At 43.3% G+C, this 128,834-nt stretch overlaps 1 protein-coding gene and 1 non-coding gene across 2 annotated transcripts; both read left to right on the top strand.

The window, feature by feature from the left end:
- The first annotated feature begins 9,805 nt into the window (after nt 1-9,805).
- On the top strand, nt 9,806-71,063 carry ETV5 (ETS variant transcription factor 5). Its single transcript, XM_025913289.2, has 13 exons — nt 9,806-9,969; nt 13,086-13,204; nt 13,342-13,429; nt 13,593-13,640; nt 13,735-13,785; nt 38,349-38,478; nt 39,395-39,682; nt 51,492-51,751; nt 53,769-53,828; nt 58,612-58,680; nt 58,844-59,013; nt 63,361-63,462; nt 68,509-71,063. Exons 2-13 carry the CDS (start codon nt 13,160-13,162, stop codon nt 68,728-68,730), a joined length of 1,533 nt encoding a protein of 510 aa, XP_025769074.2. The 5' UTR covers nt 9,806-9,969; nt 13,086-13,159; the 3' UTR covers nt 68,731-71,063.
- LOC112850524 (U6 spliceosomal RNA) lies at nt 31,885-31,990 on the top strand. The gene has a single exon (XR_003222648.2). It is a non-coding gene; the product is annotated as a U6 spliceosomal RNA (small nuclear RNA).
- Nucleotides 71,064-128,834: the final 57,771 nt, after the last annotated feature.

Here is a 128,834-nt window from a genome sequence, read left to right as displayed (position 1 = left end):
TAACCCGCTGAAGATTTTTTAACAAAGACTTTCTTGCAGACATGAGACTATAGAGCTATTGCCATATTACCATATGGATCACCTCGCTACCATTTACATTTGCAAGGTATACATGTAGTTGTAAATGAATGCTACCCTCACTCTTTCAGGAGTGTGTGGGTTGGAAAGGGTAAAATGCGGATCCCGTGATGAAAAATTACATCTCATTATTGAAGGCAGTTTAACACATAGGGAGGAAGAGGAAGACCATATTTAGCATTTATATTCTACTGTGGTTGAGACAACTCTGTCAGAACAGGCCCTGAGGTCAGTTTCCAGGTTCAAAATGAACATTCCTAAGTGGGAGGGTCCAGATGAAATCCAGATAAATATACAAAGCAATTAGGCATGCAGAAAAGAGCAACAGGAGTGAGGAAAGATTTCAAAGGCAGTTCAAGTCAAAAGGCATGTGAAATTCTCCCAACCTGGATGCTACCTGGTAAAAAAAAAAAAAAAAAGTCCTTGAAGGTCAGGCAGAAATGCAGCTCTTTCTGGGCTGCTTAAAGGGGGCCCTCCAGGTGCAGAGAGGGGCCTCGTGCAGGGAGCTGGTGCATTTAGGAAGGCCAGGCAGACTAAGGAGAAAGGGAAAGTGGTTTCTCAGACGTGTTTAATGTTGCCAGCCCAGTGGATAAGGCCCTGCCTGCAGGGGAGGATGTAGGCTGAATGAGTCAATGAGGAAGCTGATCCCTTTTTTCTGAACAAGGCCTGGATTTCCAAAATGGAAATGGAAGATGCGGACATTTTAGCGCACTATGAGTTCCCGTGGGTCCCCAAGGGCTGAGATGAGGCCGTAGGGTTTCACCAAGGTCCACGCCATCCCCGATCTGGCTGAAATGAAGCTCCATGTAGGGCACAGGTAGTGTTGCTAAGGAAATGAAGCACTTCCCTCAGCACACACCCTGAGCGAGTGCAGAAGCCAGGTTAGCGGCTCCTCATTCCTCTCCCACCACGTGGGCAAGGAGAAGCTGGGCGTGCCTAAAAACATATCCACAAAGAGAAGCTAGCCCAGCCACCCCCTTTCTCAAGCAAGAGTTTTGCCACGCAGTCGAAATCACTTGCTGCTCATTCGTTCATCCTTTGGTGACCATTTGCTGAGTGCAGGTGCTGTGTTTGGGGCTGGGTAATTCAGACAAGCATATAAGAGGGTCCCTATTAGAGGAGCTTGTCCCATGGACAATACAGACTCATGAGCAATGTGATATATACTTCAATTGAGAGCATCGCGAGGGATACGATGTTGGAGGCAATCTTTTTGTGTCTTTTGGCTGATTGTTTTTAAGCACCTAAGAGATGTATCCCATGATTCCAAAATGTGAATGATCACCCATGTAATGGTGGTGTAAGACCCGTGATGTCCTGTCCCCAAAATACCTATTTTACCTGGTCTCAGTCACATATCCTGGCCCTAACATCCTGCAGTCTAGCCACGCATGAGCAGTGGCCAGTCCCTGAACCTGCCAGTTTCTGCCCAGCCTCCCTATGTTTGGGAGAGTTGGTCCTTTTGCCTGGAAGGCCTTTCCCTCCTTGCTCTGCCCAACAAAGTTCTAGTAATTAAGCATTCCAGGGCTGGCCCAAATGTCAGCTCTCTCGGGTGCCTTCTTTGACCCTAACAGGAAGTACTCACCGCTCCTTCATTTGTACTCCCAGAACCCATTCACGGGTCTTTGTTACGACACCTGTAAACGTCATATGATAGCTATTTTTGTTGCGCCTTGCACCCACTTCCCACCAGACTGGGAGCTCTTCTCAGACAAACCTCACACTGAGGATCTCAGCCACTCAACAAATGTTTATAGAAGTAGAAATTAAAGTTACTGCTGCATAAACTCCCCTGTGTCTTACCTTAATAACAGCCCATTAAAAGTGATAGCCCAGCTTCATCCGACAGGAGGGATAGGTCATTCACCTTCCAAGGCCAGACACTCATCCACTTATTGCTGGGACACTACAGTGCTAAGGGGGGGAGGGGCAGGGGGCAGAAACGTAGTGCAGTAAAATACAATGTATGGGTTTTTTTTAAGGCTATACTGCATATACTGTACTTAGATACTATTGTCTAAGCAATAGAGCATATCTAGAATAATACACAAGAAACTGTTAACAGTACATGATTCTGCATAATGGGTACAGGCTGGGAGGTGATGTAGGGGCTTCTGTTTTCCATTCTACACCTTTCTGTGATGTTGAGATCTTTGTCATGAGTCTGTCACTCATGTGACACTAAAATAAGACACTAAACTGCATCTTATGACTACATTTTAAATGAACCAATTCAATGGTTCATTTAGGTCAATGTTACCCCAAAACACACTCTAGAGTCTTACTAGAATGTTCATAACAGTGTCATTAGTAATAGCAAAAACTAGAAATTGCCTAAAAGTCCATTAACAGTAAATTGGATGAGTCACCTTTAATATATTCATACAATGGGATACTATACAGCAGAGAATGAATGACACACAATTCCACACGACAGCACGAATGTCTCTGCCAAATACAATGTTGAAGAAAAGAAGCCAGACATGGAAGAGTATGTACTATAGGATTCTATCTATATAAAGTACAAAAACAGGCAAGATTGATCTATGATACTAGAAGCCAGAATGGTGGCTACCTTTGTGGGGAGGGGGGAGAGGGACTTAGTGAGGAGAATGGGGCATGAGGGGGTCTTTTGGGAGCAGGAAGCTGATAATGTTCTGTCTTATAATCCAGGTCTGCATGCACAGAGGCTCTTGCTTTGTAAAAATATGATTTGTGTACCTGCCTATCTAGATGTTACACTTCAGTAAAAAGTAAACAAACACACAAAATAGGTCACAATTGAGATGTCTGAGCATTCCCTTACGCCAAGCTGACAGTCTCTCTTAAGGGGCAGATGCCGACCTTCCGGCCTCCTAGATATTCAGCAACGGGACAGGGGAGACGGAGCCAAGCTGTCTTCCCTACAGCGCTTGCGTCCTGCCCCAAGTCAGAGCCCAAGGGGCAGGTGAGAGACGACTAGCAAGAATCACGGTGGAGGAGGGCCAGAAGAGGACACGGCTTGTTTTCGAACACTCTGATTGTTTGGCTTCGTGTGGCAATCAGGGGGAGGGCTGCCCCAGGGTGAAAAGGCAGGCTGATGCCCGATTGAAGCCAGGTGACCAAATCCACTGATGGGGCATCTCACCTGGGGGCTCCCTTACCAGCTGGCCATACTTGATCTTTCCTTTTGTCCAACTCAAAATAAATACAGCCCCCTCCACAGGCCTGACAGAGCTGAAGCAGAGGTGGGTGCTTAACAAACCAAGCCAAGAACTGAAAGAACCGCCCTCCTTACCACCCGCTCTCCAGCTGCCACGTTGAAGCAGGCCCATGAGAGAATCCGCATTCCAGCCCCGCCAGCCTGCTCTTCCCCTGGGGCCAACGGGCGATGCCAAAGTGAGGCCTCGCAGAGCTTGAGGCGGGCAAGTTCTGAGTTAGCCTGCTACTCACACTTGGGGGGGCTAAACTGAGAATGTCACAGTGTTAACCCCTGGCCATACACAACTCCCCACTAACGCATACAAGGAAGCAAAAAGAGGCCTCTGACTGGTCAAAATAGACTTTGCCAAGTCTACACATTCAACTTCATCCACTTCCCCATTGGAGGGGCCCTTTAGCTCTCACTCAGAACCCACGGACTCTTTCTGTACGCCCAATTCTACCTCACGTGGTTTGCTGCTTTCCGAGCCCTTGGCGAGCAGAAGCAGAAAATTACGGTAGACGTGAAGGGCTGCTGGAGAAGCATGTTCTTGACATATTGAGAAGTTCTTACTGACAACCTAACGTGGAAAAGGAGTAAGGGAACTTTAAAGATAAGACACGGGATTCCCCCCAAGCTGCAGCAGCCTGAGTCTCCTTCACGTGAGGACACGCAATCCTTCTTGGGCCTCAGAGGTAAAATTGGATGCCGTCGTGTGACTGGTTCAATGGACAGGCATCTCTGTCCTGTATGGTCACACGGAAGGGCCCAGGAGGCTCGGGAAAGACAGTGCGCTGTGCATCGTGGGGATGCCACTGCAGAGCTCGACTCCTTTCTGAAGGCTGTGGGAAACCATAGGAAGTTTCCAAAGATCTCCACCCTACTGTGTGTGTGTGTGTGTGTGTGTGTGTGTGTGTGTGTGTGTGTGTTTTAAGTTTTGGGCTTAAGGGAGAAATCCCTCAGCCATCAGGAATCTAAATATGACATATGCGGGGTACCTGGGCGGCTCAGTTGGTTAAGTGTCGGACTATTGATTTCGGCTCAGGTCATGATCTCATGGTTCGGGAGTCTGAGCCCTGCATCAGACTGTGTGCTGACAGAGCAGAGCCTGACTGGGACTCTCTCTCTCTCTCTCTCTGCCCCTCTCCTGCTCTCTCTCTCTCAAAATAAATAAATAATACTTAAAAAAAATCATTAAATATGACATGCCCCTTGAGGGTAGATGCTTTATAAAATCTAAGAATTCAAGTTAGGAGGAGGAAGCAGGAGAGAGAATGTTCTCAAGCTTAGGAAATGAGCCAGGAGAAGACTAACGTTCCAGGAGGCCAGTTGGTCAGAGGCCTGGCTTGCTCCTTCATAACTATGAAAGCTCAGATATATTTTTTAACCTCTCACTTTGACCCTCAGTTTTCACAGCTGCAAATTGGGTATTGGTACTGCCTCTGAGGAGGGTCGGGAATATTAAATAAGATGACGTCTGTGAAGCATTTAGCGTAGAGCCTGGCATACAGGGGATGCGCCATGAAGGTAACTTCCATTCTTTTTCTAAAGTGGCCTTAATGGAGACCAAGTCTTGCTGACCCAGGATAATAATTTCCAGGTCACGTGGGGGTTACTGGAACAAGTTCCCGAGGAAGCACAGGGACTTCCATGGGAGTGGCAAGGTGAAGGCAGGGTGAAGGAAATCAACAGAGGGAGATTGCAGGACCTTAGACCTCACGTTGACATGTTTTGGAGCGAGGACTCTGTGTAAGATCCTCATCAGCTCCTGATTCCAACTCCAACTCTTACATCTTAGGCAAATTACCTAACCTCTCCGTGCCTCAGCTTCCCCATCTGTAAAATAGGGATAATAATGGTGTCTCCATCACAGGTTGGTAGAAGAATCAAGTGGGTCACTATAAGCCAATCCCCTAACGGGCCCGGCACAGCGAAGTGCTCCTTCAGTGCTGGCTGTGGTCATTCCCCTTGCTTCCCCGGGGCTGAGGCAGCCCAGTGGAGTGGGTAATGGGGGGCTCCGGAGGGGCCCCCTTAGGTACCCTCTCCCTCTCGCTGTGTGCTGGCTCTGTGACCTGGACTGATTTATGTAACCTTCCTGTACCGAAAATTCCTCATCTGTGAAAAGTGGAGGTGATAATAATAGGACCTCCCTCAGAGGACTGTTGTTGGGACTAAATGTGCTAACACATGTGAAGGGTTTGGAAAAGTATCTGGCTCATATTAAGCACTCAGTAAATGTCAGCTGTTATTATTCCCTGGCTATAAGGAACCCTGTATGCAATATGGCCCCTATTTGCTTAAAGAGACATTGAATCTAAAACATTTTCTTTCCTCTCCTCTGTTTTCAGGGTATTTACTCCTGAATTTTAGAAAGGAAGATGTGCTAGCCAAAGGGAGTCCTTCGTCTCTCCCTTGAAGACGAAACAAACAAGCATTTCCTTACCTTTTTGACATTGTCCGCAAGTCCCTTCCTCCTACTAATACCACAGTGGAAAAGGGCCCCAGGGACCATGTAGCCCACAAGGAGGCCTCTTCACGTGGCTACACTCACCACAACAGTTCTAACAGAGGAAAACGAAGCAGTTTCCCAGTGTGAGGGACAAAGAGTCGGACACAGACACATTTCCCACTGCCATTTTGGCAGTCAGCTGGAGGCAGGATTGCCTGCCTTAAACTTTAACTTACTTTTGGAATTGTAGGGAAAACTTTAAAAGCTGTCCTCTAAGGGAAACAGAAATTTTCAGGCTTGGGGCAAGGGACTTCTTTTTCCATCCTTCCATGCTGTTTCCCTGAAGACAGACTGCAAATTGAAGAACGAGGCGAGAGTTGTCCTATTGTAATTAAGTGAGTTTTGCTACCACTGGAGGACAATAGCTATGTTGACACGAGATGAGCGTTCCAGAGGCTGATTGCTCTTTTCGTTATCTTTTGCAGTCCCGTTACTCTCCTGGAGCAGAAGGAATGGTACATTAGAACACATGCTGAACCAAACTTCCAATAAATAATGTTTTGAGGAGGGAAGACTCAATGTACTAGACAAAGAACTTCTAAATACTGACCCTTAATTCTTATAAAGCAAAGATAACCAGAGAAAATGGAGAGTGGGATGGGGATGGGAGCAGAGGACATAAATCATCAAGAAGGAGAAGCAGAAGAAAAGAAGGAAGAGACATGAAGGAAAAACATCAGAAACACTAAACAAAAAGGAACCAACTCTGAGCCCAGGACTCAGCCTGATGAGATGGGTCATCATGAGTTATACCACGGCTCACATGAGAGCCACGGTGCCTGGGCCCAGGGACCTCCCTGTCCAACACAAGCTCCAAATTCCAGAATCATAGACTCTTAGAGCTAGAACACTCCTCTGAGTTCATCTCTCACCCCCAGGGCAGTGGTTCCTCTGCACTACCCCTAAATCTTTCCATGTAACTTTGTCCTGTGGCAGGACACTCATTACCAGTGGGAGTGTTCCTTCATTGGGCCACTCTAAAATGATCTAGCTTTATCATGTAGAAGACTAAAATCTGCTTCCCTGTGATATCAACCAGTTCCGTCCTCCACCATTTGGAGTTCAAATGATATTTCCTGGTGGTTTGCCGAGGTACAGGCTATTTCTCCCACATACAGACTCTGGGGCCTGCCTGCCTTAGTTCTCACCCAGGTTCAGCATCCTACAAGCTCTGTGGCCATTGGCAAGTGACTTAATCTCTCTGTGCCTCAGTTTCTCATCACAAGATGCAGATAGTAGTTGTAGCGACCACTCCAGCACTACTATTGTGAGCATTAAGGGAGATAATCCGTGGAGAATTGTATGTGGCATGAACAAGTGATATATTAAGCGCTCAGTAAATTCCAGCTGCTGAACTGTGCAATAGATTGGAGGATCTTCTAAGACAAAGACTAGATTTTATTCATCTCCTTAACGTTTTTGCCTAGCGCGGGGTCTGGCTGAGTATTTGGTACAAAATCAATGTTTACCAGTTGAATAACCAAATGTTTAATTGGCAGTAACTCTATTCTGGTGTAAATCCCTATACGTGATCTCGGGTCTGTGACAACCTTCTTATAAAAACACATCCCCCAACTTTTCCGCTGTCCCTAATTTAGCCACTCTTTATTACTACTTAATCCTGAAATATCAACTTCTCTTCCCAAGGTGGGCTGGAGGGCTTTGCCTTGAGGCAAAGGTCACGAGTCACATTCCAGGTACCCAGACCAAGACCGACCCTGTGGAGGAAGTTGCTGGGAAATGTCCTTCACTGTTTCCCCGTAACCAGAGTCACACTGTGATTGAGGTACTAAGGCTAATATAGTAAGGATTTGTGGAGAGGGCTGCAGGCCTTCGGGAGGGCTGGGGCGTGAGAGACAGACTGAAGTGAAGAAGAATATGAAAGTTCTTCTGGAGAAACTAGATCAGAAAGCAGAAGAAGATGGGGTGGGATGGAGGTGGGGTGGAGGCAGCCCAGGCTGGGCGGGAAGAAGATGGGTGGCTAACTTGGGTTGGGAGTTTAGCTGGATAGAAAAAGCCCTCGGGGCTGGTAGCAACCAGTTGGAAGCACAGCAGAACTAGGGTAAGATTTCCAGCCACCAAACAGAAATAGCACTACCTGGGGAATGAAGAGAGGCGCTAAGGGAAAAACTGTACTAGAGCTGGGATCAGAAGCAAAATGCTCTACTAGGAAATTAAGTATCATGGAACTGCTTGTTAAAAGTTCAGAGCACGTTCCCATGCATCAGCTCATGCCCACTCCAGTCTCTCGCAAAGCCATAGCTCACACCCTGCCAATGCTGGGTCCAGGACTCAATCAAGGTACTCCAGGTCCCTTTGCTGAAGCCCGACATTTCTTGGACTATAAATGACCAACCAAGTGGCTTCTCTCTTTAAGATACACAAATGGAAGCAGAAAAGAAGGTGGGCAAATTGTGACTTAAAATGTTTTTTGGTGGGGATATGCCTGGGTGGCTCAGTTGGTTAAGCATCTGACCCTTGATTTCAGCTCAGGTCATGATCTCATAGTTCCTGAGATGAAGTCCCTGCATTGGTTTCTGTGCTGACAGTGCTGGAGCCTGCTTGGGATGCTCTCTCTGCCTCTTCCCAGAGTGTGCTCTGTCTCTCAAAATAAATAAATAAACATGAAAATAAATTAAAAAAAATTTTTTCTAAAAAACCACACTGCATTCCTCATGAATGTGGGGGGGGGGGGGCGGAAGCCCCACAGTTGGCTACCCTGGGACCTCCTTCACTAGGGCTTTCTCCTAACTTGATGTCTTTCCTCCCTATTCACTGGGTGAATGGTGGTAGGGCACCCCAGCATCCTGGGGGAGCGCAGAGCTGCCCCCAGCCTTCACAGAAGTGGGTAGCAAGGGCAGAGAGGGGAGAGGATTGCTTATTTATTTGTTTCCTGGAACACCCTGTTAAGAATCTCAGCAATTGCAGTTAGTGCCCGATCGTTTGGCAAGCGGAGTAGCTTCTCGTCGTTCCCAGCTGCACGGGATCTAATTCGCAAATGCACCATCTTGCATTCAACACTTAAATGGAAAACAAGCAGCCCCGGAAGGGAGGCAGGCGGTCGAACTCTGCAGGCCCGTTTCGGAGGGATTTATGTTTCTAGGTCGGGTGCTGCCGTCCCCGGAGAGGATTTCTTTGAGCGCCGACCCTCTCTCATCTCGTCTGGGCTCCAGAACTCACTCTGGCGGAGGTTGTAAACTGCAATTAAACATGGGGAGAAAACGGAATTTAGTTGGGCCTTAGGCCTTGCCAGTATAAAATAGTACCTAAAATCTATTTGAGAGCTCAGATTTTAAAGGGAGATACTGCTTATTCTTCCTCACTGGAAACCTGGTTAAAGGAAATTAAGGCCTCTCTTAAAGGTAACTAAGATTAGAGGGCTCGATTTCCGTTTTCTGTGTTTCTGTGGGCCGAACGCCCAGGTCGGTCAGCGAGTTTCTCTCTGGGTGGAATGACGAATTCCTCTCGCCTGAATTCTAAAATGATAACTTTGCTTGGTGCTGCAGCTGCGAACGTCTGGCGCCCAGCGACCCATCCAGGCGGTGGCGTTGCGGGGGGTGGGGGTTGGGGGGGTGGAGAAGTAGGGGTAAATGGGGACGGGGAAGAGCCATCCTCGGTGAAAAGTTTGGAGAGCTGATAGGAGGAAAGTAAACGTGACTCTTATTGGCTTCGGCCCCTTTAAGTGCTTCACTGACTCAGCTAAGCTTCCCCCTCAGGTCGCGTTTTTTATGAATGAAAAACGTCCTTACATTCATTATATAAACAAGCCTGTGCTGATTGGCCAATGGCCCCCGGTGCATAAATTATGTAAAACAGACCCCTGAGTGGGTGGGAAGGGAGGCAATATTAACCAATGGAAACTGGAGTTGATGGGGCGGCTTGGCTGGATTTGCCCGCAGACAGGGTAAACAAGACGTGATGGACAGGCGCTGGGGCGGCCTCGGACCAATGAGAACCAGGCTGAGCTAGGACTGCGGGCCAATGGTGACGGGCGGAGCAGCAGGCCCCAGGGGGCCGGGCCAGCGCTCCAGCCTGGTTGGCAGCTGCGGCGCAGAGTCCAGCCGCTGGTGCGCGGAGCGGTTCAGCGTCCCCGGAGCGGTTCGGCCCAGCCATTCGCCCAGGCGCCCAGGCCCGGTGCGCGCGTGCGTGAGCGCGCCTGCGCCCCGGGGCCGCTGCAACGGGAGGAAAGCGGCTGCCTCAGGTGAGGGGGCGTCGAGGAGATAGGGGGGCATCGGGGTGTCCTGGAACGGGTCCGAAGGGCCCAACCGGCGAGAGTTCACTGGCTGATTCAGAATCCTCAAAGTCGGGGTGCACTTTCTATCTCAACTGAGCCACCCCCCGAGCCGGGCGCCCCCTCCTCTCGTGGCCCGGTCCGGTTCGGTTTCTGGGAGGAGGTGAGGGGGCTAACGGTTCCGGAGCGCGCAGAGAGCGGGTTTCCGCACGTCGCCCCGAGGCGCGTCCGGGTGCAAGATGCGGGGGCTCCTGGGTGCGGATGGGGGGGGGGGCCGTGCAGAGTTGCGGGGCTTTACCATCTCTGGAGGTCTGAGAACCCGGGGGAGACTTGGAGGCTCGCGAGAAGAGACGACCGGCGGAGCTTTGCAGTGGAGAGGAGGGGGCGGGAAGCAGCTTGAAGGTGGAATATTTGAGAGGTGATGTCCCCCAAAGCACCGGGAGGGGTTAAGTGACACAGGCATGTGCAGCCTGAGGGGTTGGGGGTTGGCCAGGAACTTAGGCAGGCCTTGCAAGTTTCAAATTGTGGAAAGTGGACACTCAATCCCCCAACTCCCACCCCCAGCAGCTTGAGGGCGTCAGGCTGCACCGCGGTTCTCGAGAAATCGGGGAGCATCGGAGCAGCGGCCTGGGAATAGTGGGGAAAACGGGTGCGGAGGGGGGGGGGGATGGAGAGATGCTGGAGCCTCGCACTGGATTAGGGATCTGTCCGCATTTGCAGAGAGGAGACCTCTGGGGGGAACCGAACTCCTATTGAGGAGCAGTGCCAAGGAGAGATGTTTGGAGGTTTGGAGGGCTGGGGGCATTGGAAGAGGTTGGTAGCGCCCCGCACCGCAGCTCGGTTTTATGAATGTGGATGACTTTATGAATGAAGCGGGTTTCTTTCGTTGGCTCGTTGCTCCCTGCGGCTTTTTTTTTTTTTTTTTTTTCCTATCCCTTTTTGTGAATGAAGCATTGAGCTTTCTTCCTAAATCGCTGGGGTGAGGGGCCTGCGTCGGAGGCTGGGCGTGCGTTGGGAGTGGGGGCGGGGGTGCATCTGAAGGAGTTTTCATGAATGGGGAAGGCTGGGAATTGGGTGGAAGTGTGTCTTGTTTTGTGAATGGGGCCCAGCGCGAAGGATCCAGTTACAGCCTTTACCTGATGTGGCGGCCGCGGCTCGCTCTCCCATTCATAAAACCAGGCCCGCTGCGCGCCGCGGGGGAGGGGCCTCGATCGCGCCGCTGCGCCGCGTTAAAGTTTTCCTGGGGGCACCGGGAAGGGGGGGACCACAAAGGAAGTGGCTTAAACTCCCTTAAGGTTTTTTAAAAAATTATACTTTGAACACGATTTTCCTAGCCCTTGAACTCTGAGAGCTGCTTCAAACATCCTCGATGCCTCTTTTGGGTTCGCTTATGGTAGCTTCTCTCTTTTACTTGATTTTTGAAAAGGTATTTTTGCTCTTCCTGGTGAAGTATTTTGCAATTGATTTCATCGTGAGGCTCTGAAAACATGTCCCCTTTCCGATCTTTTCCCCGTTGTCCCCTCTCCCCATAGACGTTTACAGAATTTCTAAGGTCACGATTTAATCTGACAGATTTTGAAAGCTACAGGAGACTCATTTTGATGGCCTGAACTCACTGCCGATGTTTCTCAGATTTTCTCTACGGGTTGGTGACATTTGAGAAAGAGGCTTTATTCTGAACGTTTAGCGCTGTTTGGAAGGCACGCAGGCAGGCTAACGGGAGTGTTTTTCTAGGAAATTATGGACTGTATGCAGTTTTGCTCCTCTCCTTCTTTCTCTTTGACTTTGAAAATACCTGATTACTTGGGCCCCAGTGCTGAGAGGACGTTGGCCACGAAGGGTTTTCTTGTACCCTGCTCACTTAAAAAAATTGATGTTGTCCACAAAGTGAAAAACACACTGGATGGAATTGTCCACGGAGAGAAAGTTCCCTTTTAAAAATTTGTATACAAGGCAAACAAAAGAATTACCCTTAAGCATTTTGCATTGTTTAGAGATGGGGTAAATGAAATTCCTGTTTTCTCCATTTTTTTTTTTTTTTATTTAACTGCATCTCTATTTGGAGAATGAAACAAAGTGTTTGGGAAGATGGTACCTTCCTAAAATTGTTACTTGATTCCTCCCAAATTAGAAAATAGTTCCCTCCTTTCCATTTTGACCTTCAACCTGTTTTCCTAGCTGCAAGACTGGACAGTGCTGAAACAAGTTTAATTTTTTTTTTTTTTTTTTGGCAAGTTTGAGGAAAATTGACTTCACGATAAGAAACAAACTGAATTTTCTTCACATGGATCTTTTGCTTTTAATGTTTGTTTTTAAAGACCTGTGGTAAAGATGCATTTAAAATATGTGTGGTGGAATTTAGTTTCCTTTATCCCTTAGTTTTCGTAGCTATCTTATTTATTTTAGAAATTGGTGGTGTCATAGATATTTCTGTAAGTTGCCATAGGAGTATTTGTGACATGACAGACACTATATCTGTCTGCACAGAAGATTTAGGTTTTAAAAGAGTGTTGTGTGAAGATTAAGTATACTTCTGATCGATCTATCCCTGGAACTATATGCGGTGTTTTACCACTGACCTACAAACTACTTTTAGAAACACTATGTATGTCAGATTCTTAATTGCCAATAATTTGGAATGCTTAAACCCATTTTCTCTACTTCCTGTCACTGTACTGTCAAGAATGAACTTATTAAAAAAAAAAAAAAAAAGACCAAACATTACCAATGCCCAGGAGAATCTTCTATTGGAGAGAATCTTGAAATCACCCTTTTATAATGAAAATAAGGGGTTTGGGGCTTTGTTTATATAGGGAGCAGTTAGTAGCAGGTAACTTACCATGTTAATGATAAGAGAGAGAGACGGAACAATAGGTAGGTAAATCAATGTGACTCGAAGTACGTGAAGAACCTTTGATGCCCTTAACCAAGAGAACTTTTGGTCTGTAAAGCTCACACCTTGAGCAGGCTTTAAGTACCTCAGAGAAAGGTAGTGATTTTGCACAACCCCTAAAGAAAGCAATAGTAATTACTTCATTTCTCTTCCCATCCCCCCTCTGTTAAAATCTCCCAAATTCATATTACAGGAGGACCCCTTTCCTCCCAGAAATTACTCAATGCTGAAACCTTTCAAAGTGATATTAGAGGCGTTGGAAGCACCATGGATGGGTTTTATGATCAGCAAGTCCCTTTTATGGTCCCAGGGGTAAGTTTATGTGGCTTTGGTTTGTTTTGTTCCCCCTCTTCGAATATGAATCTTCTCCTTATTGGGTTAGTGGCACAACCCCCTTTTTTGACCCCTTTCTTACCCTTGAGCCTTCACTGTCTTTTGGCCTCTTTCAGAAATCTCGGTCAGAGGAATGTAGAGGGCGGCCTGTGATTGACAGAAAGAGGAAGTTTTTGGACACAGATCTGGCCCATGATTCTGAAGGTAGTGAAGCTTTCCCTTGGGGCTGTGGCTTCCTCCAAAGGCCCTCTGTGCACAGCCCTCTGTGAACGGAGCGCAGACTCGCCCTCAGTCTTCTGCCCCCACCCCCACCCCCACCCCCACCCCCAGGAGTTCTCATGCTGGTGTCTTCTGTTTTCAATTCCAGAGTTGTTTCAGGATCTCAGTCAACTTCAAGAGGCTTGGTTAGCTGAAGGCAAGTTTCTTGGCTGTCTGAGTTTCCATAGAAAACATTTTCCTGTGCTTTTTAATAAAACTTCAAGGTCTAAAATAAAAAATCTCTTTTCCAGCACAAGTTCCTGATGATGAACAGTTTGTCCCAGATTTCCAGTCTGATAACTGTAAGTACCTTTCTGGTGGCGGCACATTTGTTCTGAAAATGTTTGGTCTTGGAACATCCATGCGTGGAAAAACTCTTTTTGGCCGTCGCCAGCATATTCGGACAGTGGAATGCATTTAGTTTCTTTTAGTAATTCAAAGTTAACCCCCAAAACTTTTGTTTCATTCTTTGTTGGAGTTATTTCTAAGCTGCTTTTATTCTACTGCAGGTGAGATTTACTGAACACAGTTTCATCCTAAATTTCTTTTTGCCTAAGAATATTGCAAGGCTTCAAACTCAAAATTATAAATCGATTGACATTATATATATAAGATGTTGGCCTTAGCATCCATTAACCAGACATTATTATATGGTGTTTTTTGTTTGTTTTATAAATTAAGTCCTTGATGCAGATCATGAACCTGACATTCTTTCTCTTTTAAAAGGTGCAGAAAATAGTTAATGGAAGATTCCAGTTAATTGTAGCTTCCCCACATGTTGTCAATTTTGTTTCTACTTCTGGGTTGACAGAGGGTGGTCACGGCGTGACCTGATTTACCCTTATTTTTCATACAGTTGTCAGGACTTTATCTTTCAGAGGGGAGTGAAAACTTTTTCTTCAAATGGTCATTAAGTGCTCCTATCATTGAGATACCAAATGCAGCAGGAAGCTCAAAAGATGGCTCTGGGCACTGGTAAGGACATGGTTAGCTTTGCACTGATCTTTCGGGGCTGTCCTCAACAGGTTTGGGAGCTTTTATGGTCTAGGCAGAGCTATCAAGGACAAAGCCGGCTGATGAAATGTGAGTGGCACAGGGCAGCTCTAGAGAGCATTAGTCACTGGCGAGTGAGCAGGTTTAAGAGAGGCCTGGAGAAAACGTTGCCTCTCTTGAGAGTTGCATCATAGAGAAATTCATGTCTCTTAGTCATAGTTTATAATAGCAAACACCTGAGCCAGGCAAGGATTCGATTTCTCATTTTGCACCAACAAATTTCGTCCTGGCTTTGTTTTTTTGTTTTATCGTGTGTGTGTGTGTGTGTGTGTGTGTGTGTGTGTGTGTATGTGTGTGTGTGTGTGTGTGTAAATGCCACTGGAAAGAGGGGGTATCTTTGTATCGAAGTAAAAGCTGGGTGTTCTGAGTCATTAGATGAAAGACTAGATGGACCATCTAAACATTCTTTAATGATAGACCTCCTTTTCAAGGCACAATGCCATGAAACCTTTAAAGGGGATAAACTATAACCCACAGATGCATAGTTACCTTAGCGTTGTCACAGCTTGCTATAGTTGTTTTCTATAGGAAAGTAAGTGCATGTTAATTATTGCCCTTTGATTGCTTTCAAGTGATTGGGAAGCTTGCCACTAAAAGGCTAAAGATAACCCAGATGTGTGTGTGTGTGTGTGTGTGTGTGTGTGTGTGTGTGTTGCAAGATAAAAGACAGGATTTGTAATCCCACTTTGTTCTGTGTTGACAATTTGGCCCAGCCTTTCCCGTTTCTGCTCAGAGCAGCAGAAACTGCAGCCTGGGAGCTTTCTTGGCAGAAGTTCTTTGAAATGCTTTTATGACACTTCTGTTTGTTTCTCCGTAACCCAAAGAGTTAAAAGGGAGATGAGGTGACTGCATTCAAATTTATTTTATGTAACTGAAGCAAAGGTAGACTCTTGAGAGAAAGATGTCCGTAAACAAGATTTATATTTGGAGAGATGTTAGGCTAAAGAGAAGGAATCAATAAATGTGTTTTGTTTGGCTCCTTAGAAGTAATTCCTGCTCAACGAATAGAATGTGCTAAACTCTAATTAAATTGCCATACCTACCTAAAATGGACATGCTTTGGGAGATATTTCTGCTTACCAAGTGTGATGTGTTTTTTACTTTGTTTGCATTTTGCTTTAACTTCTTCAGGTTGAGCTTTTCTGGACTTTAAGGATAAAACAGATGGTTGAGAAGCCTCAAAAAGTCTGTTAATAATTCTTTCCCCCTCTCTGACTCTTATTTTGGGAGATAGAGCCTTAAGAAGGATAGCTTCGGGGCGCCTGGGTGGCGCAGTCGGTTAAGCGTCCGACTTCAGCCAGGTCACGATCTCACGCTCCGTGAGTTCGAGCCCCGCGTCAGGCTCTGGGCTGATGGCTCGGAGCCTGGAGCCTGTTTCCGATTCTGTGTCTCCCTCTCTCTCTGCCCCTCCCCCGTTCATGCTCTGTCTCTCTCTGTCCCAAAAATAATAAACGTTAAAAAAAAATTAAAAAAAAAAAAAAAAAAAAGAAGGATAGCTTCAAATAGATCACCTGGCCTTAGAGGTTAGGTAAAAATACAAGTGTGGGGTGGGATGTCTTTGAGCTGTTCATCCTTACTGTTAAGTGCGACTGGTTTGCCTTCGGTTGTGGATGGCCAGTGTAGATGCGTGGGAGCTGGCAGAGTCTTGGGCTGGGCTTACTCCCGGTAGCACATGTCACAGCCTTGGATTGTGGATTAACTTTCACTGTAGTCACCTTCTGGAAGAGCCCATGACTATGCCAGGGGAGGGGGGAGAAACTCACTCAAATTTAATAAAATCTTATGAGTTGATTTGAATCAGCCAATCAATGAACTATAAACCAAATTTGCACTTGCCCAGTAAAACAAACCTTTTCCCTGTAGTTGCAAAAGCATTTGTAACAAGTATGTTTCTGTGGCCTGCCGCTGATTATAGTCTACCTTTCCTTTTAACGATCATTTGATTACTGCGTGTGTGTGTGTGTGTGTGTGTGTGTGTGTGTGTGTGCGCGCGTGAGAGAGAGAGAGAGAGGCAGTGAGAGTCTGTGTGTATGTATGTATGAGAGAAAAAGAAATACTAAGTAATCTGGGTAGTTGTTTTTATTTCAGAATGTCAATTTTGAAGATTATAGCTTACTTTTTTCAGTAAGTGCTATGAGCTCAGCTTCTAAAGAGATTATATTTTGTAAGTTTTCCAGATTTGGGTTCCTACCCATAGGCATCCGTCCATAAGTGTTATTTGAATAAATGAAACCATTGTTGTCTTCTAGAAATGTTCAGCTTACTTCTAGCTGTATAGATTTCACTTTACGTCACAAATACAGACATTAGTAAAGCATCCCCATTGGAAACTCTTAAAGGTCAAATTCAAGGGAACAGAAAGGACAGCCTGTAGACCATAGGAGTTCTACCAGTGTCCCCCATTGTTCCTTGGTCCTGAGAAGTAACCTTGAAGATTCTGGATTGTTTGTGCTGCAAGTCCCTTGTAGAGATAGTCTTGCCCAACTCCTTCATTTTATAGAGGGGCTAATATAAGGTCCAGGTAACTGGAGAGACTGACTGGTGGTTTGAGGCAAATGGAGAGGTTAGGTGAAATGAAGAGGAAAAAGTTATACAATAAGGTCCTTAAAGAAACTGTCACAAAGCTGCAGACCCAGGGGGTATTGTCATGTACAGGTGAGTTCTGGGCTCTCCCTCATTATTTCAAAGACCTAGAGACAGCACTCAGGAAAGACTTAGGGAGACTGCCGGCTACCCAGTCTGACACCTCAGATTTCTTCATTCCATGATGCTGAGAGACGGATTAAATATCTTGGTGCTTTGAGTATTTCTATCTAGGATTTGGAAGAAAGAGACCTATAAAACAGAAAAATTATAAAACTGACATCTTTTCTGCAAGACACCTTAATGTGCATACAGATAAAGCTGTGTGTATATATCTTATATAAATAAGTGTGTGAATGCATGTATATCTATATAAATGTGTGTGTAGCTAGATATGTATATTAACACACAGAGTTACAAACCAGGAAATCTGGGTCAGCAGTTAGATGTGTGTACATTTTTACCACACACTTTCATAGAATTAACTATAAATCAAAGCCATGGATAAGATTGGAACTCAAAGAGCTTAGATTTGTGGGGGGCTTACATTAATTTTTCTGGGCTAAATGCTTGGGCATTTAAGGATATTACTAGATTTTAGCATATATTCATAGTAGTATTTTTTAAATGCAGATTTCAGTTCTAATTTTATTTTTAATCTCATGCATTTGTTTCAATTGTGATATTGTGAATATTTAACTGTCAGCATCTTGAACAACAAAAATATTTTACACTGGGGAAAAAAGCATGATAAAAATCTTATTTTAAAACCATGGCCTCTGGGGGCACCTGGGTGGCTCAGTCAGTTGAGCAACCGACTTCGGCTCAGGTCATGATCTCACAGCTCGTGAGTTCAAGCCCCACGTCAGTCTCTGTGCTGACAGCTCAGAGCCTGGAGCCTGCTTCAGATTCTGTGTCTCCCTCTCTCTCGGCCCCTAACCCACTCACATTCTGTCTCTGCCTCTCTCAAAAATAAATAAACATTAAAAAAATTTTTTTAAATAAATAAAATAAAACCATGGCTTCCATAGCAAATATAATTTAGAGAATTGTTGGAAAATCCAAATGACCTTATTTTCCCCTTGAAGTGTTCTTTTTTAGATCTGCGTTTCAAAAAGAATTTGGACCGACTGAAGGAAGTACTAGTAATTTCCTAAGGACTGGCTAATTAACTGATAAAATCGACTTTTCATAAATACATTGTAATAGGTGGCTGGGAAAATAGAATGAACTGTTATGGCAGCCCTTGATCCTAAAACACATTGATCTTAATCTTGTTTCAATATGAGATTATTCAACTGGATTTTTTTTTTTACTACATATGAAATTGACATAGTAGAGGCAGTGCCTTCCTTTTGTAAAGGGCACATCATTTTGGACCCAGTTTGTAACAAAACTCTGGGTTTACTTTCTGTGTGGCCTTGGGCCATTTTTATTTGAAAAGATCATCCCAAATTCTTTTTGTTATGGAAAGTAAGAAAACAGTAGGCACTTTGAAAATAAGAGACTTGAAGGAGTCAAGGCTATCAGTTTGTCTTTTTCAAGAGCTCTGGAGAGTTCTGAAGGTAGAAGACAGAAGAGGGCTACATCCAGGAAGCCAGAGGGATATGTGGGGGGGGGGGGGGGGGGAGAGGTTATTTGACTCCAGGCTACAGTGTAACTTTCAAAGTCTTTGTTAGCTAGCCCACTACCTTACCACTGAGAGGGTGCTAAGTGACTTGAAATCCTTCCTGTTTTGATAGCCAGCCTCCAAGATCCTTAGACCAGGACTCTTAAGGATCCAAGACCTAGAGTTCCCTGTTACCTAAGAGAGCCATCTGTTCACAGAGAATCCATTTTATCTCATTTTAATTCAGTCAGGCATACTGAAACCAGTGAATTTTTCTCTTCCTCTTCGATGTCTTACAGCTCTTAGCCCTCTAATAAGACCCAGTAACCTTCCCAGTCCTTTGTGCTTGGCAAGAAAGACTTGGGATGGGGAATTACATGTGTGTCTGCCCCAGGCAGATCGCTTATGTAGATTCCAGAGGTAACAAAATCCTGGTAGCAATTGAGAAATTACCATCTATCCCCAGTTTTCAGCATTCTTTACTCTTATAAGATTAAGACGTAGATAGCATGATAAAGCTGAGAATTTGTATTATCTGCCATTTCTACCATCTAAGAGTATCATTGTTTTAATTTCAGTCCCAGGAAAAAACGTTAGTGGTGGTGGGGTTGGGTGGGGTGTGGGATTCTCTACCCAGAGAGTGTACCCTCCACATGTTTCTCCAGTTTCAGTGGTGGTAAAGTACCTCCAGGCTCAGAGGCTGACAGCCCCCTCTCAGGCACATGGCTGCCCTTGAGGCAGCTTGGGCCCCATCTGTGCCCTGGCACACAGTGCTTCTCCTCTTGGAATCCAAGGAGCTCAGAGTCTTGTCATGTTGCAGCTCCCAGCTCTTGGACAAGTGCCAGGCATGCTGATGCCAGTACCGGATTAGGTTGCTTTTTTAAAAATTCATTTTGTGAACTCATCAAGCTCATTTAACAGAGGCTTTGGTGGTCGGTTTCTGTCATTGTCCCAGCCTTCTGAGAGGCTCAGCTTAAAGGAGGGGCCGTAGTGTGGATGCTGGCCCCTAGTGTAGATACTGGTGGGTGCATGTGAATGTGTGTGTGCGTGTGTGCGTGTGTGTGTGTGTGTGTGTGTGTGTGTGTGTAACCACAATATAAGAACACCTTTAGGCTTGGCAGGTAGATGACAATGGAGTAGCAGCTCCTCTCAAGGAGAAGAGCCCCTCTATAGCAAATAAAGGGGGCTCCCCTGCCCAGGAGGAGGAAGCGTCTGGGGGAAAGCAGCAGTGTAGGGTGCAAAGACTCCAGGGAGAAAGATAAGATCTAGCTATCAAGAGGCCAGGAGTTTGCCACTGGTCTGCAGAGCAGCCAAGGCACCAAATGGGGATTCTGTGGTCAGAAAAAGTATAGAGGAATGCTTCCCATGTCTCCATCTGGGTTCACTAGTGTTGGTAATGGGGGCAGGCAATGAGAAGAGGTAAACAGAAGGTATTTGAAAATAGCCAAATGTGTTATGGAAAAAAGGAAACAACCCATGAGCTAATTTACCTCCTGGATTTGATTTTCATAAAGTAGTATGCTTTTCTTGCAATAAACTCTGGCTGTCAGACTGGCTTTATCAGATCTCCTTCAGGGTAATTATTGAAAAGTTGGGAAAAATTCTCGAAGAAACCTAACCAGTTTTTAGCCTTGTACTGTGCGTTGCCCTTGGAGTAGTTTTCATCCGCCAACCCCAGATACTCATGCTCTTCCCTTTTGAGGTCTCTTGGGCATGGTGTGTGTGTGTGTGTGTGTGTGTGTGTGTGTGTGTGTGTGTGTGTGAGCACGCACAGATTATAAACCTTCCAAGCCCGATGTGAAACCAGTAAAAGAACTGTGAAGCTGTTCGTCATAGGTGGCTTGCACCCTCTCCCCTCTGCAGCCAGAGACTCTAGTAGTGTCTCCAGAGACCCTCTCCCTTGGGGAGGATGCCAGGTGGCTCCTGATGTAGCTATTGGCAGTGAATGGAAAAGCAGGGAGTCTGGAAAGGCTGAGTTCCATAGAGAGCTGTTCTCTAATACAAACCAGCTTGCCCCCCGGGAGGCAGGAGAAATACCTGTGAAGTCTGTTTCTCTCAGCTGGTAGCTATAGTCAGATTCTGAACAGGGCAGCACTGGATAGTTTTCTTTTGCCAGAGGGCACTTGCTGACCTTACAGCTGACTTGCACATCCTTGCAGATTTCAGATTTCAGCCAGGGTCTTGGCCATCTGAATCTTAGGGAGGGTGCAGAGCAGGCAGGCGCCTGCAGTGTCTGAATTTCTTACATAAACACAGCGCACTGGGCGAGCAAGCGTCCCTGTGGCGACAGCTGGGCTCTGTTCCGTCTGCCCCAGCGAGCTGAGCTGCTGAGTCCCCCTCTTGCCTGAATGGAGCATTCCAAATTGGTTGTGAATGGAGGGCGGGGCTCCCTTGCAGACTTTTTCAATGAATAACCAGACCCTATTGTGCAGCCTGTGGAAAAACAACCAACTCAAACAACACTGGGACTGTTAGAAATATGCTTGTGATTGGCAGCTTGGAGAACCTCCAAAATTAGTTTCCTTTGGCTTCCCCGCTGCTCCCTGTTCTCCGAGCCTGGGCTTAATGAGCCCGGGCTTAATGGGGTTCCAGTTTTCTTTTAAGTGCTGGCTTTAACCCCGCCACTGCCAGGCTGCCGGCCTGGGCTTCTGGGGTAGGGCTGCTACTGCCCAATGAGGCCGCCCGCCTCTCTTTGTCTCTGTTTGTCTCTGTAGCTGTCTAAAGGGGGTGCTAATAGGAGAGGGTGGTTTAGCTTCCCTGGAGAGAAAGGTGTTGAGACTTGATCCAAGGATATTACCCTTTTATCTCCCGCTTGCCGTGGGGCTGTGGCTTTAGCTCCCAGTGAAGATTGCTGCCTGCTCTTCCCCTCCAAGCTCCAGCCTCGCCTCCGGGACTGAAGCTCGGGTGTTTGCCTGCCACAGCGCAGCAGAGGTCTCCTGCTCAGGCTTACATTTGGACTTGGGAATGACAAAGCTGTAATTTCCCTACTCCTTGGCCTTCTCTGTCCTGTTTCATTTGCCACTGTGGTCGGATACATGTCATTTTAAAATGATACTTCCCAGACTGTTACTCAGCTACGGGGGAGCTTCACTCCGGCTGTGACCCTTCCGCTGGGCACTCATCAAATGCCTTGTCTCCTCAAATGAACATCACAGGAAGTACCAGAAAGAACCCAGCCTCTGTGCAACCTCAGAACCCGAGAGGCCTCCTCCCCTGAAGTGAGGCCAGGTTCTAGGGGTCTGCTTGCCTCAGCTGCACCCACCTGAGACATCCTCCACCATCTTGGCCAACAGCTCACAAGACACGTGCGGTCAGGACGAGGGCCGTGCGGGCTAAACCAGGGCCACCGGATAAGCACGAAAAGGACAATCCGTGAAAAAGCAACCCAAAACTTAGTAGTAATGATTCGGTGCAGCTGCCTCAGGGTTTTAAAGAGCTCTTCTGAGTTCCTATCCCTCATCCTCACCACTGAGATGAGACTGTTGCATTTGTGTTTTGCTATAACGTGGTGTTTTTTTTTTTTCCCTGAAATATTTCCTTCACTATAAATTGGGCCTGCAGGAATGTCTTCCTTTCCCCATTAAAAAAAGAACAAGCCTGGGCAGATTGTTCTTTTGTGAGAGACTTTGAAACCTCTCAGGAGGTAACCCTAGATATCAGCTGTGTAAGAGGATGCTGATATCTGTGCTTCTCCGGAGGGGCTGAGGAGGACTTCAGCTTACATAAACACTTTTCAGCTGAGTGCCTGGAAATGCTTTGTGACTGCCTGAAAGGGCACTTAATGAGGGTCCTTTATACTTTTCCATAGAAAAGGTAGAATAGACGAGGAGGCTGTGTCTTCTACGTGGCTGCAGGCCCACAGTAAAGACCAGATCCTGGAGTGCCTACCCCAAGTGTTGAAATCTGAATCTTAATAGAGAATAATTTAGTGGTGATGACATCACAGTGACGAGGGCTGCTCAAGTCAGATTTCTGCCCCTCAATTCCTTTCCCTCTCCAAGGAATCTTTCTTGAGGAATAAGGAAAAAGCAGCATAGGGTTTTAATGTCTTCTGTATTTTGATGAATATTAAACTTAGTCCCTGCTTCCCGACTCACATTCTTGTTGAAACAGGAAACAATTTCTCTTAGGCTCTAAGTGTCTCCAAAAACAGAGAATCCCTGTGCTACGTTTCTTTGGAACTGCTGGAGCCATAGCACTGAGCACTGCACACAGCCACTACTTGGTGAATGCATTTTGCACACCAGCCCGCTCTCTGTTATGAACCCTTCCCACTCCCGTCTTTCAACAGCCCCCAACACCAGCCTCTAACCGCTTAGAGCAGTAGAGGATCTCAAAACCCCAGTTCTGAGAGTCCTTGGGATGACCTCAGAGATAAATAGGAAAAAAACTAGTTAGGACTAGTTCTCATTTTCTGATTCCTCCTTCAAACACATCCTCAAGCCAACTCTTCCCAGGCTGCATTTAGACTTTGTGCAGCTAATGCTATGTTTCCCAGTAAAACTGCATGTGCTACAGAACAAGTCACAGTGTAGGCACCCTTGACGCACTTGCCCAGTTTCTGCTTTTAGGAGGAGGGCCATAGATAGAACAGTTCTCGGAGAAGCTGATTTCCTAATTTCTCTAGAGTTGGGATTTTCTCCTGTCAGATTTTAAGTTTGAAGTCAAAGATGAAATTGTCCACAGTGCCTAAGTCCCACTTAAAAGACTTTTTAATGATAATAAAAGTATTATTAGCACTTTTCTTTAATGCCGGCTTAGAGAAGAATCATGTAAATTGGGAATAAATTATAAGAGGGATGTTGAAGAAGGTTTAGTTTTGCATTTTTTTCACCATTCAGGAAAAATGCCCTGTTTCCCCTTTTCTTGCTGGTGTGTTGCCCGATGAGCAGCTCTCCGTGGTAAAATCTGCTGTCGTTGACATAAGGCCCACAGTAGAGGAAGCCATCCTGTCATCTCTGCTGCAAAGGCTCTCAGTATTTATTTACTTAAAAAATTTTTTTAAGTATTTTCATTTATTTATTTAAGTAGGTTCCACACCCAGTGTGGAGCCCAATATGGGGCTTGAACTCACGACCTGGAGATTGGGACCTGATCTCATATCAAGAGTAGGATGCGTAACCAACTGAGCCACCCGGGCACCCCACAAAGGCTCTCTTTAGACCTATTTCTCACAAATGAAAAGTAAATAAATAAGTTGTCTGTCATATTGGCAAAAGTCGAATATTAAAATTCTTTGAACAGCTGCCCCAGGAAAGGAATTAATAAGAACAATGTTCAAATTTTCCTTTTGGGGCAAGGAGGCCAGTCAGCTACCTTTTTATCCTACTACCCTCTGTCTGTGTTTTGTTTTTTGTTTTTTAATTTGAGAAAGAGAGAGCTTGAGTGGGGGAGAGGGACTGAGGGAGGGAGGAAGAGAATCTTAAGCAGGCTCCACACTCAGCACGGAGTCCCAATGCAGGGCTCGCTCCCACGACCCTGGGATCATGACCCGAGCTGAAATCAAGAGTTAGATGCCCAACCAACTGAGCCACCCAGGTGCTCCTTCCTGCTGGCCTCTTAAGCTTGAAAGTAACCAAATGCCCCAGGTGGAAGCCAGTTCTCCAGGCTGTGGGTCTAAAAAAGCCCCACCCCGTGGTAGTTGTAACGGGGTGGTGCATTTAAAGCCAGAAGAACCGCTTATTTTTATCCTGACTCTCCTCTGAGTCAGCTCTGTACACTCGCATAAGCCTTTTACTTGACTGTCAGATGCTTTGGTTTCTCCACGGCCCACAAATTTGGGGATGTGACACAGTTATGCAATTAGATATGTTCGTTCTGTGAAAGAGCCTCATATCTGTTAATACACAAGCCCTCCTTCAAAGTTGGGCCAGTTCTTTTCGAATCTCCTTGTCATCTAATTTCTAACTCTTCTATTCAAGGCCTCTGGGTTTCCATTTTCAAATTCTAAAGTAACAATTCTAAATTGTTGGGATAAATGCGTCCTTCGAAGAGAAGGAACTACCCAGATCCAGGCTGTTACAAAAATAATACTGTGGTATGGAGAATGTGACCCTGAAGTAAACCTGCAACTAATTCATCTGTGTCAAAACAACAACAACAACTCTGCTACCGTTGGCATTAAATTATCTTCCTTCTTTGATAGCAGGTTTTCTGTTTGGAAATGACTATTCGGAAGATTTGCAATTTTGTGCTGAGGACAAGAGGGAGCTGTTCCGTGATAGACACTTGTTCTTACCCACAGTTTCCCATCTGTGAATCAGGACGTTCCTGATTCAGTACCTACCTCTAAAGTGGGTTCCTCCTCCTAACACCACCACTTCTTTTAAGGAGGATTCATATACGGAATCGATTTCCTTGTGTTTCAGCCAGATTTAGAATAGAAGCCTTTAAAAATCACCTGTGTCGTTATGGTTATACTGACAGAGGTAAAGAAAGGACAAGATCAGTATCCCAAATTCCGTTTAGCAACTGGTCCTCCTAGATGACCAGAGAAAGACATGACAAGCCAACTTTTTACCCTGGCAAACTCTCCTCAGGACCACAGGTCAGCCGTGAGGACTCTTGCTCCTAAGGCCTATAACAGGCCATTATCGACCTGAGCTCTTCCCGGGGCCCACTCAGCCTTTGCCGGTGGAGAGTAGCTTCCAGCCCCTTTGCAAGAGAAGACACAAATAGCTCTGAGGATCACTTCTGCTCTTCTGAGCCAAAGCTGTCCCCCTCGCTGTCTCTCCTATAGAACTTGGGTGTCATCCTTGACTTGGATCACATTTTCTTCTCTCTGGAGGGGGAGTAAAGAGGCAGGGGAAGCCTTGAGCCCCGCCTGGAGGCTAGGGTGCCTCCCGCCCCCATATTCTGAGTGGTCGGCCTGAGAGGTAATACAGTTGTACGTTACACAGTGACCTCCCAAACTGACTTTTGTGGGCGAAATTTAGTTTTTCATCTTATGGCGAGTAGTATTTCGGTTGGTGATTTGATTCTGAGATACCATGTGCTAGTTCTGACAGCCAGCTGCTGCCATTGCTGGAAGAGACCGTGGAAGAAGGGGGAGGGGAGGGAGGCCATTTATTTGCGGGATGTTGTAATCGTTGAGCTGAGCCTAGCAGAGGCAAACCTCCAAACCACCCCCTTCCCCTCCCCATTATATGAAGTCACTAGATGATATAAACATTATAGCTCAAATAATATGATCCTAACAGTAGAAAACACCCCAATAAAGCCCTTTCCTGTGAAGCATAATCCCTGTCAAGTCAATCCCCCTTTCCTACAGAGAAACTTAAAACCTCTTGTAAGTGTAAAACCACTGTGGTTCTTTTTCTCTTCTTCTTCTTCTTTTTTTTTTTTTTTTTTTTTTGTCTTTTCCTGCTTTTACCCTAGCCAGAAGGGCTTTGTGTGAGGGTCTAACAGAAGCTACAGGCTGGGGGGCCCCTTGAGCTGGAACTGCAGATGTGGTTCAGCATCCTTGGAACTAGATTTCTCTGTAGTTGAATCTGTCTCGTATCATACATTCCACATTCCAGGGAGTAGTGAGGGCATAAAATGCCATAACGCCGGCCCTATACAAAACAAAATTTAGAAACCCTTTGCTTCCCAGAGCCAGTGTGAGCACTGCAGCATCCTGTCACTGATCCGATGCCAATCCTGTGAACAGCCAGCCTTTCCCCAGAGAAAGCAATGTTCTGCAAGCTCCACGTGTATCCATGGCACGGCCTAGACCCATGTTGCCGTCAGCTCCAGTCCCTAGAGATTTAGGGATAGCCAAGGTAAACAGAAAATGGAAGAGGGGCTTACACAGCCTGGCTTCGTGGTTTTAACTGCCTCGTGGTATCAATTCTGTTGTCTGATTTGAAACCCAGGTGGAAGAAGTTCTATCAATAACTCCAATTCCTGTACCCTGGGAGGAATTCTACTGCCTTTGCAGGTGGCCACTTAGAGATATTTCAGATACCACTCTCCACTAAAGCTATTTATACATTTTCAAAGTTGGGCCAGTTCTTTTCTAAGCTCCTTTTCCTCCCTTTAATTTCTAACTCTTGTATGCAAGGCCTCTGGGTTTCCATTTTCAGAATTCTGAAGTAATCTTTTGATGTCCCCGCTAACCCTGTTTTTCTGCCACCCCATTTGTGAATTGGGAGTGAGTTCTCCAGAGACCAAATCTCCACCCTGTCTTTCAAGTAAGTACCTATCATCTTTAATAAGAGCTCACCGATGGGATTCCTAAGCTTGCATCCCCAAAAAGTTTCCAGCTCTTGAATTTCCAAATATTTGATATAACTTCATCCACTCTTATGAGCAAAGAAAGGTATCTTCTTCCCTCACCCTTTTCCTTGAGCAAGACCTGGCTCCAGGGCTTTTGTTTGTTTGTTTGTTTGTTTGGGGTTTTGTTTTGTCATCATTTTGGGGGTTTGTTGTTGTTGTTGTTGTTGTTTCACTCTAGTATTCCCCAGCCATGTTCATGCAGGGTCATAAGACTTGAATCTCACTCTTAGGTTAGCCCTTTTCAAATAGCAGTGTAACCCTAACCCTACTTTTTGGATCTGCCTTTTCCATAATTCATGTCATGATAGTAAGGTCAAAGTCTTTTTTTTTTTCCTTCGGCTTATTGTGTTACCCCAAGTTTTTAGCTCTAAATCATGAAAAAATAGAGTGGGTTTTTTGTTTGTTTGTTGTCCACACACCCAATTCCTGAAGCCTCTCTTTTGCTGACTGCACGTTTTCCCCACTGCATAGAAGAAATCTGATTCCTGAAGCCAGATGTTCCGGGAACTAGCTTTATCAGATCCTAATTTGGCTCTTGCGTTATTTATCGTACAGAAGATAATATTGGTCATATAAGAAGGGCTTCTATAATTGCTAATTGATGAATTCTGCTACCTCATGGTTGGTTCTCTACCTTGGGGCCCAGAAATAGACCACCAGGGTGATGATACTCAGTCCTTTGGTCCCCAACAAGCAACTTGACAAGTAGGAAAATATAACCTGGAGTAATCAACACTGTAACCACCACCATGATTAATCACCAATCTGAAACCCTGAATACTGCCACTGTGCTAATCCTGAAGAGAACTTTCCCTGTACCTACTGATACCACATTCAATCCCGGAGAGGAAGCCTTGCTTTCTTAATGTGGGATTTTGCTGAGGACAAATGCAGCCATTCTTACAGTTTGGGACTGCAGAATGAGTCTGTCCTGAAATCTTAGTCCGTGCATGTGTATGCTGACCTAGATGTTGGCTGCACCAGATGTTTGTCATATTTCCCATGAGTTATATAGAGAGCTTTGATTCCACAGCAGAGTCCTACTGCCATCCTTGATTCCCAAAACATAAATGCACGGGGGATTCTCTAAGCCAACATACTTTTAAAATACAACTTGGGTCTTTAGTCCACATACCTTTCTGATCTAGCCTGGTAGGCTAAGTTAGACCAGTTGGAGCCTCCAGAAACTCTTGTGCCTTTTCTCTCTAAGGCTCAGAGCACCAAAGGCCAAGGCTGCCCATTTCAAGCTGCTTCTCCTGGCCCTGCCCACCCTTTATGGACAGAAGGAGCCAAGTTAGCTGCTTAGAAGGGAAGAGAATGAAGGAACCTCAAGGAAGAGAACTTTAATTCTTTTTCATTCTCCCAACCTTCACAGATTGGTGATGACTACATTGTGTCCTCTTGAGGACTCTAGGGATAAAATCTAAGGAGTTGTCCACCTGTTCTGGTAATGTTCTAAACCTGTTGTGCGTATGTATTTACATGTGTTTACAAGGAGTAAGAATGCTTTGTGGTCTTGAGTTGGGCATATGTTTTAGTTCCCATTATGTATGTATTAATGTGTATGTGGAATTACTGATAGATTTTACTTTTGTTAATATTTTGTACTTGTGTAATTACTGTCTTTTTACGCAGGCAGTGGTAGAGGTGGCCATGGACCATAGTCATGATGACAGCAGTGGCACTTTTCATTTTACCCTCTCTTGGGTGTTCTCTTCTCCTGAGTAGACCAAGGCCAAAAAAAGTATTTGAGAACTACTGGCTTAGATGTTAGAATGTAACCAACATTTGTCTTTGTGTAATTTTAGATTCCCTGGGCTGCATCACCCAAACATGGTCAGGGATAAACAGGATAGTATCCTTCCAATTTGGTAATGGGCCCAGGGTAGCTTTCTTCATGTGTGAATGCATGGTTTTGAAGTTCTTAGCACATCTACTTTTGACCTGTTAGTCAACCATAAGAAAGGCGTTTTTTTCCTCTGAGTATCTCAGAGGAGATGGGGTATAATATCTGTCTTACTGATTGATTTTTAAAACATATTCCTGTATTTGCTTCATTTCTCTGTGTATAGATTTTTTTTTCTTTCTGAACCATTCAAAAGCAAGTTGTAGACATAATATTTCACCCCCAAATACTTTAGTGTACATCTTCAAAGATTAACGATATTCTACATAACCTAAGAAAATTAACTTTTATTCAGTAATATTCAGAATTCCCCAGTTGTCCCTTAAATGTCTTTTCTAGCTGACACTATCATTGGCTTTGTTCTTGGATTCAAGCAAGAATCATATATTGTATTTACTGTTATGTCTTTTTTATCTTCTTTACAACAATCTATCCCCTTTTCCCCCATAACATTGACCCTTTTTTTAAAGGGCCCTAGACAGTTGTTTTTTAGCTGTTGACTTTTGGGGGTGCATTTAAAGGGTATGTAGAAATGCAAACATATAGGAATGCTGGCCTGAGGCACAGAAATGTCCTATAGGATGCTGATTCTTTCACTCTTATATCCATGTTATTGTGTTGACTTTAAAATTTTTTTTTTTAACGTTTATTTATTTTTGACACAGAGAGACACAGAGCATGAAGGGGGGAGGGGCAGAGAGAGAAGGAGACACAGAATCGAAGCAGGCTCCAGGCTCCGAGCCATCAACCCAGAGCCTGACGGGGGGCTCGAACTCACGGACCGCAAGATCGTGAAGTCGGGCGCTTAACCGACTACGCCACCCAGGCGCCCCATGTGTTGACTTTAAAATACTGGTAAAAGAACAGAGCAAGTCAGATGGAGATACTTGGGTCAGAGATAATTTGTGCGTGTTTGAGGAGAGGGCTTTGGAGGGAATCATTGAAATTTTTTAGCACAGCTTACTAAATAGTTGACTTTACTATTTATGGATGATTTTTCACTATATTCAGTTTTTAAATTTATGCTTACCAAGGTTAGCTGTGTTAGATATGAAAAAAACCAGCACATTCTCCCATACCTCCTCCAATTCTGCCTTTGGATCTTGTGCCCCCTAACCGCATTTGATAACATTTCAAATTTTTATTTTTGGAAACTGTTGCTGGGCAAAATTAACGTTAACTATTACAATGGGTTTGAGTATGTTTCTTATTTGGTTTGGAAATCCAAAAGGCATCTCCTTTTCCAGATGCTCTTTTGAAGTGCCAGAACTTATCCACTTACTTTATCTGCCTTAAACCTTCTCGGTTCCCAGAACAGGGTATTATCTCCTGTCCTTGTCATTCACCAGGACTGCGATAGCAATTACAAAGAATATTGAGACATTAGGAATATATTTTATGCTTGAAATGAATTTTTAATCTACTCAGCCCTAAAATAAAGACCTCTTTCTGACCTCTTCTGGTAATATGGTAGAATATAAAAACTAAGCCTAATTGTATCTAATCTTTTTTTTCTTAGAACTAGCTATTTGCGCTTTGTCTCAAAATTTGTCCAGAAAAGGCGAGAGCTAAGGAAAGGCAGCGGTATATTGGAAAGTAGGCCTGTTGGCTTTGTTGTGCTGTTCAAACCACAGGTCCCAAGGGACACTACATCTGGTGACTTAAAGCCCTCTGGTCTTTGCCAGTAGGGTACTCTGACAAGTAGAGGGTAAATGAGAAGAGAAGAGATCACACTTGCTCTTTCTGGGTGGCTTCTTTGGTTCTATTTGACCAGTGTCCTTTTCATACTCACATGTCCTTCTGCTTGATGGTCTTTCCCTCTGCCTTCTTTTCTCATGCTCCACTCACTGCCGTAACCGAAGAACAGTATGGGCAGACGTCTTGGGCTCTCTCCACCCCCCGCCCCCATTCTTGAACTAAACAGTACATATTTCCTTTCTGTGGAGGGAAGTGAAGTGGGATGGTAGTGGTCTAAGTGAGGAACAGTGACCTAAATCCAGCGGCAAAGAGAGTAGTAAGCTTAAGAATAGACCTTCACTTTAGGATTACGACTCTGGAATCTCGAGAAGTCTTTGACCACGACTATATTCCACATCACGTTTGTTCAGAAGGGCTCTGAGAGGCTCAAGAGACATAGGCTAGCCACCTCAGACACAGCCTCGTGGACATGCCATTTGGAGGCAGGTGTTGGTATTCTGGTCAACTTCCGTCATGAGACACAACTTTCCATGTGAAGTAAGAAGATCGTGGCTGTCAAGTGTGACCAAATAAGGTCCTCCCCCAAGGGCAGGCCTGCACAGCTGATTTGGGAAAGATTAGTCTGCCCCAGATGAAGGTATTGAAACTGAAGAAGGGAGGAGGAAAACCCCAAAGCAAAACCTGAATGACGATTACCAGGGGACGGTGGGCAAAGCCTGTGTGTGAAGCAGGAGAAACAACTAGTCTTCGCCCCACCCCACCCAGACTGCAGTGTAGCTGATTGGCAATTTCTTTAACACTCAGCAACTACCTAAATGTTACATGTATTCACAACAAAGTCAGTGGCAAATTGAAACTTGGATGATTATGAAACACTAGAGGAAAGGCTTATTAGACGAGGTGGGTTTTGTCTTTCTTAAAAAAAGAAATTCATTTTGAATCAAACTGTCGTTCATCATAACATTCAACAAAAGTGTTTTCTTTTGTTTTGATCGTATGTGCTGTAATAGTGAAGTTCACTGCCAGCACTGGCATGGGGTAGCTCCCTTGGACAGAGTCCACAAGCCTGTACTTGTGGGCAGGAAACAGATTTTGTCAGCAGAGGGAATTATTATTTCTCTTGAATGGGCCAGTTTGTCTATTTTTTTCTATTTTAAAACAATTGGGCTATTTCTTTGGAAGACTGCTTCTCTACCCTCACAGAATAAAGATTTTTTAAAATTTGAGAAATCTTCATAAGTATTAACTCAATGATGCTGTTTAACAGGGCTGCTCTCTTTAAAAATGAGGAATTTGGTCTCACTTCAACACACATACTAAACTTGGAACGATACAGAGAAGATCAACACAGCCCCTGTGCAAGGATGACACACAAACTCATGAAGCGTTCCATATTTTTCCTAAAATAACACTGTATGTGAACAATCCTGGTATTAAAATTCTAATACTTAATTAAAAAAAAGAAACTGACTTGAAATAATGTAGAGCAATCGTAAGAGTACAGTTTGACAAGCTGTACAAGCATTTGGATCAGGACCCAGAAAGCTTCTCAGAATACAAGACCCCTTGTGGCCCCTGAATAGGCACTACCCTCAGAGTAACCTCAGTCCTGATTTTAAACACCGTATATTGGTTCTATCTCCTTTTGAATGGTGCCTAAATCTTTTGTGTCTGGCTCTCACTCAACATATTTGTGAGATTCCATGTTGTCCATGTAGTTGTAATTTCTTTATTCCCATTTCTGGGTAGTGCTGAGGTTTAGTTTGGGGTTACATTGAGCCTATAGATAAATTTGGGAAGAATTGATATGTCTATAATATTACGCTTTCCAACCCATGAACATGATATAGTCCTCCATTTATTGAGAATTCTGTGATTTTCTTGGGTTTTGTAGTTTTCAGCTGAGGCATCCTACATGTCTTTTATTAGATGTGTTCCCAGGTATTTGATGTTATTTGTTGCTATTATAAATTTACTTTTTAGATTTCATAGGTCTACAGAAATAGTTCTTTTTCATATTAGCCTTGTTGCCAATCATCTTCATAAATTAGCCTATTGATTCTTCTATTTTGTGGATACTTTTATATTTTCTACATACCCAATTAGGCCTTCTGTGAATAATGACTGTTATATTTTTCCTTTCTAATCCTTTTGCCTTTTATTTATTTTTCTTGACTTATTGCATTGGCTAGGATCAGGCCAGATTTTTTTTTTTTTAATTTTTAATGTTTGTTTATTTTTGACAGAGAGAGAGAAAGAATGGGGGAGGGGAAGAGAGAGAGGGAGACACAGAAACCAAAGCAAGCTCCATCCAGGCTCTGAGCTCTCAGCCCAGAGCCCGATGTGGGGCAGGAACTCATGAACTCCAAGATCATGACCTGAGCTGAAGTCAGATGCTTAACCGACTGAGCCACTCAGGTGCCCCAGGATCAGGCCTGATTTTTGATCACTGTGTCAGAAAAATGTCCCAAGGAGTTTTCTAATAAGTTAAGTTGATTGATCTGTGGACTATAATATCTAAATTTAAAATGGTGTTATGCTGGTCTACAAAGCAATACACTGTACTTTATGGTGCATATCCACAGATGTGGGCTTAAATCTAATCAGATAGCCGTCCTTGCCTTTCCTACCCCTGACAAGCAGAGGTATAAATCCCATATTTATATGGGATATATAAATATTCCATATATATTTGTGCATGGATCCTTAACAGAGTTCTTATACTCCAGTAGGAGTACAGATAGTCCAAAGTGTTCTTGCCTCACACGTGGCATTGAGAGGGCATTGTCTAGAGTCAGTTTCAGGAGGGACAAGACATTTGGGGAGAGAAATGGTATCCATGGTAGCAATGTGTTATCTGGCCAGTCAGTGACTGACTGTGGAAGATACCAGGTCTCCGAAGTTCCTGCAGTTGTGTAAATAAGCAGAAGATATTGGCCAACTGGAATATAGAAGGGAGAATGAGATCTTTTAGGTAGAGTGGGAGGCAAGGACTAATAATAAGTAAAGGCTGCTGGAGTCAAGAAATGTTGGTTGCCAGTAGGAGTGGGGGAGGGATTCTGGGCATTTTAGTGGCCTAGGGAGAGGGAAGGTGTGAGTCGAGTGGATGCAGGTGTTATCAGGTGTCCCTCCAGCTGAAGAATGCAGAGTAAACATGAGGATACAGACCCTGAGAGTTGGCAGAAAGTATTCTTCCGCTCTCTTCTCTGGTGTTGTCTTTCTTCTCCATCTCTTTCCCTATTCCTTTTAATTCCTTTCTGATTCAGTCTTTTTCTCTCAGATTCCCTCTAGAAGGCAATGTGGTAGAACACTAAGCAGTGTTTAGGTAGGAATCCTGACCACTTACAGCTACGAGACTGTGACAGATTACTTACCCTTTTGAGTCTGGGTTTTCTCATCTATAAAGAGGGGACACTGGAAGTAGCTTTCTCACTGGGTTGGGAAGATCGAATAAAATAATGTATGTAGGAGCAGTTCGGTGCAAAGTAAATCCTAAGGAGTCTATGTGGCTGCCTCTGTCTTGATCTGTCTACCTTGTTCTTTTCCAGAGGTTTGTTCTTACTCATTTTTTTCTTTGTTCTAGAATACTTTCTTTCAACCAGGTGTAATGTGATATTTTTGTTTTTGTTGAAAAAAGGTTTATGTACTCTATTTTTAATGTACAAAGTGGAGGAGTGAAATGTCTCCCATTTCTGTCAGTGCAGTAGATTACCGAAATGACAGAAGCTCTTGCTTCCTCTCTTCTCTAATAGCAGAAGCTCCAAGACCTTGAACAATTACTGTAATTCCTTTGGGTCTCAGTGTCCTTATAAATGTAGGGGCCTGAATGAAGTGAACTGTGAGGCCCTGTGAGGTCTAACTATACACGCATCTATGAGATGATGCTAAAAGTCAGATTCCTCACAAAATTGTACATGCCATGAAGAAAGGGCCATGTTTGTTGGGCATACCGTCCTGTCCTCAGCATCTCCAGGATGCTTGACCCATAGAATATGCTCAGTGAATGGATGAATGGATGAATGGATGAATGAATGAATGAATGAATGAATGAATAATGAAATATTTACAACAATGAATATGTTCCATACTCACCAGGAATATTTGTCAGGGCACCATTGGCTTTATGGGCCCATCTTCTATAACTCTGAGCTTAAACTCAAGAGTTTTAAATTGTAGAAAATGTTTATCAACTTACATACTCAACTTTTTTGGCATTTCTTTTCCAATTTCCTTAGGAGTTCATGATCTTTTTAAATTCCAATTCATTACCATGCTTTGTAGTCCTGGGTCTCTGTCATCGTTTAGTAAGTTGCCTGTGCGAAGTTAAATACTCTATTTTTGAAAGCACAGTGTATTAATACACAACATCATTGCACCATCTGCAAGGTGCTGTGCCATTTTATTTCTCAAGGCAGCATCACATATCTCATTTTACAAAGGAGGGAACAGACTGAAAGCAAGGAGCATTGCTTGGGCTTCTAAGTTCCTGCTTTAAATACACCACTATCTCTGACTAATGCATGCCATAATTAGGTTCCTTCACACATCCCCTGGTCCCTGTAGAGAGCTGAGCCTTCTTCCTTACCACTCCAACGGCCCCTAATGATTTTCTTGTCAGGGATCTGAGAAACTTTAAATCTCACTCTGGCCGTGTTCCACATTCTTTTCTCTCTTTCGAATGGTTCATTCCTGGGGAAAAAATATTTATGACTAACACTGCTTTGCCTTGTAGGGGAAATGTAGCCTTCAAGGTTAAGAATTCATTGGAAACATAATCCATTCAGTCACTCAATGTCTTAGTCCATTCAGGCCGCTGTAATGAAACACCACGGACAGGGTAACATAAACAACATAAATTTATTTCTCAAGTTCTGGAGGCAGGAAGTTTGAGATCAGGGTGCCGGCATGGTGGGGTGAAGGCTCTCTTCTCGTTTTGTCCTCACATGGCTCTACCCTCATGACCTAATCATCTCCCCAAAGCCCTCTTCCTAATACCACCACACTGGGGATTAGGATTTCAACATAGGAACTTTGGGGGGGGGGTACGACACAAACATTCAGACCAGAGCACTCATCAAATATTTCTTGAACTCCGCCTTTGTGTAGAGAACATAAGATTTCAGGTAGAAGACAATTTGAGGGTAGTAAAAAGTATCATATATTTTGCAGGCAAAATGATACGATACACACTGGATTTGAAGAAATCAAGACATTAGACCTAGCTGGCAGTTTAGATTCTCTTTTAAAATGGGTAGGGGCGCCTGGGTGGCGTAGTCGGTTAAGCGTCCGACTTCAGCCAGGTCACGATCTTGCGGTCCGTGAGTTCGAGCCCCGCGTCAGGCTCTGGGCTGATGGCTCAGAGCCTGGAGCCTGTTTCTGATTCTGTGTCTCCCTCTCTCTCTGCCCCTCCCCCATTCATGCTCTGTCTCTCTCTGTCCCAAAAATAAAAAAAAAAAAAAAGTTGAAAAAAAATAAATAAATAAAATAAAATGGGTATATATGGTTCCTGAAGCCATTATAAAATTTTTCTTTCTGGACAACTCTGGTTTATCCTCTGGTGTTAGTCTTGTCAGCAGATCTGGTAACTTTTTAAATAACATTGTGAAAATGTCAAGACATTTCCAAAAGCTTAAATAGGAAAATTGAGTGATACCATAATTGCTTACTTTCTAAACGTAGGTAAAATAGTGATTATAAATGATTTTCTTTAGATAAAGAAAAGTAGACTTTTCAAGGACATGTAACTTTTGTTTACACTGGGGTATCAACACCTTTCCTTATTATTTTTCCAAAACTTTATGAGAGGAAAGGTGACGAATGACAAAGGGACAGTGCTGAGAACCACCGGAATATGCACTGCATTGGAGAAGTGCTTTGTTGTTTTTTTTTTTTTAACATAGTCTTTTCTCTTTTTTTTAATGTTTATTTATTTTGAGAGAGAGAGTGTGCGGGTGGGAGGGCCAATGAGAAAGGGAGAGAGAGAATCCCAAGCAGGCTCCGTGCTGTCAGTGTGGAGCTTAACACAGGGCTCAAAGTCATGAACCAGATCATGACCTAAGCTGAAATCAAGAGACACTTAACCGACTGAGCCACCCAGGCACCCGGAAGAAGTGCTTTCTATGTCAAGTTGTCTGACTCTCCCTTTTCATTTACTAACAACATTCTAACAACAAGCTTAGTCATTTTCTGTCTAAAATGTCCAAAAACATTTGATAACAATTGAGGGGTAGCTGCCATGATGTCACCATCAAAAAATCATGAGACTCTTATGACTTCTAAATATAATCTTACAGTTCCGAGCTTATTTCATGTATTTAGGAAAAGCAGTTGGCATTATGTAGGAAAGGAAAGATAAAAACCTATCCTTTCCAGTCAGTCATTGGCAGGACTTTCCTTTATAAATTTATCGTCTGTGATAGTCATCTGTCTCATTTGCTTACTTCTGAGACCCAAATTTGGGGTTGGAGAAGGCACCTGAGAAATCAGTTGGCCAGAAGAGTGTTCAGTCTTAGCAGAAGAAAACAGATGCTCACTACGCTCATTCTGCCTAATATAATCACTAAGAATTAACCAAACACCTGAAAGTATATTAGGAGTAAGCACTGAGTCATACAGAAATTTAAGTGGGTCACCAGGGCACTGACTGTGGTTAGCTATCTAATGAGACCTTTGATACACTGGAGAGTAGCCGGCACAAAACTTAACTCCTCCCCCACCCTTCAAGATAGCTGGACAGAGAACAGCGATTCTAACTCCTCGGTAGAAGAAGGCATCCCCCATGGTGTAGCGTCTTTTAGAGTTTGTCCTTCTACCTTGGGTAAAATGCCCTCTGTAAAATGACTTCGCTCCTAGATAAGACAGAAAGGGAAAACCTGGTTTTATGTTGTTTCATTTTGCTACCATGTAAGTCATCTTGATTTTAAACAATTTGTCCTCTCAGAATCACATATGGAACATGCCCTTGACTTCCAAACATTACGCAAGAGCTCTGTGTATTATTTCATCAGTTTTGGAAAAGTAATTGGCACTTATCTCAAAGGATTGGTTATGAAACCTGCCCTTCCTGGTTGGTCGGTAGGAAAGGCACAGAGCAGACATGAGCACAAAGCATGAAGGTTTCCAGGACTTGTCCTTATGCAGTTAGCCTTTCCTAGATCATGGTTTAGTCCATTGTTGTCTTCCTTTGCTTTTAAATTTTTTGAAATGCCCTTAAAGTTGAGTATTTCTTACTCAGAGCTGATATTTAAAGCCGCTCTAGGAAGGACTTTTAAAAAGTCATATATTTAATTTATATGCCTCTGAGTAAGAAATGTGTTTGCCAGGGCAGTCTCAAGCCTCTGATAAGCTAACGTGGAATGTCCACCGATGTATTTTTGGCTCTTTTGCCCTTTTTGGAAACAAAATTCTTCCTGTCTGCAACTCTTGGTATTCTCTCACACCTGCATTTTTCTTGACGAACCATCACCTGCAGGAATTTTTAAGGATTTCAAAGCCTCTGGGAAGCAGACCCAACACCAAAGAAATTGGGGGGAAAGACATGGCTATTCAAAATGATGTTGAATTGTGACTTTACAGAACTTTTCATTGGTTTTAGATGGAAGGCTCTGTGTTTAAGTGTTTGGCTTTCTCTGGCATGAGACTTGACCTGACTCCCAAGAACAATCAGCTAGTTCCAGGGTTTGCAGAAGGAAGCATTGTGCTCCCTGTTAATCGGCTGTCCTCTCTCCGTTCCCCCCTCGTCCCTCTTCTGATTGCAGTGGTGCTTCATGCCCCACCTCCAACCAAGATCAAACGGGAGCTGCACAGCCCCTCCTGTGAGCTGTCGTCCTGTAGCCATGAGCAGGCTCTCGGTGCTAACTATGGAGAAAAGTGCCTCTACAGCTATTGGTAAGTGGAGCCAGAGCGAGGCTGGCCAGAAAGGAGCCGTCGGGCCGACTGTTTCAAGTACTATTCAGCAGACACTCAGCGTAGCGTTCCTGGTCTTTCATGGCAACGTAATCCCCTAGTGTAGGCCAGTCCAAATGGGGCCTTTGTGCTGCACATAAAAAGCAAAACTGCTAAACTGGCTCCATGGGGGAACTGAGTTCATGGGGTACTGAGCCCTCCTAAGGGAAAGAACCTTGAATACTGGGATATTTGATCTGTGGCTTCTAGGGAGGGAATATATACTTCTTCATGTCTATCATATGTTAATGTGAACTTTAAGCACCAAAGAAGTAATCTTCAAATCAGAATATATGAAAAAGTCCCAAGGCTTGTGCCCTTTACTTAGGAATATCCAGGCCCCAGGAATGAGGCTTTAATTTTAAATCATTCTTTGCTCTAGAAGATAAACATAGATCTGCCTGAAAGGGGGAGAAGAGTCGTTAATTCAAGTGATGTTACAGCAGAAATTTATCTGCAACAGAGATTCTGACTAGTTCCTGGGAACCCTGGAATACTTGGGAGAGTGGGCCAGAAACCTCCCAGAGCAAAAACTCCCCCCTCTCCCACCCATCCATCCCTACACACGCATACATGGAGAATTCTGTTAGAAGGGGGAAAAAGGAAACCGGAAACAGAGGCTAAAATTATCTTTGAGAAGAATCACTAGAAGTGTTAAACAAGTCCCTGTGACGCAGTGTGTTTGTCACTTTTCAGAGGTACAAATATTCCCTCGGGGCTGCCAGCAATTTAACTATGTTAATGCTGTCATTTCCTGGCAACATGGACTGCAACCGAGCCTAGCTGTTCTGCTGGATCTGGTGACCATGCTAATGGCTTCATTGCAGCTTAACGGTTCCTTCTCTTTTTCTGTTTACAGTGCCTATGATAGGAAGCCTCCCTCTGGGTTCAAGCCATTAACCCCTCCCACCACCCCCCTGTCACCCACCCATCAGAACTCCCTATTTCCCCCACCTCAGGCAACTCTGCCCACCTCTGCACATGCCCCTGCAGCTGGCCCGGTACAAGGTGTGGGCCCCGCCCCCGCCCCTCATTCGCTTCCTGAACCTGGACCACAGCAGCAAACCTTTGCGGTCCCCCGGCCACCCCATCAGCCCCTGCAGATGCCAAAGATGATGCCTGAAAACCAGTATCCGTCGGAACAGAGGTGGGTACTGATCTGAGCTTCTTTCACTGCCTCCATCGCCTCCCCTTTGCCCTGTGGGGGGAGAGGAAGCAGATAGTCATATTTACCAGGTCCCTATAAAGATCTCAGTGCATCGAAGCCCCTTGTGAGGTAAGATGAATGATAATATGAATATGACCTGTTCTTGAGGCACTCCGAATGATTTATGAAGTAGATAAGGGAGAGATCATTAGTACTGTCCCCCCATTATGGAGGTAGAAGCAGAGTGGCTTGACCAGGATACACAACCTGCTGACCCTCCCTGAGGGCAAGTCTCCTGGCTCCTCATTGGATCCTGCCTACTAGAATGCAGCCCTGGTTTATGCTACCCATAAATACTTTATTAACATTTTGCTTGCGTATTACAGAAGGTTGCTGAATTATAAAAGGTATTATCACTCATCTGATTTTAACACATTTTAACAGGGAATTAGCTAAAGACCTTATCTGTAATTACCTGCTTTTGAGATAGAAATCTCCTGGTTTCATTCCAGGTAGGTAGTTCTACATTCCTAATAAGAAAATTGAGGCATCAGAGTCATTCATTTGTCGAACAAACTCCAGTAGGAAGGTAACCTACCTGCAAACATCAAACTTAATGTTTTAGGTCCCAGCCTTGTAAGTCCTTTATCGGGGTATTCTAGAATTTTGTGGATGCGTGCGGCCCTCCTTTACATAGGGTGTTCCGGGACCTGTCTTTTTCTTTCAAGTCTCTCTGGGATGTATGTAGGTGAAGAGTCATCAGCGAGGATGTTACCAGGGGTTGCAAGATGGTGACCATTGCCTTTCCTTTCTGTCTTTCTTGTTCTGCCTCGTGTGGGTGTGGAGGTGAGGGGTAGGAGAGGGAGGAGGGAAGAATATACCTTCCCCAGGCCTGGTCCAACCCAAATGCCTCCCAAAATTTGTTTGAGGGTCACTTTATTTCTAGATGAAATACAGAAAAAAAGCAAGCGTGCTTGTTTGGTTCTGATCCCCTTCCCCGCCCCTGCTGTGAAAGTCACCCTAAAGAACTACATAATTTGCCTGGTTAGTCTTTAGTCCTCTCGTGAGGCCAAGAGCCGTGAACGCTGATGATACATAGGGCCCCAGGGGGCGAGCGCTGACTGGGGGACTGGCTCGGCAGAGGGCCCTGGTTTCAGCAGAGAGCCCATCTGAAGGAGACAGCCACCACGAAGTGTTGCCAGTTTATTACCTTGTTAACAGCCTTGCACTTCTTCAGGAGAATTTGGAAATGTGGATTTTTGTGTAAAAACCCCAGGTTGTGCGGTTTTTCTTTTTAGGTTGGCAACTAACTCAAATTAAAAACAACAGCAACTCTCTGCAGACTAAACAAAACCTCCCTGTGGGCAGAATCACTCTGCAGGCCTGCCAGTTGGTAAACTCAGGCCTGGACACCATTTTTATTTCAATAGTTTTTTTTGGTGTTGTGTTTTTAAACAGTATCTTCCTGGTGTGTCTGCAGGGATTATTAAGTAAGGAGGAGGGATGAGGTGGAGCATTAGATTTGGTATTTGAAATACTTAAACAAACGTTCTACCACGTGTAAGGGGAAATTATTTCATGTTAAATCTCTTTGATTCATAGTCCCCCCTCAATCCCTGTTTCTTATCCAGGGGGCTTGTGTAAGGACGATGTTTGTCCTCCCACAGTCCCGGCAGACAGGTTTGTCACCAGGCTACCCAGCCCCCTCCCACAAGGGGGAGGTTTGATCCCTGAGATGTAGGAGTGTCTTCCCTCAGGGGTCCAAAGAGACAGAGGCAGGGACCAGAAACCAGGTGTTTCTTTTTAGGGGGAATTCCTCCCTGAACTTTTCCTGTCCGTCTTGGATTTACCTCCCCTACACGCTGCCATTGGGAATATGGGTCTACAATAAAAAGACCTTGCACACACTGGGCGGGTACAGAGATCCTTGAGAGAACTGGGGTGAAGGGCAAAGTCCTAAATCGATGAAGTAAAAGCACCACTGAGGCAGTTAGTCTTCTACCCCAGGGCACTGTAGTTGCAAAGTTGCAAGGGTACAGGAGTTCCCGTGGAATTACTCAAGATGCAAATTCCTCACTCCACCCTTGATTTTGAGTTTGGTGTGTCTGGGGCATAGCCTGGATACTTCACTGTCCCACTTGGAGAAATCACTATCCGGCTGTCTCTTCTGCCCCCATCCTTACTCCACCCCACCTTTTCCTTAAGCGTCAAGTACCCAGTACTCTGAATTTTGTTCTCTTGCCCTTGTCTGTTATTAACGGGGGTGTCCATGTGATATTTGTGTGATGCAAAATACATCAGAAACGTGGCAAATGATTTTGCTTGTAGATACTGGAGAGCACACAGAAAATGAGGCAAACTAAAATCTCTGGTCTGATTTTGTAAAAGTAACAATAATTGCGTGTGTGTGAGAACAAGCTTAATAATCCCACCTCTAATAATTGTTACACCTGCCTGAAATGGGGTAGGTTTTTTTGTAGTTTGCTCTTTGCTAGCTTTTTGTTTAAGCAATATTACTTCAAAAGTAACCCCCTAACAAAAATATATGGCATTTTGCAGGATAGAAGGAACTACGGCCTTATTTGAGCTTTTTATTAACAGTCCTGTAACAGAGCAGAGTGAAATACACTATTTCATAGATAAGAATATTAGGCCTCAGAGCAGCTAAGGGACTTCCTCATGGTCACATAGCCGAATACAAGGGCCTACATTTAGAAACCAAAACATTAATTCATAACTGCACCATTTGTTTTGGTTATGATGGCAGGGGAGTGGTGGGGGGGAGCGTTGCTAACTGCCAGAACTTTATCCATGTCTTAAATTACAAAATCCTACTAAATTCCTACTTCACTTATCTAAACTCATGTTGTGACAGGTATCTTTTTTGTTTTGCTCACAGTATGCCTTATCTCTGCAGTTGAATAAACTTTTTGAGGTTTAAAAACCATGCTTTAGACCCTTCTTGGCCTGGTATCTTACTTGTCCTCAGTGTATGTTTATTGATAGTGATAGCAGTTTGCTAGGATTATACTTTAAACAACATAATCTAGGCAAAAGTATATTCTTAATTTTCTGAATGATCTTAGTATATAATTCTTCACAACTCATAAGTTATTTTTAGAAGATAAATACTGTGTTTGGAAGCCATGATTTATATTTGTGATTTCCTCCCCCACAAGGAGGGAAAAAAAAAAAACAAACCATGTAATTTGGCATGTTGAGACATGTTCCATTTATCCTTAAAGACCAGCCGCTCCTTAAAGAGTGGGTGTGTTTTTCGTTCAGCCATCCTGATCTCAAAAGTTTTTTCATCATACTGTTTATGATGTGATGTTTACATGGGCTAGGTGGAGGAATTTAGAAAATGTTCCTACCTTATATACCCATTGTACCGGTCAGGTATGATTTTGTCCTTCGTTATATACCATTTCTCATTACAACTCAAGGTGAAGGAGTCCCCACAATTCCATTGAAAGGGCTCCACTAGGAAATTTATCATCGAAGAATTTTGGGATACCCTGCTCTCTCACCCAGCACCAAGAAGCACAACATTTAAGAGAGTACTGCTAGTGGAAGAATCCCCCACTTCTTGATGTTCCCCAGGGGCATCAGTGTTGTAATAGGCTATCCTGCTGAAATTGATAGAGTGCTCCCAAGTCCTCAAGAAAGGGTCAGTCAGGCACAGCATCTTCTAGAAGAGCAAATCGCCTAACCTGTTTGAGAAAGTTCTGTCCCTCAGTGGTTCTGATCAAGGCTTCAAAGCTTAAAGGAATGAGCTCAAGTGTTCTGGAATTGTGATTTGATAGATAACTACTCATTCCCTGAAGATGCTGTGTTTAAATTTTTTTTTTCAACGTTTTTTTATTTATTTTTGGGACAGAGAGAGACAGAGCATGAACGGGGGAGGGGCAGAGAGAGAGGGAGACACAGAATCGGAAACAGACTCCAGGCTCTGAGCCATCAGCCCAGAGCCCGATGCGGGGCTCGAACTCACGGACCGCGAGATCGTGACCTAGCTGAAGCCGGACGCTTAACCGACTGCGCCACCCAGGCGCCCCTGAAGATGCTGTGTTTAATATACTCAAGTCTTTCTGCTGTTTGTACTTCCCCCTCTTAAAGTCCATCCCCAATAAATTGCCATTCATTTTTGTCCTTTAGATTTTGTAGTTTTTAGAGAGGGAGGAACTTGACTGTGAGTCATATTTGTAGCCTGGCCTGGAATGAAGTGAATGTGTCTGACGCATCTCCTCTCCACGCACGGCTGTTAATAGCATGTTATGTATGGCAGCACACATTCACTTTGGGATCCGAAACTGAGTCTCTGAGATGCTTAATGGAGCCTTCTTTGACAGGCTGAATAATGTACTTCTGATGGTTACAGTGTGGGGTGTTTGTAGTTCCTGAATCTTAAGAGGGCTTGTTTGTAGCATTTCACCGTGTTTACTATAGGTTTTGTTGTTGTTGTTGTTGTTGTTGTTACCTTTTGTCAGGCTAAAGGAAATTTCCTTGTATTCTTCGTTTACTCAGAGTTTTTAATATGAATGGATATTGAATTTGATCATTTTTTCTGCCTCTGTTGAGCTGGTCAAATGAATTTTCTCCTTCCATTTCTTAAATGTGGTGAGTTACACTGGTTTATATGCAACCAGCATTGTATTCGTGTGATAAACCCAACTTACTGGTTATGGGTTACCTTTTTTAACATCGCTGGACTTTGTATTCCAGTATGGTATTTAGGACTTCTTAAAAATTTTGTAATGTTTTATCTATTTTTCATAGAGACAGAGTGCAAGTCGGAGAGGGACAGAGAGTAAGGGAGACGCAGAATCCAAAGCAGGTTCCAGGCTCCTGCCAGCACAGAGCCTGACACGGGGCTTAACCTCGCGAACCGCGAGATCATGACCTGAGCTGAAGTCAGACGCTCAACCGACTGAGCTAGGTGCCCCTGTATTTAGGACTTGTGCATCACTATCTATGATTGAGGATAATGTATAATTTTCCTTTCTTGTATTATCCTTGTTGGGTTTTAACATTAAAGTAATTTTCATCAGATAAATAGAGGGTGTCCCCCTTTTAATGTATACTAGAATAGCGCATGTGAAATTGGAATTTTTTATTCCTTGAATTTTTGGAAGAATTTACCAGTAAACCATTTGGGCCTGGTATTTTCTTTGTGGGAAGATTTTTAATTACTAGTTAAGCATCTTCACTTTTCTAGTCCTGCTCTGAATTTCTGTTTAGTTGAGTGAATTTAATAAATTACTTTTTCTGGGAAATTTTCCATTTGGTGTGAGTTTTAAAATTAATTGCCGTGAAATCTCTAGTTAGTCCTTGGCAGACAATATCATTTGTCTTTTCAACAAATCAGCTTCAGTTTTGCTCATCCTCTCTATTAGATGTTTTCTATTTCATTGATTTCTCTCGGCTCTTACGAAAATAATTTTATTATTTCTACTTTCTTTCAGTTTACTGTTTTTCTTTTCCTAACCGCTTTGGTTGGATGATTCACCCGTTAATTTCTTAGCTTTTTGTCTTTATAGTATAAACACATAACCAAATAAAACTTCTCCTAAGGCTGGGGTGACCATACATTCAGTTTTTCCCAGGTCAATATGGTTTATGCCTTATCTGGAAGTCACTACTCATACCTTTCCTTTTTACTCCCCAAAATGTCCTGATTTGGATAACCAGTTATTTGATTTCCCTACCCAAGTCCTGCTTCAGCTGCATACCCCAAGTCCTGACTTAAATTAATTCTGATTTGATTTAAAAGCTCAGTTCTAAGTGTTGTCTATTTTTTTTCTCTCAATCCTGTAGTTCTTTAAAAATATATTTCTTAATTTCCAAACATGGGAGTTTTCTAGCTGTCTGGACTATATGATTTTTGTTTAAATACCATCAAGGGAGTATTTAAAAGCAGTTGTAGAAACAGTATGGGCTCCGGAGTTAGGCCTGGGATTGAGTCCCGGGAGCTCTGCTGTTTCCTATCTGTATGACCTCAGGCAGGCACTTAAATTGTCTAAGCTTGGGTTTCTTCATGTGAAAATGGAAGAAGAGTAGATAACTTCCCACATAGAAACATTGGGTGGGTTAAATGAAATCATACTGGCACAGAGAAGGTACTCAATAAATGCTAGCTTCTATGACACTTTTACTTTTTAAAGATTGCTTTTATAATCCATAAAGAAAGCTATTAAAGGAATCTTCCTAAAATGATACAGATACCACAACTTAGGAACTTCTGATGCTTCATCGGTCGATGCTAGGTTTTTAACGGGTGAAACTCCCTTTATCTATAATCTTTTCATCGTCAGACTTATTAGTGTTGTACATATAAAACTAATACTTTCGGCAGCTGATACTCTGGGGACATCTTGTATTTCCATCACCTTCCTTCTTGCATGTTTGATGTTGGGAAACCAGACAAACATCCAGGCCTTTAAAGGGCATATTTTGTTCCTCCTCTATCAATGTTTTATCACAGTTTAGATGGTCCAGTTTGCATGTACACAGTGCTGACAGACCTCACAGAGCCCTGAGAGCTTTTGCAGAGTTCTGTGCTGTGCTTTTAGGGAGTGTTTGAGTTTTGTTTTGCAACAGTGTCTGGCTCTTGGTTTATGGCAGGAAAATAAACATTAGTGTGAAATAAATGTGAATGAAAATCAGCACTTTCATTGTGAGAAAGGAGAATGGATTTTGGGTAGGCAGCTAGTGGACTCTGTTATGTGCGTGTGATAGTTTTCTCCCTGTTCCTTAAGATCTCCCCTTACATTTGTATAGCTTCTGAATTTAGTTTATTGGGGGTTGGGGGGTGAGATGGGGCAGTTGATGGTGGTGTTTGAAGGTAGTGTATATTGAGAACTTAACAGTGTGCCAGGGGTGGTTTCATGCATTGGTTTATGTAATCTTTACAACAGACCTTTGGAGAGGTATCCGGGTCGTCCTTACTTTATTGACAAGGAAAATGAGGCTCAGAGCGGTTATATAACTCACCCAAGGTCACACAGCCAATAAGTGGTAAAGATTGGATTTCAGCCCAGGATCTTCTGCCTTCACAGCCACAGCCTCTTACCCAGCTATGCTGCTTTCCTGTTGTATCTTCTCTTAGCCTAAATGGAAACGTTAAGTACATGGTATTGGTTTCTTGGCCGATTTTATGTATCCTCTCCCAGCTGGCCTCTGAACCATGGCTACTTTACCTGGCACCCATAGCCACTGTGTAGCCTTCATCAGATCCACACTTTTCTCCTTTCTTCCTCTAAGCATTGTGTTTACTCTGTGTGTTGGCAGCAGAAACCGAAAAGGAAATGCAGAAAAAGCATCTAACGGTTTTCATAACGTAAACCAAATGTTGGTAGCGTGGGTGAGCTCTTGGGAGGAAAGGCGCTATATAAATCTGACAAATAAATAAATAACTGTTTCTTTAAATAAACTGGCACTGAAAAAGCCTTAATCCGTAACCTATTGAATTTAAGCTCACCCAATAGTCAGAAATCTCCTTTTGCTCACCAACTGTGAGTTCACCACAGCCTGGGGAGTTCTCTTGGGATGACGGGTTGGGGGAGGAAGGGGGGAGAGGGGGGTGAGCAGGAGAAGGGGTTTGTTAGGAACCAAGCTGCCTCTCCAGTGAAAATGATTGCCTGCCTCAGTAAACAAGAGGCATCTTTGTCATTGCTGTATTATATATACAACACATTCTTAGATACTTCAAAAGGATTGCGGGAAGGGGAAGGGGTTCAAATGAAGGGCAGTGAGTAAAGTTCACGGGATGTATTTTAAGGACAAGAACGGAATTACTTTACTCATCTCTGCAAATAAAAGCCATTATCAACAGCAAGCTCTGAGAGAATCTTTCTCCAAGTATGTTGGTTCCGTGATCTACCCTTAAGATCCCCTTTGCCACTGCCACTCCCTCAAAACAAACCCGGCCTGAACCATCCCAATTATAGACTCTGTTCTGCAGATCCCAGGCCCTTAAGCACCGTGCACCATTGAAGTGCAGCTTGGGGGAGGGACAGGGGCTGCTGGCTGGTGCCCATATGGAAGTACCTTTTCCTGAAGGGACCACACCAGGCCGACTCTAAAGTTTCATTCTGGAAGCTGAGAAGATAGGCACCGAGAGGAAGGGAAGGGCTTGGGCCTGCCAGCAGAGGCTCTGGTTACAGAACTGAGCGGTTCTGTGCCCTCTCGGCGCCATCAAAGGAAGTGACTTGTGGAGGTCACCTTTGAAGGTGCGAAGATGGTGGCAGAGAGGAGAGAATGTGGAAGACGTGCCCCTGTTACTGTTCCTTCCTGCTAGCAATAGGTTTGGTACCTGATAAAAATAAGGCCTTGAGAGTATCTTCATCTTTCTCTTCTGCCCACTTCTTCAGAATTTGCTTCAGAAATTTCAGGTTTGCAGTGTGCTGCTGGGGCCTGTGTTCTAAATGTCAAGCCTAAACCCGGGTTTCAAATTTGCACTTCTTCAAAGACCATGGAAGGTTTCCTTAAATAACAGCAACCTTGAAAATCCGCATTCCTGATGAAGTTGCACCGCAATGCAGTCGGCGCCCCGGTGAAAGGCTCTCAGCCCGCCGAAGCTTCCGTAGTTTGTAAAGCTTGCTTCATATATTGGCCAGATAAATCCTGATGCCTTTGGTGTCTGGGATGAAAGGATAGGTATTTGTAAAATTGTTTGGTGGTCTTCATGTTGTGACATGATCTTCCGGTGCTGCTTTTGGTAAGGTAGTAAGGAGTCACACAGAGTGAGTGCCATGCTAAACCCCGATCTAAACGATGTTTTATATGCATCCTGATCTCTTCAGTTAAGGATTTCAAATCTTGATGTTCTACAAATCTGTTGGCCACCTGTTGCCACAGATTGATTCAAATCAAGTTTAAATTATCTCAGGAAAACTATTAATAGGGTTCAAGCTAAATTTGGAGGGAGGCCTTAATATGACAGGATTCTATTGTTGATTTTTAAAATACCAGTGAAATTAGTGCTCAGTTTTTTATTTTTCCCTGAACCTTGGCTCCTGCTTTCTACCTGAGGGCATATATTCAGAAATGCTTTTCCTTAAACACATGGATGAGTGCCTTATACATATTTCATGGACTGACATCTCTCTTCGAGGGTTACACTCTCTGACTTCTACACCGGCCCCGCCGAAGTCTACCCCAGTGTGTCAGTGTGTATGGCTGTGGCAGAAACCAGGCTCTGTAGACATGATTTTATTTCATCGTTCCAGCAGCATTTTGGTGGCTGATACACCCCATGTTACAGAGGAGGAAACTGAAGCCAAGAAAATCTGCCCTCTGTCACTTTCCTTTTTACAGCACTGCCTTTCCAACAAAGAAAGGCCAGTTGGCACCGTTTCAGATTTTTCTGACAGCTAAAGGGTATTTTCTTAATAATTTTTCTAATTTTTGAATGTTTGTTTATTTTTGAGAGAGAGAGAGAGAGCACAAGCAGGGCAGGGGCAGAGAGAGAGGGAGACACAGAATCTGAAGCAGGCTCTGCACTGTGAGCACAGAGCCAGACGCAGGGCTCCGACCCACAAACCGTGAGGTCATGACCTGGGCCAAAGTCAGATGCTTAACCGACCTGAGCCACCCAGGCGTCCCTCCGACAGCTAAAGGATGTTATGATATTCAATTAAGAATAAAAGCGTTTTATGGTTCTGTCTTATTATAAGATAATAACGCATATTTATTAAATTGTAGATGAACAAAAAAAAATCACCTAAAATCATAATCAACCAAAGATAAGCAGTATTCACATTTAGGTGCAGCTCTTCCCAGGATTTTGTATGACACCACAAATACTTTTTTTTTCATAAGTACTTTTTATTTTTGCAAAAATTTGATGTTCTTTGTACTTTTTCACAATATATCAAAAATACCTTTCCAGGTTCTTACATATTTGTATATTACATCATATTTGTTGCTTTCAACTGAGTAGCCATATCATAATGTACTGAGCCACATTGGTGCCCATCCTTGTAGCTAACAGCGCTTTTTATGTGCCAGGCACAGATTTATTAGCTGCCTGTTCATCCTCCAAGTAACCAGGACAAACCTGTTCTCTCTTAGTACTTTTCCAATTACTAATGAACTTGAACCTTTTGTTTGTTTATGATCATTAGTATTTCTTCTTTACTGATTTTCCTATCTGTATTCTTAGCCCATTTTTTTCTACCAGGATATTCATAATTTTTTTTTAATGTTCATTTATATTTGAGATAGAAAGAGACAGAGCGTGAGCGGGGAAGGGGCAGAAACAGAGAGGGAGACACAGAACCTGAAGCAGGCTCCAGACTCTGAGCTGTCAGCCCAGAGCCCGACATGGGGCTCGGGCTCAAACTCATCAACCACGAGATCATGACCTGAGCTGAAGCCAGACACTCAACCGACTGAGCCACCCAGGCGCCATAGGATATTCATTCTTTACTGATTTTTAAAGGCTGCTTCTGTCAACAAATTTAACAGTGCTGTATCTGTTAGAGACTTTTCCCCAGCTTGTTTTAGTTTGGGTTTTGTTTATTTTTTCTGGTATTTTCTGACTGTTACAGATGTTTTCTTCAGTTTGTTTTCTTTTTATTTTGTTTGTGGTGTTTTTTGAACTATAGAGATTTATACAATGAGGAATATCCATATTTATCTCGATGATTTCTGCTGTTGGTATGATGTGTAGAAAGGTTTTCCCTCACTCCAAGATCATATATTTTCATATATATATATTTACTCTACCACTAAGGTTTCACATTGAAATCTTGAATCCATATGAAATTGGTTTTGACATATGGTATAAAACAGGATCTAACTTTTCCACCATTAATTTGAAATGCTAAAACTTTAGCAAGTACTAGATTTTAGAATACACTCGACATTTTATGACTTCACATTCAGTTCCTTTGATATGCCTATCTTTCATTCCTTGTATTACTGTTTTAATTATTGCAATTTTACAAAAGTTGTGAATATCTAATAGAAATAGAAAATCATTATTTCTTTTCAACAATTATTTAATATTTTAAATAAAGTTTAGAATCATTTTGTCCGGTTGATTTTGGGAAGGCATTGCTTTTACAGAATAATTTTCAGGGAACCAATGGCTTCAAAATCCTAAATATTTCCTCTTTAATTAAATTTTCTTTCTTTTCCTCCAAAAATAGTTTTAAGGGTTTTTTTTTTAAAGGTTTTTATTATTTATTTTTGAGAGAGAGAGAGAGAGAGAGAGAGAACATGCAAGCAGGGGAGGGGCAGAGAATCAGAAGCAGGGTTCAAAATCACGAACTGTGAGATCCTGACCTGAGCCAAAGGTAGATGGTTAACTGATTGAGCCACCCAGGTACCCCCAGGTTTAAGGTTTTTATTCTTATATGGCTTACACATTTCCTGATTATCCCTGAGGTTTTATGTTTTTGATTGCTATTATGAATGGGATTTTTAAATTACATTTTCTAAGTGGTGAATTTGTACTCTTTGGTCTTTAAAATTGAGTTCTGTCTACAGGGGAAAGAATGAATGAACTAGTAAACATATGTATATGTTAGTACTATTTGCAGATAAGTGGTCTGATATATTTAGGTACATAATCTGGCCCAACTGTACAGATAGACTGTGCATGAAATAAACATGCATGGGAGATAAGAGGCTACCATGTCATTGCTTTGATCGCTTTTTTGCCACTCCCTTACTCAAGAAGTCTGAAATATGCCATATAATTTTGGGAAGAGGGTGTCTGAACTTCTAATTCCCAGTGCTAAATCATAGTAGGTATTTATCATGTTCTTAGTTAAAAACTGTAACTACTTTCTTCTTACAGATTTCAGAGACAACTGTCTGAACCCTGCCACCCCTTCCCTCCTCAGTCAGGAGTTCCTGGAGATAATCGCCCCAATTACCACCGGCAAATGTCCGAACCTATTGTCCCTGCAGCTCCCCCACCCCCTCAGGGATTCAAACAAGAATACCATGATCCACTCTATGAACACGGGGTCCCAGGCATGCCAGGCCCCCCAACACATGGGTTCCAGTCACCAATGGGCATCAAGCAGGAGCCCCGGGATTACTGCGTTGATTCAGGTTAGCATAAAATCATGCCACTCCTTTCTTCATTCTCTCATTTATCTGTCTGGTCGGTATTGTCTTCTGTGTGCAGGGCCGTAGGGAATCATTTTATAAAAATCACCCTCTAAGAACTTAGGAACTAGTGAAGCAGACTTGTTGATGCACAACCAAATACAGAACAAAACAGAAAAGCCATCGGATGGTAGGAAGTGCAGGAGGCATTCAAAAGTGGTGGGGAGTACTCGTCCGAGTCCAAGACTGAAGCTCCCGTCTTGGCAATGCCCTTTTTAAGACCCCTTATCTTAGGGTCACTGGACAAAGGAAATACCATTTCTGCATTTTAGTCCTGCCCCTAGCTTCATGGATTTCTTTTTGAATACAGTAGACTCATAAACTCCCAGTGTGAGCATAAGGAAAAGGGTCCACATGGAGGGTGGGATTCTTTCTCTTCTTGGAATGAATGGTACTCTGAGAACACACCTGGGGTGACATAGCAGTACAGAGTGCTGGGTGCACCATGGAAAAGGTGGTCTTGATTGCTTCATGGGATTCACTGCCCTGTTGCAATGCTTTCATTGGGGGAAGTTCCTGGTAACCTTCAGAGGCTGCTGGTGTACATGGGGAGAGGTAACATGTTAGGGGACTTAGGGCACCCGTTGTCTGGTTATGGGACCTCTCGTCTAGAAATGGAAGCATTTCAGGAAGTTTAAGCTGTACTTGGGAGCTTTCCCCCTGCCACCCCCCACACTACTCACTAACTACATACCTTACAGGCCAGACACATTAAATGAGGTCATTAGGGGAGAGGAGGGTGGGAATTCTACAGTTTGCACATTTAGAAACTGTTTCCTCCTCCTCTTTTCCTCTTCTTTCAGAAATTGCTTAAACTTTTTCACTCTTTTCTTGCAGTTGGTGCTAAGGGAATTTGAGGGTGGTGTGTGGGTTTTCAGCCTTTTCCATGGGTGTTTTTCTTGAAGGCTCTGGGGAGGGGTGGGGCAGTATGTATTTGAATGCTTTTTGCAAATGGAATAGGATATAGAATTTGCTCTTGGCCTTCTGGGAGATAATATGTAGATTGATTAATTCAGGCAGAAATGGGTTATGAGAAAGCCTGGGGAGGTAGACAGAAGGCAGACATCTGTTGCTTTATGATAAAAAAAAAAATCAAGTGTATAGGTATTGATAGCTTATAAAATTCCCACTGGGCTTTCCTTCTGAAGGCTTTGATGTATTTTTCTCAGGAGCAGGCATGACCAGCAACATTTTTCCTTTGGGATTGACATTTTAATCTGTCCTGATGAGTTTTTCACCCCAGACTATCCCTGAATTCAAGACATTCAGCAGATGTTACCATATCTGTAATTTGTGTGTCCCAACTGGGCACAACTCAGCTCACCAGCTTTCCTCTCCATAGACACCTTGATAATGTAATGCTTGAAGAAGAGTTCACTTGAGCATGGGTTTGATTCTGCCAGCTCCAACATGGGGAAATGTACTTGCAAACTACAATCCCCTCCCTTCTGTCAGCTCTTGTCCTAGCTTCCTAACCTCAAATCCCCTCATCTCTTGGGCCTAAAAAGCACCTTCACCCATTAGAGTAGAATTGAATGTGACCATCCACTGTAAAGGGGGGCAAATTAGGGAAGATCTAACGCACCCCCCCTCCCTCTCCAAACCCCAAAGCTCCCAAGTCAGTTAGAAACAGAAGGCCAAGCTTGGCCTTTTGAAAGCCAGTTTCTTTTTCTACCATTAACTGTGTTAGCAAATTTCCAAAATGTTATGAGAATGAGGCATCGTTTTTCCCTCCTAGTTCTCTTGATTAGGAGTCAAGAGTCCTACTTTCAAATGGTGGGTGACAGTGTTCCCCATGTTACTTATTAGGGTGGTACCTCTTTCCTAGGACAGGACCAGAAAGACATGACCTTGGGGTAGGGGAAGCTTTAGGGGGCCTTACTGGAGAGCTGCAGTTCAACCCATATGCTGATTCACCCGCGGAAACTATTGACAACGTGTGTGTCTGTTTCTCTTTCAGAAGTGCCTAACTGCCAGTCGTCCTATATCAGAGGGGGGTATTTCTCCAGCAACCATGAAGGCAAGTAATGCTTTTTAAAATAATATTTGGGGCGCCTGGGTGGCGCAGTCGGTTAAGCGTCCGACTTCAACCAGGTCACGATCTCACGGTCCGTGAGTTCGAGTCCCGCGTCGGGCTCTGGGCTGATGGCTCAGAGCCTGGAGCCTGTTTCCGATTCTGTGTCTCCCTCTCTCTCTGCCCCTCGCCCGTTCATGCTCTGTCTCTCTCTGTCCCAAAAATAAATAAACGTTGGAAAAAAAATTAAAAAATAAATAAATAAATAAAATAAAATAAAATAATATTCAAGGAAGCTTAACATGCTCAGCTTCCAGGCTCAGATGTGAGATCAGAGGTTAAGCCTTTCTTAAGTCATGAAAATGGGAGCTAATTGATGGTAATCTTGTTATCTTGAGGCACACTCCTGAACACAGTGAGCGCCACCATCAGTTTCAATAGTAAGGACTCTAACTTTTAGGAGTTTATGGAATAACATGAAGAAACAGTAAACCAAGCTGGTTTCCACATGTCCATTCAAGGAGGTTTTATATGGCTGTATATGTAACATTATTGGCCTAAACTGGAACTGGGGAACTACATCACAACTTGAGATGGTGGGTTTAGGACTTCTTCTCTGGACACTTAAACAGGAAATGGGTTTTTTTCTTAGAACATTTTCCACAGAAGTTTGTCTTGTCTTTTGTCATATATATCTGTCTTCAAATACCTAGAGCAGTGTGATTCCCCAAACCCATAGCATGAGCTTCACCTGGGATTTGTTAGAAATGCAGGTTCTCAGGACCTGCTCCCCCCCGCCCCAAATGGAATCAGAGGCTTCAGGGCTGGAGTCCAGGAGTCTGTGTTGTGACAGGCCCTCCTGGTGATCCTGATGGGCTCTCAAGTTTTAGAACTACTATTGTGTCATGAGTTGCAGCTTTGGCTGCATGTTAGAATCAGCTAGGGAGCTTTTAAATTTTTTTTTAATGTTTATTTACTTTTGAGAAAGAGAGAGAGCACACACACGCATGCGCGCCTGGGGCGGGGTGGGGGGGCAGAGAGCCAAGGAGACACAGAATCCAAATCGGGCTCTGAGCTGTCAGCACAGAGCCCAACACGGGGCTTGAGCCCACGAACTGCAAGATCATGACCTGAGCCAAAAATCAGACGTTTAACCAACTGGGCTACCCAGGTGCCCCCCAGCTAAGGAGCTTTTAAAACTTTTGGTGTTCAGGCTTCACCCAGAACAAGTAACTCAGAAATTCTGGGGTGGAGCTTAGGCATTAGTTTTTAAAGTTCTCCAGGTGACTCCAATGTGTATCCAAGGTTGACAACCACTGTTCTCTAGAGGTTTTGAGGAGGTTTGAAAAAGCTAATAAAACAGCACTAGGAAGCATCTGCTCATTTTTGTAAGCTACCGGTTTACAAGCATGATTTCTATGGGTAGCTGCTTCCCACTGTCCTGGTGAGAGAGAAGACCCAGTGTGGTTGCATTGGGTGCCTGAGAATATTCTGAGTGCGTGTCCAGCCCTGGGAAGGAAGGGCTGTCTACCGGACCTCTGACTGCGACCGGCACAGCTGTGCGGGGCTCTCTTCCAGGTTCCCGAATGTTTCTGCGGCAGCAGTTGATGTCTGCAGCAGGCAGACTGGGAGGGAGTGGGGAAAGAGAGGGAGGAAAACATTTTGCATAATTACAACATTTAGGAAGGAGCATGCTCTTAAAGGAAATATTTTTAGTAAAGCTTTGGGCTGCTTACTACACACAGAATATCTGGCGAGTTTATGTGTTTTCCCCCTCCTCTTTCCCATTCCTTTCCCTGACCCCACACACATCGGGGAAGCTACTTGCAAAGAGACCTGCATTCTTAATTGCTCTAAATTACCGTGACGTGGGTTTTTTTCTCCTTCTTATTTATATATGCTTGACCACAGGCGCCAGTTAGTGGAACAAGTGTTTCTGATTGGCATCTGTGATTACTAAGATAGCCGGCCCGCCTTAGCGTTCACCTGGAATCTCTGCAGAGCACGTGAATCTTTCATTTCCACTTGGCTCTTCACACAGGTCCTTCCTTCCTGCCACCTTCAGTGGAGTGGTTGGTGGTTGTGGCCACAACTGATGTAACTGCTGGTGCAAATTTAACTGACTTAAATTTCACTTAAATCAAGAGCATCTTGCAGATGTTTTAGAGAACCTCGCGTGGCAGGGACTAGTGACCACAGAGACACCAAAACGACTCTCACCGGCAGACCTTCATCTGATTGGTTTGAAAGCCAAGCCTAGGATTTCATCTAGATGTACATTTTTTTTTCCCCTGTTTGCTGTGAATGTAGTGTCCTTACCTAGAGGAAGAACAGGGCCAAAAATAGCATGGCAAGTTTGACAGATGTGTAAACGTTGAAGGAGTTTATTCATGATGACTTGACAATAAAGGCCATTAAGACATCACTGGAGTGTTAAAATCCATGTGGAAAGTCAGGAAATATATAGCTTCCTAGCAGCCAAGGCCAAAAAAAAAAAAAAAAAAAAGAAGAAGAAGAAAGAAACATGAGGGGTTATGTAATTCTTGTTGCTAATATAAAGTATAACAGTTTGTCATAAAGTCAGTTTCCTAGTACCAGATTGGAAAATAAATATATCATAGGAGTCACTGAATCCCTGACTTAAAAGTTAACATTGTAGGGGCGCCTGGGTGGCTCAGTTTGTTGAGCGTCCAACTGTTGATTTCAGCTCAGGTCATGATCCCGGGGTTGTTGGATCGAGCCCTGCATGGAGGGCTGAGCATCGAGCCTGCTTAATATGCTGCCCCTCTCCCTCTGCCCCTTTCCCACTCTCACGAGCATGTGTGCGCTCTTTCTCACTCTCAAAAAAGTTAGTATTGTATTTTTAAATCTTTTTGTAATGGATTCTTTCATACTTATTCAAAGATTTGTTGAGCACTTATGTACAAGGTGATATGAGGATACTAAGATATTCAGGACATGGTCCTTATCCTCAAGGAATTTAGAATCCATGACAGAGAATTATAAAAGAAAGCTCTCACATCATCCAATTAATTTCTTAATAGTACTTATCACAATGTACAACTACTCTCTTCATTTTTTTAAACTATCAGTTATTGTACATTTATGTGCCAGGAGCTACTCTTGGCACCCTGGCGTAAAGATAAAACAGATCAATGTAACAGAATATATATTGACTCATTGTATTCTCACACAACACTGTAGCAATGGCTATCTTCCCCTGTCAGCAGATAAGGAAACAAGCACAGAGAGGTCACGCAGCTAATGTAGGTCCATCAGTCTGGCTCCAGGGCCCACACTCCTTAATGCTCCACACTACCCTGTGTCTCACTTTTCCCCCCGCCTTTTTGGTGTGTGTCCCCCAGTCGGGATACAAGCTCCATGAGAGCAAGCACCGAGTCTGTATTCTTCTTATCTACCCCCTTCTAGCACAGTGCCTGGCATAAATATTTATTGGATTAAATAATAAATAAATGCTAATAAAATATGCTTCCTTTGATGTTGTTAAATAAACAGAAATAGCGCTCGGGGCTGAGAATAATACAAACCTCAAAATAATCTCAGTTTCCTCCAAGCTGGGCAGTGCTTTCCCGTCCCAGGCCTCTTAAAAATGGTGCTGGTCCTGCCGAGAACTTGATCTTAAAGAACAGCAGATTATTTATTTCTTGGCGTCTTTCCCCGCGGGTTTTTCAAGTCCTAGCAAATCCCTCTCAGCATCTAATGCCAGTCCTTCACTGCAGAGCAGCTCCCCCAGCCTCTCCCCACGACATACCCAACACACGTAGCCTGTACCCCGCAGCCAGATGAATGGAACGGGGCGCATGGCTTAGCACACAGGAGCTGCTAGGGCTCTCTCCTGAGGGGCGTGCTGGTAGAGGACAGTGTGCTTGGCATGCTCACACGTCAGACCCAGGCTAGGCCACAGGGAAGGATGTGGTCCCCATCAAGCCTGTCTATTAACCAGCTTTGAACTGAACACTGATCTTGTCAGGGTGCCTGGTGACGTGACGTGGTGGTCAGCATGGAATGCCTATTAAGGGTTTGTGGACTGAGAATGCTGGCCATCCTTCCTTCTCCTTGACCCCTTTCATTTTTTGCCCTACCTTCCTTTCATTTCCATTTCCATGTGTTGAGCCCATCAGCTCCCCTTTTTTGACCTCTGTTTTATTGTCTAGACAATGAATAAGTTTTCTTGCTAGAAGAAATCTCTTCAGATTTCCTCCATTATGTCTGGTGATAATACCGCCAACCTGCTTTTAAACTTATTGCTGGTCACAGTCCTCCCCAGGCCCATGTCTTTACTCATTTTGGCAACATTGTCTACCCTCTAAGCTCCTTCATAATTGAATGGGGTACAGTGGCAGCCTTGACGATTCGTAGGAAAGGTTGAAATTAATATTTGCTAGAAGGAAAATGGCAAGACTACGTGCAGATCAACCAAATCCTCCCAGCTAGGCCAATGGAAATAGATGAGATGCCTTTTCAGATATAAAAGCTTAGCCACAGCAACAATGACCCACACAGACCTCATAACAAGATGTGAAGGAACTCACCCATGACTCAGCGCTTCCCTGCAGTCTTAGCTCGAATAGCAGGACTAAGACATCAGAACACAAATGCCTAAGTCCTTTTGAAGCCCCCCAAATTCAGACTCGCACGCATACCGCAATTAATACGCCTTCAGACCTGAAATAGTAGAATTCCATTTTAGTCCTTAAATCCAGAGTGTTAGTAGAATACAGATCGAGTTTGTCAAGCAACATGGTCTTTCTTTTTAACTTTCCTTCAGGCTTTTCATATGAAAAAGATCCCCGGGTGTACTTTGACGACACTTGTGTTGTTCCTGAGAGACTGGAAGGTAAGTAGCCTCTCCAGTTTGTTGCTAAGCCAGAGTGTTGGAGATGTCAGAGAGCCTCAGTCAGTGTTGTTAACACCGAGTCGGCAAGATCAACTCCTTCATGCCTGAGACGCCTGAGAAACTTAAGACTAAAGTATTGCATGTATATCCTTGTCCCAAATAGGCAAAGTCAAACAAGAGCCCACCATGTATCGGGAGGGGCCCCCTTATCAGAGACGAGGTTCCCTTCAGCTGTGGCAGTTCCTGGTTACCCTGCTTGATGACCCAGCCAATGCCCACTTCATTGCCTGGACGGGTCGTGGCATGGAGTTTAAGCTGATCGAACCTGAGGAGGTAAGCACTGGCTAGACTTGGATGATACTTGACCCACTGATGATGATGATGAAGATGATGGTGATGGTGACGGGTGCTCGTTTAGTTCTCCATTGAGGCTTTTCACTGTACGAAATACACTCTTCCTTCTCATTCACGCTCTGACCTGGCCAATGGGCTCGGCAGTTCTTTTCCTATCGATAGGACAGTTTACAGTTCAGGGACACGCAGGGTTCTCCACTGGAGAAAACACAAAAAGTATTAGTTAAACATCTGCATAATCTATAGAGTGAGGCCACAAAGACTTGCATTTAGAGAACGTCTGTTTTCCGTCTTGGAAAGTCTTTCTCAAGTGTTGTCTCGTGATACCAGCTTGTTTTGGTGTTGGTCCTCGTATGTGTCAGGCTACGTTTGAGGCTACGCGGACACACTGTGTGACATTTTGGTAACATAAGATGCAACTTCCCCACAGCATATTTCAAATGGCTCTAACCTAGACAAATAAAGTGATCAGAAATGGGTCAGTCTTATGAGCTTAGTTTTTTTTTTAAGCTTATCACGTGGCATCACAATAGTTGAGAGGTGACCCCAAACCTTCATTATTTTAATAGACAAAGAAACATTATTACTGTCCTTTGCCCAGAACTGTTGACAGATAGGCCTACAGATAATACCAATACCATTTCTTCAATGGAGAAAATACACAAAATGCCTTTCCTGAATATCACGTAACAAAGTGAATTAAATCATGGTTTCAGTTTGGCATATTCCAAAAGCGCTGATTTTAAATTTCTATTCGATTTAAAATCTAAAGAGATCATAAATGGGGGGAAAAAAACCCTGCCCTGAAGATCTTGACATATGCTTCTTTTGGTAGCATATACCTAGGCATTATATATTAAACCAGCAGAGCAGAAGTTGTCTTTGGGTTGGGTTTAATCGAAATGGGAACAGTCCTATTGGAAGGTATTTGAGCAAGAATTACAGTTTTAGATGTTGTTTGATTAACACCAAGGCTCACTCAGCACACCAAGGGGATAGTCGGTCTGGGAGTTAACAGCAGGAAGTAACTACTTGGCACTTGGTTTAGAAAAAGAAAATGATCTGAAAGTTAAGATGAGAAAAGGAGACTATGTGGATTGGGAATTTATAAAGAATCCTGACTGATAGGACTGATAAGAAAGGCTTCATTAAAGGCAGTTATAAAAAGAAGCTGTATGGTGTTCCCTGTCTTGTATCATTCATGAAAATGGAAATGCGTCAACATCTATCGTAAACAGTTTCTGTTAAGACTCAGTCTCCCTTCAAAGCCAGAGTTTAGTACTACTGTGTTTTTCTAAGGTTTCTTCTGGGCTAAGTCATGTACAAATGGAGCCCTACTGGAGAGCCCCCCACCCCACATCCTTTTCCTGATATCACAGCCAGGTTTATATGACGCTTGAGGAAAGCATGTTGCCTAGACTCACTGAGGCTTTTCGAAAGCAAATCTGTCATGTGGGCAGCCCTTATTGATTTATCTCATTTCACAAGCAGGAGCTTTTATTACTTTATTGCCACTGCCTCAGGCCTAAGCACAGGCTGTGCAGCTGCAGGTAAACCTGGTTATGACCCTTTATAAAGCTGTTATTGAATCTTCTGCTCTCCTACCAGTGGTAAAGACAACGATGAACAGATGGTAAAGGGCCCCTGCTTTCGTACTTAATAGAAAAACTAATATTAATCCAAAATGCTCATAAATGTCAAGTAGCCAGGTCGCACCAGAGGCCTGTGGTGGCCTTGAGCCTCCCTCGGCTGACTGGACAGCTTTGTTTCTTCAGGAAGTACTTCCTTCCACTCCACCTTGAAATCCCCCAGCATTCCCTGAACTCTGAATGTTCTATTCTCTGATGTTCTAGGACCGATTCTGTTCTGTGTGTGCACTTGGGCCTCAGGACACACAGCCTGCAGCCTTGGTTTTCTTAACCTGCTGGTTGTATAACTTTGGCCATCCCTACTCTTTGTTAAAGTCAGGAAGATACCAACTCCTCGAAAAGGCTGTAAGACGTTGTCATGGGGGGAGCTTGAAGGGTGAAGCGGAGGAGGAAGCTGTTTGGGACGTAATTGTAGGCAGCTGTGTGGCTGAGTAGTGCACTCTGGGTAATTATCCATAATATCCATTACACTGTGCATGGAAATTGTGGTTTTAGAACTGCGTTTTGGCAGGCCCCCTAATCAAATGTCTTTTGATAGTCATCCAGCTTAGCACCCTCTCAATTATGACTGACTCGGCTTTAATCTGGAGCCATTTTAACTGTGAATCTGCATTAATGAATATTTTGGGGGGTAGGGTTGTTTGTTGAACATGTGGCAGATAACTGATGCCATGGGGAGGTTTAAAAGGATGGGCTGCTAGAAAGAGCCGCTCCTTGTGCTGTGGCTTGCTCTCTCTTGAAAAGGGAGGAAAAGAAATGTGAGTCTTTTAACTCTTTCAGCCTCCGTCCTCAAGAGGCATGTTATCGAAGTAATGAATGGAAAAAATGAAAGAAAGAGCTGCTGACAAGCTATTGCCTGCTCCCCTTCCCCCAGAAATGGGGCAGCCCTCATTTCCACAGCCTTCAGTGTGCCGTATCATGCCTTACTGGGGAGGGCTATTGAATCACAGGGCCCTGGCCAAAGAGGATGAGTCAGTAACTATGGCTACCAGAGCTGCTTCAAAGTCAGCGCATATGCACAACCTCTCTCCAGTAAGCTATTGCATATGCAAGTGACAGCAAGGAGAGGCCAAGGCTGAAGTTGGAGAATGTTCAAGAGTTAGTTTCCACCACCGAATACAGTAAGACGTTGAGGCTGGGCTTCTTTTGTAAGGCCCCCTGTGTCACTTGACGGCTCATAGTACTTCAAGGACAGCTTTATGGTGTCATTGCTTTTGAACAGGGTAGAAAGACCTGAATTGGTTTAGCAGGTTTCCCTTTTACCACTATTTCTTCCGGCTTAAAGTGTTGTATCTTCTCTAACCAAGGGATGGATTTTTGCTTAATTGTGCCTTTTTGGCTATTTCAAAGATGGAGTTGAATGGGTGCAGTATGGGGAAGGGAGAGCCAGGGACATCGTGTTTGCCATAGGGGCGTGAGGCAAACAAATGGAAAGTTAACTTTCACATGGTCTGTTGCAAGGCAGAGGGGAATCATGGCTATTGAATTATTCTAATGTAATTAGGACAGACGCATTCTTCCTTGCTTATCAGATCATTTCTGATATTTTTTTAAAGGTCAGCTTAGAATCCTGACTTCAGAAGATGTTGCTTTCATTCTGCCCAAATACTTTAAGGAAATAACTTTAAGTGAAATGCGTTTTTTATGACCCACTTTCCCGTTCGCAGTCTTCCTACTTCCCATTTTGTGTGTAACATCTGGTTTTTTAAAGATCAAAGGAATACAGTTATTTTGTTTGTTTGTTTTTTTAAGTTTCCAAAAGCGATCTCAAATTTTCAAAACATGAACCCCTGGTTTACATACACTTAAAGACCTCTGAGGAGACTCATGTTTCTGGAGTTATTCTTCTCCTTGGACAGTCATCCTTACAGGTAGGGTTTGGATGTTGAGATACTTGAGAACAGAAGTTGCTTGGCTGTCCTGATGATTGGGAAAGCCTACTAGGACGTTTTTTTGCTGTAAGGCTTCTTCGCCCAAAGCTCCGGTTACATCCCCATCACTGCACCTCAGGTGGCCTGGGTTGGGTATAATGCACTTCATAACTGTTTGGGAAGCCCTGTTAATTTTTCATTAAGTGGATAATGGTGCTGCATGTCTTAATGTCCATTCTGTAAGTCCGCTGGGAGCAGGGGATTGGATGGCAGTGGGCTGGAATGATCCGGTTCCCCCTTACTCCATGAGCTGCAGTAAGTAAACAGCTCCCAGCCCCTCGCCAATCTTATTAGAATTGAACTTTTGCTCTGCTGGCCCATTAGCAACTCACTAGTGTGTTTCTAATGTTTCAAGAATGACCACTCTAATTATTCCTTATTGACTGCTACAGAAGCCATAGCACTTAATGGCAACATGTTAATGGTCTATGGGTATTGGTCAATAATTCATATGTGGAGAAACACTAGAGAGCCTGCTTCCTCTGGGACCTTAGCCAAGCCCTCTGCAATCTTAAAGTGCTAGGATTCTTCCACCTCTAGATCTCACCTCTTAGCAGTTGTGACTAAATCATCACCTTTGTTGAACATCTGGTCTTGAGGGAATTAAGTGATTTTGCTTCCAGGTCAGGGAAATGGATCATTGACCAAAGCAGTCAAATTACAGAACTGGCTCTCCTGGGATTGGGAGAAAACCACCAGGCCCAGGGAATGAGTTTCCATTGCTCTCTGTCTTCCTGTCTCTTTAGGTTGCTCGGCGTTGGGGCATCCAGAAGAACCGACCAGCCATGAACTATGACAAGCTCAGCCGTTCTCTACGCTATTACTACGAAAAGGGCATCATGCAGAAGGTGAGCAATGATGAGAGACACCTAGACTGCTCTGACCACTTTCAGAGAAAATGCCAAGGGCTTCCATAATAAGACTGTTTATAATGGCTGGGAGAAAATGTCAGCCTCATAAGTGATTCTGCTGTAGGAAAAAAATCTTGGAAAAGCAGACTTAAGATAAGAGTCAAATGAGATATAAAGAGCACTCTTAATGCTCTTGGGTACACAGAAACCAGAGGTTGCATGTGGAGCACGCTATGGGAAAATTAGGCTCCTCTGCTTTATTTAAACTGCCTCTAATTACAAAAATGTCCAGAAACTTAGGCCAACTATTACATCCATAGTACATGAGTACATCAGGGAATCAACTTGAAGGTCTTTACTCCCGTAAGTGCTGAGTTGAAATCTTTAGTTGTCAAAACACCTAGACCTCTAAATATCTTGATTTAATTCTTTTTTTAATATAATTTATTGTCAAATTGGCTTACATACAACACCCAGTGCTCATCCCAACAAGTGCCCTCCTCAATGCCCATCACTCATTTTCCTCTCTCCCCCACTCCCCCATTGACCTTCAGTTTGTTCTCTGTATTTAAGAGCCTCTTGTGATTTGCCTCCCTCCCTCCCTCCCTCTCTGTTTGTAACTATCTTTTTCCCCTTCCCCTTCCCCTCCCCCATGGTCTTCTGTTAAGTTTCTCAAGATCCACATATGAATGAAAACATATGGTATCTGTCTTTCTCTGACTGACTTATTTCACTCAGCATACTACCTTCCAGTTCCATCCACATTGCTGCCAATGGCATGATTTCATTTTTTCTCATTGCCAAGTAGTATTCTGTTGTAATATAAACCACATCTTCTTTATCCATTCATCAATTGATGGACATTTAGGCTCTTTCCATAATTTGGATATTGTTGAAAGCGCTGCTGTAAACATTGGGGTACATGTGCCCCTATGCATCAGCACTCCTGTATCCCTTGGGTAAATTCCTAGCATTGCTATTGCTGGATCATAGGGTAGTTCTATTTTTAATTTTTTGAGGAACCTCCACACTGTTTTCCAGAGCAGCTGCAGGTTTAATATTCTCAATAGTGTTAGAGGAATAAGGAAATCCTGTTTTTCTCTCCAAACCTATAGAAACTGGAACTCAAGTTAAAAACCCAAGGTTTATAAAATGGCAGCAGAATCACTTGGTAGCAAGTTGTTTGCAGAATAAAGGATGAAATGTATTTTGAGGAAGCCAGCACAAAATACTTATTGGGGTGGCCGGTGAGAGGACCACAGTCTGAAAATCCTGTGGATAGGCAGAAGATGGCAATGGCAGATCACTGGTTCATCATTCGTAGCCACCATATTTTATGCTGTGCTATAACCCAGACTCTAACATTTACACGTTGCGGCAGTCTGGTGGTGGCCGATAAGATGCACTTGGCAGAAGCATATGGCCATTGCTGTTGAGAACCTGGCTATGCTGAAGCCAGGTTTATCTTTCTCGTGGGCAGGTGGTAATGTGACCCCATATTCCTCTCACCAGCTTAACAAATATTAAACAGCTTTTCATTGTCTTCTGGATAAAGACGTAAAGTAAAGATAAAAATAAAGTCTTACGGTATTTTAGTGCTTCATATAGACTATAAGGCTATTCCCAGTCTGGGCACCATCACCTAACATCTGTTTCCTTACCTGCATTTGACCTCTGTCACTTGCACAGCCATCTTTCTTTTAATTAATGTAGTATTTGTTTACCAGAGAATACAGATCACATGCATGTAAGTCATCAAACATATTAAAAAATGAAAAAAACCACATTAAACTATCATCCTATTTAAGATTTAGAACATTCCTAGTCCCTTCATTGCCTGGCCAGCCAATAATCACCTTAACACTCCAAGAATCTGAAGTCCTCGGGTTGGGTCCCTTTCCTGCTTCCAGCAGCACCTACATGTATCTCTATCATGGCCCTTGTCTCTTTTTTCTAAGTTACTCATTACTAGTCAGTATCCCTCACTTGTCTCTATGAAGTCTCACAGTGCAAGCTCCTTTGGGACAGGGCTGAGGGTTTCACTTCAGTGCTTGGCACAGCGTTGATAGAGACTCTAGGATGAGCAATCACTCTATTCTACTTCCCCTTTTTGTAAAGTGTGCAATTCAGTGGTTTTTTAATATATTCACAGTTGTGCAACTATCACCACAATCAATTTTAGAACATTTTATCACCCCAGAAAGAAACCCTAAACCCATTAGCAATCACTTTCCGCTTTCCCCCAAACTTTACACATACACATACTCCTCTCCCCCGCCACCATTTTAATGTTAATACTATCAGGTGGAATCCTAAATTCAGGAAGATGAGCTATTATTATTCCTTTGCTGTTTCCAACTCCAGATCCAATCTGGAACTTGAACTAGTAGTCCCTATGACTAGGTCCTTGTTTTTTAAGGAAGTAGAAGAGAACTTCATTTCTGAGAATAAAACAGGCAAAGAGTAAAGGAAGGCACAGGGAATGAACTTGAATGGGTTCAGATCCTAACACTCCCATTTATTAGTTGTACGCTTTGTATTAACCTCCCAAAGACTCTATTCCCAATAAAAATGGAGATGAAAAATGTTGCAGCAATTTCACAGGGTAATTTATGGGAAAATGTTCCAGAGATGGTAATGCACTATCCAGTCAGTGTAAGGGATTTTTGTTGTATTGGTCATATGTCCCATGAGTAAATGAGAACTAATTAAAGATGAATGATAGCATGCCCATGTGGGAGAAATTTTAAAAAGCTATAGTCCCATACCCTCAATTCTTGAAAGGGAAAATTGAGGTTCACAGAGGTTAAGACTCATTAGTAACTGAACCAGGATAGGAAGCTATCAAGTCCTGGCCCCTGATCTTATGTTGTTTCCACTATGCCCTCCTGCCTCATTCTTCTACATACATGTACTGGCTTTTGAGGGAGGGAATCCAAGATTTAGTGTAAATCTATAGCTTAAAAAATCCAAATAGGGATGATTAATTGTGTACATCTGCCACCCTTAAGTCTTGCTTTGGTGAAGATCCTAACTGTCCAGTTTCATACATAGCCCCTAACTCCTAGTGTTTAAGTTCCAAAGAACGTTGGTGCAGACAGCCATGTTCTGGTGACTAGACAGAAGTATCACCATAAAATAAGCTTTTAGGCCTTATTAGGATAATTCTTTTTTTTTTTTAGCTTTATTTATTTATTTTCCGTAAGAAAGAGAGACAGCGTGAGTGTGGGAGAGACAGAAAGGGAAAGAGAGCATCCTAGGCAGGTTCCATGCCCAGCGTTGAGCCCAACGTGTGGCTCAATGCAGGGCTCGATCTCACGACCGTGAGCTCATGACCTAAGCCAGAATCAAGAGTCGGACACTTTACTGCCTGAGCCACCCAGGCACCCGAGACCTATTAGGATAATTCTGTTACTTCTACAACCTGCCTCTGTAGCCACAGATTTGTTAAACCCAAGATTTGGAAGCAAAGGCATATCTCTGCAATTAAAAAGAGATTTTATGGGGCACCTGGTGGCTTAGTTGGTTAAGCGTCCGACTTCGGCTCAGGTCACGATCTCACAGTTCATGGGTTCCAGCCCCACACTGGGCTCTGTGCTGACAGGTTAAAGCCTAATGCCTGCTTCGGATTCTGTGTCTCCCGTCTCTCTGCCCTTCCTCCACTCTCTCTCTCTCTCTCTCTCAAAAATAAAGATTTTAAAAAATTCAAAAAAAGATTTTACAATCACAACAGAATGACCGAAGGGCAGGGTTAAACTCAATCTTTTGAATTTTTGAGTCTAAAATGTTTATTTTATCAGTAATTTTAGCTGCCTTCCCTTGCCCCTTTGCATTACCCAAGTGAAGCGCATTATCAGGTTTGATTTTGAGTGGTATGTGTCTTCTTGTGCCGATGCTAAACAACCAGCAGAGAACAGGTGATCCCATTGACCTAGATGGCTCCTCGAACTGCATTGTGAGGCCTTTGAGTCAAGACCTTTTGGTTCTAATAATGTTATCATGCATAAAATTCATTAAAAGGTCGTTAGCAGTTCTTCAGTGTAGCAGAACCATGGAATGCATAATGTAAAACCACAGGTAAGCCAAAAAGCAACTCTACTTGGCTTTAGGACAAATTTAAGTTCCCACGTAGGCTCTCTGATCAAATTCCTAGCCCTTCAGAATAACAAAGCTGGAGGGTGAAGACTGTGAGCCTTGGAGGTAACGGAAAACGTGGTCCCTGTGCTGCATTTAACCTTTCAATCCCCCTTGTAACACTAAGCACCAGCCTCATTGTAAGCTTTCTTCCTAGGTAATGAGTATAACACAGTGAGAGGTCTCTAAAAGAACTTATCTAGGGGAGCCTAGGTGGCTGCGTCAGTTAAGCGTCCGACTCTTGATTTTGGCTCAGGTCTCCGTCTCATGGTTCCTGATTTAGAGCCTCATGTCTGGCTCTGCACAACAGCGTGGAGCCCACTTGGGATGCTCTCTCTGTCCCTTCCCAACTCACGCACACTCAGTCTCTCCCTCTCTCTCAAAATAAATAAATAAACTTAAAAAATTGTTTAAATAAAAGCCTTGGGGTTCCTGGGTGGCTCAGTCAGTTAAGCATCCGACTCTGGATTTCGGCTCGGGTCATGATCTCACAGGTTCATGGGATCCAGCCTCACGCCAGGCTCTGCAGCACAGAGCCTGCTTGGGATTCTCTCTCTCCCTCTCCCTCTCTCAAAAACAAATTAAAAAGCATTTAAAAAATTAAAGAGCCTATCAAATAAATAAAATAGCCTATCTAGTGTGATCTTGAAATTCGGGTATCTTCTTTTTCAAGCGCCGAGCTGTGGTGTCAACCCAACGCTTGGCAGCTAACAGGTCCCCAAGATTTATCAAAGTAAATCTGAATGATTTGGACAATCAACTACTAATGAGCCTCCTTTGGTCCCTGGCTCCTTGAGAACTTGATGACGTTCAATTATCTCATTATCCTACCTTTGGTTCCCATCCTCCCCGCCCCCCCCCCCGTGCCCTGTTCCAGCTGGGCCTTATAAAGCGTGTTTTCTCTCTCAGGTGGCTGGGGAGCGATACGTCTATAAATTTGTCTGTGACCCGGATGCCCTTTTCTCCATGGCCTTCCCTGACAACCAGCGTCCGTTCCTGAAGGCAGAGTCTGAGTGTCACCTCAACGAGGAGGATACCCTGCCACTGACCCACTTTGAAGACAACCCGGCTTACCTCCTGGACGTGGATCGCTGCAGCAGCCTCCCCTATGCCGAGGGCTTTGCTTACTAAGTTTCTGAGCGGCTAAGCGGCCAAACCCTAGAGCTAGCAGTTCCCATTCAGGCAAATGAGGGCAGTGGTTTTGTTTGTGTTTTTGGCTGTTCCTAAAGCTTGCCCTTTGAGTATTATCTGGAGAACTCAAGCTGTCTCTGGATTGGCACCCTTAAAGACCGATACCTTGGCTGGGGAGTGGGGACAGGGAGGGGCAGAGAAACCACCAAAAGGCTGGTGCCTCAGCTCTGACCCTGACAAGGTTTCTGGGAAGAGATTGAAATGGAGCCTCCTTCCCATGGACAATATATGCAAAGCAATACCTTGTTCAGGTTAGTGCCCACAAACCAGGACGGAGTGTGTGACAATCTGCATTGATCACGGACTACTAATTGCCTTTACGTAGAAGGGCTCTGATTTGCACAATTTATTGAACAAGAAATGACAAACCTGTAGAAGAGTAGGTAGGCTACGAAGTCGGGGAGGCTCAAACCATGAAGGGTTAAAAATGGATCTTAAAATCTGGAGAGTTCTTCTAGCTCAATCTGAAATGTTTCCCCCTTGGTCTAGAAAGAAGGATGGGGGCGGGGGGGAAGTCAGAACAGCTGTTACCCACTCCATGGTTCTCAAATAATAAACCATTGCTACTCTTGGGAACCTTCTAGCCATGTGGTCACCAAGTAGAACAAGCCCCCTTTCTCTTCCCAGTCACACGGCCGTGTGTGGATGGCTTTCATTTCAGAAGGGTGATTTACACTTTTGACAGTATTTTGTTTTGCTTTGATTCGGGGGATTGTTTTGTTTTGGTGGTTGTTTTGGAAAAACAGTTTATAAACTGATTTTTGTAGTTTTGGTATTTAAAGCAAAAAAAAAAAACAAACCTTTTGGTAACTGCGCACTGCGTCCTTTAGCAGGGCGGTGCCGACCGATGAAGACGCTGCAGCTTGAAAGGGGCTTTGCTGGGGGCTTGCCCTTAGCAGTGTCCAAGCCCACTTTATTGCCTGCTTTGTGCTTTCTGCACCAGACAGCCTGACAGAACATTTGCACCTGAGTTGTACATTTTTGAGGTGTGCAGGGCAGCCTGGACACCCCGCTGAGATTCTATGTGTATAGTTCCCCGCGTTCTCTAACACGCCCTCTCTGGAAAGCATATGTACATAATACATATCATGTCCATTTGAAACCTGGCCACCTGGTGGGAACCCTGGGGATTTCTCCCTGGGCGTGACTGATGACAATTTCCATTTCATTCGTCTGTTTTGTTTCCTTCTTTTTTTTTTTTTTCCTTTAATCCTTGGACTTTAAACCCTGCATATGATTCGGTAGGGTTTCAGATGTACGTGTGACACTGACAGGTAAAAACAGTGCTAGCGTTTTAGTTTCTTGCCACCTTCAAAAAAAAAAAAAAAAAAAGCTATTCTGATTGCTGTATTATATTGGAAAAGTTTTAAACAACCCAGCTAAAGCTATGTGAAAGTTGGCCTCGAAGTAGAGGAAAAGTTCTTAGGAGGTGGTGGTACCTTGCTACCTGCCCTGCTGGTAGGATTCCGTGCTCCCCACGGCACTCAGCACGTCAGGAACGACTGCTGTTCTTCATACGGGGAAGACCGTGCCGACATGGTGAGCGGAAGAAACAGGCTTTGATTTGTTTTCCTACGAATGGGGTGCACTACCGTCTCAAACAGTCCCCCTTAAGACCAGCAGCATGTCTGTGAAGAGGGTCCTAGGGATAAGGGGGTGCGTTTTACAGCTCTGAAAACAGGAGGTTTTCCTCTATTGGAAGCTAATTAGCCCACAAAGGTATTGAACCTCTAGCTTGGGCCTTAATTAGCATTGTACTCTCATCAAAGGACTCTTTCCAAACCATATTTATAGCTCTCTAACCTCCACATAGTCTATATATAGATGCATATTTTACCCCCAGCTGGCTAGAGATTTATTTGTTGTAAATGCTGTATAGGATTTGTTTTTTCTTTCTTTACTTATCCTGGTTTGGGTTTTCTTTTTTTGATGAATTTACGCTGTCTTAGCAAGTATGAAAATAACCCTCTGTAGCCCGAGCTCCCCTCTCCCCGGCTGTAACTGCGTGGCCTGTGCTGTCACGGGACCTAGGATGGCGGCATCACCGTTGCATTCCCATCGGACTCATGCACCTCCCGGATGGTTTTGGTTTTTTTATTTGTTTTGTTGTTTTATTTTTGCTTCTTTTCCGGAGTGTGGAAAGTCTACAGTGCAGAAAGGCTTTAACCTGCCAGTTGATTTGAAATACTTTCCCCTGCGCAGGGCCGTATGCATCCTGCCAAGCTGCGTTATATTCTGTACTGTGTACAATAAAGAAGTTTGCTTTCAGTTTACCGGGTGCCTGAAACCTGCCTCTTTCTTGCCCTCGGTGGTCTAATTTTTTTTTTTTTAAGTTCATTTATTTATTTTGAGAGAGTTCAGTGAAGGCGTAGAGAGAAGGGGAGAGAGAGAATCCCAAGCAGGCTCCACACCAGCAGCACTGAGCCTGACACAGGACTCAGACACGAGAACTGGGAGATCATGACCTGAGCCAAAACCAAGAGTTGGATTCTGAACCGACTGGGCCACCCAGGTGCCCTTCAGTGTTCTAGTTTTAAAGCAAGCAGAAGCCACCTGGCTTCCTCTCTCTCTCTCTCTCTCTCTCTCTCTCTCTCCCCCCCCCCCTTCCATCCATTACCCCCCCTCTCTCAGATATTTAGAGAGGAATTAAAGGAACAGTCACCTGGAACTAGTGCACAGTGCTCTTTGGCCTCACCTCCCCTCTTAAACTGTGGCTAAAAATTCGAGCTGAAGGAGTAGGAGGTAGAGAAGTCCCCTTCCCAGCCAGTGGTGAGCTGAGACCACCCCACCCCCGCAAGCCCACCTACCTGCCAACTCTTAGTAACAATTTTTTTTAATGTTTATTTACTTTTGAGAGAGAGAGACAGACCGAGTGTGACCGGAAGAGGGGCAGAGAGAGAGGGAGACACAGAATCCGAAGCAGGCGCCAGGCTCCGAGCTGTCAGCACAGAGCCTGCACGAGGCTTGAACCCACAAACCATGAGGTCATGACCTGAGCCCAAGTCGGACGCTTAACTGACTGAGTCACCCAGGCACCCCTCTTAGTAACAATTTTTTAAAGTGTAGCTCATGTTTGGACCCTGGGTTGTGTGAAAGATTACTAACCAGGCTAGGACTAGGGGTTCCAGAGTGATTCTAGCTCAGCCCCTTGGATACAGACTTGAAAAAACAGTAAGAACCTAAGAAATTCTTACATACTAATTTTCCCCCAACAAGCTTTGATCTTAAGAAGTGAAATTGTTCCTAATTTTAAAATCAGGCTGTTCCCTTGAAAATTACAACAAAAACTTAGGAAGTTTTTTTCTAGCCTGTTTTTTTTTTTTTTTCTGTTATTGTTGTTTGTTTTTAGCCGTGCAGCAGTAAGAATTTTTCTTCCAAGTTTGTCTCCTTCTTGTGGGCATATATCGCTTGGGGAAAGTGTGGAAGAAAAATACAGTCTGCAGACTGTGTGCAGTGCTAGGCCCCGTGGTGTTCTTGTTTCACTCTCTTTTCTGTACCTTCATGTGGGCTTTTCAAGACTCCTGTTACCGTAGAGGAATAAGTAGAGCCTTTTTCCAGGCCTATAACAGAAGCCTTTCTGTAAGTTTATCTGCTATCTTTCTTCCACTGTTTTACAAGCCCTTAAGTGGAGAAACATCTGAGACTGAATCGGTGCACAGCCGCTTGAATCGGAGCTTGTGAGGAATGAATGCCTGCCACATAAACCCATTAGCTTCGACAGATTAAGAAAAGATGCTTGGGGAGAAGGCAGGGGAACCCAGGACAAAGGGAGCTCTGCCTCTCCGCTTCACCAAGATAAGGCTCTGACAATCAGCTCCCCGTTATTCACGGGCTCATTATCCAGCCTGGGCCCAGACCCAGATCGTTAACCTAATGTGGGAGGTCACCAAACACTGGGCCGCCCTTCCAGTGTCGGGCGCGAGGATAAGGAAGCCCAGAAAATGTGAAGTTTACTCTTCGTCGAGGTCCCCTTTCATGAGCCAAGCCAGGCAAACAATGCTCACTCAGTCGTTAGATGACAAAGAGGTAGTGTGAGGGCAAAAGAATGTGGTTATGGGAGCCAGAGTATGTGCAGAATCTAAATTCTAATGCAGCTGGGACAAATGTAAACTAATGTGGAGGAAAAACACTCATGTACCCAGACGGTTGGAAACCTTAGACAATCCGTTGCCCAGTGGTGCAGGTGGCTGGAGCTCAGTGTGCAGCCTCTGAAACACAAGCAAAAGGGAAAAAAAAGCCATAAAAATCATCAGTTTTAATAATACATATATATGGAAGCATTGGTTTTATTTAGCCTAAGCGCACTGTACTTAAAATAGGCGGTGGGGGTGGGTGTGGCATACAGACAAGCCACTGTGTCCCCGTCCCAGCAGATACACTCCTGTCCCATACATTGGTCAGTGAGCAACCGACCAGCCTTTCTTTAGCTCCTCCAGTTTAAAACCTGGCTCTACACCCAGGCCTTGGTTTATTGACCTTGGCAGTGAACCTCAGATAGCTAACCTTTGAATGGCACTTTACAGTTTACAGAGCACTCTTTCATCCCCATTATCTTTTTGGCAGGCTTTCTTAAATGGTAACACTTTGTTGAAATTGAATCTGAAAATACGGCTGTTAGCCTCCCCAAGTACTTTCTTGGATTGTCCACAGTGGCTACTGTGGGAAAAGGGCTACACACAGGGGTTCTGGCCCAAGCTCTGGGATTGACTGGATTAACCAGATGATCTCAGGGGCGTCCTGGCCTAACTTCCCAGGTCAGGGAGGGCACTGATGAGCTGCTACTTCCAGAGCTCTTAGGAGATATGGGAGAAGGAGTTCCTTTGGGAATTCAAGGCCAAAGGATGCCTGGGAAACACAGGTGCACAGGTTTAACAGTTAAAGACATTCTCCAGTCATTAAGGAAGCTCTGAAGACTGCTGAGTCCACCATTAAAGGTATATGTTTGTTCATTTCCCAGGCGTCCACTGAATACCTACTAGATGCCAGGCACTGCTGGATACTAAAAATAAATGACTGAAGGTGGCATTTTGATATAAAGCCCTGTTCTTGACAACGATGATACATGCAATGACTCCTTAAATGCCCTACTCACCAGCTCACAGCTGCTCATACTTAAACACAACTGACACCATCTTATTCTGACCACATTGACCTGAGGCTGAGGTTGGGCATTTATCTACTGCCACTGCTGGTGGAGGGTTGTTCCCAGGGATGTTAAGTCCTTGGTGTACCTCCTACCAGGAAGAGAAGAGGGTAAGCCCAGATGTCAATGAGCTGGGAGCTGTTTGCAGATGCAGTAATGCAAGTGGGCTGCGGGGACCTGAAGCAGGTGTCGTGATGGTTGCTATACCTATCTTCCACATTAGCAGGACTCTCCTGGATGACCTTGTTTCTTTGTCTCCATACTGAAGGTGAGTGATTCTTTGCTTCCATCATTCCGTTAACAAGCATATATCAAGCATCTTTTTTGTATACTGCAATAGACGCTTTGAGGTGGGGGTGGGGGTCCCACAGTGAAACCCACCCTCCCCTTAAACGGCTCACAGGCAAATGGGGAAAACATTTTTCTACATGAAACTAGAATACAAGTTATAAGTTACTATTACTCATCCAATAAATAGTGCCTATTCTATGCCAGGCATCACTCTAGGACTAGTGGAAGGAAAAAAATAGGGACAAGTCTCTGCTCTCAGGGATCTTACATGTGGGGAAGAGGGTAAAAACAAATGAAGTAAGTAAGTGATGACATGCATTAGACAGTGGTAAGTACTATGGAAAAAAATAAAGCGTGAGAGGGAAATAGTGAATGGTAAGGTGCATGGGTTGCACTTACAGAGATATCAGGGAAGACCTCACAGTTGAGCAAAGACTTGAGAAAAGTAAAGTAGCCAGATGCATATCTGAAGCAAAAGCTTGTAGACAGAGGGAAGAGCAAGTGAAAGGACTTGAAACTTGAATATACGTGGAATATTTATGGAAAATAGCAAGGCCTGTGACTCCAGATCAGAGTCACAGTGATGGGGTGTGTAGTAAGAAACAAAGGCAGCAAGGGGCACCTGGGTGGCTCAGTCGGTTAAGCGGCCGACTTCGGCTCAGGTCATGATCTCACGGTCCGTGAGTTCGAGCCCTGCGTCGGGCTGTGTGCTGACAGCTCAGAGCCTGGAGCCTGTTTCAGATTCTGTGTCTTCCTCTCTCTGACCCTCCCCCATTCGTGCTCTGTCTCTCTCTGTCTCAAAAATAAATAAACGTTAAAAAAAAAAGAAACAAAGGCAGCAAGAATAAATTGTGGTTGTATTATCAAGGGCCATGTAGGCTTTTTAAGGACTCTGACATTTGCTCTATCCGTGTTTAGCTGTTAGAGGTTTTGAGCAGAGTCTTGACATAATCGGACTTCTGTTTTAAAGGCTCGCTCTGGCTGCTGAGTTGAAAATAGATGGTAGGAGAACAGGGGAGGAAGAACAGCCAAGTAGTAGGCTAGACAGTAATCCGGATGAGGTGACATGGTGATTTGGTCCAGGGCACAAAGAGGCCATAGTCTAGATATATTTTGCACGTAGAGCCAATAGGCTTTAGATGTATAGAGTGGGAGAAAAAGAGGAGTCGGTTATGGCTTCAAAGTTTCTTGGTCCGAGCATTAAGGAAGTGTGAGATTGCCATTTACAGCTATTTATTGAGATAGAGGAGGAGAAATCGGGGGTTGGAGTGGGGGGAAGAACAGGTATCCTGTTTTGAACATATTAACTTTGAGGTGCCTATTAGAAATCCAGATGGGAGCATTGGTTTGGATATACGAGTCTAAAGTTCAGAAGAGAGATCCAAACTAGAGAAAGAAGTCATCAGTGTGTAAGAGAGTATATGAAGCTGAGCTGATGAGATCACTAAGGGAATATACCTAGATTAAAAGAAAAAGAAAAATTCACAAGAAAAGTTCAGGATGAAGAGGCTGAGGCGATGAAAAAGAACCATCAGAGGAGAAGGGAAAAAAGTGATTAGTCAAATAGTGATGATCAGAACCGTATTTCCAGGAGAAAAAAGAAATTAACATGGCTGATGCTTCTGATGTGTCAGTAAGGTGAGGACGGGGACTGAATTGGCAACCTGGAGGTCATAGGTTACTTGTGCATTTCCGCAGAGTGAAAGAAAGAGACAGAACTGAATAATACAATAATACAAGGGGGGGTTAAGTTTATTCTCAGTTGGAGGCAGAGATCAGAGAAGTCTCCATGGATTCAGAATCCTGGGCTTGAGTTCAGCTCAGCCTCTCTCCCTAGTCTTTCTTTCCATTCCTTGACTCTCAAAGTCTGAAAGAGCCCTGGGTGGGCATCCCTCTCAGGTGTCTTGACCAGAATGTACTGGGTGAGCCATTCAAGGATAAAGGAGGAAAGATTACTATGCCGTTACCACCATTTTTGCCATCCCTATGGGACCCTATTCTTGTTTTGTGCTCTTAAATTTCTTTTTTTGAAATGTTAACTGTTTTTAAATAACCTTTTTTTCATATTACACAATTAGCATATGTTCTTTGTAGAAAAACAGAAAAAAAAGACCTTAGCCCAAATTTAAAACTATTCTGAGAACTCCACCTAGAAATCACAGTTAAAACTTTATTGTACATCTTTCCACATGGCTTTTCTCGGTACTGTTATTTAATTATAAAAATAAGGTCATGCTATACAGTGAACACAGTTTTGTCACTTATTTTTCCACACTGTAGTTTGAACATCTTTCCAAATCTGGGAGTATTTAATCATTTTTAATGCCTGCATGGTGTTCCATAGTACATAAGTATTACAGCATTTTTGAGCATTCCCCTTTGCTGGGAATTAAGGTACCATAAACATACATCCAAAACCAATCCAAGTGTTCTCCATCCTCAAAAATCAAACAAACAAACAAAAAATAAGAATTGGGGCTTTTTCTTGTGTTCCCAATTAATAACTAAGTACTAATTTTACCTTCTAGATATCTCTCAAATCCAGCTCTGTCACCTGTCATAACTCATCCGCAATCACCACTCACAGACTATTACCATCACCAACTAACACATCTCACCACATCCATGCTTACCTCCTCCGACCCTTCTCCTTACTCTAGTCAGAGTGATGATTTGTAAGCCCAAGCCATTCCTTCACTTAAGCCTTTTCAATGACACCTACTAGAACACCTAAAATTTAAAAAGACTACCACCACCAAATGTTGGCAAGAATACACTGCGGAGCGTGTGTAAAATGGTATGACTTCTTCAGAAAACTGGTGGTTTCTTATAAAGGTAAACATACATCCACTTTGTGATCTAGCAATTTTAGTCTTAGGTATTTACTCAAGAGAGATATAGACATGTATTCATAAAAAGACCTCTGTGAGAACATTTAGAGAAGCTTTATTCGCAACAGCCACCAAAAGCAACACAAATGTCCATGAAGAGAAGATGGGAAAAACAGGTTGTGGACTTTTCCAAAGAAGACATCCAGATGGCCAACAGACGCATGAAGAGAAGCTCAACATGACTCATTATCAGGGAAATACAAATCAAAACCACAATGAGATACCACGTCACACTGATTAGAATGGCTAAAATTAATAACTCATTTAATACTTTCTATTATATTATGAAAGGTTGAAAAGGATATAATCTCTAATTTATTGTAAATTCTTACATTTTATAATATGATTATTCCAATTTAACAATGGATTCTATATATGCTAGCAATTTAATTACCACCATCACTAAATTTTCATCATTCATTATCACCAAATTACACAATCTCTTCTTTCACAGACTTTTATGTCATTCTTTTATTTGTTTGTTTATTTACTCATATAAATTTCTTAATGTTTACTTATTTTTGAGAGAGAGAGAAAGACAGAGAGTGAGCAGGGGAGGGGCAGAGAGAGGGAGACACAGAATCCAAAGTAGGCTCCAGGCTCTGAGCTGTCAGCACAGAGCCCTATGTGGGCTCGAACTCACGAACCACAAAATCATGACCTGAGCTGAAGTCCGAGGCTTAACCAACTAAGCCACCCAGGCATCCCATGTCATTCTTTTTTATACTTAAATCCATATTTCCATGTACACCCCCCAAAAGAATTTTATCCTGATACAATATATTTTTATGTTTGGAAGTTGTTGTTGTTGTTGTTTTTTTAATGTTTATTTATCTCTTGAGAGAGAGACAGAGTGTGAGTGGGGGAGGGGCAGAGAGAGGGAGAGGAAGACACAGAATCTGAAGCAGGCTCCAGGCTCTGAGCTGTCAGCACAGGGCCCGACGTGGGGCTCGAACCCACAAGCTGTGAGATCATGACCTGAACCGAAGTCAGACACTTAACTGACTGAGTCACCCAGGTGCCCCTATGCTTGGAAGTTTTTATCCGCCTTTTAATCTTACTCTATCATACCTATTACAACAAATTGTTTTAAATAATTTCCTTTGGCAATAAGTCTTTAGATGTTAAAAATTATTCTGTATTGAGTGATTACTAAATTAATAGTTCACAATTTATCAAAACAACATAAATATATGTCCAAATCTGACAATAGATTTAAAGATGATTCAAACATAATCAAAGTTTCTTTTTTTTTAGATTTTATTTACTTATTTATTTATTTATTAAAAAATTTTTAAAGCATTTATTTATTTTTGAGAGAGAGAGAGGAGAGAGAGAGAGAGAGAGAGAGAGAGAGAGAGACAGAGACGAAGCACAAGCAGGGGAGGGACAGAGAAAGAGAGGGAGGCACAGAATCCGAAGCAGGCTCCGGGCTCTGGGCTGTCAGCACAGAGCCCAATGCGGGGCTCAGACCCACAAACCATGAGATCGTGACCTAAGCCAAAGTCAGACGCCTAACTGACTGAGCCACTTAGGTGTCCCAAAGCTTAGGGGACTTTTAAAACTTGTCTAAACTCACACTGGTTATGTTTGAACCATGTTTAAATCTATTTGTAACAGCAGCTTAACTTACCCTAACTAATATGCCTTGTTCATTTAAACAAGTACTTAGGAATGGAATAAGCTGAGAATGCTTTTGTTTCTTTGTTTTTAATGTTTATTTATTTATATTGAAGGGCACCTGAGTGGCTCAGTCACTTAAGCATCTGACTTTGGCTTAAGTCATGATCTCACGGGTTCGTGTGTTCAAGCCCCACATCCAGGCCCATGCTGACAGCTCAGAGCCTGGAGCCTGCTTTGGATTCTGTGTCTCCCTCTCTCTCTGCCCCTCCCCCTCGCATGCTCTGTCTGTCTGTCTCTCTCTTTCTCTCTCAAATATAAAATATTTAAAAATTTTTATTTATTGTGAGAATGAGAGAGATCGTGCACATGCAAGCATGAGTGGGGGACGGGTGGGGCGCAGAGAGATCAGGAGAGAGAGAATCCCAAGCAGGTTCCACACCGTCAGCGCAGAGCCTGATGTGGGTCTCAATCCCATGAACTATGAGACCACAACCTGAGCCAAACTGAAGAGTCAGATGCTTAAGTGACTGAGCCACCTAGAAGTCCAAGCTGTGTGTGTTTTTAGTAGAAATATCACTCCATTATGGGGCGCCTGGGTGGCGCAGTCGGTTAAGCGTCCGGCTTCAGCCAGGTCACGATCTCGCGGACCGTGAGTTCGAGCCCCGCGTCGGGCTCTGGGCTGATGGCTCAGAGCCTGGAGCCTGTTTCCGATTCTGTGTTTCCCTCTCTCTCTGCCCCTCCCCTGTTCATGCTCTGTCTCTCTCTGTCCCAAAAATAAATAAAAACGTTGGAAAAAAAAAATTTTTAAAAAAAGAAATATCACTCCATTATTAGAAGTCCTCCCATGTTACATGCCAAAATTTCACATACTGTTATTCATCAGAAATTATTTTAAATGACCTACCAATTGACAATTCTATTAGGTCCTCCTTCAACTTCATTGACAACAAAAGATTAGAATCAATTTAACTTATAAAACCAGAAGTTACCAGTCACTAGAATCTAATCATTTCCTCAATTTCTGATAAGTACAGCAAAAAAGTTCTTAACAAGACTTAGCTACCAAATGCTTCTACATCAATTGTTCTCCAAGTGTGGATTCCCGACAAGTGCATCAGTATCATCTGGCAACTGGTTAGAAATGCATATTTTTAGGCCCCACCCAGACCTACTGACTCGGAAATTCTGGGGATGAAACCAGTAGTCTGTGTTTTACCAAACAAGCTCTCTTAGCGATTCTGTTGCTGAAGTTTAAGAATCCCTACCATATGCTATACCTGTAATTCTTTCTCCTGGACTTGTATGTAATCTGATAGTTTCCAAAAGCATTCAAATATTGAAATATTCATTTTAACATATCTTTGCCACTTGTATTAGTTATCTGTTAGTGCATAACGATGTTACCACAAACTTGGTGGCTTCAAACAACACCTATTTATTGTCTCCCAATTTCTGTAGTTCAGGAGTCCAGGCATGACTTAACTGGGTCCCCTCCTTCAGCGTCTCATATGGCTGCAAAGTGCCAGCTGGGACGGCAGTCTCATCAGAGGCACAGCTGGGATAGGATCTACCTCTAAATTCACATCATCGTTGGAGCAGTTCTCTTCTGTCTACCAGCTAGAGACCACCCTCAGCTCCTTGCCACTTTGAGGTCTTCCTAATATGGCCATTTGCCTTACAAAGCCAGCAAGGCAGTCTCTCCTAACAAAACTGGAGTCACACTTTCATGTAACAAAATCATATAAACATCCCATCACCTTTGCCCTATTCTCTTACTTAAAAGCAAATTCTAGGTTGCACCCACACTGAAGGGGAGGATATTACATGGAGGCAAGAATACCAGGAAGTAGGGATCGCCTGTCTGCTACATCACTCAGTACTTTTTGTTTAAGTGCCTTTGTTTCATCACATGCTTTAACTCTATTTTACCAAACTTCTGAGGTACCATTTAGGTCATTCAATAATAAACATTCTGAAAAATATTGACTAGAATAATCTTTGCAAAGCTGGGCCTCATGGTCAATCCAATCAGCCAACCCTGACTATGACTTACTTTCTGTCAGAAAAGGTCAGGTGTCATTTTTCAGTTCAAATAAGTGTGTTAATCTGAAATTTAAGAAGTAACATAACAACTTGGAATAATACATTCTATAGCACATATGGTAAGATAGATTACTAAAAGCAGTCACGTCAAAATTAAATGGATGCATATCCAATATAATTGATCACATCTAAGTTACCAGAACAAGATGATAAGGGTAGTACTCATTACTTTATAATTATTCAATATGATATGTGACTAAAGCTACCAGTTATTATTAATGTGATGAGTATTGCTGAAGGCAAGGTACTCCTTCAGTAAGTGTATATCCATGTGGGTACTGAACCCTGGTGGACAGCTTCTGGGGATAATGCAATAAAATGATGCATTATAAAGGCCAAAATAGCTCCATTAATTTCATTAGACATTATGATTAAATTTCACATGTATTTAATGAAAAAGAAAGGTATATATTGCTAAAACTAATTGGTCCAGCAGCTAGCATATAATCTTATTTTTTGTTAATAAGAGCTGGAAAATCTCATTATAAGCTGAAATAAGATGAGTATTGGCTATAATTGCAATGCACATTTCATAATATGATTTGACAAAATAGGTTTGAACTATTTTATTGAACGAGGCATAGCAAATTCGAAACACATAAGATTTTTATATAGCACCTATTTTGTGCGCTTGCATGAAGGATACTTTGTTTGCAAATTTCTTTTTTTTATCTCAAACCTATGCAAAGTGGGAAGAATAATACAATAAACACTGGTAAACATTTCAATTAAATTCATCTAACCTTCTACCTTTTCATAAAGGTATATAAAATGAAAGCTCCTGAGCTGCAAGGACTATACCAAGCCTATTGTCTAGGAAAATGTGTCACAAGCTGGATTCGTCTGACATTTTCTCATAATTAGATTCAGGTTAGACATTCTTGGCAGGAATACTACTTAAGTGTTAGTGTACTGCCTATCACATCACCTCGAGAGGCACATGATGTCAGTTTGCCCTGATAATACTGATGCTGAATCTGATCGCTTGATTAAGGTGATGATGCCAGTTCTTTCTATTATAAAATTACTCTTTCCCCTATGTGATTAACAAGTAGCCCATTCCCCAATTAAATTTTGCCTGATGATTTTATCATCCTCTGATGATCTTGCCTGAGTAAATAAATATACACATTGGATGTTGTCCAATGTCAATTTCCTGGTATATCTTGAAAGGTGAGTAGGCCTCTTGGCTCATATCACAGAAAAATCCAGGGGTAACACATAGTTGAATCCAGAAGCTCAGATCATTTCCCCAGTACCTAGTTTCTTTCTACCACACAAGGCTCTGCTTTTCATTTTGTTGGTTTCATTCATGGGTTACACATGATGGTGGTCCCTGAAAACCCAGGCTTACACTTTACAGCTTCAAGTCCAATAGAAAAAGGCTACCTCTTCTGAAATAATACCAATAAAAGTCTTAGAGCGAAGTCTTCTTGACTCTGATTGTCTTAGCTTGGGTCATGCCCCATCTCTGAGCCAATGCCTGTGGCCAGGGTGATGACACCATTTGATTTACATACCCAGTCCTGGAGCAGGAGCTAGTGTCTCAGTTCCAAAGAGACCATATGGACTGAGAGGTGGTTCCCCAAGGAAAACAGAGGGGCTGTTATTAAAGGGAGAGGCAAAGGGTGCTGGGCAGGAGGCAGAAACAACAGATGTCTCCTATAACTGATTATTCAATAAAGATGTTTAGACATCTGATAAGCCATCTGAAAAGACCAACATTGGGGAATAGGGAGTAAAGCAAGGCACCTATTCACTCTTCACATCAAAACAAATTCCAGATGATTTTAAAATTCTTTATGTAAAAAACAAAACCACAAAAGGACTGGAAGAAAGCATGACTGAATAATTTTAAATGTTGGGAATAAAGATAGACTGTTTAGGCATGACACAAAACACAGAAATCAAAAAGGATAATATTGATAAAAGTTGAGTACATAAAGCCTTAAAAGCTTTTGTACATCAGAAATACCACACTGAGTGAGGTAAGGAAGATCTGCAATGAAGATATAATAGTTTGAAAATCTATACACCAAGAAATGTAATAATGACCATCATGTAGCATAAGTTAGAAAAGATACAAGAAGAAATAAACACAAATACATTAGAAGGAGACTTTAATACACCTCTCTTAGTCCATGACAGGTCAGGTGGATAAATGATGATAGATGAGCAATGATAGATAAGACCTTAGTCTTATCTATATATAATTATTAGTAAAGAAGTTCTGATAGATAAAATTTCAACTCTGTACCCTGAAAATAAAGAATACATTCCCCTTCCCCCAAGGGTCCACGAAACATTCATGAAACTTGATCAGGTATTGGACCATCAGAAAGCATTCTCAGACCGATGTAAAAAAATACCAGTAATAATACAGTCAGAAGATAAAAAGACTCTTCCACCTTCAGAAATTTTTTTAAATGTTAAAATTCTGTCTTACACATTTCTTGGGCTTAAGGGAAAATGACAACTGAAGTTCTAGTCTATCTGGAAGCAGCAATAATGAAAACAACATACCAGAACCTATGGGCTAGATTTAAAGCAGTGTTCAGTGAAAATTCCATAACTTTGTTTATACTGATAAAGAAGACAGAAAAAAAACAATTGAGCATCTGATTTCAAAATTAGACAAAGAACAACAGAAACTATGGGAAACTAGAAAGAAAAAGAAATCAATGTGGGAAAAGAGAAAAAATAATAGAAATAAGAATGAATTAAGACATAATGAATAAATTAAGGGGAAAATAATAAAATAGATTAAATTTGCCAATCTATTAAGTAAAAAAGCAGGTACGGTAGGCAGAATAATGGCCCAACCAAAGATGTCTACACTCTAATCCCCAGGACCTATGACTATTTTACTTTACATGGCAAAAGGGACTTTGCAGATGTGATTAAGGTGAAAGACGTTGAGACGGAAGGAGTATCCTGGATTATCCAAGTGGGTTCAACCTAATCCTATGAGCCCTTAAAATCAGAGAACCTTTCCCTGTTGAGATCAGAGATGTAACAATGGGTGAAGGGTCAGAGAGATGTATGAGAGAATTTGGTATGCTATTGCTGGCTTGAAGATAGAAATAGGAGACCATAAGCCAAGGAATGCAGGTGGTCTATGGAAACTGGAAAAGGCAGAGAAAGGGCTTCTCTCCTAGAGCCTCCAGAAAGGAACAAAGCCCTGTCAACAACCTCATTTTAACCTGGTGGTACCCAAGTCAGACTTCCTACCTACTGAAATGTGAGATACTAGGCCACTATGCTTGTGGTAATTTGTTACAGCAACAAAAGAAAACTAAAAAACAATGAGGAAGTTCAACTTCACAAACAAAAACTGACAGGGCAGAACTATACCTTAGAATTAGAGGAAATTTAAAAATCAGGAGGCTAATTTGCTAAATCAATGCAAATAACTTTGAAAACCTGAATGAAATTGATAAACTTGTAGGAAAATATAATTCCCTAAAATCAACCCCAGAACAGGTAGAAAAGAAAAGTAGACCAATTTCCATAAAAGGAGGTGAGAAATGTATCAGAGAGCTACTCCCTCCAAAAGCAGCAAACTCAGAGAATTTCACAGGGAGTCCCCCCCACCGCCCACCCACACACCCCCACAGGGAATTTTTTTACCAGACTTCTTGAGAGTTGACAATGCCAATGTTATCTAAACTGTTCCACAGCTTCAGAAAAAATTAAAACCTTATAAATGTTTTTTTATAGTGAGAATTAACACCAATACAAATAAATAACAAAGATTACATACACAAAAGCTACAGGTCAATCAAGTTTATAAATATAGATACAAAAATCCTAAGTGAAATATTAACAGACCACAACAGAATTAAAAAAAAAAAGACTACATGAGAATAGACTATGAATGCATGGATGGTTCAATACTAGCAAATCAACCAGTATAATTCATATTACCAGATCTAGGAAGAAAAAGAATATGACCATTCCCACAGACACTGAAAAGGCATTTGACAAAATTTAAAGAGCATGCATTTAAATCACTAATAAATATACAAGGAGTCAAGGAATTAGAAACTCATAATTCAGCAACCATTACAATAATATAATTGATGCAAGCTAAGAACCATCGGTGGATGCTAAAATTAGTAGGTGAAAAGTTTGAGGACTAACAGGATATTTGCATAGTCTCAGAGTATCTCCCCAAAGATATTTATTAATTGCAATGGAAAACATAGTAACCTTACAGAGGAAAAACCATCTGTTAACAGATGGTTAACACTGTCAAGCAGTGAAAGTTAATGTCACCAATAACAAGACAAATCAGCACCCCGTGATATGACACAATGAAAAAACACAGCATCCCTTCAGTAGTATTCCTTCACAGCAGTAGAACCTTATCCTAATCATGAGGAAACATCAGACAAACTTAAACTAAGGGACTTTCTACTAAAAAAACAGTCTCTATTCTTTAAAAACATCAGTATCGTGAAACAGAAAGAAAAAGCTGAGGAAGTATGTTCAGATAAACAACAACAACAACCTAAAAAAACATGACAAATGAATCCAAAACGATCCAAAATTTTCCTTTGCTATAAAGGACATTATTGGGACAATGGATAGATCTGAATAAGGTCTAATAGATCAGATAACATATTAATGTTAACTTCCTGATTTTTATCATTGACTTACGTTTATACAAAATATATACTGAAGTATATAGGGGTAAAGTAGCATCCTGTGTGCAGCGGTTCAGGAAAAAATGTATAAGAATAAATCAATGTGTTAGAAAACAGAAAAATAGTAGAATTAAGAATAAATCAAATAGGGGTGCCTGGGTGGCTCAGTCAGTTAAACATCTGACTCTTGGTTTCAGCTCAGGTCATGATCTCAAGGTTTGTGAGTTCAAGCCCCGCATTGGACTCTGTGCTGACAGCACGGGGCCTGCTTAGGATCGTCTCTCTCTGCCCCTCCACTACTCTCTCTCTCTCTCATTCTTAAAACAAATAAACTTAAAAAAAAAAGAATAAATCAAAGCATAATGAATAAATTAAGGGAAAATAATAAAATATATAAATATAAACATATATTTATTTGTTTAAATGAAATTAGATTGAGAGGGAGAAAGCAAAGGTGGTAAGCTGGAAACATTTGGGAAATCTTGGCAAAACCTATGTGGGAATTCTTTGTATTCCTTCTTAAACAGCCTTGATTATGATAAGGAAGGAGAGAGAAGTTGGTCAAACGTTTGGAGGGTTTGGGGTATTCTTGTAAGACTTTTTAAAATTTTAAGTAAGCTCTACACCGAACATGAGCCTTGAACTCACAACCCCGAGATCAAGAGTCATCATGCTCCACAGATTGAGGCAGCCAGGTGCCCCTGGGGTATTTTTAATGAGAGAAACTTGAGCATACTTAAATAAAGATAGCAGTAGTGGGGAGCACATGGTAAACGGGGAGAGAGTGTCCATGAGAGAGAGGAAGAGCAAACGAGTGAGAGAACAGAAGATGAGGAAATGCTTGAGACTATAAAAAAGAATAAATATTCAAAGCTGAAAATGTGGTAAACATGGAAAGGTATGTATAAAGAATACAAATCACCCATCATAACAAGACCTAACACGAAGGCTCACTGATGGACTTGTTTTGGCACAGGCAGGCCAGAAGGAGGCACAGGGCTCTCATTTCATAGATGCGGGAACTAAGGCTCAGAGACACAAATTATCTCCTTTAGATTACGGAACTGGTTGAGGGCAAACATCACTTTCGAATTCCCCACCCAGTGCTCTTTCCACTTTAGAGGAAAGCCCCCAGTAGTTGTCAGCCAGGGGAGGCTCTGCCCCCAGAAGCAATGGCAGATGTGGGAGATCCTTTTTGATCATCGTAAGACGAGGGAATACTACTGCCATTTAGTGGATGGGGAGCTGAAATGTTAAACTTGTTACAGTGATCCAAGAAGTCCTACACAATGAAGATGGTACTATCCAAAATACCACTGCACCTTTGTCAGAAAAACTGTGCCTAAAAATCAGTCTTCTGGGGTCTACAGTCAACCAGCCCACCATTACTGAGCCATGTGACTGGGCAAGGCACCAATTCTTCTCATTCATCTTGAAAATGAGCATTTCGTTCCAAATGGGAACTCACATCCTTCAGCCTCTGATATGCCTGGATTCTGTCATCACATTGGGTGGGCCCCTCAGAGGAGACCGACAGCCCCTCAGAGGAGACTAGGCTGATTCTGCCAATGATACACAGGTGTCGGCCAAGTAAATCCCCAAAGCCTCCACTTTGTAACCTCCTTGGGCTGGGCTGGTTCACAGACTTCCTAAGCTAGACATCTGGAATTTATTTTTTTTTTTAATTTTTTTTTTTTTCAACGTTCATTTATTTCTGGGACAGAGAGAGACAGAGCATGAACGGGGGAGGGGCAGAGAGAGAGGGAGACACAGAATCGGAAACAGGCTCCGGGCTCTGAGCCATCAGCCCAGAGCCCGACGCGGGGCTCGAACTCACGGACCGCGAGATCGTGACCTGGCTGAAGTCGGACGCTTAACCGACTGCGCCACCCAGGCGCCCCTAGACATCTGGAATTTAGATGATAACTGTGCTTTCTGTAAAACTCTACAGTTACAAAGTATTTTCACCTGGATGATTTCATTCAGTCATTCCATTAGCCCAGGGAAGAAGTTATTACAGCTCCAATTTTATAAAGGAGAGAAATTAGATTCAGAGTAAAAATGACTTCCCTAGATAACGGGTCAGTAAGTGAAAGATGGAGCAGGGATGAAATCCTGTCTTCTGAGGCCAAGTTCGGACCCCCTCCTTCCCACCCCTACTCCCACCATTGCCCTCGGGACAAATGCCAGTCTTCTGGTCCCTTTGATCGAGGCTGGGCAATAATCTCCTCTCTCCCCCACCCTCCTGTTTTAGGCCATTCTTTTTGCTAGGATCAGAAATCAACCAAAGAGCAGGAAAGATAACCCCAGACTTGCTCTCAGCTTCCTGAGGAAACAACTTCCTAACACCAACAATAGACGGCCAACTGGTCTGAAAGGTAGTGAGCTCTCTGTCACTAGGGGTGTTTAAGAAGACACTGAATGACTACCTGGCAAAGATGTAGTAGAGGAGATTCCTAATGTGCAAGTTAAAAAGATCTCTGAGGTCCCTTCCAAATTTGAGAGCAGAGGACTCCGTGCTTAGGAAGACAGCATGGTTCGGAAGCCGGCTGGGCAGAGGCCCAGGCTGTGGAATAGAGACAAGTCTGAAGAAGGAAAGAAAGAAAGAGAAAAAAAATCTGAAAGCAATTGTGAAAACGAAAGCGGACTCTTCTCTTCCAAGAAAGAAACTGGAGCCCCAACAGGGATGGGGAGACAAACTGGGTTGATGCCTAAAGAGAAAGTCAGAGGAAATGTCAGTATTTCTCAAATAGCCTTGCCCAGAAAATGTGTCAACAAACACGCAGCCAAACTTCACCGACTACCACTCAGGCGACACAGACAAGAAAAAGAGGAGCAGTCTCTTGAGAGAGAAGCACTTGAATTGAGTTAAAAATATATTGAATTCACAATCAATCAAAAATGCTAAAGGCCCAGAGAATGCCTCTGGACTAGACTTCTTCCATTTCCCTGAAAGTAAGTGGTGTGAGATTCTTTTTAAAGTATTATCTGAATCAACGTTTGAGGGCGGAGAGTGGGAAGGACTGGCCTGTAGTGGGAAATCTGCATTTCATCTTTTAGCCAGAGCGGGATTTTAAATGCAATTGCAGAGAGCATTCTGGGGACTCCTGCTCTTCTTACAATGGAAACCAGGTCCAGAATGTTCCCTTGCAACCTGGCAGCCTGAAGTAAGAAAAGCTTCAGGTGAAAGAAGGATCCACGTTTACAGTATCTGACAGAACCACTTTTCCCCAAAATCCGTTAGAAATCTCGTTCAACATCTCTTTCAACGAAGGGTACAAAGACTTTAATAAGTTTAGAAAAAGGGTTCTAAAATAACTCCTTTTCTTACACGTGTAAAACATTGAGAAAATGCAGATGCACTAAAAGAAGGAAATAAACATGGCATGTTTCTCCACCACCCAAAATAAGCATTTTGGTATGTCTACTCAATTTTTTTTAATGTGATTTTTAGTTTTTTTGAATGGTTCAAAACAAAGTGGTATTGAAAAGATATTCCTTGAGAGTGTTGTCCCCACCCCACCTCCATCTATCTGTTTCCCACCCACTCCCATCCTGTTAGGTGAAATCTTTTTGGTTGTTTGTGTATCCTTGTAGCACTCCTTAATGAAAATTACAAGTACAAACAAAACTTCGTGTTTGACACCTTCCTTACCCAACGTGGGGCTCAAACTACAAGAGGCAGCCTACCACATATAGTGCATCTAACTTTTTGCTCTTGATAATATATCATTGTTCAGATTTTTTCCTGTGTTTATGCAAACATTTACTAAAATGGGATCACACTTTTGTAAGTGGCTTCATCACTCAAGAATGTTTTACGGACCTGTTTGTATATGATCAAAGAGTCTATGGTATGGTTTTTAATTTTTTTTATGTTTATTTATTTTTGAGAGCGAGAGAGACAGCGTGAGTGGGGGAGGGGCAGAGAGATCAGGAGACACGGAAGCAGGCTCCAGGTTTTGAGCTGTCAGCACAGAGCCCAAGGGGGGCCTGAACCCATAAACGCGAGATCATGACGTGAGCCTATGTCAGACACTTAACTGACTGAGCCACCAAGGTGCCCATCTATGGTATGATATTTAAAAATTTTTTTTAATGTTTATTCATTTTTGAGAGACAGAGAGAGACAGAGCCCGAGCAGGGAAGGAGCAGAGAGAGAGAGGGAGACACAGAATCCAAAACAGGTTCCAGGCTCTGAGCTGTCAGCACACAGCCGGACGTGGGGCTCAAACTCATGAACCAGGAGATCATGACCTGAGCTGAAGTCGGACACTCAACCGACCAAGCTACCCAGGCGCCCCTCTGGTATGATTTTTTAAAGGGTACTGATGTCAGGAAAAAGCTCTAGGGTACTAATATGCCTAGGTTTTGTCCCTCTCCCAATCAGATAATGTCTGGACAAGGAAAGAAGAATGCTTTGGCCCCTGGCGTCAAAAGGCCTATGAATGAGTTTCAACTCAGCCAGTTTGTTACCAGCTATGTGCCCGCAGGCAGGACTTAGGCTGTGAGAGTCAGTTTGAAATATTTACATCTTCTCACCCACAGTAATGCCAACCTGGCCTCTCTAACCCAGGACTGCAGTAAAGATCAAATGAGACAGTGGTTAGGAAAAGACCATTCATTGTGGGGCAACAAGGTGTTAAAATATTGATACAGCTACACCATGTATACAAGCATCCATCCATCCATCCATGCACACACAAGTATTTGCATTTTTTTAATGTTTATTTATTTTTGAGAGAGAGCAAGCGAGCAGGGGAGGGACAGAGACAGAAGGAGACAGAGAACCCAAAGCAGGGTCTGCCCTGACAGCAGAGAGCCCAGTGCAAGGATCGAACCACGAAACATAAGGTTGTGACCTGAGCTGAAGTCCCACGGGGGAAATTGAAATAATCTATAATTTGCAAAACTCCTTGCCCAGCTTTCATATTATATACATATATGTGTGTCGACGCACGTGCACACACATATACACACACATATAATTTACAAAACTGGGTTCATATTGTTTATTTTGTTTTTGTAATCTCCTATTCCCACTCAACAATATAGTATAAATCCTGTTGCATATTCATAAATATTATCTTTATTGTTATTAATGGTTATATAGAATTTTATTGCATTAGTGAATATACCATACTTGGTCTAGCCAATCCACTTTTGTTGGAAATCTGAGTTCTTTTGAGATTTTTAATATTATATATAATGCTATACTGGACATCTTTATAGCCAAATACTCACATACATTAGAGAAGTCAATTTTGAACGAATGCTGTATGTTTTCTTTTATGCATTCAACAACTGCTCTTGAGCACCTACACTTCACCATGAACCATCTAGGTGTTAGAGTTATAAAGATGCATCTAGGGGCACCTGGGTAGCTCAGTCAGTGAAGCGTCTGACTCTTGGATTCAGCTCAGGTCATGATCTCACGGTTCGTGGGTTCGAGCCCTGTGTTGCAGAGCCTGCTTAGGATACTCTCTGTCTCGCTGCCCTCTGTCTCTCAAAAATAAATAAACATTTTAATTAATTAGTTAATTAAATCTTTAAAAAATTATCTAAAAAACCCAACAACAACAAAGATGAATCTGGCGCAGGAACTGTCAATCTAGGAAAGGATACTAAAAGAATCATTCATTACCCCTTGGGCTCACTAGACTCCCTAAGGTTCCTAGTGTGCCTGGCAGGCCCTTCCACAGCCCTAAGTCTTATTTGTGCAGCTACCCTACTCCCTAACCTGAAATGACCCTTTCTTTGCCTGGCAAACTTCCATCTATTAGTCAAGACCCAATCCAAATATCCCTTGCTCTATGGAGCCTTCCCTAGCCCCTCAAGATAGAATAAGTCTCTCCTGGAGAATTTCATGGCACCTGTCACACTGCATTTGTAATTATTCATATTCCTTCCATCTTTTCTCTTTCTCTGCACTGTCCATTGGAGTTGGAGACTTTGTCTTATCATTATCTCCAACTAAGCCCAGAAAGATGCCTAACACATAGACGTTCTCACTGAGCACTTACTGAATGAGTCACCGGTACCATGTGCTTAGTAAAATAACAACTGAAGTTACATTACTGGCAAAGAAGTGCTCTTAGCAAAGTCCCAAAGTCAACAACCAGTTTAAGGGAGCCTCAGCTGGCCTGGCCCATGGGCTGGGCCAGTTTTTCCCATGTTCCTATTCTGTCATTCTCTCTCTTGACCCTGACTATTGAAGAATTAGACTTCATTCCCAAATGTCTTGGCTCACTTGAACAAGCAAGGGGCATAAAGGGCTCACTAGGGCCTAAAACTTTTATAATTGAAGGGACTTTTTAAAGAAAAATCTGGAGCACTGGGGTGGCTCAGTTGGTGAAGCGTCCAACTTGGGCTCAGGTCATGATCTCACAGCTCATGAGTTCGAGTGAGCCCCATGTCAGGCTCTGTGCTGACAGCTTGGAGCCTGGAGCCTGCTTCAGATTCTGTCTCCATCTCTCTCTGCCCCTCCCCCACTTGCACTATCTCTCTCTCTCTCTCAAATATAAATAAACATTAAAAAAATTGTTTTAAAGAAAAACAAAATCATGAATACTGAATTAGGTATAAAAAAATATTAATTTTGACCAAGAAAAAGAAATCATAGCAAATTACAACATTTAAAAGCTGACCAACGTTGTAAAATCCCTCACAGCCTGACACACTTGTCTAATATTTTTTAAATTTTTCAATTCTGATAAAAATATACATTAGTCTCGGGGCACCTGGGTGGCTCAGTTGGTTGAGCGTCCAACTTCAGCTCAGGTCATGGTCTCGCAGTTGGTGAGTTCAAGCCCCACATTGGGCTCTGTGCTAACAAACAGCTCAGAGCCTGGAGCCCGCTTCGGATTCTGTGTCTCCCTCTCTCTCCCCCTCCTCTGCTCATGCTCTGTGTCTCTCTGTCTTTCAAAAATAAATAAATGCTAAAAAAAAATTTTTCTTTAAATATACATTTGTCTGAAATTAACGAGTACACAGAATAATATTAATACATTTTTAAATGGCTATATTCTAGGGCAGGATATATGCACGATGCGCCTGTAGCATGTTGTAGTGCCAGAAAGTAAGGAAGTCTTGAAAAAAAAAAAAACAACTGATGGTCATATGTCAGAGGGACACTACAGCCAACTGAAAGAGCTCCCAATGGCCAAAGCTGGAACATTTTGAGACACAAAATTTAAAAAGTATTTCATTATAATCCAGAATATAAAGTAAATATCCAGAATCTACACTGATATAGATAAATGATTGAATAAATAAAAAGAAAGGAAGCATGAAAAGAAAAAGAGAAATCTCCCAAGTAGAATTCCAAATAATTTATGTAGATACTGCCCCCTCAAGGAGGGTTATGTAACTCCCCACCCCTCAAGTGTGGGCTGCACAAAATGATTTCCTTCCAAAGAAAACAGTGGAGAAAGGGCAGGGAGAGGAAGAATAATTAAGTGGAGAAGCTGGACAAACACCATGTCAGCCAGGTGATGGAGGTCAACATCAACAGTGATAAGTCATGTTGAGAGTATGTACCCTTGATATGATGAAATGAGAATGGCACTCTACCTCTGAGGCCTTCCTCCCCTAAACCTATAATCCCAATGTAACCATGAGGAAAACAGACAAATCCCAACAGAGGGCCACTCTAAAAAACCCGACCAGCATTGGTCCTCACACCGGTCAGAATCTCCCAAAACTGGAAAATTTGAGAAATTGTCACAACTGAGACAAAGTGTAAGGAGGCACGATAACTAAGTGCAGGGCGGTATCCTGGATGGGATCCTGAAACAGATAAAGGACGTTGGTAAATACCAAGGAAATCAGAATAAAGTATGAACCTTAGTTAATGATAATGTATCAATGTTTGTTCATTAATTGTAACAAATGTACATTACTAACATAAGATATTAGTAGTAAGGGAAAACTGGGTACAGGGTATATGGGAACTCTGTACTGTCTCCACAACTTTTCTGTAAATCTAAAACTGTTCTAAAACTTCAAGTCTGTTAGGAAAAATGGGTATAAGTTTGTATTGAACTCCACAAATGTGTTCTTAAATTATTCCTAAATTACAAAACTTGTTAATGAACATGGATTGCAGTTTTATCACGAGAACACTTGTTCTTAGGCCATTTTGTTGCATCAGGAAAAATTTTCCCTGTTCTTTTATCTAGAACAATCAGACTTTATCAGTAAATGAAGGGTTTCCATGTCTTACCTGGAAGTATATACCAAAAAATGAACAGATAAATGTGAGGGGTCCAGTTGAAGTAAGGATGGAGGCCTGGAGCCCAACAGACTGGCCTTCCTCTCCCCAACACTCTGGGGCATCCAAGAAACTGCCCACAGCTCTGAGGAATATGTTTCATTCATTCATTCATTCAAAAATATTTGTGCTGGTAGAATGCAAGAGAGACAAGATCTCTGCTTTCAGAAAGAGGTGGTTGGAAAACCCTGGACTGGCTCTCAATCCTGGCTGGACTTTGGAATCACCTGAGAAGCATTTTATTATTGTTTTTTTTAAGATTTTACTTTTAAGTAATCTTTACACCCAAAGTAGGGCTGGAACCCACAATCCCAAGATCAAGAGTCACAGGCTCCACCAACAGAGCCAGCCAGGTGCCCCATCATCTGAGAAGCTTTGTAAAAAATACCAGTATCTGGGCTTCTCCTCAGAATCTCTGAGGGTGGGACCCAGGAATCTGTATGCTTTAAAATCTCCACCAAGAGATTCTAAAGAGAAGCCAGGATTGAGAAACAGAGGCTACATGATCAAAGAGCAGCTTGCTCTAAAATCCCTGTTCCGTGATCTTTGCCATCAAGGGGAAAGAGGAGAAAAGGGCTGAAGTCCAGACCCCGGAGAGTGCCCCCTCTCCCTGAGGGAGTCTGGGGAGAAAGGAGCGGGGGTGGCAGAGGTTCCTCCGCGGAGGGCAAGGCGGGCGTCGCAGAAGTGGGGGCGAGGGGCGGGTGCTGAGGAGCAGTGGTGCGTAGCAACCCACGCACTTGCTAGTTTTAGAACAAATCAGCTCTTCTCCGACATATGTACTGAAGAAGCCTCCTCCTGGAATTTTCCAGACAGAGCTGAGGACTACTCCCAGCATAAAAGCATCAAGCCTAGATTCTGCTTCTCTTGATACAAAGAATCCTAAGACTGGAAGGTCCACCCCCTTCCCCGCCCCCCAACATTTCAATCATGTTAGTGCCACACGCTGTATGTTTCAGAGCAAGTTTTCATGGTGCGTCTGAACATTCCATGCAAATATTTGGGCTGCCTTTTGGCATGTTTTGCAAACACAACCAAGAACTCTGTTTAAGGAAAAGCCTAGAAAACATGGAAGAGGCCCAAAGAAAGGGAGAAGGGATGACCTGGTGGCGTAGAGTTGAACAACCCCTCACCCCCTTCCAACCTGATAGAGAAGACAGGACCCTCCCAACTTTACAGAGCTTAGAGTCAAATATCTTCTCTAGGCTCATTTAGCTAGCACAGGGCAGAGTGAGAATTTACTTCACCTTCACAACTCTATGAGGTAGCTTTATCGTCCTCCTTCCCCAGTGAGGAAACTGAGGCAAGCAGGAAGATAGTGGGTGGCAGAGTGAGGCTTTCACGGTGGTCTCCTCCACCAAAGTCAGGGCTCTCTCCTAAGTATCACAGCTGCCTATTGTGTCACAGGCACTGTCTGCTGCCCCCACCCCCATCCACACCAGGAAAGTCTCTGGCAAACTCTCTGAACTGTCTTTGCAACTTTTCTGCACATGCAAAATTATTCCAAGGTAAGTTTATTTAAACATGGCAAATATTCAGTACCATTGCTCTCTTAGACGAAACTCTTTGCAAACAATAAATAAGCTTAAATTATTTTTTAAATGTTAGCTTTTTCATCTTTATACATTTTTCAATATCTGTTTCTGTGTATGTTTTGGAATGTGCATAATATACCAATACAGGAGCCTATGAACAAATTATATTCATTTCTTAGGGCTATAGTGACAAAGTACCACTTACTGCATGGCTTAAAAATCACAGAAATCGATTGTCTCACAGTTCTGAAGGTTGGAAGTCTGAGGGCAAGGTGTGGGCAAGATCTCTCTCTACAAAGGCTCTGGGGGAGAATCGGTTCCACCGCCGTTGTCTTGGCTTCTGGTATTAATGGCAGTCCTTGAAGTTACTTTCTCTGCCCCTTGTCATGTGGCCTTCTCCCTGTGTCTCTCTATGTGCATATTCCCTTCTTATCAGGCCACCAAACATAATTGGATTATGGGCCCACCCTGCTCCAACATAACTTTATCTTAACTTACATCTTAACGACATCTGCAATGACCCTATTTCCAAATAAGGTCAGATTCTGTGGTTCCAGGCAAGGACATGAATTCGGGGGGACACTAGCCAACCTAATATAGTCTGCCCTCTGAACCCCCCAAAATTCACATCTGTCCCATGTACAAAATATATTCACCTGAGCCCAACATCCCCAAAAGTTTTAAGTTATTCCAGCATCAGCTCTACATCCAAAATCTCATCTAAATATCATCAACTCCAGGGGCACCTGGTTGGCTCAGTTGGTTGAGTGTCCAACAATTGATTTCAGATCATATCATGATCCCAAGGCTGTGGAATCAAGCCCCATCTCTGCGCTGTCATCACAGAGCCTACTTGGAATTCTCTCTCTCTCTCTCTCTCTCTCTCTCTCTCCCCTCCCCTTGTACACATGCTCTCTCTCTCTCTCTCAAATAAAAAGTAAACCACATCTTCTTTATCCATTCACCAGAGAAACTTAACAGAAGACCATGAGGGAGGGGAAGGGGGAAAAAAAAGTTACAGAGAGGGAGGGAAGCAAACCATAAGAGACTCTTGGATACTGAGAATAAACTGAGGGTTGATAGGGGGTAGGGGAGAGGGGAAAGTGGGTGATGGGCATTGAGGGGGCACTTGTAGGGATGAGCACTAGGTGTTGTATGGAAACCAATTTGATAATAATTTATATTTAAAAATTAAAAAAATAATAATGGAATTTAAAATAAATAAATAAATAAATATCATCAACTCCAAAAGGCCCAAATTTCATTATCTAAGTCATTTTATGGGGTGAGATTTGAGATATGGTACATCCTGACACAAAATTCTGCTCTATGTGAGGACCTGTGAAACTGGAAAACAATTTATCTGTTTCCAAAATACAATGGTAGGACATGCATGGGGTAGGTAGTCCCAGTCCAAAAGGGAAAAAGAGGAAGGCAAAAAGGGGCCATGGGTCCCAAGCAAGTCTGAAATCCAGTGCACAGATCTAGGTGATAGTCTAGCTTTATTCGTCTAGTCTTGCTGTTTTTATATTTACTTAAATTTTTCCAAAATTAAAGACAAGGAAAAATAGCTCCCTTTTCCATAATACAAGAACTGCAGGCTTAGTGCAGAAAAAATACAAACAAGCAATAACTATCACTCCCAATTCCATGACACAGAAGTAACCCACTGTTCACATTTGGTGCATATCCACATATACCTCATTTTATTTTTTTATATTCTATCACTTTTTTACGTTTATCTTATAAATATTAAAAAGGAAAATAATGTATATTATATATAAATATAAATGTATAGGGGCGCCTGGGTGGTGCAGTCGGTTAAGCATCCGACTTCAGCCAGGTCACGATCTCGCGATCCGTGAGTTCGAGCCCCGCGTCGGGCTCTGGGCTGAGAGCTCCAGCTCTGGGCTGGAGCCTGGAGCCTGTTTCCGATTCTGTGTCTCCCTCTCTCTCTGCCCCTCCCCCGTTCATGCTCTGTCTCTCTGTGTCCCAAAAATAAATAAAAACGTTGAAAGAAAAAAAAATTAAATATAAACGTATATTTATATATAATAATATACTTACATGATTCTAACTACTTTGTGTACTCAGTCTCTCATACCACATACCTATACCCATACCTCCCATACCACATACTAATTGTAAAATTAGCCATATTACAAATAGCTATGTTGGAAGAAGCCATTGCAATTTGAGGTGATAGCCAGCCACCAGCCACCAATTACCACAGAGATCCACTGGAATGGGGAAGTTTTCTTAGAATGAAAAGTTACCTTTTCAGATGAAAGTCCTGGGGTTTTTAGGCTTTCTGTACAGTGACTTGCATTCTTTCTTTTCTTCTTTAGCGGACTAAAGGAGGCTCTAAGGAAATCACACTCTGAAATATATTATCATAATAGATTGTAAAGAAAGATAATCCCAAAAATAATTATTTGAGCTAAGATATCTGTAGCTGTCAGAATCTGTAGCATTATTTATTTTTTTAATGTTTATTTATTTTTGAGAGAGAGACAGAGACCGAGTGTGAGCGGGGGAGGGGCAAAAAGACAAGGAGACACAGAATCCAAAGCAGGTTCCAGGCTCTGAGCTGTCAGCACAGAGCCCGAGGCGGGGCTTGAACTCACGAACCAAGAGATGATGACCTGAGCCAAAGTTGGAAGTTTAATGGACTAAGCCGCCCAGTGCCTCTGTTTATTTTAATTTTTAAATATAGACTAAAATTCCGGAGCTACACATCAATTCTGGAAGGGATATTATTCCAACAAATGAATTAAATGTAAATTTAAAAGAAATATCCCTTCTTATGACTAGAAACAAACTAGGATTGGATTGAAGTGGTTGATCATGCAATGTTGAAAATTATTCAAGATAACTCATAAAATCTCATCTACGTATTTATATCTCCAAACACTTGCTCAGTAAATTCACGTTTTTGAGTTAAGTTTTGGTAACAGTGTTTAAGTTCAACTATTTAATAAAGTGTTTATTTTTTATTTAAAAATAAATAAAATCCCTGTGAAATGCAACAATCCCCGCAACCTAGCATCAATCAGCTTCCCTTCCATCAGACCACGCATCCTTCGCCCACAAGTGTTTTTATTAACTGGGACACCGTCCATCTCTGTGCAACTTTATGAAATGTGTTTTGGCTTGGAGCACAGAAAATCCATTTAGACATTAATAGTCTAGTTGCGAGTTATGTTATTCATTCACAAAAGTAACAACAGTATGCTGTGATTTTTTTTCCAGCATTTTCCCTTAATTTTACTGGCTAATAAAATCCAAACACTGGAACCTTTTGCCCAGAAAGTGGCGCCAAAGGAAAGCAGCTGCCCACCCGGACCCCCCAGGGACTCTCCAAGCAAGACCTGAGTCTTGGGTGAGGCCCCAGGGGAGAGAGGAAGACCTGCTCTCCAACCACTAGCCCTCCCCACAGGGTCAGCCAGCGTTTTCCTTTCATCTTCCTGACCAAAGGAAGAAAACCCGGGTCTCCTTGTAGTTCTAGAAATTCAAAATGGTAGTATCACTGCAAAGCATTCCCCATTTACTTCTTTCAATCAAGTGTTCTTTTTCTTCCAAACCCAACAAGTAATTTTGAGCAACTATTTATTATGTGCCAGATTCTATGTACGGTGGGCATATAGAAAGGAACTTGTGGCTCACTAGGAGAGAGAGAGATGTAAACCAATAATTGTAGCACAACCTGATGAGACAGAAACAAAGGACATGTAAGCCCGGGATGTATTTGGCACAAAATCAATCAAACTAAGATTTAAAAAGTATAACTATTTGTAAAAATAATTATCAAAGAGCTATTATTTATCCATATAAAAGCGGGTAAAGGGGAGCCTCGGTAGCTCAGTTGGTTGAGCATCCAACTCTTGATCTCAGCTCAGGTCTTGATCTCAGGGTTGTGAGTTCAGGCCCCAAGCTGGGTTCCACACTGGGCATTGAAGCCTACTTTAAAAAAGAGAGAGAGAGAGAGAGGGAGAGAGAGAGAAAGTGGGAAAAATATATACAAGAACGTCACCTCAATCCCATTAGACAAATGGTGAGGGACATGGAGTATGAGTACAAGAAGAAAGAATAACAAACAAGAGGTTTTCAAAGATCCTCTATTTTACTGGTCTTCAAAGACACAAAAGTTAAAACAATGAAAACAAAAATTTATAAAATCAAATCCCCAGGAGTCTACAGAAAAAAAAACAACCCTCTTAATCCATTAGTAATGTAAATTTATACAAGCCTCTAGGAAGACAATTGGGCAATATGACACAATTAAAAGCAATAGTTATCTTTCTAAACCCAAGATCCCAATTCCACAGAATTTATCCTAAGGAAATAATTACAATGAAGAAAAAACCAAATGTATAAAGATATTTGTCACTGTTATTTATATTATTATTATATATGACTGTCACTGTTATTTATATTAGTGATAAATTGATTGTGACATACATACCTAATACAAAGGGATGTTTCAGTAGATTACAAAAATAATTAGAAAGTCTGTGTAGCAATATGAGAAATGATTTACTTCTTTTTTTTTTTTAATTTTTTTTTCAACGTTTTTTATTTATTTTTGGGACAGAGAGAGACAGAGCATGAACGGGGGAGGGGCAGAGAGAGAGGGAGACACAGAATCGGAAACAGGCTCCAGGATCCGAGCCATCAGCCCAGAGCCTGACGCGGGGCTCGAACTCACGGACCGCGAGATCGTGACCTGGCTGAAGTCGGACGCTTAACCGACTGCACCACCCAGGCGCCCCATGATTTACTTCTTAATATAAAATTTAATAAGAGGAAAACACAAAACTGTACATAATAGTAAATATAATTCTAGTCCCTGGATCCAGGTGGGACTTCAGCATCAGAAACCTTCAGCTAGAGCAGGTTTCAGAGTAATTTGGCAAACGTTAGGCTAGATAATTCCATAGGCAGAGTTAATCAGCTCTTCTCCTTTATGCTTCCTTCTCCCTAGCCACCTCCCAACCTTGCCATCCTTTGCTTTATTTATTCTATCTTAAGATTTTTTTACCTCTTTATCTCCCTTCCTTTGAGGTAGAAATTACGTCCTACTCATTTTTGTAATCACCTACCCTCTTTACCAGCCACTCACAAACTCAATAAAGTCATGATTCTTTAATTTACTTGACAATGTACAAGTATGTGATGAGAGGGAATACGGGGAAATGACAATAATCGTAGTAGGCTGCTGAAACTGAGAGTACATTTTTTTTTTATGTTTTTCTTTTATGTTTTGTTTTACAATTTTTTTTTAAGGTTGAATCTTAAATGCCCAGACAGGATTTCACTGTGCTATCTGAAATCAGGCTTTGGGTATTTATGTCCCATATGAGTAAGCAAGTTTATCTGGAAAAGTAATTTATAAAAATAAATTTATAGACAAGCCAAGACGTTTTTGGAAAAAAGTAAGAAAGAGGGCCTTATTCTATAGATATTATAACTTCTTTTAAATCTATATGTGAGTGAGAGAGAAGCCAACAACCCACACCCTTAACTGAGTGTGACTGTGTTATTATTACTGGAATAGGTCTGGCTTTAAAACACACACAGAGCAGGTACTTCCAAGCATTTAATAATGCTGGTCTCCCACACATTTTTCATTGTGAGCTATGATGCATCTGAAGGACCACACTTGGCAGAACAGCATAGGGCCTACCTTGGACATGACTCAAGTTCAGAGTGAGGGATCCTTTATTTCCTTCCTCCTCTTGTCAGTAATTCTCCAAAATGTTCGTTTTATGATATGACTCTTAAAGGAATTAAACTCGAATAGCACAAAATTGTATAATTATGTTATAATTCAGTTGCAATTATTAACAGATACAAGTCTCCTTCATCATTATTAGGTAAGAAAAGATGATGATGATAATGATAGCATCCGTTTACCATGTGCCAGTTACAGTGCTAAACAGATAGAAAGATGATCAGGCCCACTACCTACTAGACCGCTACTTCATGTGGGCTAGTTATTTAGCATCAAAAATTCTAAGAATTTCAGGTGGTCACAGTCTGAAGGCAAATGAGTCACATTTTGCTTCCAGGGTGCATATTGGATGCACAGGCCCTAGAGGAGTGTCCACATCACCACTTGGCAACTATGGGCAGGAAATGAATTTCTGAGGTTCTCTTTAGATAAGGCATGCACTTCCTGCTTCCCCACAATCCTCTCTGCTCCCTATCGGACTTACATCCAGCCTTCTTCATAGCTTGCTTGTCTCCTATACACCTGAATTTTCAACCCCTCCACCTAGAACCATGACTGTAAGTCAGGCATCTGCCACTAAGTGGTACAATGCCAATAGGTAGACCTAAATCTAAAACTGGCAATCATGTAGACCGATAGTTTTTCCCAACTTTTTATAGCAGTGGAGTATTTCATCTAATGAAATCTTACACAAGGCCTGATCTCTAAATACAAAGAGAACCTGATCTGGCTGAGAGTGGGGAAAACCCCAAGAAGTACTCAATCTTCTACTCTCTATCCTCCTCCCTTACCCCCTCTGTGAGACCCCTCGACACTTCAGGGGTGCTGGCAACAGTCCAATCTTCTAATTCCACAGCAGAAGGCATCTGTCCTCAATCACACAGCTGGTTAGTGGTGGGGAACCCAGGTCTCTGATAAGTGATAAATGTTTGGCAGCTTCTTCCATTAAAAAGTTGTTGAATTTGTAGAACGGAAAAGAAAAATTTTGAGTAAGAATAATGATTCTCTATCTGTGTCTTTTTTCAAGCTCTCGTCATTCCATGTTACATACCTTTATTAGAAAAGTTTTCAATTTTGTTGTACTAAATAGGCAGGCATAGAATTATCAAATCACATGGTCTTAGAGCAGAAAGGAATATCTGAAGTTTTTTCATCTCACCCCTTCATTTTAACAGGCCAGGAAAACTAGGAGTTACTTAACCAATTTCCCTTCATTAGGTGTTCCCAGTTACTGTCCCATTCAATACATCAAGTACTGTTACATCTTGATGTCAGAAACAAGAGCTTTCTATTTTAACCAGTTTCTCCATGAAAATCATGAGTTTGGGGCGCTTGGGTGGCTCAGTGGGTTAAGCATCCAACTCTTGATTTTGGCTCAGGTTATGATCTCACAGTTCTTGAGTTCCAGCCCAGAGTCAGACTCCATGCTGGCAGCATGCTACCAGCAAGGGGGCTTGCTTGGTATTCTCTCCCTCCCTCTCTCTCTGCCCCTCTCCTGCTCAGGCACACACATGTGTTGTCTCTCTCTCTCTCTCTCTGTCTCAAAATAAATAAATAAAAATTTTAAAGAAAAGAAACTCATGAAGTTAAGATATAAATTAAAGTTGTGGTTTCTTTCTCTTTGTGATTTTCTTCAATCTTTGAAATACACTTTCCCTGTGGGACATTCAAACATCTCTTTACTCCAGAAAGTGTATTTCCACACTTATGGGAAGATTGTTTCAGACTAAACTTTGCAGGAGAATTCAAGTCAAACCATCTGTGGTCAAGAGCTTTTATTTTAAAATTTCTAACAGGGCACCTGGGTGGCTCAGTAGGTTAAGCGTCTGACTTCAGCTCAGGTCATGATCTCACAGTTTGTGAGTTTGAGCCCCGCATTGGGTTCTCTGCTGTCAGCACAGAGCCCGCTTGGGATCTTCTGTCCCCCTCTCTCTCGGCCCCTCCCCCACTCTCTCTCTCTCTCAAAAAGAAACATTACAAAAAATTAAAATTTCGAACTAATCTTATGAGAGACCAATAATTTATAAAATACAATAAAATCCAATCGAATTTTTAAAAGACTCACAAAATACAACTATTTTGTTATTATTAGATTCTAAACATAAAATTACTCTATCAAATTGCTGTAACAGTTGTTAACTACCTATTTTCTGTTCCTGTCCTCACCCCATTGTGAGCCAGCAACACACTTCATGAACAAATCGTGGGGCTACTTTGAGAAGCTGCAGATAAAGCACAATCCAGGTGGTTGGTCTAGATACAGGGTATGAGAGTGAGTCTGCTCATATGAACCAGGTAATGCTTCCCACCTTTTGTTCCCAGTCCAGCCAGCCATTTTGAGAATGTGGCTGTGGTCCTTAAAAGTCTGGGGCATGATCTCTGCACAGCTCAGCAGGAAAAAGATGTAGACCACCTTCTAACTGCACCACTTGGAAAAGAGTAGGGCAGGGTCCAGATCATGGAGGCCATGCAAATGAACTAAGAAATATTGGGAAGTAATGGGACGTCGTTAATCCTGAAAGTAATGGGAAGTCGTTAAACTTGACTTGAGTTGTATTTGGATATGAGAACAATGTGTTTGCCTGCAATGTGGAGTATGGTCGAGAGGGGAAAAAGACTCATTGGGAGGCTTCCTCAAGAATTTTGGAAAGAGATGATATGGTCTGAACTCACATAGTAGCAGTAGGGTTTCAGAGAAATTTAGAGCACTTGGTTATTGATCGAATGTATGTGATAAAGAGCAAGGAGAAGTCACCAATGACACCAGGCTTTGGCTAGAATGACTACATGGCTAGTGGTACCAGTTACTAAGATGGGGAGCTCAGAAGGAGGAGGGTGCTGAAAACAATGAGTCCAATTCCTGATAGGCTGTATTTGAACTTCCTGACTCTGCATTATGGTTCATGGTGGTCTCTAAACTGGAATGCCCACCACTCATCAAATCTAAGCCATAAAAAAGACATTGCAACCATAAAAGTGCATATTAAGAACACTAAAACAACATGGAAAAATATTTATTAAGTAATGTTAGGTAAAGTAATAAAAATGCAAATTAAAACAAGGTAAAGCTCTTCCCCTGTTAAATTGGCAAAAAAAATTTTTTTTTAATTAAAATGCCCAAACTGCCAAGGATATGGGAAAACTGGCACTGTCACACGTTGCTGGTGGCAGTGTAAATTGGTACAAACCTTTTTGGAAGAAGTTTGGCAAGACACATCAAGAACCATAAAAGAGTTTGTTCCTGTGACCCTGTAATTCCACTTCTGGAAATCTATTCTAAGGAAATAACTCAAAATGTGGAAGGAAGCATTTCATACACAAAGATGTTTATCACAGCAGAAGCTGGAAACAGCCAGAATGTTCAATAGTAGGAGATGGGTTGAATAAGTCATGAGACATTGATTTGCTGGCCTCTTGCGCAGAATGGAGCTGCTCAGTAATGAAGAACGCTTGTGCTGGAGTGTGAAGTGTCTGTGGAGAACACATCTCTGCTTTCATCCCGCTTGGGTAAGCAATGGCTACAGAAGAAAGACAAGAAGGAAATGGTCGTGATGATTGGGTTACAGTGATGAGTCCATAGATCATTTCTAAAGGTTTTTTTTTTTTTAAGTTCATTTATTTATTTTGAGAGAGAGAAAGAGAGCCAGCTTGAGCAGGGGAGGGGCAGAGAGGGAGAGAAAGAATCCCAAGCAGGCTCTGTGCTGTCAGTGCAGAGCTCCATGTGGGGCTCCATCTCATGAACCATGAGATCATGATCTGAGCAGAAATCAAGAGTCGGATGCTTAACCAACTGAGCCACCCAGGTGCCCCCTTCTTTTTTTTTTATTATTGAAGTATAATTGGCATGAAATGCTATATTAGTTTCATGCATACAGCATAGTAATTTGGCTATTCTGTACATTACAGTGCTCACCACAATAAGTATAGGCACCATCTGTCACCATACAATGTTATTACAATATTATTGACCATATTCCCTACACTGTTAACTATACATTGACTACATTTCCTATTCCTGATCTCATCTCTGTGACTTGTTTATTTTATAATTGGAAATTTGTACCTCTTAATCCCCTTCATCTAAATTGCCCATCCCCCCACCCACTTTCTCTCTGGCAACCACCAGTTTGTTCTCTGTATTTATGAGTCTGTTTCTGCTTTTTTTTTTTTTTTGCTTGTTTGCTTCTTTTGTTTTTTAGATTCCACATATGAGTGAAATCATATCATACTTTCTTTCTCTGTCTACTATATTTCACTTAGCATAATACCTTCTTGGTTCATCCATGTTGTCACAGATGGTCAGATTTCCTTATTTTCTATGGCTGAGTAATATTCTGTTGTACATATAAACCACCTCTTCTTTATCCATTTATCTATTGATGGACACTTAGTTTGCTCCCATATCTTGGTCAATGTAACTAATGCTACAATAAACATAGGGGTACATTTATCTTTTTGAATTTGTGTTTTCATTTTCTTTTTTTTTTTTTAATGTTTATTTTTGAGAGAGAGAGAGTGGGGAAGGGGCAGAGAGGGAGGGAGACACAAAATCTGAAGCAGGCTCCAGGCTCTGAGCTGTCAGCACAGAGCCCGATGCAGGGCTAAAACCCACGAACTGTGAGATCATGACCTGAGCCAAAGTCGGTTGCTTAACCAACTGAGCCACCCAAATGCCCCAAGACACTGCATTCCCACCAATAGTGCACAAGCGTTTCCTTTCCTCCACATTTTCATCAACACTTGTTATTTCTTGAAAGACTTCTTCTCTTAGGGCTTTCCTCATCTTCTGATCAAACATTATTGCTTCTTCTTTGAGCCACCATGGCATTTCTTTTTCATTCTTGTATGAATGTGGCCCAGTAGTTCCCAAACTTCATTGTGCATCAGAACACCTGGTGGTCATTACTGGGTCTCACCCTCAGGGTGTCTGATTCAGGAGATCTGGGGTGGGGTCTAAAAATGTGCATTTCTGGCAATTTTCCTGGGATGCATATACTGCTAGTCTGGGGACCACACTTTGAAAACCATCATAGGAGTAGATGCAGACATAGTAGGATCCCACCCCCACCCCCACCCCCAGAGAACGTCTGCCAGTTGGAGCACCTCTTCAGAGACAGACACATTCTCAGGGAGCAGTTACCCGTGGTAAACGAGGAGGCATTTACCCAGTGTGCTGCACTTCTCTGGAGATTAGGGAAGGCGGAATCAGTGAGCCCGACCCAGCCAAAAACCCAGTCTACTGCTCTGGCTCCTCCCTAGCATCATGGGAGTTTGTCCCATCAGCTTTCAAAGGTTCAAATAAAGTAAGATACTCTGGACAAGGCACCAGGTGGGAATGGGGAAGACAAAATAAAGCTTAGTCCTGTCCCCAGCATCACCAGTGGCACACACAAACAAATGCAGGACACGGTCCCATGGAGCAGAAATGAGGTGGCATCAGCTTTGCCTGGAGGAGGGGAGGAAGTCTTCTCAGAATGAACCATATTTGGACTGGGTCCTCGAGGATAAGGAGAAATCCCACCGGCAAAGTTGGGAACCAGGTGAGAGCAATCCAGGTAGAAGGACCAGCCTGGGCAAAGGCTCACAGACCAGGCATACCGTCCCACCTGTGTGATAGCACGTACCTACCTGGAGGTGTGCGAGGTTGATGGAGAGGAAGGGAGGGAGGAGGTGCGGACAGATGGTAGTTTAGGGTCACCTGAACACTGTACTAAAGGTGAGGCTTTTATCTGATAAGTACTGGGGAGACTTGGGTGTTTTTAAGCAGAGGAATAAAAACTGACAGCAGCTTTTAGGAAGAACAAGAGGGACAGGAAGGCATATCAGAAAGTATCGCTGTCATTGGTGAGGATGACGAGGACCAGGACAGGGGGTTGTACTAGGGAAGGACAGGAAGGGACGGCTTGAGAGATGTTGTGGGGGTGGAATCCCAAGAAGCCAAGCCTGTTCAGCGTTGTGAATCCTTCCAAATCCCTTTTACACACACCTACCCCCACAGCCCCCCAGCTCCCCGGCTCCCTAGCATATCCTTCTTCCCTCCTTGGCTGTTACATTCTAAGGCGAGGAGATTCCAAATGCTGACTACATCTTCCTTGGCCCATCTCAGCTTTTGGCAAATAAATTGGTGCCGTTCCCCAGAAAGCTTTTCTTGAACTTCATAAAGTTAGCAAAGAGAAGAAGTGTTAACAGTATGATCTGTTGAGTCTCAAATTCTAATCCCAGCCCTCACACTAACCCAGCTTTTTCACTCCCTGAAGCTCTGCCAAAATCAAAAGAGAAGGTCTATGCCAGACGCAAGTAATTCCAGCTGAACAAGCACTCCGAGCGCCACAGAGTGCTGCTGTGCTCACAAAATGTCCTGCCGCCGTAGAACAGGCCATGGGCGGCTGGTGGTGGGGTCCACGGTGTCACACGGTCAAAAGGAGCATGAAAGGTACTTTTCTTTGGTAAGTAAATGTTCCACTGTTGATGCCGAGTTACAGCAGAGGCTCTAACAAGACAGGTGTGATTCATTTATTAAAAGAATGGAGGCAGAGAAGGCACGATTCTAGATGACCTTCTCAGGAGAAACAAAAAAGATTCATCCCCGGCCGCTTGAGAAAAAAGTCAAGGTTTGGGAGGCATCCAGTGCACATTCTGTGTGTCTATTATGCGCATAATCCTTTAGAAATACTATGACGTTTAGTCCCCACAAATCGCTCTACATGGCAGATGGTTTTATGCCCATTTCACAGATGACAGAGCTGAGGTTTAGAAAGATAGAGTTGTGTGCGCAAGGCAGTGTGTAAGCAAACTCCATCATGGTCAAGTACGGACTGTAAAGAAATATTCTGACTTTGGGAAACAAAAGGGGAAAAATGATGTTGACTCCCTTACCTTTGGGTACCACTCCAGGGTTAGCAGAGTGTACTCACATGCATTGTTCTCATGTCACGCTTGGCAAGACCCTGTGAGGAGGACAGTGATATTCCCATTGTAGAGATGGGGGAACTGAGGATCAGGGAGAAGGTCAGTTGAACAGAGTTGAACACAGAACTGAGTCCAGACCCAGTTCCTCTTCCAAAGAGGGAGGCTCTGTAAAAGACCTAGTGTGTGATAAGAAGGAGAAGAGCATTCCCAAGAGAGAGAGAGGACGGGGGGGGGGGGGGAAGGCCCTCGGGGAGCCTTTATGGTGTCTGATATGGAGTCTAAGGTCCACATCAGCCATTACACTGATGTTCACTGGTGTTGGGGTCCTATGTGTCAGGCCTGGAGCCACACTACCAGGATTTGAACACAGATCCTGCCATTTAGCCCCCCTGCCTCAGTTTCCTCATCTGTCAGTGCTGACAGTAACAGTCCATCCTTCATAGAGAATGTTGTGAAGAGTGAGCAGGAGAGAAGCACTGAGTAGAGGGCCTGGGGCATGTATAATCTTAATGCAGTTTTGCTATTATTGCCACTGTTATCGTTATTACCACTACTACTACCATGGGTGAGTCCTGGGGATGAGCCTGGCCTGAAGAGAGAAAGGTTGGAATCTCAGGTGGCAAAGTTCGAACCTCGTCTTAGCCTGTTCAGGCAGCTATAACAAGGCAGCACAGACTGAGTGGCTTATAAACAACAGAAATGTACTCCTCACGCTTCTGGAGACTAGAAGTCTGGGATCAGGGTGCTGGCATGGTCGCGTTCTGGTGAGGATCATCTTCTGGGTTGCAGACTGCTGACTTCTCATTGTGTTCTCACATGGCAGAAAGAGGGTGAGAGAGCTGTCTGGGGTACCTTCTACAAGGGCACTAATCCCATGCCTGAGGGCTCCACCCCTATGACCTCATCACCTCTCAAAAGCTCCCACCACCTAATAACATCACATTAGGGTTTAGGGTTTCAACATACGGCTTTTGGTGGAACACATTCAGCTCATTGCAAACCTGAAGAAGCAAAAGTAATAAATAGGAGGGCGATCTTAGTTAAAACAGGATAAAAGCATTGTTGGATGATGATGCGTCTGGCCCGCATACACAGGCATCCCCTGTCACTTTTCCCCATCTGGACCAGGACCCCACCTGCAGGCTTCCTAAGCTGCCTGTGCTCCTTCCATCACCCCCATTCACCCCAAGGCACTGTAAGTGCCCGATCATTGCCTCCCCAACTGGATCATGATCTCCCCAACTGGACCATGCTGGTCTTCCTCACTGGTGCATCTGGTGCCTAGTACATCGTCTGGAACCTACCGGGTACTCAGTGAATACCCTTCTGATGAACAAATAATAAATGGATGGAGTGGGACGACAGTTTGGAGAGGAAAGAATCTATATGGAGACCAGCCAAGAAGCAGGTGCAAGAGGCAGATGCAAGACTGGGTTAGGATGGGAGAGGGAGTTAGAAAAAAATAAGAAACGCAAGAGGCATGCGAAAGAAAGCACAGATAGGCCTTTGTGAGTGATGGACTATGGGAGTTCATGAGAAAAGGAAGATCAAAGGTGACTCCAGCCCCAAGGTCCTGGACACTGTCAATGAGCCTTCAAAAATGGGAAGGAAGAAGGAGGCGTTGGCTTGTGAGAGAAGATCTGGCCAAAACTTTGCCTTTGTTGAGCTTCATAGACATTGCTGGTGATGCAAATGGAGTAATATAGGGCAGTGTGGGATAAGAGGTACCGGCTGGGGATGGGGGTTGGGAAGAACCTGTTCAGTAATCTTCAATGAGTGCCTCTTCTTCTAGGAAAGGGACGGCAGCAGGAGTGGGTAGGGACTGCCAAGTCTAAAGAGGCTAGAGCAGAGAGGAAACAGGCAGATGACAAGGAAAATTGGATGGAACGATAGGACCATCATTTGCAGCCTGTATTGCCTCATTTTTGCCTCAGACACCCCCAATCCACCTGGTGGAGCTGGCTTTAAAGCCAACCCTTGGCCCTGCCCAGACATCCTATTTCACTCTACCTCCTCACCCTGGCCTTCTCCACTCTTCTCTTCCCTCCAGCAGTCACCCCATCTTTTCTCTGATTTGCTAAGAAAAAGCATAAAATACAGGCAAGAGGAAGGCACATTCACCAAGTGTCCTAAATAAAGGCAGTGCTTAGCTCTTGCGACCACTTACTCCCCTCTTTCTTTTCTCCTCCATCCACACTTGCCCAAGACCCTGCCGATGGAAGAACTGAATCAGAAAGGAAAGCCATCTATATCAGAAAAACAACTTAGCTTCAAGTAAGTACAGAAAGAATTTCACTTTTGTTCTGTTTTCTTGAAACATTGTATTCTAACCGTGGCTGCTGTGAACCCACAACTTCTCATTTCTTCATTTCTGCAGGAAAACTGCAGTGCTGTGGCCTCAGGAGAGAGAAAGCACAGAGCCATTTCTGCACGTTTCTGCCTCCCCGTGGTAGGTGGAAAATCCAAGTAAAGAAAACTAATGCTTGTCCGCACTGTGGGACAATCGGGGAAAAAAACGGACTCTGGAATCAAATATTCTCAGGTATGCTCTGTCACTGGTGGGCTGACTCATCTTTCAAACTGCCGGTTCCTCACTGATCAAACACAGCAAGAATGACTCTGCCCTCTGGAGAGGATATGATCGTGGCACAACGTGGTCAGGTCCTTTTCCCGGCACAGGGGCTCCCGGAACACTGGCCCCGTGGTCCCTGCTGCTTCTCACACGAACCTCCTAGGCTCTGCTATCTGCCAGCTGCCCGTGGAGCCACATAGGAGGCACAAGCTTAGGGGCACACTCTTCTACCGGGTGGTTTCCAAGAATTGTCACTTTATGACACATTTTTTTCAGACTTCATCCTAATTTGACTAAAATATAAAGAGACCTCACAAATTTGGGGTAGCTAGAGCAGCACGCTTCCTAAGCTTCTCGCGCTCTGCGGGCCCAAGTTTGACACCACCTCCAAAGAAAACATCTATTTCTGGCCAAAAGAAGGCCCTAGAAAGCCTGAACTATCTACTTCATCGAGTGGTGCACTTGCTTGGAAGGGGTCCAAATGTGCTGGAGTCCTGGCCAGCCAAAAGCACCCAAGCCACTTTTGGACAGGGCAGGCGGAAGTGAGGGCTCTGATTTTCATGTTAAATCCCCATTTGGCCTTGGAAATGTTAAAAATAAACTTTCACCTGCATCTGATTTTCCTCTTTGTGATTGCAACCATTGTCTGTTTGAACAAAGAGGTAGCAAGAGCCTCTTTGAGCAGTTCACAGAGTTCAAGCGAGAGCCCAAATTGGAGGGACACAGATGTTAATGAACAAGGGGACCAAGCAAGAGTGCCACTGGGAATCAAAAACCTTCCCCAGGATTATCAGGCCACACTCTGCGCCATCAGCGGCCCCTCCCGGCTCTCAGGAGAAAGACACGGGAGCTGCCTGTGCACTTCCCCCTCTGCAACTACATAATAGAGGGAGGTGGAGATTCAGCCCTCCCCCAGCCCCTGTTTTGCTTCCCACTTGCTTGCATTTTGGAGGCACCCATCAAATTTGGGGGTGGGTGGGTGGGTTAAAACAGAATGAGAAATCACAAATTAGGCACTACAGAATTTACCGGTTACCTTGGAAGCAGTATGATTGTTATAGAAAGAGCCTGGGCTTGGGAGCTGGATAAACCTGGGTTCAAATTCATTTAGTTTCAGTTGTGTGACCTTGGGAAAATTACTTGACCTCTCTGAGCCTCAGTTTGCCTCTCAATAACATGGGTCTAAAAACACCATATTGGTTAAAGCAATGCTAGCTGCTGTAATAAACACACACCAAAAAAAGTTAATTGGCTCTAACGTTGTGGAAGTTCATTTCTGATTCGCATAAAGTCCAGAACAGGTGTCTCTAATCTGCTGGCTGCCCTCCTCCAAGAGGGGAGTTACATGCTGGGTCCTTTCTCTGTCTGGCTTTGCCATTTTCTAAACATGGCTCCCAAGGTCATCAGGCTTATAGATGTCAATCCAACAGTAGGAGGAAGGTGATGGAGGACTGTGGTAAGTGGAAAAGTTTTCTACTAAGCCTAGAAATATCACACAGCACTTCCACTCACGGGCTAGGGTCTGTATCACAGGCATGAGGCTGCAATTAATTGCAAAGAACACTTAGAACTAAGGTCCAGGTGTGTGCCCAGGAAGATGAGGAAACATGTTTGGTAAACATCTACCTAGTCTTTGCCACATACACCAACTTTTCCGGGCAATAACAGGGTTAAGTGAAATAATGACTATGAAACAGTGCAGCTTTCAAGACATGTTGTTTTCTTCCCTCTTTCTCTTTCCCCATGGCCAAACTTTTGCTAGAAGCAATGAGAGAATGCTTCATTTGTAATGACGCACAAATAGGAGCAGCTGCTGTCAACAGGCTCAGGACCCCCGCCGCCCCCGTCCGATATTCCCCATTGCCAAAGCAGGGGACCCTGAAATCCTGTTCTTGCTCCTTCCCCTCATTTTCAAGCCCAGTCCTTACAGCTTCAGCAGGTCCCTACCCTTCCACAAAATCTGAAATTTCGGCAGTTAAACTCAGGGTCAGAAAGCCATCTCTTAAGGAACAGTTGAGGTAAGTTACGTTTAGCGTTACTGGGTTTCTGTTAAATTTTATTAACGCCTGTAGGTAGGTCACACAGTCTCTCCTTGCCGTGGTCCCCACTATTTCCTGTGGATTACAACCGGCCGGCTTCATGCATTTACCTCTGTGGTTCTTGGAAACGTTTGGATTTGATACCCTCCCCCCCAAAACCTCCTAGGGGCTCCCTAGGTCTCCTTGCAGGGCTTCCACTCTCAACCCCAGCACCCTTTTCTTGGAAGCATTGCCAGTCAGCCATTCAGACCTCGTGGGTTTTGCCTGTACCCTGAGTCACTCCTTGGCTCTGCTTTCTCTTTCTGTACCCATACGTGGCTTCGGGGATGCCCTCCTTTTGACCTCCCCAAGTACTGCCTTGTCCTCCTTAGCATTGGTTTCATTATTTTCCTGGGTGTGCATCTGGGCGAAAGCGTTAGGAGATAGTCTTGTTTAGAGTGTTGGTACAAACATTTAATGAAAATATGTATACATAGCTCAGAGCATAGTGACAATACCAAGTAAACACTCATAAATAGCAATTTATTACAGTTTGCCATAACATAAGGAAGAATTAGGTTGATCAATGCTGTTCATTACATTTAATCGTTTACTCATTTTTTATTAAAGTATAATTGATATACAATGTTCTATTAGTTTTAGGTGTGCAACATAGTGATTTGACATTTCTACGTCTTACAAAATGATCCCCCACGATAAGTGTAATTACCATCTGTCACCGTACGTAGTCATTATGACGCCACTGACTGTGATCCCTATGCTGCACTTTGCATCCCTGTCACTTATTTAGTTTATAACTCGAAGTTTGTCCTTCTTGATCCCTTTCACCTATTTCACCAATTCCCACCCCCACCCTTACCCCACCCCAGCAACCACCAATGCTGTGTATTTATGAGTCTCTTTCTGTTTTGTTTTGCTTGCGCGTTTGTTTTGTTTTTTAGATTGTTAAAATTTTAAAGTAAACTTTTTTTTTTACATAAAATCTCAACATATAATTAACGTATTTTTGCCATGGAAAACTAGGGGAAAGGAGAAACTTAAAGAGGAGAAAATAGAAATCAACCGAAATTGCACTATTCAATGAAAACCACTATTATACCATCTTGGTGATTTTTCCTCTCAGTATTTTACTATGTCCATGTTTTACATCGTTGGAATTCAGCTAACTATAATGTGATTTCGCATCCAACATTTTCCACTTAACACATAATAAGCTTTTTGTCAGTAAAAGTTCTTCACGAATGCCAGTTTTAAAGAATTTTAAATTCAAGGACATTTTTTCACGATTCAATAATTTATTTACCCATTCCTTTCGTGCTGAACATTCAGATGATTTCCACTTTTTTTTTACTGTCATGAACAACACCTCCCTATAAAATCCTGCAAACTTTATTTTTGTCTATATTGGTGTTTATTTACTTAAAACAGCTTCCTAGCAATAATACTGCCAAGTCAAAGGATTGCACATTTCTAATCCTCTTGCAAGAGCCAGCTGAGCATTTCCTTCAGAAATTCTATTACAACTTATTCTCTGGAGTGTTTTAAAATTCATGCTGTTGCTGTTCTATTCACTTCTGCACCGAGCCCAGGAGTTGACTCTATTGCCAGGGGACAGTTACTTTGGAGAGTACATGGTGTTTGGGGTCTGCCTGGCAAGCACTTCCTTTTCCTAACAATGCCCTGAATTCCATTGGGGGAAGTGTCTCTGCTCCTTGTACGGTTTTGGTAGGACTTCAGAGCTGGAAGTGTCCTGTGGGCAGGAGACAGAATAACACTGAGGCCAGCTCCAGGAGCACCCATACCCGGGCTCTGCCCCCTCACTACTGGGCCGGAGAGCAGTGCTCCATGCTCCTGGGGCAGGGGCCTCAGGGCCCTCTATCCACGGTAGGTTCCCCCTCCACCCAAGAGCCTCTCTCCGTGGCGGGTCAGGCCAGTGCGGGAGCCTTCAGATAATACCCCGGCTCTTCCTCTCCTTAATCCTAAACTGGGCACAGAGAAGGCACTTAATCCCACAGTGCCAGGTGCAGAGACAGTATCCAGCACATGTTTGTTGAAATGACCTTGGAGGGGGACTGAGAGAGCCTAACAGAGAGAGACCGGAGGGCTGTCATACACACCACATAACTGTCCACTGGAGCCTTGTCCTCAGAGAAAGCCCCTGAAGGAATTCATGTGGGGCAAGGCTGGTGTCACCCTTTCTAAACAGAGGACTCATCCTGCCATCTAGTGGTGGGCAAAGGGAGCTGGGCAGGGACAAGACCCCCCCGTAGACGGCAATTGGGTACAATGAACCTGCAATCTGGGAGCGGCCCACCAGTGGGTGGGGAGACCCAGAGCACCCCGTGGGCACCAACAGAGCTCAGGGTGCCATAGGAAGGAGGCAAGGGCAGGAATTATTCCCAAAAATATTTACAGCTACTGTTTATTGAGCACTTACTGTCTGCCAAAGACTGTCCAAGTGCTCTTCGTGCTTTCAATCTTTTGGTCCTCCCAGTGGGCCCTTGTGAGGATGGGAGCTAAAGCCCAGAGAAGTCAAGTGACTTGCCCAACTTCCCACACTCGTCAGTGCCACAGGCAGGAATTAAATACACCATCATCTGACTTGATAGTTCGGGTTTCTAGGGACCTTTCTAAAATCACAGAGAGATCTCCTGCCCGCCTTCTGTTTCATCACCCCCAGCCCCACCCTCACCCAACCCACTCCCTGGACAACCGAGGATGGTTTTGTTCACTGTGGTACATAGCCCCGCTTCCACCTTCCATGCCTCTCTTGGGTCCCCATGTCTCTACTCTGAGCAGCTCCAAAGGGAAGCTATCCTCTCCCTAAGCCTGGAGATTGTTGAGGGGGAGGACAAGGTGGTAGTGGACTCCCGTGTCTACTGTCAACAAATATTAAAATATTGTAGACTTTCTGTCACAGTCCCTTACTGGTTATGGGAGACGAAGACACAAACTAGCCCTTAAAGGAACAGTCCCATTTCAGATGAGCCTCTGTAAAGTTTGCTTCAAAGCCCAAAAAGGGCTTCATGTGCCTTCTAAGAACAATGGCGGGGCTGTCCCAGGGCTACCTTTGTCCCACGGCCTGAAAGGACCCACCTGCCACCCCAGTGAATACACAAGGCGGCCAGGGAATACACCAGCCTGCAGACACTCCCCATGTAGGGGATGTTGAGGTTTATTTAGGAAAGAACAGCCATTTTTCCTGCCCGGCCCACCCAGATGAGTAATAAACTGCCTATTTTTAGTTTAAGGTTTTGTTTTTCTTTTCCCTTTTTAGAAATTTATCCAGACCCATTTCCCAGGGTTGAGAGTTTGAGCTGCATTGAGTTTATTGCTCAGGGGATAAGGAAAGTGCCCTTTGAAAAGGAGAGTGGTCCTCAGATGCACTGTGACTTCCCCCCAAGAGCCAAAAGTGTCTGCAGTAACTTCAATATCATTCATTCATTGCAATAACTCCTGCATCATAATAAATACTTGCCACTTGATGCCTTAAGAGACAAAAACGGCTGCTGTTCAGCACTGCCCTGGCTCTTTCTCCTCCAGGTCAGATCCTAGGCCACTGCAGGCTCTCACACAGGCACTCATGCCATCCTGCCTCACCTCTCCCAGAAGTGGACAACTTCTCATCCACTAAGCACCACTTGCTGGTTCTTACCACTCTCCAAACTATGCACATGTTTATTTCCCTTTTCTTATAATGATGTCATCAATTACCTTTATTCACTCATTTAGTCAATCACTACTTATGGATCACCTAACACGTGTCAGACGCCGGGATAAAGATGAGTGCAAGTCTCTCACAGCCAAGAGGAAACTAGTAAGTAAGACAATTACAGCATGGCATAGGATATGCTAAGCCAGAAATATACAAAGATATTATGGAGTCCCTTCCCGCATCTTCTCTTTCCGCTTTCCTACCTTTGCCCAGGCCCCACCTCAAGCTCCTTGCTTTCACCTACTACAGAGCTTCCAGGGTTCACTTTAGTTAAATGGTTAGATGGCACCCATTACCCTGGCATGACACAAACCCAACTGCAAAGAGGAAAGGAGCAAGGGCAGCCTTTGGAGTGCGCACCACCCCAATAGGAAAACACATAGGAGACGAGAGAAGTCCACAAATGTTTCATCAGTGCTGGTGCTAAAAATAGAGCTTGTGGATGCATAAATAAAGGGTAGATGAGTGAACAGATGAATAATTGAATGATGATTCAATAGATGATTTGATGAACAAATCAGAGAATGCACTTCCATCCTTGAAGCAAAACTGAACTTTAGAGTTTCCAACATTTGTATTTGCTCATTGAACACCATGTTCCTGAGAAAATTCTGTACAAAGATTTTTAATTTAAGAAATTAAGATTACTGGGGTACCTGGGTGGCTCAGTCAGTTAAGTGTCCAACTTCAGCTCAGGTCATGATCTTGCAGTTCACAAGTTTGAGCCCCACATCAGGCTCTGTGCTGACAGCTCAGAGCCTAGAACCTGCGTCAGATTCTGTGTCTCCCTCACTCTCTCTCTCTCTACCCCTCTTCTGCTCAGGCTCTGTCTCTCTCTTCCAAAAATAAACAAACATTAAAAACATGTTTTAGGAGAAATTAAAATTACTTAAAAGTCCATTGGGAATGTGACAATGCACTTGGAAACACTGGAGCTGCATGGAGGAGTTTCAAAACCAGGGTTCAGCGTCACTTATGCAGACAAACAAGAATGCTGAATGGCCCCCAACTCATGTTAGGGAAGAAGCTTCAAATTCCTCAGGCTAGAGCCTTTTGAGGCAAATTTGACTACGAGGGAGGGAGACCTACAAAGGGTGTAGGTTTGGGGCTTCTCGCTTAACCAAACAGGGGTACCACCCTGAATGCTAGCTGGAAGGTTGTGTGTGAGTCAAATTACTATGTCAGGTCACCACTGCAGTGTTCTAGTGAGAAGAGAGCATCAGGGGAACCTTTGGCCTTCCAACAATTGGTTCTAACACATCTGTTCTGTAAATGTGGATGTTGTGTGGTAAAGAGAACCAGGATCCGGAAGAAAGGGGGTTGTGTGGTCTGGGGCCTGTCTGAACAGTTTAAATGCCCCTCAAGGCTCCCTGGTTCTCCCAGATAAACTGGCTGAAGCTTTGGACTTATTTAATTGGTCAGTCAGCTTGACATCACAATCTGGCTTCATTTGATAGAAACGACACATGTTGGCCATTTCCTCAGATTCAGGAAACCCCAGCTTCCCTCAAGCTTCTGGGGTGATCTTTTAAGAACAAGTTAAAAGACAGGGAATGCCATAGCCCACATTTAAAATAGTTTGAAAAGAAAGTATTCACCTTAGTGATGATATAGGTCCAGAACTCTTTAACCTAACTTGAAAACTCAAGAAAGTCTGAATATTTTTTTATAAGCAACTTTGCAGCCCGCTGACTTCTCTGAGCTAATTTGGTGGCAAAACCTGATCTGAACTTATGTGAAGCTATTTATGGTGTTCAGTTATCTCATTTAATAGAAATAGTCACCTATTTTTCTGCGGAGATGTTGACGTGTTGATTACAGGTTCCTGCCCCAGCCCCTGCTGGTGATGTTACATAATACATGTAGACCATAACCTATCTAAAAGCAGGAAGATTCTGAAAGCTAAATCTTTTCTGGCCCCAGAGAAGGGGGGGCCCAAGGGGGACCAAGGTACTGGATAAGGTACTGTGGATCTGTACCCACCCGCCTTCACCTCCCCACCTTCCAGCTACATTTCCTCATGGCCTTCATCAGGCCGCCCTCTGCGGTATTCTACCCATTCATCTCTCCATGCAGCATCTAGGCTCTCTCACTCTGCCACTGGGCTCTCTATCCTTCCTTTCTGGCCGATGTTTCTTCCATCATCACTCCCCTTCTTGGTTATAAATGGGCATTTTGACCATCCCAGCCTCTGCCAAGACCAGGCCCAAACAAATGCTGCTGATCACACATTAACTGTCACCTTCCACAAAATCCACTCCCTGAGTCCCTTCTGACACTAACTAGACCAGTAGTTGCCCCATCTAAGTCACCAAAGACCATTTCTAGCTATTGGATCCAGTGTAATCTGTCTTTAGTCCCCAAAGATAAACTCTAACCTTGCAATTCCACTTGGCTTTTAAAAATGTGACCAACACAAGCAACTTCTTTGAAACAGTGATTGTCAAGTGCCATTTATAATAATGAAAAATCAAACACAAATTACGTGTCCAAAAACAAAGGAATGGTAAAATAAATTTTGATACATTTACTCTAAGAATATTGTGCAACTATTACAATTAATGTTTTTGAAGAAATGTAACAAAACAGAAAAATGCATACTTTTAGTGAAAAAGCCAGATACAGAATGGTACATATAGTGTTATTTTAATTTCATTACATAAACACCCTAAAAACAACATTAGAAGAAAATGTGCCAAATCTTAACAGTTACTATCTCTGAAAAATTGCATTACGTGATCGTTATTTTCTTTCTTATAATTTTCTGAGTTGTCTGCAGTAAAGCATTTGTTATTTTTGAAATCAGAAAAAAATTAAATTTTTAGTGAGTTTGGAAATAGAACACTACAAGAGAGGCATGAAAGATGACTTCTGTCTCCTCGGGTCATCCTCCCATCCTGCAATTTTGATTAACATCCTTCAGTCACATAAAAGATTATTTTCTGTAGATTTTTGAAGGAAAGAGATTTGTTCTATTGTGTCTCACTTTCTGAGAGGACAATGTTTCTTTTGGGATTAGACCATTTCAGCCAGACCAGAGTTGCTGACGGGAGTTTACTTTGGAGCGTGCATTCACTGAAATTATGAAGCAAACAGCCACCTTCCGACCCGACTGGGGGAAAGGCAGACTTCCAGGGCTGGAGCTCCACCTTGTGGCCACACGCATCCTTTCCCAGAGTAGCGTGGTGCAGAAGGGCTTCCCCACTCTAGCCAGACAGTGGAGAGTATCAAGTTCGACGTATAACTAAGAACAGCATTAACCACACTGTAGAACTCACAGCCTCTAATGCCCTCAAACTTTTGGTATCAGGGAAGTTTCTGCTGCATTCTAAAACAACCTGATGTGCTAAGAATAGTCAGAAACCAGGTATACGATTGAAAGATGCTTGGAAGGTCCTGAGCCATCCAAAATAATGTCTAGCCAGTCCTCTGAGAATGAACACACACACACACACACACACACACACATACACACATGCTCACACTCCTTCACTTTTCTCCCCTTCTCCCTTGAGGAATTCAAACCCCACAAGACAAAATGAGTATAATACCCAAATGCAAATACCCTGGGAATGGGGTCAGTCACTGAGAAGCAAATTTGTACCCAGGTACAAATAAGTGACTTGGCAGATCTTCTCAGAAGTCCTTTTTTTTTTTTTTTTTTTTTTTTTTTTTTTTTTTTTTTGCATGGGTCAGGGAGTAACATATTTTCTCCACGAAACTGTGTGTGGTTTTTAGTGAGATTCCCAGACGCGGTTTTGTAGCTGGATTGACAGCTGTAATAGCTCCCCACCTCAAAAAAAAAAAAATGTCTTGGTCTCCTTATATTTCCAGTACCTGAGGCAGAATTGGGAATATTGATACCCCCTCAAGACTCACTTGGACCAAGAGTTACAGATAATAACAAAACCAACCTTCTATCCCCAACTCTAGGCAACATTCTACCACAGGGATCAGCAAGCTTTTTCTTAAAGGGCTAGATATAAATATTTTAGTCTTTGTGGGCCATATGGTCTCTAAATATTCAGCTCTGGCATTGTATCATGAACACAGCCACAGGCAATACATAAACAATGGTGTGTCTGTGTTCCAATAAATCAGTATTTACAAAAGCAGCCCTGAACTCTGTAAGGAAGAAGGGACCCCCTACTCTGGAGAGACCTTGGTGCTGGATAGGACCTTAGAAATCATGAGAAAACACTCTTTTCACAGCTGGGAGAACTGCAGCCAAGAGAGGCAAAGAGCGCATTAGTTAACGCCTGCCAGCTTGAGAAAGTCATGGGCCCTCCTTTCAGCTCTGACAGACTCTGTGTGAGGCACACACAAACACACACTTCCTTCTGAGAAACTCTGTTCTCTTTCCCTTTCCTTGGAGAAATGGCTGGTGGTGCTTAATGTTATCAGCTCCTCTTGCTGGTCTGTAAAAGCTCTGTGCTAGCCACACCCTCGTCCAGGCCATTCCAGCCTGATCAGCTACTGAGGGCTCACTAAATGCCAGACCCAGTGCCAGGCACCTCCCATGGGTAACTCATTTCATCCGTGCAACAGTCTCAGGAGAGGGATGTGACAGCCTTTTTAAACATATGAATAAACTGAGGCTGGAGAGGTTACATAACTTGCCAATATTCCACGGATAGATGAGGGAAGAACCAGGATTTCCTTACTTCCCCCAAAGAGCCTCTGGTTCATTCATGTTGATTCTAGATTTTAGCCAGACCAGCATGTCACTCCCTCTGGTTCATTCATGTTGATTCTAGATTATAGCCAGACCAGCATATCACTCCCTCCACCCGTACACAGTCTTGCCCACCCTCAAGGACCACCTCAAGGCCACTTCTCCATGAAGCCTTCTCCTACCCTTCTCTGGTCACCTGTAGCACAGATAGTGTGGGCAACACAACCGAGCACCCATGGCATCCTGTTTTGTATTGATCATGGTGACTTCATCTGCATTAGGATTTTTACTCCACCTCTGCTGTAAATTGCTCAAAGATCCCCCCAGGACATAATAGGGCCATGATACATATTTATTGCATGCCAGACACTTTTCACCTTCTTCATTGCTACCACACAGGTCCAAGCCACCATTCTCTCTGACTTGAATTATTACAAAGTTGGTCTCCTTGTTTTCACTCTTGCCTTCCATAGTCTCTTTCCCACACAAAAGTCAGAATGATTCTGTAAAAACCGAAGTCAGCTCATGTCATATCTGTCCATACTGGCAATGGTTCTCTGAGTCTCTCAGAAGAAAAACCAGTGGCTTACAGGACCAGACCCTCTGTTAGCTCTGTCCTCACCTCCTACTTCCCCCCACACTTGCTCTGTTCCAACAACACTGACTGTTCTCCTTGCCCTGAATATTCACAGAGCTCATTATTTACCTCCATCAGAAGGTGCTTAGATGCCACCTTCTTTTTTTTTAATGTTTTTTTAATGTTTATTTACTTTTGAGAGAGAGAGACACACAGAGACAGAGACAGAGTGTGAGTGGGGGAGGGGCAGAGAGAGAGAGAGAGACACAGAATCTGAAGCAGGCTCTAGGCTCTGAGCTGTCAGCACAGAGCCCATTGCAGGGCTCGAACCCACAAACTGTGAGATCATGACCTGAGCTGAAGTCGGACGCTTAACCAACTGAGCCACCCAGGCACCCCTTAGATGTCACCTTCTTGAGGAGGCTTGCCAGTCGTCTTTAAATCTCACATCCTGTCCTTACTGCTCTCTCTCCACAGATACTTTCCCCGCCCTCGTTTTTCTATAGCACTATCACCTTCTAACGTACAATATATTTTACTTACCTGTTTTATGTTTATTATCTGTCTCCTGCACCAGAATATGAGCTTCATGAGAGCAGCGCTTTGTCTGTCTTGAACTGTTTATTGCTGATTCCCCAATGAGTGATTAGCGATAGGCCCTCAAATATTTATTGAATGAATGAATGAATGAACGAACAGACAAACGTATTGGCTGTTTTAATCCTCAAGACAACCTTGAAACACAGGAATATTAGGTACTTACCTGAGGTTACTCAGCCAGCAAGCAGCAGAAGGAGATTCACACCCTCATCTGTCACCCCAAAGCCTGTGCCCTGCTTCTGGGGTGATATGGTTTCTCATAGATTCCCAGAATCCCAGGCCAGAACCCAGCGTAGACATGACCTAACACCAGCATGCTTATTTTTTAAATGAAGAAACTAAATCTATTAACTTGCCCAATGCCTCACAGCCAGAAGGCAGCCGGCTCAGGCAAGAATCAAGGCCTCCGAATGTCATTCCAGCGTAAAAGTGACTTCAGGCTTAGCGGCCAGGGACTAAATACCATATTTTGTCTTTTGTAACAAAGTTAGCTTCCTGACTGAATATCTTATAGGCAAAACGTCTGCTTATTCCTTAGATTAAATTAAATTTTCTATTTGTAAAGCCTCTCTATTTGAGGCACTCAGAGTCAAGTCTGTTCTGACTTTGAGGTTTGTTTTTACTTCAGAGTTGATGTTCTTGGGCTGAGTTTAAAAGCAGCTGTGGGACAGTGGTAACGAATATGGCTCTGGCCTGGATGGCTCAGTTCATTAAGCATCTGACTCTTGATTTCCACTTAGGTCATGATCTCATGGTTCCTGAGTTCAAGCCCTAGGTGGGGCTCTGCAACGACAGCACAGAGCCTGCTTGGGATTCTCTCTCTCCCTCTTTCTCTGCCTCTCTCTCTCTGCCCTTCCCCCACTTTCTCTCTCTCACTTGCTCTCTCTCTCTCAAAAATAAACAAACTTTAATAAAAATAAAAGCAGCTATATATACAGTGGTAAAGAATATGGCTCTGGAACCAAAGTGCCTGGGTTCAGGTCCTGGTTCTGCCTTAGTCCTGGTTCTTGGGGAAGTTACTTAGTGTATCTGTCCCTCAGTTTCCTCATCTGTAAAATGGAGGCAATTAGCACAGCATCAGGCACCTAGTAAGTGTCATTACATTTGCATTAGTAAATGTCAGTTATTCCTATAGTGGAAGATGAGATTTGGGGATACCTGAGGCTGTGTTTTACAGACTTTGGGGCCCCCAATGGGACTGGGTACCATCAGAAGTTAAAGGCATCATCTTTTCACCGAGGCTCGATCTGGGAAGTGTTGCGTAAGCTGGGTTCTGAAAGCTGGTAGAGGAGGCATGGGAAGAAATGGAGGTGAAGGGATGGGCCACATTTACACATTTATCTAGTCATTTGTTGAACTATCACCTGAGTTGTCTATGGTTCAGGGAGGTGCTCCTGGCTCTAGCTCCAGTCTACTTTGCCTGCTGCTAGTTATGCCTCTGAAGTGTCCCCAGTATGTGACAAGAAAGAAAGACTGTGTTGCTGCACTGATACTACAGTGTGGTATTCTCTCTGTGCCAGAGCCACTTAGGACTGTGGACAAAGAAAATGTCTCCCAAAGGGTAGGGGGATGCTGGTCAGTGACTGGCAGTACCGGAATTACCAGGAGTCCTCATTAAACTACAGTCTTTGGGGCCCCAGCCCAGATGGATTGAATCAGGCTCTGGAGGCAGGACTGGGAACCTGTCCCTGAGGAGTCGGCATCCCTTGAGGGATTCTGACCATGGGACCCAGGTCAAGAGGAGAATGTGTTCCCTGCTGCCACAGAAGGTCAGGTGGATGAGCTAGGAGGAGAAGTCATCTTGTCCAACTTTCCCATTAGACATGGAAAATCTAAGGCTTGAGGTCACAAAGTTGACTACTTATATAAGAAGCATCAGTAAGAAGTGTAACCCCTTGTGTTTCCAGTCCAAGATCCCGTTCTCTGTGAAGCCCAGGACAACCTGGTGTCCCTCTGAAATTCACATAGAGCTAAGCACATGGAAGGCATTCAAATGACATGTGTCCACTGAAGAGAGGAAGCCGGGGAAAGAGGGAGGAGAGAAGGGGTAACTTACACTACAACCTTCCATTTGCCCAAGGTGTAGTAATCATGGGCTTCCACGTGGTGAGAAAGTTTTCAAAGAGGCTGCATGCAGATGCTGGTCGTGGGGACCAGTGTCATGGGGACACCAATGGACCAGAAATACTCCTCTACCTTTCCCTTCCCATCAATGTGTGGTATCTCCAACCTGCCACATACTCAGGCAGTTGACCATCTCCAGGCCACCGTACCACATGCTTCAGACCCAGGCATTCGGCAGCCTCTGCCATCAGCTTTCCCTAAGGGACAAAGGTAAATTTTTTATATAGAGTTGCATAGAGACAAGAGGATGGGTGCTGGGTCCTCTCCACCCCCTCTTTTTCTTACTGTTCTCCTTAGACAGGGCGCTCTCCCAGCATCAAAATATATTTAAGGTGTCATATGAGAGGCCACCAATATTAGCAAGCAGAAGCTCCACCATGTCAAAATACCGAAGCCCTCAGCCTGCTCTCACTAGGGCCATAGACTTTGGGACACTGGGAAGTGGCAGGGAGTAGAAGAAGAAAGAGGGGAAGGGGCAGAGAAGAAAGGATTCCAGGGATCCATGAGAAGCTGAGAGGCAACCTGGTGGGAATAGTCAGGAAAAACTGGCCCCTCCCCCTGGGCTTTCAGTGTCTTTGTGGTACTGCCACATTTGCATATACACTGGGGTACCTGGGTGGCTCAGCTGGTTGAGTGGTTGAGCGTCCAACTTCGGCTCAGGTCATGAGCTCACAGTTCGTGGGTTTGAGCCCCACCTCGGGCTCTGTGCTGACAGCTCGGGGCCTGGAGCCTGCTTCGGAGCCCTCTCTCTCTCTGCCCTTTCCCCACTCATGCTCTGTCTCTCAGAAATAAATAAACATTTAAAAAGAGAGAGAGAAAAGGAATGCCTAGCATATGATTCAGTTTATATAAAATGCAAAAGAAAAAACTAATCTATGGTGCTAGGCATCAGAATAGTGGTTGCTTTTGGGGATAGTGATTGAAAGAAGGTTAAAAGGGGCTTCTGCAGGGCTGATAATGTTCATTGTGTGAAAATTTATCAAGCTATACACTTAAGATTTGTGTACCATGTACCTTTCTGTATATATCTTATACTTCATTAGAAAGTTTACTTTAAAAATACGTTTTAAGGAAAAATAAGTTTAGAGTGACTGAACAGGAAAAGCCAAAATGGGCAGATACCAGCCTATAAACATTTATGCTGGCTGGAAACAAAAACCTGTGGCTTTGTAACTAAGCTAATCCCCACCAGGGCAAGTAGTGACCCATTAAGAAGACTATGTGTGGGGTACCCGGGTGGCTCAGTTGGTTAAGCATTCGACTCTTGGTTTTGGCTCAGGTCATGACCTCACATCTTCCAAGGTTTGGGCCCTGCATTAGGCTCTGTGATGGCAGCTTGGAGCCTGCTTGGGATTTTCTCTCTCTCTCTCTCTCTCTCTACCTCTCTCTCTCTCTCTCTCTCTCTGCCCCGCCCCTGCTCGCTCTCTCTCTCTCAAAATAAAACTTAAAAAAGAAAAGACTATGTTCTCATGGAGAGTAGTCAATGATGCCTTTTTCTTGTGGTTTGAAGGCATCCTGAGCTGATGTCAAAGCATTTATTTAGGGTTCCCTTGATGAAAGGAGCCTGGGTTTGGTTTTTTTTTTTTTTTTTTTTTTTTTTTTTTTTTTTTTTTTGTCCACCCAGTGAAGAGAATGGGCAGAGTTCTCTGTTCCTAATGTTCAGCTCTACACTCTCTTGCCTATGTTTGTCTCTTACTTGCAAGTGTAATTAACTGAACCCAGTCAACTGTCAGCTAGAAGGTTCCATAATGTGATTAAAGCTGGGGACTATGACTAGGTTTAACACCCAATTCTACCCCTTCTTAACTGTGTGAGCTTAGACAAGTTTCAAAATTCCTCTAAGCATTGGGGCGCCTATGTGGCTCAGTCGATTAAGATCCAACTATAACTCAGGTCATGATCTCACAGGTTCGTGGGTTTGAGCCCCACATCAGGCTCTGTGCTGACAGCTCAGAGCCTGGAGCCTGCTTTGGATTCTTTTTTTTTTTTTTTTTTGAAGTATCTTGATACTTTATTTGTAAACTGTATGACTTTAGGCAAGTTGTTTAATTTTTCTGAGCTTTGAAGTCCTCATTTGTAAAGTGGGATTCTGTGTCTCCTTCTCTCTCTGCTCCTCCCCTGCTTGCTCTCTCTCTGTCTCTCTCTTTCTCTCTAAAAATAAAAAAAATGATAAATATCTTCATCCTGGAGTTTTGGCAATCCCTTAAATTTTGTACCGAGGTGAGTACCTCACTTGCCTCACCCTGGTCAAGACACCCTCTCCAGAACCCCAAGCTTCTGTTTCCTTGGATGGTGTTATTAAGACTTGAGGAAAAACGGGGCGCCTGGGTGGCGCAGTCGGTTAAGCTCCGACTTCAGCCAGGTCACGATCTCGTGGTCCGTGAGTTCGAGCCCCGCGTCGGGCTCTGGGCTGATGGCTCAGAGCCTGGAGCCTGTTTCCGATTCTGTGTCTCCCTCTCTCTCTGCCCCTCCCCCATTCATGCTCTGTTTCTCTCTGTCCCAAAAATAAATAAACGTTGAAAAAAAAAAATTAAAAAAAAAAAAAGACTTGAGGAAAAGGGTAGAGTCCAGTCTGCCACTCAGACTTCCAGAGAAACTGCGGTGGGGAGTGGGGAAATGGAGCCCCCAGACTGGGCTAACCGCTCAATCTTTTCCATTGGGATTGGAATGTGCTTCATACCTTTCCACCCCAGGCAGACGTATTTCCATACTTTCGTTTTTGATAAGCCAATTGCTGCTCTTTGAGTGCGTATCCGTTTAGTGCAGTGGGGAAGGTGAACTGCAGTAGGGAGCAGGTAGTGGGGAAGCAACTATCCTGATGGTGAGACACCAGTTGAGAGATAAACACAGTTAATTTCTTCTGACTGTACTGCATAGATTAAGCAGCTTGATTTCATTTAATCCTCACGACACCTATATATGGCAGACACTATTATAACCCCCATTTGATAAAGGAGGACATTGAAACTTAGGGGAATTTAAAAATTTTTTTCTAATTAAAAAACTTTTTTTTTTTTTAATATTTAAAATGCACAAGTGGGGAAAGGGGCAGACAGAGAGGGAAAGAGAGAATCTTAGGCAGGCTCCGTGCTCAGTGTGGAGCCCAACATGGGGCTCGATCCCATGAACCATGAGATTACAACCTGAGCTGAAATCAAGAGTTGGACACTCAATAGACTGAGCCATCTACATGCCCCAAAGATAGATACTTTAAAAAAAAAAATCCCCCAAATCCATGATGAAAATATATCAAAACGTTCAATAAAGACAGGATCCAATAAGGCCAGGATTAGGGTGAGGCAAGTGAGGCCAAGTCTCCTTAGCAAGTATAGGATGCCAGAGCATCTTAAATTCTCACATTTTACACAAGGCAGCCACTGCTCTCTAGTAAAAAACACGTTTGTGTCATTTTCTTTTAAACTAGTTGATTCCCTTTGTGTAGGAGCCTGGCCTAGGATCCTTCATTCTGCAGGTTCCCTTTGGAGCAGACTAGCCTCGGTGTCCTGCATTTCCCAGACTGGCCTCTAGTGTGTGTGTGCATGTGTGTGTGTGTGTGCGCGCGTGTGTGTGTGTGTGTGTGTGTGTGTGTGTGTCTGTTCTCACCCCGTGTGTGTGTGTGTGTGTGTGTGTGTGTGTGTGTGTGTCTGTTCTCACCCCTGACAATGGGGACAAATTCTCAGGGGAGAGAATCTGATTGGCCTAACTTGGGTAAGTATCTACTTACAGTCTACACAGCTGAGACTGTAGACATCTTTATTCAGTGTTGTCACAGATTGTATACCTACTCCATCTCAGTCACTATGTTAGGTATTAACAAAATATCTGCCCCTTACACTAGCCCTGTCATTTAGGTATTACTGCCTTCACTTTTCAGATGAGGAAAGTGAGTTTACAAAGACATTCCAGGGATTCGTCTAAATCCACAGAACTAGTAATTGGCAGAGCCAAGATTAGAATTCAGTTCTTCTTTCTGTCTAGCTGCAAAGCCCGTGCTCTTTTCAATAAATACACTGCCTCCCTTTCTATATAGGAAGGACATGATAGGGGCACCTGGGTGGCTCAGTTGGTTAAGCGTCCGACTTCGGCTCAGGTCATGATCTCGCGGTCCGTGAGTTCGAGCCCCGCATCGGGCTCTGTGCTGATGGCTCAGAGCCTGGAGCCTGCTTCAGATTCTGTATCTCCCTCTCTCTCTGCCCCTCCCCTGCTCTTACTCTCTCTCTCTCTCTCTCAAAAGTAAATAAAATATATGTTTTTTAAAAGCAGGACATGATAACTGTTCAAGAATTTCTCAATATTACAGTAAATTTAAGCTAAATTGCTGGACTTTTCAAAAGGGAAAAGATTACTTATCACTTGGCGAGAAGCTGGTTAAAGGGAAAAAACAAGGGAAATACTTATGAAAGGCATGGTATGCTAGTTTAGATAGGAATTAGGACTGCAGAACTGGCTACGAAAGATACTCCTGCTAAAAGAAAAAGCTTTACAAGCCCATGACTACTTTAAGCATGAAAAAGTTTAGATGAAGCTCTTTGCTTTTGTTTTTGTTTCTCAGATTTTAATGTTTTTTTTCCTGTTTATCAAATAATGCATTCCCC

Source organism: Puma concolor, chromosome C2 (assembly GCF_028749965.1).
Source record: "Puma concolor isolate L17-30 chromosome C2, mPumCon1.1.hap2, whole genome shotgun sequence".
In the NCBI taxonomy this organism is placed as follows: Eukaryota; Metazoa; Chordata; class Mammalia; order Carnivora; family Felidae; genus Puma; species Puma concolor.
This window is presented reverse-complemented; position numbering and strand designations above follow the sequence as displayed.

Coding starts and splice junctions, on each gene's coding strand:
- ETV5 (XM_025913289.2), top strand. CDS start 13,160: ATGGATGGGTTTTATGATCAGCAAGTCCCTTTTATGGTCCCAGGG. Junction 13,205..13,341: donor TCCCTTTTATGGTCCCAGGG/GTAAGTTTATGT, acceptor GGCCTCTTTCAG/AAATCTCGGTCAGAGGAATG. Junction 58,681..58,843: donor TGTTCCTGAGAGACTGGAAG/GTAAGTAGCCTC, acceptor TGTCCCAAATAG/GCAAAGTCAAACAAGAGCCC.